This window comes from Dryobates pubescens, chromosome 24 (assembly GCF_014839835.1).
Source record: "Dryobates pubescens isolate bDryPub1 chromosome 24, bDryPub1.pri, whole genome shotgun sequence".
In the NCBI taxonomy this organism is placed as follows: domain Eukaryota; kingdom Metazoa; phylum Chordata; class Aves; order Piciformes; family Picidae; genus Dryobates; species Dryobates pubescens.
The window spans coordinates 12,385,188-12,496,273 of NC_071635.1; the positions used below are offsets into that span (position 1 = coordinate 12,385,188).

A 111,086-nucleotide genomic window follows, 5' to 3' on the forward strand; every position below is an offset into this window, starting at 1 on the left:
TGCTATGTTTATGGTTACCAGTGCCTTGTCTTAGTTACACTGCTAGCTGGCTCTGCACTTAGGCTGAGCATGGCCTACCACCATGTCAGGCTCTAGGCCTGCACTGCCAGATTGCTCACACTGCTCGTTGCTGGCATTGCCACACTGCATGTCTGGGAAGTCTCCATCGCAGAATGCTTTACTACTCGGCTTTGAAGTTCCACCGGCTTTGCGTTGAATCTTCTTTTCCACGTCAAGCTTTAGTCTCCAGGTTGACTGTGTTGATAGTATAGAGAAGTGCTCAAATGTGGTTTGGTTTGGTTTTTTTAGCAGGCTCATCATATAAACCAGAGCAGAAAATAAACTACAGCTTATAAAGTGAGTGCCTTCTTTGCTGCAGGAGTTCAGTTAACAGAGTTAGCTGTCGTGTGGATGCGCAGCCTTCCTCTTCCACATCATGGAGTTCAGTGATTGAGATGTACAGTTAAGAGGTCCAGGAAGACTTGTTAGGGGGTTGTAGTTTTCTAACTGTCAGAAGGAAGAGGGTTTTTGTTACCTGTATATTCAGCACCACTTTTCTTTCCATGGTTAGCCTATCCTTGTGTACGTTTGCAATGTAGCTCATGTCAGAGATGTAAGTTGTGTTGCTCTATTTGTATATTTAATCTGCTGGGCATTTAGGGACTAGAATACCCAGAGAGCCTTTTAAGTGACTCTGGTATTTATGTCTAGATCTCAGCCTTTTCCACAGCCTGAGGTACTTAGACTGCATGTCTTCTGCAACTACTGAAGATGGTTCAATCTTGCCTACACAAGCTATGAGCTTTTGGCCTTGCCTCTGAGTATTGCTGCCGGTTTCTTGGCTTCTGAAGCTTAGCTGGAGGCAGATGAGTGCTCACTCTTTTTAATGGATTGTGAATTGCATCCAGCAATTTGATTTCAATTTTTTTTTCCCTTCTTCCAAATTCTGTTTTTTGGGTGCTGCCTAGAAATGAGATTATTTCCTTTACTTCTTCACTGCCTGTTTCTGTGTTGAAATAGATGAACAAGAAGCAAGAATTTGTTACCTTTTATTATGCAAGCAGGTAAGGATATTTCTGTGAGCCTTCCAGAAGCCTCCATCTACACATCTCTTGAGATATCCCCAAAGACACTTCTTCAGGACCTTGCTGAAGGGCATCCATAGCGATTCAGAGATGATGCTTTTGGATTAAAGAAGGTTCCTCATACCAGGAATACCAGGAAATGAAACTAAGCCAAAAAAGTTTACCTGAAGAAGAAGGTTCTTTAACTGGCAAAAGAATTACTGTTCCTTCATCTTCACCTCTCTCCTGTGAGATGCAAGGCTGGCTTCTGAGGAAAAGCTTTTTTTAGCAGCTGGAAATGAAGTTGCAATCCAGTGCAATGAGTCTGGTGAAGTAGTAGCAGAGTCCCATGCTACAGTGAAAACTTCCCTTTGCATACAGAGACCCAAAACTGCAGTCCTTGGTGCTTGGCTGCCAAAGCAAGTGAGCAGGGATTGCAGCCGCAGCCAGAGCGACCTAGAACGCTGGCGTACAAGTGACATGATTTGGTCCCATTCTTCATGATTTTCACTGAAGAAAGATGGTTTCACCATCAGTGGAGCCACTGGTGATGCCAGATGCCATATGCCATGGATCCCTTTACTAGGGGAAGGAAAAAAATCTAAATGTTGAAGCCAACAGATTTTTGCCCAGAGACTGTAGATGGTGCAAATGCACATTGCATGAAGCAATGCCAGAGTCAGAAGTGGACTTGAAATTGTAAGTAACTGAAAGTGGTGGTTTGCCCCAAGGTGATGGGTGAGGTACTCACTTCTGCCATGTGGAGACCAGAGCATTCAGAAGTGGTTCATGTGAACAAACAGGTGAAATAGTCTCAGTAACTCATGTCTTTGCATCTTAAATGCCTTAAAAGCCTCTCTATTCTTACACAGATAGGATTTTCTATTCTATTCTATTCTATTCTATTCTATTCTATTCTATTCTATTCTATTCTATTCTATTCTATTCTATTCTATTCTATCCTATCCTATCCTATCTTAAAGGCACAGCCTAAACTGCCACACCTAGTTCCCTGACTTCCCTGCTGTCTACCTCCATCCTGATGGGTTGTAAATTGGGATGTGGATCTTGCAAAAGGGAAGAAGATCAATTAGGGAGTGGCTGTCATTTCCTTTAGAGTCAGGCTGGAAAAACAATCCCACTTTGGCAGGGAGCTGTCTTTCCTGTGCTACAGGCTACTTCTATGTACACCTAAGAAGATCCTTTGCTCTTCCGGGCTACAAAGAGCTAATATGGGGTCCTGGGAAGTGCTCTCACCAAAGGATTGATTCAAAGGGGTTTGACAGGCAAGCTCAATGAAGGGGCATTGGCTATTTTCCTCAGGTGTGGTTTGTGGGGTCAAAATAAAAGCTGCCAGTAGCCATGTCTTGCCCATCCATAAGCCCACGAAGGCTTCCTGACTCAACATCCCCAGATGATTAGCCATTGGAATGGGCTGGCCAGGGAGGTGCTGGAGTCACCATCACTGGAGGTGTTTAGGAAGAGGCTGGATTGGGTGCTTGGTGCCATGGTTTAGTTGATTAGATGGTGTTGGATGATAGGTTGGACTCAATGATTTCAAAGGTCTTTTCCAACCTGGTCTGGTCTGGTCTATTCTACTCTATTCTATTCTATTCTACTCTATTCTACTCTATTCCAATCCAAACACCATTATTCCTTCTTCTGCAGGTACCAATGCAATGTCCTGTCAGCTCCTGAGAGCAGGAGCAGCTCCATTTCCCTGGGTGTACTTTGTGCAATCACATCACAAAACCAGGAAACTTAAAAGCAGGCACTGCTTGTAATGTGTTAAACCACTTCAATTACCTGCTGGTTTTTCTTGCTAATTGTTCATCTACAAGCATTTTTACAAGGCTTTAGGAAGATGCTGGCTCCTGGCTGTTTACATTTCCAGGATTATTTATTTTCTGATAGGAAGCACCAAATGTGCAGAATTCTGCATCTCTCCCTTCAGTTGCAATATCAATAAACATCTGCATGAAATGTAACTGAAAGCTCTTTTGTCTGTGTTTGAGTTGGGAAAACAATCTTTGCTTTATTGCAAAGTAAACTTGTTTGGGCTTTTGCATTCCTGTTTTGTCCCCTGCTGAGCCTCTTTCCAACTCAGGTCCTTTACTTTCTGTTTGATATGGCAGGACCATGACCATAGAATCCTAGAATGGCTTAGGTTGCAAGGGAGCTTAGAGGTCATCTCCTCCAACTGCCTGCCATGGGCAGGGACATCTCACAACTAGACTTGGCTGCTCAAGGCCTCATCCAACCTGGCCTTGGACACCCCCAGGGAAGAGATGTCCACAACCTCCCTGGGCAACCTGTTCCAGAGTCTCATCACTCCAGCACTGAAGAACTTCTTCCTAAGCTCCAGTCTAAACCTACTCTCCCTTAGCTTCAAACCATTCCCCCTTGTCCTGTCTCTAGACACCCTTATGTAAAGTGCCTCTGCAGCCTTCCTGTAGGATCCCTTTAGGTACTGGAAGGCAACTCTAAAGTCCCCCCAGAGTCTTCTCTAGGCTGAACCAGCTCCCTCAGCCTATCCCCATAGCAGCGGTGTTCCAGCCTTTGGATCATCTTTGTGGCCCTCCTCTGGACTTGCTCAAGCAGCCCTGTGTCCTTCTTATGATGGGGAAGGGGTCTCTCAAGAGCAGAGTAAATGGGCAGAATAACCTCTCTTGACCTGCTGGCCACACTCCTCTTGATGCAGGCCAGGATACAATTTGCTTCCTGGGCTGATGGTGGAGGATAGTTACCCCCTTCAACTAGATTTTGGCAAAACTGGGCTAAGACTTCTTTATGCTGCTGTGTGTCATGGTAGAGCAGCATCCCAGGCTGTCCTGTGAGCCACCTCATCCATCTGAAACCCTCTCCAGGCAACAGCTCAGAGGCAGAGAGCCTGACCCCTGCCCTATCGCCTCCTTACACAATTCCCTGATGCTCCAAGTACAGAAAAAATCCCTTTTTTTCAGGCAGTTTGGCTTTGCTGCTTGGCTTTTCCCTGTGCCCAGGTGACCTCAAAGCACTTTTAAAACTAGGTAAACTCACTGTGTACCCATCTGTCTGTTTCACCAGCCTGGCCATGTTTCAAAAGCCCATGCCAGCTGGCTAGGTGAGCCTGAATCACAGGGAGGTGGGGGAGAGCAGGTCTTGTTCAGCTCTCTGATTCCTATTGTCTCTTCTGTCTTATCCTCTCAGCCAAAACCACAGGGAGAGGGAGCCAGGAACGACCAGAGAAGAGCTTAGGTGACACAGGCCACTGGGCAGCTGGGGCTGCTGGAGATCCTCCTCCTGGGTGTGATGCCCTTGGCAGAGGTAAGCTGGGGTCACTTCACACGGCAGTGTGTGGGTGAGGAAAATCTCCACCAGCAGAAAGCACAAAAGGCTGTGATACACTGGGTTGGTTTGTTGGGGGTTTTTTTTCAGACACAAACACAAACAACTCGAGAGCAAACCAAATCTTCTGTCTTGGTTGCATTGAAAAAGGACACCTGGGAGCAAAGCTGTCCTGCCTTCTATAAATTATTGACAGGTACACAAATTGCATGCAGGCTGTGTGAATAATGCATGGTCACCTCAAATTACCCTTACTTAAAGCCACGAGAGAGAAGGGAACAGGGAACAGCCTCAAGCTGCAGCTAGGTTGGCACTGAGATAACAAAGAGATCTGAGCCCAGGGCTGAGCCCTCTGTCAGGAAGGAGGCACAGTCTGGTGCTGGATGCTAAGAAAGGGCAAAAGAAAGATTAATGCCACTGGAATTAATACTCTGAATAGAGTAAGAGACTTAAAAAACCTGACAGCAGAAGGGACATCTTAGCAACCCTCAGGGAAACAGCAGCTTTTGCCTCATACTTATGTTAACAATCATATCAGATTCCTGACCTCCATCCCTTTGGGGTTGTGTTTGCTTTTTCTGTATACATTGCAAATGATGTTCTGTGGTGTGGTCACAGTACTTTCAGCAGCACAAATACATTCCAGTGTTTGCTTTCTAATGTTCTTTCATCCACAGCCCTCTCAAAAAGCAGATTAGTGTGGCTGACACCTTGCTGCTCTTTCAGTCCTTGGAGCAGCACCTCAGCGCAGCTATGGAACCAGTGTGCTGGTAAGGAACCAAGACAGACATCACAGCCCCTTGGCTCTTTCCAGCCTCTGCATGGAAACCAACAGCCAAAGTTAGCTTTTTTTCTGGGGGGAGTGGTGGTGTTGAGACAGGAAGAGAGCAGAGGAAGAGTTTATTTGTGAAGGTAATCTTGGTTTTATTGGAATCTGCAACCTTCTTCTTGTTGAAAACAAAACTGATGCTGCTGATACGGAGGACTGAAGTGGGGACATGTGGTAGTGTGAAGGTTTAATCCTCCCACCACATAAAACTGTCACAGGACAGTTCCCAGTTTTGAGAGATGGAAGTGGGGCATAGTTTCCCAGGTTTCTTATAGGTGGAACTTTTTTTCTCAGTCAGTATTTTAGTTAAAACAGGACTTGGTAACAAATAACACCCTGGGAAAAGAAGGAGGAAAACTTATTCTTGCAGAGACAAGTGTGAGAGACTAAATCTTGTCTCTTGATGTGACTCCACAAAGATAAAATCACCTCTGCTGCTTGCCCAGACAATAGCTGATGTGTGTTGGGCAGAGCCACTGGAAGGACTCTCAGGAAGGTGCATAGATAAGGGTTGCTCAGGAGACTGCAGCTGTCCTGGAAATGGGCAGAGGCCAATCGATACTCTCTCGAATATACATGCCTAAAAACCGTGTTAAAGATCTGAGCAACTACTGGCTCGGAGGAAGGAAAACACAGGAGAAGGAAAACACGGAAGGAAAAGACCTGGACAATGCCACTGAGAAGGAAAACAGGAGAGAAGGAAAAGCCCTGGGCAATGCTGCTCTGAATTAAAACTGAGAGAATAGCAGAAGAGAAAAAAAATGACAGAGACATCACCATGGAGGCTGGAAGAAGCAGACCAAGAGGAACCCTCTCTCCATGTCCAAAGTTCCTCCTGCTGCAACTCATGGAGCTGAAGAGGCTGCTCAGAGGACAACATCTCTTCTACAGCCAAAGCTGCAGCACCCTTCCTCTACAGACCCAACATCTCCTCTACAGCCAAAGCTGCAGCACCTTTCCTCCACAGGCTCAAACTGTCTTGGGGGGGTGAGGGGTGTGGTAATATAATTCCTTTCCTCTTCTCTCTCCTTCTTTCTCTGCCTCTCTATTGTCTCTCTCTCCGCCTCTCTATTTTCTCTCTCTCCCCTTCTGATCCATCCACTTCATTTGTGTAATAAATAGTTTAACTGTTGATATTTTGGCTTTGTTTGTGCCTCTGCTTTCATAACACAGGAATATTCAAAAGAACTGAGTCTCTTTCCCTCTCCAGACCGAGACGAGAAGTAACAAAGCCACCTGTGAAATCACACTGTTTGAAGAAGAGCCTGTTGCCAGCAAATAAAAAGCACAATATATATCCTCACATCAAACAAAGTCTTGAGGCTCAAGGTCTTCACACTGGAGCTTGCAAATGCAGGCAAGTCAGTGGTGTGATTTATGGGAGGCCATGGTGCAGCCAGGTAACTATAGAAGCTTTGTGACATTTGATGAACCCTTCTGCAGCACTGCTTTGGGACATGCAGGAAGCCCTTGAGCACAGCATGTACAGCTGCAGGGAGAGAGGAAGCAGGGACACAGCTTTTGGGTTAACTCACCCTCAGCAGATCAAAACACTTCAGAACAGCTTTGCTGTCCACTGGTGCTGTTAAGATTCTCCTCATCAGGTTCTCTGATCTCCCATGGGTGAATCAGCCCAGCAAGGCAGAGGGAATGCCCAGCACTGCAGTGAGGATGCATGGTCAGAGTGTGGGTACAGCTTTGGGATTTGTGGAGAGCCTCAGTGATAAGCCTTTGACACAGAAATGATCCAGTTATCACCTCAGCTGCCTAGACAGTGCAAATGGCTCATTTCTTCTGTCACTGCTATCCAAGAGCCACACAGTGTTAAGTTTCTGTACAAGACCCAAGCCATGTGTGAAGCCCTGAAGATGTAAATCCTCAGCCATTGCAGTGCCATGAGGGGTGCCAGGTGGGTGCTCCTGTTAGACCATGCCTCACAGAGCTGCAGACACTGCCTTTAGCACTAAGGGGCTCATTCTTCTCTGCCCACATCTGGAGGGGGGATTCTCATGGCAGGTTTGTCAGACAAAGGCTATGATCATGGAATTACAGAATGGCTTAGATTGGAAGGGACCTCAGACATAGAATCATAGAATCAATAGGGTTGGAAAAGACCTCAAAGATCATCAAGTCCAACCTGTCACCCAACACCTCAGGACTACTAAACCATGGCACCAAGTGCCCCATCCAGTCTCCTCTTGAACAACTCCAGGGATGGTCTCTACCACCTCCCTGGGCAGCCCATTCCAATGGCTAACAACTCTCTCTGTCAAGAACTTTCTCCTCACCTCCAGCCTAAACCTCCCCTGGTGCAGCTTGAGACTCTGTCCTCTTGTTCTGGTGTTGCTTGCCTGGGAGAAGAGACCAACCCTCTACTGGCTACAACCTCCCTTCAGGTAGTTGTAGACATCATCTACCCCAAACTCCCTGACATGGGCAGGGACACCTCACAACTAGACTTGGCTGCTCAAAGCCTCATCCAGCTTGGCCTTAGACACCCTAGGAAGGGGACATCAGCATCCTCTCTAGGAAACCTCTTCTAGAGTCTCACCACCTTTGTACTGAAGAACTTCTTCCTAAGCTCCAGTCTAAACTTACTCTGCCTCAGCTCCAAACCATTCCCCCTTGTCCTATTGCTAGACACCCTCATGAAAAGTCCCTCTCCAGCCTTCCTGCAGGTTCCCCTCAGGTATTGGAAGGCAGCTCTACATGAGGTTATGTCCAGTGGTTAAGAACTATGATCATAACTCAGACAGCCAGAAAGTTACACTGCTCTGAACATTAAAGCCTCAGTCCCTTGTCAGGCACGCAATGAGGATGAAATCCAAGCACCAGCCAATAATGGACACAATTTTCCTTGCTTTTAATGTTAAGCTTTTAGTTTTACAGTCTTGGCAAGAACAAGGCCATGGAAAGTGCCTGAGAAAGTCCCATTCCAGTGACTGGCACTAAAAGCAGCTGTGTCCAAATTTCATTTCAGTGCAAAGATAGATGAGATACTTGAGCTTGTGATTTCAGCAGGGTACCTGCTTTGGCAGCCTGTTTTGACACACAGGGTCCTTAAAGCCTAACTCCTAAGAAGCTGCCCTTGGCTCCTGCCACATTTCTGCCGTCTGTGCTTTGTCATAAGGATTGTGTCAAGGGGAGGGCAAACTCCTTGGGCTTGCAGAGTGAGGTCTTGCAAGAGCAGAACTTTTCCTGGCAAAACCACAAGACTTTCCCCTGCAAAACTGGAGGATGCAAGGCCTGGCACAGAAGGACCAAGCCCCCAGTGGAATTCAGAAGTCAGAGGCAGATGATCTCTACAGAAGCATCAAAAGGATTTAAAAGCTGCCTTTCAGTACACTACCAGGATCAAAAGGACACACCTGGAAACTTTTTGATCCCTTTGGAAAACAGCAAGTGACATCAGAGTCTTAGACTTACACTTTCCCTCCCTCCCCCCCTGATTTGTGCCTTAATTTAACACCCTGTAGACATATTTCTTGTACATCAAACAGTCTTCCTTTTCATGAGCCTGACTGGTTAAACTATGTCTTCAAGGGAAGGCAGAAATAACTCCTCTTGAAACGTTGAGCAAGCCCAGAGACTTGCAACTATTTTCAGAACCCCTTTCCTTAGAAACTTCTACATTTGCTAAATGAAATGAACTGTGAACTCGGGCTCTTGGGCATGCATCCACCAAACACAGCCAAGTAGCACATCAAAAGCACTTGTCCTTGCAAAAGAAGGAAAACAAAGGCTTTCTCCAATGATTACGTAGCAAGAAGCATTTAAAATGTATTCTGCTACTATAAATAAACTAAACTAAGTTTGCTGGCCTCCCAATATATTGGAAAGGAACATCCAGAAATAGGCTGTGCTGGAGGGAACATAATGAGCTAATCAACATCTTTATCCCTACATACATCTCAGAAGTGATGGAATTTCCAGTGCTGCACTGAAGTTGTTCAAATAAAGGTTGACTTAAGCCAAGATTCTCCCAAGGTCTCCCTGCCTGGGGGTTACCACATCATTTTTTTGTGTAAAGAAATACCAGGCAACTGTGTAAAGAAATACTGTACCTCCAGCTTCCTTTGGGGGTTGGAACTAGAGGGTCTTTAAAGTCCCTTCCCACCTTAGCCATTCTATGCATCTATGACTCTATGAAAAAGTGAGAAGTGCTGTGTAAGAGCTGTGTAGATTGATCTAAACCCCCTGCAAGCTTTGAAGTGTATTTGTGAGCTGCTCTTATCCAGGCACTGCAAAGTAATCATCATTCCAAAGGAGAGCTCTGTAGCGTTGTTATATACTTTGGGTTCAAAAGGTGCTTTGAAAACAAACAGATTGTCTGCTTCGCAGCTCTTGGTTAGAGCACTTCAAGAGGATCAGCTTTAAAATCAGGTTTAAGATAATCTTCCAGTTACAGGTGAAGTGTGTGAGGAATACTTGTTCTTTCACAAAGGCAGATGTTCAACAGAAGAGTTTTGATCCCATTGGTGCCATGGTCTAGTCATGAGGTCTGTGGAGACAGGTTAGACTCAATGATCCTTGAGGTCTCTTCCAACCTTAGTTATACTGTGATACTGTGGTCACAACAACCCCATGCAGTGCTACAGGCTGGGGTCAGAGTGGCTGGAGAGCAGCCAGGCAGAAAGGGACCTGGGGGTACTGGTTGATAGTAGGCTGAATATGAGCTTGCAGTGTGCCCAGGTGGCCAAGAAGGCTAATGGCATTGTGGCCTCTATCGGGACCAGTGTGGCCAGCAGGAGCAGGGAGGTCATTCTGCCCCTGGACTCAGCACTGGTTAGGCCACACCTTGAGTCCTGTGTCCAGTTCTGGGCTCCTCAGTTTAGGAAAGATGTTGAGTTGCTGGAAGGTGTCCAGAGAAGGGCAACAAAGCTGGGGAGGGGTTTGGAGCACAGCCCTGTGAGGAGAGGCTGAGGGAGCTGGGGTTGCTTAGCCTGGAGAAGAGGAGGCTCAGGGGAGACCTTATTACTCTCTACCTGAAGAGAGACTGTAGCCAGGTGGGGGTTGGTCCCTCAGCACCAGAACAGGAGGACACAGTCTCAAGCTGTGCCAGGGGAGGTTTAGGCTGGATGTTAGGAAGAAATTCTTCCCAGAGAGAGTGATTTGCCATGGGAATGTGCTGCCCAGGGAGGTGGTGGAGTCACCATCACTGGAAGTGTTTAGAAAGAGACTGGATGGGGTGCTTGGTGCCATGGTTTAGCTGATTAGATAGTGTTGGATGGTGGGTTGGACTCGATGATCTCAAAGGTCTTTTCCAACCTTTTCTATTCTATTCTATTCTATTCTACTCTAGTCTATCTGGCCATCAAGTGCAGAGCAAAGGCAGTGGCTGCTGTCATCACAGTGGGATGCCACCTTCCCCCACCCCTGCTCTGGAGGGACAGTTTGCTGGGGGAAGGAAGAAAGGGTGGGATGGGCAAAGTCACCTCGTGTCAGATCATGGATTCCTTACTGATTCCTTAAGGCTGACCAGGAAGTCTCATGACTGGTGGAACAGGGAAGTTCAAAAAGGACAGTAAATTCCCAGATATACTTCCACCCGCTCAAGCTACAGATAGCTGCTACAAGAGCAGATGAACACTGAATCATAGAACTATAGAATTGTTAGGGTGGAAGGGACCTCAAGGATCATCCAGTTCCAACCCCCCTGCCATGGGCAGGGACACCTCACACTACAGCAGGTTGCTCACAGCCACATCCAGCCTGGATGAGGCTTCCACCACCTCCCTGGGCAACGTGTTCCAATGTCTCACCACCCTCATGGGGAAGAGCTGCTTCCTAACATCCAATCTGAATCTATTCATTTCTAGTTTTGTTCCATTTCCCCTACTTCTATCCCTACCTGACACCCTACAAAATCCCTCCCCAGCTTTCTTCTAGCCTCCTTGAGATACTGGAAGACCACAATAAGGTCACCTGGGAGCCTTCTCTTCTCCAGACTGAACAGCCCCAACTCTTTCAGCCTGTCCTCATGAGAGAGGCTCTCCAGCCCTCAGATCATCCCCATGGCCCTTCTCTGGACATGTTCCAGCACCTCCAGATCCTTCCTGTAATAGGGGCTCCAGAACTGGACACAGTACTCCAGGTAGGGTCTACCACCAAAAAACCCTTAAGCAAATGAGGAGCTTCACTACCTGCACTCAGGATTTGATTTTTCCACCCTGGAAGAACTGTGAATTCCTTAATGAGGAGAACTTCATTCGTTCAGTACTTCACTTTCTGTACCAGCAAACCACCAGCAAAATCTTTGCCTCCTGTCCACTTCTGGGATGACATTTAATCTCTCAGAAGGTATCGACTTTAAGTCCACTCCTGCAGGGGCCAGCTGTGCTCCAGAGCATCGCCTTTCTTATGGCTCACAAAACAGAAGCCGGGGTGGTTGTTAACGGTGTTGAGAGGCAAGTTCACGGGAAGGTGTCCCATGTAAAACTAGCAGCATCAAACCTAATGAGCAAGGAATCCTTTGAACGCTAGATGGAGCATGGACTCTGCCGGCTGAAGAGTCCAGCTGGAACGAAAGGTGCTGAGGGCTGTGGAAGAGCTCAGATCTAATTGTAACTCAGTTTGGCCCCACTTGGCACAACGCAGATCAGACTCAGCTAAATGAGCTGCTGGCAGACCCTCTCCTTTCGGCATGCTGGCCACCCATGTCAGAGCATCCCCCTAGGACTGGGATTTCACTGCCTCTGCAGCCATCAGGCTGTAGATGTGCTTGCTCCTGCTTCCTCTCCTCAGCCAACACGTTTTCCATTCTGCCTGCAGAAAGGAGCAGTTCTGCAGAAGGGAGACAAAGAACTCCAGGGTGTCACAAGCTTCTTGCCTCCCTTCAATCTTACTTCCACACCAGAACAAAATGACTCTTCTTCTTTGACAGAATGAATTCTTTGACAGCTTAAATGAAGGATTCTTGTCTCAGAAGAGGACTACAGGGTAGAAGCATTTCTCTACAACCTTCCATTAGGCTGTTCCAGGGAGGGGGCAAGGGAATAAGGAGCAGTAAGATGGGCACTGTAACTAAAGTTGCCCTGATCTCAGGGTATTTTATGTTTTGATTTAATCAAGCCTGTTGCTTTTATATACAAGCAATGGCAGTCACCATCCCTGGAGGTGTTCAAGAGGGGACTGGACATGGCACTTGGTGCCATGGTTTAGTCATGAGGTCTGTGGTGACAGCTTGGACTTGATGATCTTTGAGGTCTCTTCCAGCCTTGGTGATTCTGTGATTCTGTGACAGGCTGCTCAAAGCACTGTCCCTCAGCCACAGGACAGCTGCTCCATAGGCAGCAATGATCCAAGGATCATTTCTTACTTGTGCAGGCAGAAGCCCTGAGTGGTCGAAGCATGTGCAACAAGAGGAGGACTCCCAGGGGCTATTATTAGGGGTATGATCCAAACTTTGGGAATCCTGGCTCAGCTCTCAGATTGCAGGCTAGAGACTCACCATTAGGGCACCAGTTCTTTCCATGACTGCAAGCTACATTTGCTTGGAGGTTAAACTCTTTAAGGTGGGCATTGCTTAAACTTGATGTCCACATCCTGTCTCTCATATCTTTGGTGAGCTTATGAACAGATTTTTAAGGTAATGCCATAGCTCCCTTCTTCCTGTGAGATGTGTCCATCACTTTTGGCCCGAGTGTCTCTCTGCCAGGGATGAACTTGCTGCCATCTCATTATTGTAGATGACAGCAGAATGGTCAGGCTGGAGCACTGCAGTGACACAGGGCTTGGCCAGGGTCCACTTTCCTGTTGCTGCCCCACAGCACACACACACACAGCCTCAACAAAATGCCTGCCAAGCAACACAGGCAGGTTGCCCCATAGCAACCTCAGGCCTGGGGGACTGTGAAGCTCAGCAGTGCCCCACGGAGAAGCCTGGGCTGCCTGCATCATCTATGCTCCATAAACTGACAGAAAATTCCCCCCTGTATGAAAGCAAACCCTTGTGATCTCAGCCTTCCTCTTTTCATTTTGGGCACTCCAGGCAGGCCACTTGTCTTTGTTTATCCATCATCAGCAAACACTTTACAAGAGCTATGGGATGTGATCTATCTGGACTTCTGTCAGGCCTTTGACATGGTGCTCAACAACATCCTTCTCTCAGATTGGGGAGTTATGGATTTGATGTGTGGACTGCTCATTGGATGAGGTTGGATGATCACTTCCAGAAGGCAGTGGTCAAGAGCTTGATGTCCAGATGGAGATCAGTGACAAGTGCTGTTTAATATCTTCATCAATGACATAATAAGATACAGTGTACCCTCAGCAAGTTTGCAAGTGACACGAAGCTGAGTGGTGTGGTTGACACCACCTGAGGGATGGGATCCATCCAGAGAGACCTGGACAAGCATGAGAAGTGAGCCTCTGTGAACCTCATGGGATTTAATGAGGCCAAGTGCAAAGTCCTGCACCTGGGTCAGGGCAGCCTCCAGTATCAATACAGACTGGGGGATTAAGGAGCTGGGAGCAGTCCTGTGGAGAAGGACTTGGGTGTAGTGGTGGATGAAAAGCTGCTTGCAGCCCAGAAGCCAACTGCATTCTGGACTGTACCAACAGAAGTGCAGCCAACAGGTCAGAGGAGAAGATTCTGCTGCTCTGTGAGACCCTGCTGGGGTACTGTGTCCAGCCCTGGAGTCCTCAACACAGGAAAGACGTAGACCTGTTGGAACGGGTGCAGAAGAGAGCACAAAAGTCTCAGAGAGGTGGAACCTGTCTCCTATGAAGAAAAGCTGAAAGAGCTGGGGTTGTTCAGTCCGAAGAAGGCTGGAGGGGAGACCTTATTGTAGCCTTTCAGTATTTAAAGGGCGCCTAATAGGAATGATGAGGACAATCTGTCTAGCAGAGCCTGTTGCAACCGGACGAGGGATGGTGGTTTTAAACTAAAAGAGGGGAGACTCAGACGGAAGACATTTCTTACAGTGAGACTGGTGAGACACTGACCCAGGTTGCCCAGCGAGGTGGCAGATGCCTCATCCGTGTAAACGCTGCAAGCCAGGCTGCGGGAGTTTCAGCAACCTGCGGTAACTGCAGGTGCGGCTGCTGGCCGCCCGGGTAGGACCGGGGGGACGGCTAACGCTCCCTTCAAGCCGTTCCATCACAACAGCAGGGGGCGCTGCCGGCCCGCCCCCCCGCCGGCTCAGCGGCGCCCTCTGGCGGTCCGCGAGAGGCACCGGCGCTGCCTCGTGCCCGCAAGCTCAGCGCCCGGCGATAGGCTGCGGGGCAGTGCCCGCGCTCTCGCGAGATTCCCCTCCCGCGCTGCCGCTCGCGGCCCGGCGGGCGGGGCGCGACGTGGCGCGGCGGGGCGCTGCCGGCGGCGCGCTGTGGGCGGCCCTCGCTCCCCGGGGCGGCGAGTAACGGGCCGCGGGGCGGGCGCCGTCCCCGTCCCCGGAGCGATGATGGCCGCGGCCGCCGACCTGGAGTCCTCGCTGGAGCTGAGCCTGACGGGCAGCGGGGCGCTCCCCGGCGTGCTGCCGCCAGCGCGCTCCCGCATCTTCAAGATCATCGTCATCGGGGACTCGAACGTGGGCAAGACGTGCCTCACCTACCGCTTCTGCGCCGGCCGCTTCCCGCAGCGCACCGAGGCCACCATCGGCGTGGACTTCCGCGAGCGGGCCGTCACCATCGACGGCGAGCGCATCAAGGTACGGCCGCCGCGGGACGGGGCCGGCGCCGGCGGGGTCGCCGCTCGCCCCGCCCGTGCTCAGCCCTGGCAGCGTCCTGGGTAAGGGCCCCCGGCCTTGGGAGCGCTGCCCGCCGCGGCCTGTTGCCGGCCTGCGGCCGCTGTGAGCCTCGCCCGGCTGCAGGGTGCTGGGGCGGCAGCGCCAGCGGGACGCCCGCCTGGCCCCGGCCCGGCTGCCGACAGCAGGGAGCGTCCTGGGCGCGGTACGGGGCTCCAGCATCGCTGTGTGCAGCAGCTGGGAGGAGAGGAGGATGACGGGCCGGGCCGCTGAGCCTCTGCCACCGCCCGGGCTGCTGCTCCCCGAAGGGCAGCCGGCAGGTTGGACTGAGGACTGCACGGCACAGCCTGGCCTGCCGCTTGCAGCTGTGATGCTCTGGAGGGGCCTCACAGGCTCTCCTGTCACACCTCTGTGCCCTAGAAGTTCGGTGTGGTTGTGCCACGTAGCTTCCACTACTGCCTTTAAAACTGTTTTGCCTGGCTTCTACCGGGGGTGTAATTGCTGTGCAGGTCTCACGATGATGGAAAGTTCCTGCACTGGGCCAAACCTTTGTGCAGCTTTTGACAGGTGCCAGACATTAATTTCTCCATTACTTACCAGTGTTTTAGCATTAGCTGTGCCTGGGCTCAGCAGCTTGTTGCCTCCCAGAAATTCTGCTGCTGTGCTTCTCAGGAATCAGAGTTGGCTATGAGGAGCACTGAGGTTTAGAAATGTCCCACTGAGAAACAGCTTCAGGAGTGAACACCTGCAGCAGTGATGGCAATGCATCACCTTAATTTTTTTTGGTAAGAATCATAGAATCATAGGGTTGGGTTGGAGGGGACCTCAAGGATCATCTAGTTCCAACCCTTCTGCCATGGGCAAGGGCACCTCACACCAGATCGTGTTGCTCACAGCCACATCCAGCCTGGCCTTAAAAACCTCCAGGGACTGGAGCTTCTACCACCTCCCTGGGCAACCTGAATGCTGTTTGTTTAGGCAAAAGTGGTGTAGAAGTGGACAGATACCCAGCTCACATCTGACCATTGGTCCTTACTCTGATTTTTAGCTAAAGCTAGGTCTTAGAAAGCTAAGTTTAGTGAATGTAGGGAAGGGGAAATGCTCTTTTGCTTTCTTTGCACTGTAAAACAAATTGTAGAAGTATATGAAATGCACACAGTTGATGGATGCATTCCTAGTGGGGATCCTAAAGTCACTCACAGCTTGGACTGCTTGCTGTTCACTAGAAATAACTTGGTTTGAAATGGAGTCTGCTTCTGTGTGACAGTTTGTTTCGATGAGAAGAGTTTGATAACGTGTAGAAGAAGGGAGCAACGTTAGTCTGGGCAACCAAGTCTAGCTGAGAGATGGCCCTGCCCATGGCTTGGAGTAGATGATCTCCAAGGTCCTTTCCAGTCTAAGCCATTCTGTGATAGTATTTATCATCAGGCTTTGTCATGAGGCTGAAAGCTACGGGTTTTCCTTGTTTACTTCATTAAAGAAGTTGTGGAGGGCATCTGAGTCCTTCTGCATTAATTTTCTGGTGGGTGTATTTTTGCCTCATTTCTGCACATCTTATTCATGTGATTAAGAGACTTTGCTGCTCTTTATGAAACCTGTGAACTGTACTTTGGCTAGCAGCTGAAATTCTCTACTCCCTGACCTGTTGCTGTCCATGACTGAGGAGACAACCCTCCGAGGGAGATCTTCCTGTCAGCACCATCTTCATGACTGGCATTTTCGCCATCTCTGGAGAGAAGTGAAGAAGAATATAGCCTAATCCACAGCTGTGAGGTGCTTCACATAGGTTGTGGTGCTGTGCTGTTAGGTGTGTTGTGTTAGGTTGTTTTGCTGGATAGTGCCTGCTGAATATAGCAGTTCTGGCTGAGGGAGGCAGAGAATAGAATAGGAATAGAATAGGAATAGAGTAGGAATGGAATGGAATAGAATAGGGATAGGGTAGAATAGGAATAGAATAGGAATAGAATAGGAATAGAATAGGAATAGAGTAGGAATGGAATGGAATAGAATAGGGATAGAATAGGAATAGAATAGAATAGAATAGGGACAGAATAGGAATAGGACAGAATAGGAGTAGGATAGAATTGGAATGGAATAGGAATAGGAATGGAATAGGAATGGAATGGGAATAGGAATAGAATAGGAATAGGAGTAGGAATAGAGTAGGAATGGGATAGAATAGGAATGGAATAGGAACAGAATAGAATAGAAATGGAATAAACCAGGTTGAGACCTGAGGGAAGCAGTTTGGAGACACATTTTCTGGGAGACACATTTTCAGCTTTAAAAGGAGTAAACTTCTTGTGATGCCAGGACTCAAGGCCTTAGGGGGGTGCCCTGTGTTGTCACATACACACCAGTTTCTGGTTTTGCCACCTCCTCTCCCTCACCTTCGCCTTTGTTGCTTGCAGCAACGAGCTTCAGCAGTCCTGTGGAACCAGGAAAGGGGGCAGCTCAGACCAGCCAGGTTACTGCTCCTCTCTCTGTGCTCTGAAGGGCTCGCTCAGCAGAGGAATTTTCCTTCCTGCATCGAGGGAGGTTATAAAGCAGTGTCTTCTCTTTCTCTCTTCTCCCTTCCCCCAGCCAGCTGGATGGTCATTCTTGTGCTGCTACAGAGCTGAGCATTTCCCTTGCAGCTGGAAAAAACGCTGTGTCACTGGCAGGAACACAAGCACAGTTCCTCTCACCAGGGGGGGGGTCTCTCCCCCCCCAATTTGTGTAGAATTCCAAGACACAGGGACCAATCTATTCCTTTGTAGCTTGTGCAGTAGGCTAACAGCCTCATGTGGAGCACTGATGGCTGGGTGTGAGGAGTCAATTAAAGCTGTCAACAAATTAATTTCTTGCATTCTAAGTTTTGCTCTTCCTGAATTGATCTAAGAGTTGAAAATCAATGAAAGCAATGATGTCACTCTGGGCTGACCTACCTTAAAAAGGGCAAAGGATGCAAATGGAATTCAGAGAAGAAAGTCCAAACATCATGTTCTGTACCTTTGAGCCCTTCAAGGGTTTTTTTTTTTCCCCTTCCCACATCTTGTGAAAGGAGAGGTTGTTTAGCATTTCATCTTCATTAAAAGGCCAGTTATGTTTGCCAGGATGTTATAAAGCATGCATGCTAAAGGAGCCCTTGTTTAAAAAGCAGCCTTTCTGCATCCACAAAAAGGAGTCAGGAGGTGGGAGGTGATAGCTGACTCAATGTATTTAAGCACCATTTGTTTTCCCTGGGGAGGGTGACAAAGTGATTCTGTCCACAGGTTTATTAGCTGAATGATGCTGGTAAGCCAGATTGTCAAATCACACATTTTAAAGAGCTGCTGTCACATCTGTGCTCCCTTGAAGATGGATGATGCTGAACTAATGATGAAACAGTAATCCTGGTGGTAATTCATCAGTGCACATCTATCAGTGTGAACGTTTTCAGTGTTGTTTTTAGTAGAGGAAGTGCTTTTAGGGGGCCAGAAATGGAGTGATCTCCAGGTCACCTGGTTAAGAGGGGGGGGAAAGGAAGTGTGACATTTTCAGTCTTGGAGAATAATTTGCCTCTCAGTGCAAGTGATTCCATGCCAAGAATATTAACATCTTCAATTTCTGATAATACCCTTCAAGCTTGGAAGCTCCATGTAAATAAAATTAGGAGGAACTGTAAGTCAGGCCTAATTTGGAAGATATGTAAATCTTGACTTTAATTTCCCCTTCTGTGCCCAAGGCTGGCAGCACACTTGTGGATCTCTGCTTGCCTGGAGCCTGACTGGTATCTGCTCTGTGAATGAGGTGTGGAGAGGAGTGCAAGCTGACAGCTGCCTGGGAAAATGAGCTCTCTCTCTTTAAATTAATGTGACAGAGCACTTTCCAAGGTTATCTGTAGTGATTCCTTAACAGGACATTGCCTGGACACAAGGATTACTCTAGTCTGTGCATCCTTCTTCTCTCTTTAGGTTCTCAAAGTCCAAATTCATGAAAATTTTCTGTAAGCCTCCTAACTTCAGACTACTCTGTAAGTGCATGGAAAGTATCTCTCATCCTGGTAGTGAACTGACCTCACCCAGATTTAGGTGCCTGTATTTAATCTGATTCTCTAGGCTCCCTTGACAAACTGTGGAGAGGTCTCTTCCAACCTTAGTGATACTGTGTTTAGAGTGTAATACCATTGGCAAAAAAACCCACCCCAAAACAACAGGTAAAAAGCAAGAACCTCTGAAAGGAGCTGGATTGCAAGTGACTGTTACCTTCTGCCACCAGAGGCTAGGGTGACTTGCCTCAATAATGACTCTTTCAGAAGCAGCACATGGGTCTTTGTAAGTGTGTGGATCAGAAGTTGCAGGTAACTGGACTGGGCTAGAGAAGCCAAGCTGTCCTGATGTTCTTCTGTACATTCTCCTGGCCAAGCTGTCAGCCTGTGGCTTGGACAGCAACACTCTGTGCTGGGTTAGGAACTGGCTGGAGGCTGAGCCCAGAGAGTGGTGGTGAATGGTGCCACATCCAGCTGGCCAAGTCACCAGTGGTGTCCCCCAGGGATCAGTGCTGGGCCCCATCCTGTTCAGTATCTTTATTGATGATCTGGATGAGGGCATTGAGTCCATCATCAGTAAATTTGCAGACAACACCAGGAGTTGATCTGCTGAAGGGGAGGAGAGCTCTGCAGAGGGACCTTGACAGGCTGGACAGATGGACAGAGTCCAAGGGCAGGAGATTGAACGCATCCAAATGCCGGGTTCTGCACATTGGCCACAACAACCCCATGCAGTGCTACAGGCTGGGGTCAGAGTGGCTGGAGAGCAGCCAGGCAGAGAGGGACCAGGGGGTGCTGGTTGATAGTAGGCTGAACAGGAGCCAGCAGTGTGCCCAGAAGGCCAATGGCATCCTGGCCTGTATCAGGAACAGTGTGGCCAACAGGAGCAAGGAAGTCATTGTGCCCCTGTATTCAGCACTGGTCAGGCCACTCCTTGAGTCCTGTGTCCAGTTCTGGGCCCTGCAGTTTAGGAAAGATGTTGACTTGCTGGAGTGTGTCCAGAGAAGGGCAACAAAGCTGGGGAGGAGTTTAGAACAAGAGGACACAGTCTCAAGCTGTGTCTGGGGAAGTTTAGGCTGGAGGTGAGGAGAAAGTTCTTCCCAGAGAGAGTTGTTAGCCATTGGAATGTGCTGCCCAGGGAGGTGGTGGAGTCGCAGTCCCTGGAGGTGTTCAAGAGGGGATTGGATGTGGCACTTGGTGCCCTGGTTTGGTGGTCATGAGGTGTTGGGTGGCAGGTTGGACTTGATGATCTTTGAGGTCTTTTCCAACCTTGGTCAGCTTCCTTTTAATTAGTTGTAGAGAGTGGTAAGGTCACCTCTAAGTCTCCTCTTCCCTAGGCTGAACACCTCCAGCTCCCTCAGCCTTTCCTCCTATGGCTTTCCCTCTATTACCCTCACCAGTCTGGTCGCTCTCCTCTGGACCTGCTCCAGCACCTCAACATCCTTCCTGAAGTGAGGGCCCCAGAGCTGCACACAGTGCTTGAGGTGAGGCCTCACCAGTGCTGAGCGCTGCGGGCCGTCCCCAGTCACTTCTTCCTGGCTTCCATCACGAGCAGCTCTGAAAGCCAAGAAGTTTCAGAAACTGTGTAGAAGCAAATTTTCTTCAGTGTGATCACAGTATCACCAAGATTGGAAGAGACCTCAAAGATCATCGAGTCCAACCTGTCACCACAGACCTCATGACTAAACCACGGCACCAAGTGCCACGTCCAATCCCCTCTTGACCCCCCCCAGGGATGGTGACTCCACCACCTCCCTGGGCAGCACATCCCAATGACGAATGACTCTTGAGGAGAGTGGCATTGTGCTGGAGGTGAGTGTTGTTGCTTTCCAGCAGGAGCACTGAACCTTTCTCTTCTCTCCCCGTCTTTCCCTTTGCAGATCCAGCTGTGGGACACGGCCGGGCAGGAGCGCTTCCGCAAGAGCATGGTGCAGCACTACTACAGGAACGTCCACGCCGTGGTCTTTGTGTATGACATGACAAACATTGCCAGCTTCCACAGCCTGCCAGCCTGGATAGAGGAGTGCAAACAGCACCTCCTTGCCAACGACATCCCGCGGATTCTGGTTGGAAATAAGTGCGACCTGAGAAGCGCTATTCAGGTCCCCACGGACTTGGCCCAGAAGTTCGCCGACACTCACAGCATGCCCTTGTTTGAGACCTCTGCCAAAAACCCCAATGACAATGACCACGTGGAGGCCATCTTTATGACACTGGCTCACAAGCTTAAAAGTCACAAGCCCTTAATGCTTAGTCAACCCCCAGATCGTGATGAAATACATATAAAGCCCGAACCAAAACCTACCATGGCCTGCTGGTGTTAAACGATGCTAATTGTCGCCTTGCCTTGGTTGCAAACGCTTCAGAGTCATGATCTTGGCAAAGCTGCAGGTTTTGGTAGCAATTCTAGCAAATCTCTTTGGCACTTTAATTTGTTAGGGTTTTGTTTGTGGGTTGTTGGTTTGGGTTTTTTCCCTCCCCTCCCCCTGCCCAGTGTAGTTGTGTCGCATCTCACCTTGTTGCACTTTGTAACTGCGCTCCCTGAGTTGCTGGAGTTTTCACTGTACACACACAGGGAAGTAAACTTTCCAGTTGAAGTGTTGACAAAGCAGCTCTGCTGGAGCTCTGTGCTGCCTCGAGATTCTTTTCCTGGTTTGTGGCAAGGTTATAAATAGTAAGCTAGTTCACTAACTTCTTCTGTTGCTGCTTGCAGTGGGATCCTGTAGGAGAAAAAGCGGTCTGGGAGAAGCCGGAGAGCTTGGATTTTGGGGTCAGCAAAGTGGGGAGATGTTTGGCACGTGAAGGAATAGCTGGTGATGTTGTAGTGTGGGTGGTGACTGCTGGCAAATTGCCAAGCCAGCCCCTTTGTGCATTGAAGCAACACCCAGGGCTGTCAGGTGAAAGTTTGGGCTGTCAGTGTAAGTGCAAACTGCTAGCTTTTTGGCCTGTCGTCCGCTGTAAACTCCCTCTGTTTCTTCGTGGCAGTGGGAAGGGAACTGTCAAACTTGTCCCTGCCTCTGGACAGTTTGTTTGATACTCCAAAACGCCATCAGCTGTTGATAATTAGCATGTCAAAATGAACTATGCATTCCTTCTTGTGGAAAAACACTTGTAGCACAGGATCTGGGGGAAATCTGGGACTATGGCTGTCCATTAACTTCTCTGACCTTACTAAAACTTCAGTGATGACTTCTTTCTAATGATGCTGTGTTTGAGCTGAGTGTCCCAGGGTAAGTAAAAGCACTTAAGTTAGAGAAAAGACTGAGTGCAGTTGGCAGAAGCATCCTGACTTTTCCAAGATGGGGGTTTCAGAGGATTTTTGAAGACAGTGAATGTCTTTCAGATACCTTGAAAAAGCTCTTTAAAGCCAACTTGATAACGTACTTTGGGGATGGAAAATGGAATATGGAACAAAATGTTAGGACTGTGGGGTTTCCTTTAAATGCTTCTGAATGCAAAACAAATCAGCTCCTGCAATATGGCTAGAATCTGTTACAGGGTTTTGAAGCTGAAGCCTGCTTATAATGTCGTGGCTGTGTGTGGGGGGCATCCTTGGCGTTGCTGATGCGAGGTAGTAATGTGCTGGGTCAGGGGAAGGCAGTTCCTCCTCTGGAACCTTCTGTGTCCTCCATAATGATAGGCATTTTGTGTCAGTTCTGTCTGAAGTCAGGCTTCGTGATGAAAAGGTGCTAGGCTGCACAAGGCAAAATGCAAGCCGCAGCAAGCGGTCTGTGACTTCATCTCTGTGCCCTGTCAGTGTTTGGTGACTTAGCTTTGGAAGGAATCAGGGTAAAAAATGAAGGGGTTTTCTTTCGAGTTGTAGTGTGTGGTGCTGACTGGTGACCAAACAGAAGGGCCAGTTCAGCAGCTGCCACCCTGGTGAAAGAAATCATTCAAATGAGAGAACTAATACTTAAACCATCACAATCAGCGAGGTGGAAATCCTCTTGCAGGTGACGCTGCCAACAAAAATATGCCTTGCCCTTTCTTTTCCCCACCCCCTTAGATTTAGAAAGAGCATTTAATTTGGTCTACTCTAATTAAGGTGTTTGTAAAAAAAAAAATCTAAACAGAAGCTGAGCTTTTGTTGTTGTTGTTTGTTGTTTTGTTTTCTTCCTGTAGAAAGCTGCTAAAACTCTTGACGGGAATTTTGTGTGGGAAACGTTTGTCAAAGGGAACTTTTGTATTCACTCTGAACCTTACACGACTAGAATCTGGTTTACAGCCCTCTCAGAAACACAATCACTGGTGTCCTTAATGGTTATGTTACTGGTTTTGTTTTAAAGAAAAGGATGGACCTTCAGTTTCTGGCTGTGTTACTGTAAATAAATATGGTTTACAGTCCGCTTGGACAGTTTGTTTTTCACTCACATCCTTAATGTTTTGTCTCCAAAGGACCCCTCCTAACTATTTGTGTAATAAATACACCAGCAAGTGTTCTTTTCCTCTCTTCCCCCCTCTCTTCCCCCCTCTCTTCCCCCCTCTCTTCCCCCCTCTCTTCCCCCCTCTCTTCCCCCCTCTCTTCCCCCCTCTCTTCCCCCCTCTCTTCCCCCCTCTCTTCCCCCCTCTCTTCCCCCCTCTCTTCCCCCCTCTCTTCCCCCCTCTCTTCCCCCCTCTCTTCCCCCTCTCTTCCCCCCTCTCTTCCCCCCTCTCTTCCCCCCTCTCTTCCCCCCTCTCTTCCCCCCTCTCTTCCCCCCTCTCTTCCCCCCTCTCTTCCCCCCTCTCTTCCCCCCTCTCTTCCCCCCTCTCTTCCCCCCTCTCTTCCCCCCTCTCTTCCCCCCTCTCTTCCCCCCTCTCTTCTTCCCTCTCTTCTTCCCCCTTTTCCCTTTTCCCTTTTCTCTCTTCCTCCCCTCCCCTCCCCTCCCCTCCCCTCCCCTCCCCTCCCCTCCCCTCCCCTCCCCTCCCCTCCCCTCCCCTCCCCTCCCCTCCCCTCCCCTCCCCTCCCCTCCCCTCCCCTCCCCTCCCCTCTTTTCTCTCTTCCTTCCCTCCCCTCCCCTCTTTTCTCTCTTCCTTCCCTCCCCTCTTGCTTCCCTTCCCTCCCCTCTCTATTTCTTTTCTTTTCACAAAGAAAAACCAGAGTGAAGAAGTCCAGAGTCATCAGTCAGGGTGGGGGGGTTGAGGTGAAGAAATGATGTCGCTCGGACGTCACTCTTCAGTGTGGTGCCCAGTAAATCCATTAAGCTTTCTTTGGAGTTGTTCCCAACCTGTAAATAAGAGCCCTGCTGTCACTCACATTGTGTGGAAACGAGGTTTAAGTGAGTATGTAATTCTGTCTTCAGCACTAAGCATGTCCCAGTGGTTCTGTCCTAAAGGCAGCGTGCTCCTGGCCTGCAGGGTTCCGTGCGCTTCCTGGCTTGCAGCGCTAATGTTCCGCCCACAGAGCCGGTGTCAGCCGTGCCGGACGCTTTGTACCTGCGCTTTCACTTCGCCCCCTTGTAACGCCGGGGTCTTTTGTACCTGCTGGGGGTGGGGAGGGCAAGGCACCAGCCCAGAAACCTAATAAACTGCCTTTGCCACAAACTGTTAGCACTTGTTTTCCATAACGACAGCGGGAGTGATGATGTCATTGCTTAGGGTAAGATCCATAACGTAACCTGTAAGGGAGGAGAAAGAGTCTGCGGTCGCGGCGCGCGTGGGCCGCAGTTGTGTGAAAGGCTGTCACAATACTTGGATGACTGTCAGCACTTTCTTGCCGTGCCTCAAGAGCTGTTTTGAAGCAGCTGATGATTCAGAGGTGCGTTCGGGATTCATCTCGGCTTCCGGAAGACTGGAAAGTGATGCAGCGGTTTGAAAACCCGGAATCGCTGCCCCACGGATGTGCGGTAAGACCCTAAAGGAGCCTCCTTCATTGCTCATCTCTTAGGTCAGAAGTTAAAGCTCTGAGCTTCACATGCAGGTGGGACCTCTGTGGTATTTGTTGTTGGCCACAACCACCCCATGCAGTGCTACAGGCTGGGGTCAGAGTGGCTGCAGAGCGGCCAAACAGAAAGGGACCTGGGGGTGCTGGTTGACAGCTGCCTGAACATGAGCCAGCAGTGTGCCCAGGTGGCCAAGAAGGCCAATGGCATCCTCACCTGGATCAGGAATAGTGTTGCCAGCAGGAGCAGGGAAGTCATTATGCCCCTGTACTCAGCACTGCTTAGGCCACACCTTGAGTCCTGTGTCCAGTTCTGGGCCACTCAGTTTAAGAAGGACATTGAGACACTTGAACGTGTCCAGAGAAGGGCAACAAGGCTGGGGAGAGGCCTTGAGCACAGCCCTGTGAGGAGAGGCTGAGGGAGCTGGGGTTGCTTAGCCTGGAGAAGAGGAGGCTCAGGGGAGATCTTACTGTTCTCTACAACAACCTGAAGGGAGATTGTAGCCAGGACGGGGTTGGTCTCTTCTCCCAGACAACCAGCACCAGAACAAGAGGACACAGTCTTGAGTTGCACCAGGGGAAGTTTAGGCTGGAGTTGAGGAGAAAGTTCTTCCCAGAGAGAGTTGTTAGCCATTGGAATGTGCTGCCCAGGGAGGTGGTGGAGTCACCATCCCTGGAGGCGTTCAATAGGGGACTGGACGTGGCACTTGGTGCCATGGTTTAGTAGTCATGAGGTGTTGGGTGACAGGTGGACTGATGATCTTTGAGGTCTTTTCCAACCTTGCTGATTCTATGATTTCAAAAGTCAGTCTTGCATGCTGCCACATATGTGTGCATCCACACAGTGAGGTTTCAGTTCTGTAGCCCTCTCCCCGCAAAGGAACTTACATTATGCACTTAAATGATGCACTTATATTAACTAATGGTTCACTACTCTCCTGTTCATGCTCCTGTTCTAGTGTGTTAAAAACAAGGTAAAACCCCTTTGGAGATGATTTGTGCCTTGAAATCTTGCAGCCTCATAGCCTGTTGAGTCTACTGAATGAGTAAAAGACTTTGTTAGGCATGAACACCTCGTGCTGTTGCAGCCAGGGAATGGCCTGAAGGCATCCTGGTAGACCACCAACAGTGCAATGCAGTTGTGAGCACTTGTGCTAGATTGCCATTAGCTGTTCCATCAAACTGCTTAGGGAGGAAGCACCTTTCAAATTAGGAAAGCAAGGAGCTGACATACAACCTCCAGGTGATGTGTCTTAGTATTCTTGAGGGTTTCTTTATGTCTCGTGGCTTCATTATGATGGTATAGCTAAGAAGCATCACAATACTCAGGGCTTCACAGGTACAGGAATCCCCTCACAGCAAAAAAAAATGCTGCTCCAGACAGGGCCTGAAGTAGAGAGTCATTAAAGAATTGGGAAGATTAAATAACCCCACCTCTGCCATCTGTCTCCAGCTGTATGAATCAGTCACTTTAAAAGACAGCTTTCTAGATGGAGTGAGAATAGAGGTGCACCCCCTAATGAGTGTAATATCTTTCACTTGAGGTTCTTTTCATCTTTAAAATATGGCTTAATGACCTAAAACTTGGCTAAGCTCTGACTTTGATGGAAGGGAGTAGTGTGGGAGCCCATCGAAGAATTAAGGTCAATGCAGCCCTGCCTCCTCCTCCCTCTTTGGCCTTTGCCACCTTCAGCTGTGGCTGACGGGGGCCTTTCCCACCTGGAATCAACACAACTTCATGAAAGTAAAAACAAGCAAGCAAAACAATTTCCCTCAACCACTACAGCTCTGCAGGCAGACAAAACTGATCGGCGTGATGCTTGCCTAGGGCTTTGATCCCTCTTGGACCAAAAATTGCTGGCTTAGTCTTTGTCTTCCCATAACATTTGATCATACGCTGGGAGGGCAGCTCCTCTGTTTTGCAGCTGGCCACAGACTCATTACCTGACTCACCCTGAGTGACAGAGCACCATTATCACAGCAGCCTTGCACTAACATTTCCCCTGCTTTTCTCAGTTCATTTGGCAGTCATATTCCGTGTCCCCTCTCACTGACTATTTTCACTTCCACCTAAAGATGTGGCTCTCATGGTCTTTTTTTCCTTCCTGCTTTCCAGGCCATTGACCAATGTTTCATAACATCTTAATTCCCAGCTGAGAAACAGCCATGGCATTTTAAAGCAACAGTCACAGGATGTTAGGGGGTGGAAGGGACCTCAGGAGATCATCGAGTCCAACCTCCCCTGCCAGAGCAGGACCATGGAACCTAGCACAGGTTGCACAGGAACACATCCAGATGGGTCTTGAAAGTCTCCAGAGAAGCAGACTCCACAGCCACTCATGTGGCTTTAAAATGTCAGTCTGGCTTTCCACGCACAACCAACCTACAGTCTTGGATCTGTCACTGCAGACAACATTAGGAATCGTCATTACACACCCAGTTTGAGTTCTAAGGTGGTTGTTTATCCCTCTGTTGACACTGGCACCCAAAGGAGGCCTCTCATTCAGCCCACTGAATGGTGCTGTCATCAGTGAGGGCTGTGAAGTGGCATTGAGAGGGGATGAATGGCTGCTGGTTTCCACTGACTGTGCTGGGATTCGCTGGGCTCTGTGCAGCCTCCCAGCTGCACAATCAGCCTCGCAGAGGCTGACACCTATTGAAGCACTTGCTGAAGGCAGCTCCTTGTACTTCAGGAGGAGATTTCCAGAGCCCAAAGGCAGGCATGTAAAAGACACTCACTGAGGTGCATAATCCTGCTCTGTGCAGGGTTGTTTTTTGCCTTTTCAAAGAACCAAATTGATGACAGAATACTTACCTCATCATTTAAAAGGGGGAAAAAATAATATTCCCAGCAGTACCAAAGAGTATTTCAAGCAGCTCATGATCTTCTGGGCTGCCCAGGGAGGTGGTGGAGTCACCATCACTGGAGGTGTTTAGGAAGAGACTGGATGGGGTGCTTGATGCCATGGTTTAGTTGATTAGATGGTGCTGGATGATAGGTTGGACTTGATGATCTCAAAGGTTTTTTCCAACCTGGTCTGTCCTATCCTATCCTATCCTATCCTATCCTATCCTATCCTATCCTATCCTATCCTATCCTATCCTATCCTATCCCTTCTGATCTTCTCACCCCTGAAAAACAATCCAAAACTGAAGTAATGTGACTGAGCACTGAGGTAACCGTGGTGACCACTGCCCAGAGTCAGACACAGCTTGTAGATGCATCTGAGTGAGACCACCAGCAGGGTGAGCAGGCTGAGCAGTGCACACCCTCTTTGCCTCAGTACCAGCAGCAGTGGTCCAGGCTTGGGCTGCGCTCACCTGAGTGCAAAAGTCTGTTGAGCGCCTCTGGCAGCAGCAGCTTCACCTGCCCCCAGCACACAGGCACATGGTGCTGAACTAATGTGCTGCACTTCCCCTTCCCACCCTTTTGGTTTTGTTGGGTTTTTTCAGTGTGGCCAGCAGGAACAGGGAAGTCATTGTGCCCCTGTACTCTGCACTGCTTAGGCCATACTTTGAGTCCTGTGTCCAGTTCTGGGCCACTCAGTTTAAGAAGGACATTGAGACACTTGAACGTGTCCAGAGAAGGGCAACGAGGCTGGGGAGAGGCTTCGAGCACAGCCCTGTGAGGAGAGGCTGAGGGAGCTGGGGTTGTTTAGCCTGGAGAAGAGGAGGCTCAGGGGAGACCTTCTTGCTCTCTACAACTACCTGAAGGGAGGTTGTAGCCAGGAGAAGTTTAGGCTCGAGGTGAGGAGAAAGTTCTTCCCAGAGAGAGTTGTTAGCCATTGGAATGTGCTGCCCAGGGAGGTGGTGGAGTCACCATCCCTGGAGGTGTTCAAGAGGGGACTGGATGTGGCACTTGGTGACATGGTTTTGTCATGAGGTGTTGGGTGACAGGTTGGACTTGATGAGCTTTGAGGTCTCTTCCAACCTTGGTGATTCTGTGTGAAAACCACCATCAGGTGTATGGGAGCTGGTGGTGTCAGCATCAGGTGTTTCAAAAGCAGCAGCCTATTCTCTCCTCTCCCACACTAATGGTTATAAGATGTGCTTTGGAGTAAATAGACCACCTTAAAACCCCAAACAAATAAAGGCCAGGGGCTGCATGGTTTGCATTCCTGCCTGCTTGCATCTCATTTTGAAGCCTGTAGGATGCAGCTGGGCCCCACCCTCTGTGTTTCTACCAAGAGGTGGAGTTTGAAAGCAGACTTTGCTGACACATGTGAAAAACAACAACCAAACCCCCAGCAGAATCTTCAGGTAGTTCCTTGCTCACAGAGGATCAAGGCAAAGCAACTCCATTTGACAACACCGAAGTGCTCACAGGGCCTCTCTCTTCTTTCATCTGCTCGTCATCATCCATCTTTCTGCCAGCTCCTGGCTTAAAGCTAGGAGCTCTTTACAGCACTGCAGCCCTGCCTCTGTGTTTGAGTGTGAAAGCAGAACATGAGACAGTCAGATCTTCAGTTTGGGAGATAAAGGTGATGGTTTGTTTGTTGTTCTTTTCTTTCCCCTTCTCTTTACTAATGCTAATATTGTGCAGTAGGAGGCATACAGAGTGTCAAAGCTAAAAAAGGGAGTAAGCAGTGCCTTTTCTAACAGCTTATAAACAGGCTTTCTGTTCCAGAGGAAGTCAAACCCCTGAAAAACAGAGAAGTGTTGCCTAGCCACAGCCACAGGCACCCCAAATGGCAGTGATAGACCCACAATAGCATGGAGTCTTTATTTTTGCACACACAAACACAGAGGTGTTAAAATAAAAGGGAAGAGACAGCAAGTGTGAGCATATGAAAGGTAACAGTCATAAGACCCTGGTCTTAGCTCAGTACTTCCTCTTCTTGTTCCTTATTTTTCACTGCTTGAAAAGGTCACAGGCAGACAAAAAAGGCTCTGTTGGGAGGCAATCTGGTAAAGTCCCTCCTCATGAATATTATTAGTTATGCTAAAAACGTGATGCAGTGCATCTAAATCCCATGTCATAAAGCAGAGGCCATGGCTGAAGACTGGTTTTGCTCTCCCGTGGCCAAGTGAGCCTAGGCAGAGTCCTAGAGCTGGAGAGAGTTGTCCTTATCCCCCTTATCCCCCCCCATGCCCTGTGTGGCAGCAGGCTAACATGGGAATGTTGGTAATGTATAGGCTCCTGAGTGCATTTTCAGCCCCCATTCTCAGTCTTCATTAAGGGGAAAACCAATTAAACCATTAATGGAAGGTAATTTCTCATGGCATGTGACTAAAAGTGTGGGAGGGGGCTCCAAGCTACAAGCAGTTGATGTAGTTGATGTAGAGCAAGGGAATGTGTGTTCTGTGCTGAGAGTCTCAAGCTGCACCAGGGGAAGTTTAGGCTGGAGGTGAGGAGAAAGCTCTTCACTGAGAGAGTTGTTAGCCATTGGAATGTGCTGCCCAGAGAGGTGGTGGAGTCACCATCCCTGGAGGTGTTCAAGAGGGGATTGGACGTGGCACTGGGTGCCATGGGTTAGTCATGAGGTGTTGGGTGACAGGTTGGACTTGATGATTGTTGATGTCCCTTCCAGCCTTGGTGATTCTGTGTGACCCTGCACTTGCACTCATTCCTAAGCATTTGGAGCTGGGATTTTTTTAGCTTTTGGCCAGTAAAACCTGCTCAGGTGTGCTCACCAGCCCCTGCCCACTCAGAGGACACCCTTCACCTCTACCTCACCAGCTCATGGCTGATGTCCTTCCCCTGGCTGGGGCAAGCAGCCTCAGTGCTCCCCAGTGGCTTTGGGGCCACAGCAGGAAGGTGGAGGCATGGGCTGGTGTTCTTGACTGCTCTTATGGAAAAGCCTGGTCACCCCTACAGCCCTCACATCCACCAGGAAAACACAAGCTGCTCTGGGGTGTTGAGGAGCTGTTGTCGTTCTCCTCTGTAGTCTTCCATCCCCTAGTGCTTTGCTTGTTCCAGGAAGGGCTCACAATGAGAAAAAGATTGAACTGACCCTAAAATACATGCAACAGCTTTTCCATTTACTTGAAGATATTTTTAACCCACTCATAAATCAGAGGCAATGAAGGGCTCCTGGCTTCAGCAACTAAAGATTCAGCTGCAGATAAAAAAACACCCATTTGCTAATCAGAGGGGGTTTTCAAGTTCCTGGATGTGATTATTCATCCTCATTACTACCATGAAGTGCTAACTTCAGTGCTGAGATAATATCTGAGTCACTGGGCTGATGCTGTTAAAAAGCACAGCGTTGGCAGCCCTTGTGATTGGCTTCTAACTCTTGGGTTTTGACAGGGGAAGGGCTCTTTGTTGCAGCAAGGGCTTGGGGCAGCCAGGGTAGCAAGGCTCCCTGCACAGGGCAAAAAGAAGAATCACAGAATCGTGGAATCATAGACTCAATAAGGTTGGAAAAGACCTCAAAGATCATCAGGTCCAACCTGTCACCCAACACCTCATGACTACTGGACCATGGCACCAAGTGCCACGTCCAATCCCCTCTCGAACACCTCCAGGGATGGTGACTCCACCACCTCCCTGGGCAGCACATTCCAATGGCTAACAACTCTTTCTGGGAAGAACTTTCTCCTCACTTCCAGCCTAAACTTCCCCTGGCACAGCTTGAGACTGTGTCCTCTTGTTCTGGTGCTGGTTGCCTGGGAGAAGAGACCAACCCCCTCCTGGCTACAGCCTCCCTTCAGGTAGTTGTAGAGAGCAAGAAGGTCTCCCCTGAGCCTCCTCTTCTCCAGGCTAAGCAACCCCAGCTCCCTCAGCCTCTCCTCACAGGGCTGTGCTCGAACCCTCTCCCCAGCCTCACTGCCCTTCTCTGGACACATTCAAGTGTCTCAATGTCCCTTCTTAAACTGAGGGGCCCAGAACTGGACACAGGACTCACAGTGTAGCCTAAGCAGTGCTGAGTACAGGGGGACAATGACCTCCCTGCTCCTGCTGGACACACTATTACTTATGCAGGCCAGGATGCCATTGGCCTTCTTAGACACCTGGGCACACTGCTGGCTCATGTTCAGCCATCTGTCAATCAGCACCCCCAGGTCCCTTCCTGTTTGGCTGCTCTCCAGCCACTCTCACTCCAGCCTGTAGCACTGCATGGGGTTGCTGTGGCCAAAGTGCAGCACCTGGCACTTGGATGACACAGGAGTGACTCCTGTGAGATACAGTTTGGGGCAAAGAACTTGGCAAATGAGGATGTCATCCATCAATCCCAGCTCAGTGTTGTGGCTCAGAGTTTCACAGAGTCATAGAATGGCTTAAGTTGGAAGGGACCTTAGAGACATCTAGTTCCAACCCCCCCACACCATGGGCTTCCACTTCCCCTCCACTAGCCCAGGTTGCTCAAGGTCTCATCCAAACTGGCCTTGAACACCTCCAGGGAGTGGGCATCCGTGACCTCCCTGGGCAACCTGTTCCAGTGGCTCACTACCCTCACTGTAAAGAATTTCTTCCTAATCTCCAGTCCAAGTCTGCCCTCCTCAAGCTTCAATCCATTCCCTCTCATTCTATCACTACAAACCCTTGTAAAATGTCCCTGCTCTGGCAGGAGGCTTGGACTGGATGATCTTTGGAGGTCTCTTCCAAGCCCTAACATCCTGTGATCCTGACCCGAAGAGGTGCAGGACAAAGCAGTTGCTATTGTCACAGGAAAGCTGCTAGGGAAGGCTGGGAAAAGCTGATTGCTTTGATAGTTCTGCCTTGAAGAGGGAAAGCCTGAGTCCCAGTGCTTTCCCCCATAGTTAGACACTGTTTGTGCTGGAGAGTCATGAAATGGCATCTCAGCATGGAAAGGACCCATAAGGGTCAAGATATCATGCAGGCTGACTTGAAAAACAAACTGTATGCTGTGTCCTGGTTATATCAGGTGAGGCTTTTCTGCTGACTGCTGGGGGAAAAAAAAGAGAAGAATCTCTTCCTCCTTTCAGCTGCAGGCTGTTTTCAGAATGTATCTGTGTTTTGATTGATTACTGCAGCCCCTGGCCTTTCCCAGCTCTTTCAAGGCTGTGTCTGCTCCTGCCCAACAGCTGGCAGCACCTCCGCATGTACTGCAGGGGCCAGCAGCCAGCCAGAGAGGTTGGTGCAAGAAACTGCTTGGCCCAGAGCCACTGAGACCCGGCAAAGGCTTTGGGCAGGAACTCTGGATTCATTAAGCCAGATAATGCTGCTGTAAACTAGTGCTCTTGTGTAGCAAATGGCTTACATATTGTCTTTAATGAGAGGTATTTCTGGAGTCATTCCCCACAGGAACTATTTTAAACCAGTTCACCTACCTATGGTGAGGTTTGACTTCATTTTCCAAGTACTTCTTGCTAGAACTGGCCAGGCTCTACAGAGCATGCAAAGAGATGTTTTGGCTTTCTTTTTCCCTCCCCAGCAACAGGACAAGAGGACACAGTCTCAAGCTGTGCAGGGGAAAGTTTAGGCTTGATCTTAGAAAGCAGTTCATCACAGAAAGAGAGATTGCCCACTGGAATGGGCTGCCCAGGGAGGTGGTGGGGTCGATGTCCCTGGAGGTGCTTAAGAAGAGACTGAATGAGGCACTTAGTGCCATGGTCTAGTTGATTAGTTAGTGGTGGGTGATTGGTTGGACTTGATGATCTTGGAGGTCTCTTTCAACTTGTTCGATTCTGTGATTCCCTGTCTTTTGGCAGCAAAGAGATTTGTGCTCAGTGAGGCTGACTGCTTTCCAGTGCCCTGTCCCTGAGCCCCAGCAGCACAGGGGAGGAACTGCACCAGTCCTCTGTAACCCGGAGCTTGCAAACCGCCTTAAGAGTGCAAGCTGGTGAGCCCAAACCTGGTACCACCAAACAGTGACCAGCACATACCACATGAGTCTGAAACCCTTCACTTTATTCAATGGGGTTGAGAAAACCCCCAAAATGTTCCTGCCAGAGTCTGTGATGAGGCAGTTGGATTGCAAGGCTGGAAGCAAAGTTACTGGAGGGGAAGAAAGAAACCCCCCCAAACAAACCAGTGGTCAAAAACATACCTGAAATGGTTTAGTGAGCCTCACAGTGAAGAAGAGCCTTCTTTTTCCCCTTCTCCCCCAGCACCTTCTAGCCCTTTCTGTGCAGAAAATGGCTTCAGCAACTACTTTGCCCTCAGTTGAACATTAACTCACAGAGCCAGCTTCCCCTGATTAGCCTTCTGATTGCAGCCTGTGATTAACTCTGCCCACTGCTAATGGAGAGGCTGGCAGCCGTCGCCTCTATAGCCCAGGGGTTTTGTGTGCTCTGCTCTGAGTGTCAGGAAATAGGGGAGCCCTTGGCTAAGATCACTCATGACAGAAAAATACTTCTGGATGTGGATGTCTTGGCTTTGGCTTAACACAAGCAGTGCTAACAGGAGGCGAGCACAAAGCGCTCGGTGCTTGCATCAGCTTGTTGTGGGGGATCACACAGCCAGGGCATGTAACCTGTGTCAGAGCTGAGGTCCTGGTGTCCTGCCTGCAGGCTGCTCTGGTGAGGGCAGCAGTTTCTGATACACTCAATAAACAGCTGGATGCTTGGCATGGAGGAGCCCTGCAGCACCAACCCTGGATGTGTTTAGGCGACTTCGGATGTCGGAGCTTGGCGATAATGGTTTAGGGGTGACCCTTGGAGAGGTTGGACTTGGTGATCCTGAGGGGCTTTTCCAACCTGAATGTTCCTGTGATGCTGTGATAGAATAGAATAGAATAGAATAGAATAGAATAGAATAGAATAGACCAGACCAGGTTGGAAGAGACCTTCAAGATTATTGTGTCCAACCCATCAACCAATCCAACACCACCTAAACAACTAAACCATGGCACCAAGCACCCTATCAAGTCTCCTCCTGAACACCTCCAGTGATGATGACTCCACCACCTCCCTGGGCAGCACATTCCAATGGGCAATCACTCTCTCTGTGTAGAACTTCTTCCTAACATCCAGCGTAAACCTCCCCTGGTGCAGCTTGAGACTGTGTCCTCTTGTTCTGGTGCTGGCTGCCTGGGAGAAGAGACCAACCTCTGCCTGTCTACAACCTCCCTTCAGGTAGTTGTAGATAGCAAGAACATCTCCCCTGAGCCTCCTCTTCTGCAGGCTAAGCAACCCCAGCTCCCTCAGCCTCTCCTCATAGGGCTTGTGCTCCAAGCCCCTCACCAACTTCATTGCCCTTCTCTGGATGCCTTCCAGCAACTCAACCTCCTTCCTAAACTGAGGGGCCCAGAACTGGACACAGGACTCAAGGTATGGTCTAACCAGTGCAGCATACAGGGGCAGAATGACCTCCCTGTTCTTGCTGGCCACACTGTTCCTGACGCAGGCTAGGATGCCATTGGCCCTCTTGGCTGCCTGGGCACACTGCAGGCTTATGTTCAGCCTACCATCAACCAATACCCCCAGGTCCCTCTCTGCCTGGCAGCTCTCCAGCCACTCTGACCCCAGCCTGTAGCACTGCCTGGGGTTGCTGTGGCCAATGTGCAGAACCTGGCACTTGGCTGTGTTCAATCTCCTGCCCTTGGACTCTGCCCATCTGCCCAGCCTGTCGAGGTCCCTCTGCAGAGCCTCTCTGCCCTCCAGCAGATCTACCATTGCTCCTCAAAATGCCAAATGATTTCCATTTCTTAGCGGTGAGCTATGAGGTGTGTGAGGCTAAGGTGCAGCCCACAGGGGTGCAGGGTGTCTCAGTGCAGAAAAAGCTCTGGGCTCAGATGAAACCTGGAATGTCTGGGTGTAGCCCTGGGCTTTTCCTGCATTGTCCTGCAGGCACTGTGCTGTGGATGTACTAACTGCTGCACCCAACCGCAGCCACGGGACTTTGTCCTCCCCAGAGGGGAAATCCAGTGAAGCTGGGAAGCAACAGGGAAGTTGGCTCAGTTTCTGGGATCTTGCCAATGAGGAAAAGACTGTGGGGAACAAATGACAAACGAGGAGAGGCTGAGAGCCCTGGGGCTTTTCAGCCTGGTGGTGGCTGAGAGGGGATTTAATAAATGCTTTATAAATATCTGAGGGGTGGGTGTCAGGAGGGAGGGGACAGCCTCTGCTCACCTGCACCCTGTGATAGGGGTAATGGATATAAACTACAGCACAGGAGGGTCCACCTCAGAGAGGAGGAACATTTTCACTGTGAGGGTCATGGAGCACTGGAGCAGGCTGCCCAGAGAGGTTGTGGAGTCTCCCTCTCTGGAGACTTTCAAGACCCATCTGGATGTGTTTCTGTGTAACCTGTGCTGGATTCTAAGGTCCTGCTCTGGCAGGGGAGTTGCACTTGATGATCTTTGGAGGTCCCTTCCAAGCCCTAACATCCTGTGATGCTGTGACGAGGCCTTTTCTACTGGAGATGCTGTGGATGTCTGTGTGCACAGCAAATGAAAATTCATCTGACTTCCAGCAGCAAAAGCTGAGGGTGGCACAAGCCCTGAAATGCCCCTGGAGAGCCAGGCAGGCTCTGGGAAGGCACCACAACCAGCATGTGGAGCAGGCTCCTAAATATAGCCCTGGAAGCTGCCATCAGGAACACATTTTCTGCAGTGTTAACCAATTAGAGGCAGTGACATTAAAGTGGCATTCCAGTTTTTCCATAGTGCAGCTGTCTTTTCTAGAGCTGCCTTCTTGTAGCAGGAACTGCTGGACTGTCTCCAGGTGATCTTGGGTGCTGGGGTTGTGGCAGTGGTGCACCCCCCTGGAAGGATTGTGAAAAGAAGTATGGCCAGCAAGGGCTTTAGAGCTGCTGCTGGATCAGTGATGTGGTTTTATTCAGAAGCAGCACAGAGCACATTTCTCTTTTACACACCCATAGTCCACTATCTCCTCTTAAGGCTATTTCACAGCCAAAGGAGTACTTGTCCCACTGGCAGAGGTCTGCCTGTCACGAGACACCATTGATAGCTTTCAGAGCTGGTCAGGAGGAATCATAGAATCAGTCAGGGTTGGAAGGGACCACAAGGATTATCTACTTCCAACCACCCTGCCACTGGCAGGGACACCTCACACTAGAGCAGGCTGGCCAGAGCCTCATCCAGCCTGGTCTTGGGAAGCCTTGATCTGCTTCACCTGCAGAACCGCCATGGCTCTCCCACCTTCATCTCAGGGTTTCCCTTTCTGAGCTGATGGAAGCAGTGCTGCACTCAAACAAGGACTAGTGACACATAGCCTCTGTGTGCTTGCAACACAATTTAGGGCCACAGAAATTATCAGGGTGCTGGAGCAACTCACCTGTGAAGAAAGGCTGAGAGAGTTAGAGTTGTTCAGCCTTGGAGAAGAGAAGGCTCTGGGGACACCTTGTTGCGGCCTTTCAGTATTTAAAGAGGGCCTATAAGAAAGATGGAGAGAATGTTTTTTTCATCAGAGCCTGTTGGTTTCAAACTAAAAGAGGGAGATTCAGACTAGAAATAAGGAAGAAGTCTTTTACCATGAGGGTGCCTGGAGAGGTAGTGCATGCCCAGTCCCCAAAAACACTCCAGGTCAGGTTGAACAGGGCTCTGAGCAATCTGGTCGAGTTGCTGACTGCAAGGAGGTTGAACTTGATGCCCTTTAAAGGTCCCTTCCAACCCAAACCATTCCATGACTCTATGAATATCTAACTGCTCTGTTCAACCAGCAGCTGAGCGCTGCCAAATCACACAGTGTACCACCTCATGGTACCTGCAATGACAAGTTACAGGAGAGTATGGATGGATGGATGGTAGGTCCCACCCAGAAACAATGCAGTGGCTGAGCAGTGTGTTTTAGCAACAAGGAACTTCTAGCAAGTTCCTCTTTTCAAAGGCAGAATTCTGGTTTAAACTGAAGGGGAATCAAAGCCACGCTGGTCCTTCTGGTAGAGGAGCTACTGCAGCTCCAGTTTCATAGAACCACAGAATCAACAAGATTGGAAAAGACCTCAAAGATCAAGTCCAACCTGTCACCAAACACCTCATGACTACTAGACCACGGCACCAAGTGCCACATCCAATCCCCTCTTGAACACCTCCAGGGATGGTGACTCCACCACCTCCCAGGGCAGCACATTCCAATGGCTAACAACTCCTTCTGTGAAGAACTTTCTCCTCACCTCCAGCCTAAACTTCCCCTGGCACAGCTTGAGCCTGTGTCCTCTTGTTCTGGTGCTGGTTGCTAAAGAGAAGAGACCAACTCCCTCCTGGCTACAGCCTCCCTTCAGGTAGTTGTAGACAGCAATAAGGCCTCCCCTGATCCTCTTCTTCTCAGTTTCTACCATGTCCTAACATTGCACTTCAGCACTAATTGTCCTGACAGGTGCACCCCCCCCCCGAACTCACATATTGACAGAGGTACCCGAATGGCAAAGCCTCAGATCATCCTCACCTGTCCCATCCTTCCCAAGAGGATGAAGAAAAGCACTCTGAAGCTCAAGAACGTCCTTCCACCTGTTATCACACCATCCAGATAACTCAGTGGGTGAGGAGGGGAACCCTCCTCCTTATCACATCATCCAGAGAATTCAGTGGGTGAGGAGGGGAAACCTCCTCCTTATCACATCATGCAGAGAATTCAGTGGGTGAGGAGGAGAGGGAAGTACTCCACAACCAGTTTCTTTCAAAAATTAATTGCATTTAATATTTAAATGCCCAAGGCTAGCACTGCTAGACAGACTGCAGGATGAATTCCAGCAGAACAAAACTTGATGTAAATACAAAAGCTGTAGGAAGCTGTGCCCACACTCCCCAGAGGCATTGAGGTATTTTAACTGTACATAAGCCTGAGAGTCCAAGAACATCTGCAGAGCTTCCCCTTTGCAGCTGTGACTTTTGCTGAATGTTGGGTACTGGATACTTCCTTCCTTATCAAAAGGCCAAGGCAAAGTGCAGAACCATCTTGAAAGGGGAAGAATCTCTGTTGCATCTGCCTTGCCACATGTTTAACCTAGGAGTGTTGAAATGTTCAGCCACTTTTTCAAGCCATTCTGATATAGGGTGGAGGTTTCGATGCATCTTCCTCTGCATCCAAGTCCTGGGCTGGAAACCGATCTGGGCAGTTAAAAATTCTGCCCCCAGGGCCTGTGTGAGGAAGGAGAGAGGAAACCATTAAACCTGGTATAGATGTTTGCACAAAAACCTGAGTTGCTTTTGGCTTGGAGTTACTTTGTTTAGCAGGACTTCAGCCTGGGATGCACAGCTTACACAGGACATTCCTTCTGCATCTAATATCTTCATTGATGATGAGGGGATTGAGTCAGTCATCAGTAAGTTTGAGGATGACACCAAGCTGGGAGCAGATGTTGATCGGTTAGAGGGTAGAAGGGCTCTGCAGAGGGACCTTGGCAGGCTGGACAGAGGGGCAGAGTACCCATGATGACGGCATTCAACAAGTCCAAGTGCCAGGCGCTGCACTTTGGCCACAACAACCCCATGCAGAGCTACAGGCTGGAGTCAGAGTGGCTGGAGAGCGGCCAGGCAGAAAGGGACCTGGGGGTGCTGGTGGACAGCAGCTGAACATGAGCCAGCAGGGTGCCCAGAAGGCCAAGGAGGCCAATGGCATCCTGGCCTGCATCAGAAATAGTGTGGCCAGCAGGAGCAGGGAAGTCATTGTGCCCCTAGACTCAGCACTGCTTAGGCCACACCTTGAGTCCTGTGTCCAGTTCTGGGCCCCTCAGTTTAAGAAGGACATTGAGACTCTTGAAGGTGTCCAGAGAAGGGCAACGAGGCTGGGGAGGGGTTTGGAGCACAGCCCTGTGAGGAGAGGCTGAGAGAGCTGGGGTTGCTTAGCCTGGAGGAGGCTCAGGGGAGACCTCATTGCTGTCTACAACAACCTGAAGGGAGGTTATAGACAGATGGGGGGTGGTCTCTTCTCCCAGACAACCAGCACCAGAACAAGAGGACACAGTCTCAAGCTGTGCCAGGGGAAGTTTAGGCTGGAAGTGAGGAGAAAGTTCTTCCCAGAGAGAGTTGTTAGCCATTGGAATGTGCTGCCCAGGGAGGTGGTGGAGTCACCATCCCTGGAGGTGTTCAAGAGGGGATTGGATGTGGCACTTGGTGCCATGGTTTAGTAGCCTTGAGATGTTGGGTGGCAGGTTGGACTTGATGATCTTTGAGGTCTTTTCCAACCTTATTGATTCTATGATTCCATGAATACCCAAACACATGAGGGAAAGCTACTCACTTTGTACAGCACAAATCATTTCCACAGCCTGGTTTTGGTCCTCACTAGGTTGCAACCATTCCTGTGAATGAAACAGGGCCATCAAAACATCTCATCTGTGAGTTTATTCAAGAAGATATACCTGAACTCATTTTAAAAGCCTGTGCTAACAAGTTTGAGCGTGAAAGTTTAAATCAGCACTTGGTATCTCTAGCCAAAACCAGCTGCCTTTTAACCCTGCACCCATTAATTCCTTACCAAATGGGCTGGCTGGGTGAACATTTACTACAGCATCAGAATTACTTTAGCAGAGGTATTGGCTGCACTCACTTAGACACAGTGTGTGCCCCATCACTTGAGGCAGAGTCCTCAAGTGATGAGCAGTGAAACGTGGTCCTATGCTTCACACACAGTACAGGGGATACCTCTGGTGTTAAATTTGTAGTTCCAGGGATCAGGCATCCTGGTTTGTAAGCACCAGGATGTGTTTGGAATGCTGTGCCAGGAGCAATCATTGGTTTAAGAATGAGAGAAGAAGGACCAGTTTCTGAAGAGAGCAGAAGTTCCTAGGAATGGGACCAGAGAAAGGGGACCAGAGTAGCTTCAGCACTAATGGTTTGGAAAACAGAGAGAACTTCTGCTAGGTCTTACACAAGATTGAAAATAAGAGGCAGGTAGTAAAAGGAAATAATATGAAAAGAATAAAACCTGCCTAACATCCACTCAATTCCTTAGAACTAGCCCTGGATGACTGAGGCAGACCTGAGGTTAGAGTTGTAGACAAGAGACACATCTTCTCACCAGTTTCTTCCCCTCACACATCACAGAATCACAGAATGTTAGGGGCTGGAAGGCACCTTGCAAGATCATCCAGTCCAACCCCCCCTGCCAGAGCAGCATCACCCATCTACACACATATCCAAAGCACAACCAGGTAGGTGGCCTGGGCTCCTCACTCACCATCCCAGTCACGCTGTCGTAGCAGGAGCAGCGCGGGAGGCTCCGGCATCCCAAGTAAGCCATCACCAGCACGACCACAGCACTGCAGGCAGACGCAGCCAGCATGGCCACGTTAGCACCCTTGACTACTTTATGAAGTACAAACTTCTGCCAGCAGAAAAGGAAACATTCAAGTCACATTGAAAAAGTGAAGCTCACTGCCAAAAAAAGATGACTGCAAGGCTCCCTAGGGAGGTGGCTGAACCCCCAGTCCCAGGAGGCATTTAGAGTCACAGAATCACAGAATCACCAAGGTTGGAAGAGACCTCAAAGATCATCAGGTCCAACCTGGCACCACAGACCTCATGCCTACTAGACCATGGCACCAAGTGCCACGTCCAATCCCCTCTTGAACACCTCCAGGGATGGTGACTCCACCACCTCCCTGGGCAGCACATTCCAAAGGCTAACAACTCTCTCTGTCAAGAACTTTCTCCTCATCTCCCCTGGCACAGCTTGAGACTGTGTCCTCTTGTTCTAGTGCTGGTTGCCTGGGAGAAGAGACCAACCCCCTCCTGGCTACAACCTCCCTTCAGGTAGTTGTAGACAGCAATAAGGTCTCCCCTGAGCCTCCTCTTCTCCAGGCTAAACAACCCCAGCTCCCTCAGCCTCTCCTTGTAGGGCTGTGCTCAAGGCCTCTCCCCAGCCTTGTTGCCCTTCTCTGGACATGTTCAAGTGTCTCAATGTCCTTCTTAAACTGAGGGGCCCAGAACTGGACACAGTACTCAAGGTGACACAGTACTCAAGGTGACACAGTACTCAAGGTGACACAGTACTCAAGGTAAAGAGGCAAGGATGTGGTGCTGAGGGGCATGGTTTAGCACCAGACTTGAGAGAGTTAGAGAATGGTTGGGCTTGGGGGTCTTGAAGGTCTTTTCCAAGTGAAACAATTCCATGATTCTAAGTTGCATCATTATTCAGTGTTATTTAAGCTTTTCCTTCCTGTGCTCTGAAGAACAAGCCCAACAGAGCAAGCAGCAAAATGAGGCTTCTGATTACATGTGAGACACCGTGCAACAGGCTCAGGTTTGGAAATAGCTTTAGCAACGAGTAGACACCCAAGAAATGTCTGCTTCTCTTCACACTGGATGTGAGTAATGTCTTCTTGCCTCACTGCACCTTGGCAGCCTGACATTTTGATTCGTTCTGCAATAAACTAATGAACAGCTTCAACCCACCTGGAATGTCCTCCTCCCCACAGGCTTTTACCAGACCTGAGGTACAAAAGGTCTAACTCAGCCCCTCTCTTCAGCTTTACTGTGGGGGATATACTTGAACAGTAGCCAGTTTTAACCAGATGATCCTTAACTGTTGTACCTTTATCACCTGAGGTGCATGCCGGAAGGGATTCAAGCCCAGCAATTGCTGCCTCAAACCAGGCCAAGGATACAGCCAGCACTACGATTTTTCCCTGGCACAACCCAAACCCTGTCACACTCAGCAGCAGTTAACCTAGCTGCAGCACGTGTGTGTCACTTACTGTGTGGATAACATGCACTGGGAAAGAGCTCAGCTCCTCCTCTTCACCATAGCTCAGTGTGAGGGAGCTGTAAACTATAAGGACAAGGATGGCAACGCAAGAGGTCAGGGAAGCAACTATCAGCACGTTCACCTGGACAGCAAAATTCAGGGAGAAAAAGAAGAGCAGGAATTAAAGCTATCCTCTGACAAATCAACACAGCTAATACAGACAAAGTGCACCAACAAGCACTGTAGCCTTTAACCTCCCTATTACACTAACATACTTGGTAGCAACAGTCACTTGGAAGCCAAATACAGAACAGTAAAGGTTACCATGATACCAAACTTCTGAGCTACAACTGAGTCCTAAGCCTTAACCCTGGGTGCTAGTTGGACCTTTGTTGTTAGAGATCTTTTCCTTACAAACAATATTCCCCTTTGGAGCTTGCCTGGCTCGGGAGACCTACCTAGGACATGCAAGTCATTTAACTTCAATCTTAGTGCACACAGTTGTTGCTAACAGGAAGGCACACCGAAAGCAATGCCTTCCAGAGCCAGCATTTGTGCAGAGTTTTGCTTGTGACTAGAGCTCCTCTGCTGCAGCAGAAAGGGAGGCAACTCTGCATCCTCCTGTGGCTTAGGAGTGCAGCAGCTTTTGGGGAGATAACTCTAGGAAATGAACTCTTAATCCTGCAGAAGGACTAGGCAGCTTATTTCCTACCCAAACAGCATTTGGTTTCCCCAACATTTTGCCCCCACCACACACATATCCCTCCAGGCTCACCAGAACTGGATTCTTCCTCTGAGATGAATACAAAGCCAGGACACCTGGGACTCCCATCACCTGCAGGGCACAAAAGGAGTTTGTAACTGGAAGAGAAGCATCAGATTTGGATGATAAGCTGCTACAGAGCAGATGAAAGGCCCTCATTTTCCAGGCTTGGATCAGAGCAGCTTAGGTCAGAAATGGAAGAGAATTGCTGATTTCATTCTCTTTTCCTCTCCAACATCTCCTGGGGGCAGGACACTGCATGGAATACATCTTACTCACTTACTACCCCATGGCAGCAACCCTCTGACTGGCTTTATGGCTCTGGCCCCATAATAAAACTAATCAGGTAAGTCCATTTAAAGTGCTAAAAATGCACACTGCTCTCCCAAGTCCTTATGCACTTTATAGATGAAGAAAGATATTACTGAAAGGAGATGGGCAGCATCTGCAGGGATGAGCACACTTCTGTCCAGCTGCCCTGTGGCACTGCTCACCAGAGTACAAGCAGTGCCATCTGTTTGTACATCTTTCTACCCAGTGGGGTAGGAAAAATAACATCAAGGGCATTAAGAGCGACACCAGGGTACTGAACACCAGCAAGTGAGAATTGCCCACTTCTCATTCCAGAACAGAGAATTAACAGCACTGTGCTGAGGGACACACCTAGATGGTCCTCTACCTGATGTGAAGATGAAGCATGCTGCTCTTCAGTGGCCTCTCTGTGGTTACTATGCTTCTGCAAAATACCCTGCCACTGGCCACTGTGCCCTGTTTTCTACCTTACCCAGCACAAATGTCTTTTAATCAGCTCCACCAGAGGGAACTGTGCTTGCACTCTCCTGTCTGTATCATGATATGGAAACTTATTACCTAGGTTCAAAGCAGGCAACCAGGGAAGAGCTGGCAAGAAGTCCTGGCCTCCCTCCCACCCCTAAGCTGAGTACTAGGAGGTAGCAAAGGGGAAAACCCAGCGCAAAACAAAGCACAGAAAACAGCAGCGCAGCTTTACCATCCCAGCCCAAACTGGAGCTCTGGTTTTGCTCAGCTGAGACTCCGCTCTGAAAAGGCTTTCTATGAACCCACCGCCGACGCACACCGCGCTGAGGGCTATCTGGAACAGCCCCAGCACCACCATGGTCCTCTGGTTAAAGATGAAATACCGATAGCGATCCATCCTGCTCTGCCTCACACATAGAGGCCCAGCTGCAGAGACACCCCAGCCCTCCAGAACAGCTTCTCCTGGGAAGGAAGAAGAAGGGACAGGAACATCAAGAGCTGTGGCACAGTAGGACCGCAGGTTCACCCCAGAGTACAGAGGTCAGCTTGTCCTGGTTGGCATGAAGTGAGGGTGAGCAAAGGTGAGGCAGTGAAATCTCTCCTGCTGCTGCCCACAGGTGCCTGGGACACCTTGGCTGGTGTTGCTGGGTGGGGATGAAAGGAGATGAGAGGCTGGAGCTGTTTAGTATGGAAAAGGGAAGCATGAGAAGGGATCTTATAAATGCATGTAACTATCTAACCAGTAGAGGTCATGAGGATGGGGCTGGGCTCTTCTCGATGGTGCTCCGTGGCAGGACAAGGGGCAGTGTGTACAAACCAGAACACGGAAGGTTTCACTTGAGCTTGAGGAGAAATTTCTGTGCTTTGAGGGTGGCAGAGCACTGGACCAGGCTACCCAGAAACGTTGTGGAGTCTCCTTCTCTGGAGACTTTCAAAACCCACCTAGGCATGCTCCTGTGCAACCTGCTCTATGTGATCCAGTGTCCGCAAGGGGGTTGGACTAGGTGATCGCCAGAGGGCCCTTCCAAACCCCACCAGTCAGTGATTCTGTGCCGCTCCCCCTTCAGACCCCGGGGCCAACCTGTGCTCTTCGGGCACCCTGGGTTTGCTCCTTGCAGGACAAACTCCCTCCCATCCTAGGCAGCAGTCGGCCCCTTTTGCAGAACGCTGGGAGCCCTTCTCCGCTTGCCAGGGCTCCCGGGGCTGCCTGTCTGTACCGCCGGCATCGAGACTCGGCATCGAGACTCGGCTCCGCTCTTCGCCTCTGCTCTTTACCGAACGCCGCTACAACCCGGCAGGGGCTCCGAGGAGACCAGCGAGGCACAGTCCCCTGCCGCTTCGACTCCCGTCGCCACCGGCGGAACCCAGGAAGCGCCGCGACCGCCCTGCCCGCCCCATCCCGGCAGCTTACCTGCGGCAGGGCGGCTCTGCGGGGCCCAGCCCGCACTCACCACCGGCGCTGCTCCGCGGCGGCTCCGGGAGCCCCGAAGCCCGGCAGCGGGCAGGTACGAGGAAATGTCCCGCTCCGCTTCCTGGGAAAGGAAAGTTCCGATCGATGCGGAAAGAAACCGAAGGTGCTGGGAGAGGCTTTACCGGGGCCGCGCAGAATACGCGGCTGCTCCGCCCCCGCCCCGGCTCCCCGCCGAACCCTCCCGTTCCCCCGGGCGCTGCCGGTGCTGGGGCAGGTCCGTGCCCTCTCTGAGCTGGGCTGAAAGCACAGGAAGCCACGCCAGCGGCTCCAGCCTCACCAGACCCCACGCTAAGCCTGCCAGCGCTCCACAGGTTCTCCGGTAACCAGTTCCTGGGGCTGCCGTCGGTCCTTTAAACAAACCCACCGTGAGTGACACCAGTCTGGGACTGGAACACAGCTGAGATGGGAGAAGCCAGCCCCCTGCAGTATCCACAGTCCAAGCTGCTGAAGGAAAAGGTGAACCCAGTCAGTTTCCAGAGGTGAAAGCCACCCCACCGGCTCTGGATGTGGTGGCCAAGAGCTCCGTCTCTCGCGGGTGGTGGCAAATGCCCTGCGCAGGTGGCTACAGCAGCACAAGCAAACCGACTGGCAGCGCAGGGGTGAGCCCATGTGTGCTGCTGTATTATGGCAACATAGTGCTGGTCAGGCAGGGGACCTGGTTGTGAAACACATCACTTAGATCCCAGATTCTCTGTAGATCATCTAGTCCTGCTAAAGCAGGTTTGCCAGAGCAGACTGCACAGGATCACAGCCAGGCAGGTTTTTACTATCTCCAGAGAAGGAAACTCCACCAGCTCTCTGGGCAGCCTGCTCCAGGGCTCTGGCACCCTCAGAGTAAAGACATTTTTCATTAAGACCAAGAGAAACCTCCTGTGTTCTGGTTTGCACCTGTTGCCTCTTGTCCTATCATGGGCCCCCACTGAAGAGCCCAGCCCCATTCCTTGACCCACACCACCTGGATATTGATTAGCATTGATAAGATCCCTTAGTCTTCTCTTCCTCAGGCCTCAACCTTTCCTCATAAGAAAGATGCTCCAGTCCCCTCATTTTCTTTATGACACTCTCCAGTAGCTCCCCTTTTCTCTTGAACTGGTGAGCACTGGCCACAGTACTCCAGCTGTGGTCTCTCTACAGTACAGGACAGGGACAGAAGAACCTCCCTGGACCTGCTGGTCACGCTCTTAATGCGCCCCAGGAGAACACTTGCTTTCTTGGCCACAAGGGCATATAGTTGAGTTGGGCCCCTGGAGAACATCAAACCAACCGACAGGTAGATCAGGCTGTTCAGATTGAAGTGGTTGAGGTGGATCAGCCTGGCACCATAAGAGTAAAGAACTTAGGGTTCACCAGGGCCATGACCGGGGAAGGGATGCAACACAGAGATGGGCTCAGGATTGAGGGATGGACTTCAGAGCATGCTTACATTTTGCAGCACAACTTTTCAAGACACTGGCAGGATTTCCTTCCATAGCACAGCACAGCTAAAGCCCATGTCCTGTGCATTGAGAAGGGAATAACAAATAGCAGGAGAGGTGCTAGATAAAACCCAAGGGGTAGGGGTGGCAGGAGCCTTCTGCTCTTTGCTCATTGTTGAGGCAGTGGCCTACAAGTGTGTTACATGGGCCACAGCCTGCTCCCATGCATAAGCAATGATGGCTGCAAAGCAACCACAGAGCACACAAGCAAGAGGAATAGAATAGAATAGACTAGACTCACCAGACCAGGTTGGAAGAGACCTTCAAGATCATCGTGTCCAACCTGTCACCCAACACCACCTAATCAACTAATCATGGCACCAAGCACCCCATCAAGTCTCCTCCTAAACACCTCCAGGGATGGTGACTCCACCACCTCCCTGGGCAGCCCATTCCAATGGGCAATCACTCTCTCTGTGTAGAACTTCTTCCTGACATCCAGTCTGAACCTCCCCAGGTGCAGCTTGAGATTGTGTCCTCTTGTTCTGGTACTGGCTGCCTGGGAGAAGAGACCAACCCCTGCCTCTCTACAACCTCCCTTTAGGTAGCTGCAGAGAGCAAAAAGGTCTCCCCTGAGCCTCCTCTTCTCCAGGCTGAACAACCCCAGCTCCCTCAGCCTCTCCTCACAGGCTGTGCTCCAAACCCCTCCCCAGCTTTGTTGCCCTTCTCTGGGACACATTCCAGCACCTCAGCATCCTTCCTAAGCCGAGGGGCCCAGAACTGGACGCAGGACTCAAGGCGTGGCCTAACCACTGCGTACAGGGGCACAATGACCTCCCTGCTCCCGCTGGCCACACCGTTCCTGACGCAGGCCAGGATGCCATCGGCCCTCCTGGCCAGCTGGGCACACAACAGAGCCAGCAGAGGCTACCCAAGCCCACGCCACACCAATAACGAGGGAGCTGCAGACGCTTTTGTTGAATATTTTAATATCTGCATTGCCTTCATAGCGCAATTAAAGCAGTCTTTAAAATTCACTTATTACAAATGTTTGTCAAGTCTGTTTTGTTTTGTTGTTTTTTTCCCCAGAAACATTTTGTTTTGTTTTTGTTTTTTTTTTTCTCTTGCTTCCTTGCACATACACCCAAACACACTTATAAAAACCTCATTCATAACATCAAAGGAAGGGCAATCATCATTCATGTAAACATCTTTCTTAGAGTTATCCATTATTTTGTGTTTTTTTTTGTGTTAAAAGTCATGAATAAACCTCCAGATGTTCAGTAAGGCTCATAGTTCGAGTACAAATGTCATAAAACACCTATCAAGTACTGTATACAAGTTAAATACTCCGGGGTTTAACACACGTGTTAAGCTCACCCCAAGGATTATTCTTTAGCACTTAGTTCTTCAGAACAGACAACACCCAGGAAACCATGGGCTGAAGAGTATTAAAATAGCAGAAGGCCCAGCAGAAACTGTTAAGTAATACATAATTAGTTGGGGTATTTTTTTTTTGTTGTTGTTTTGTAAGTCTGGATCTTAGCTCAAGAGCTCAGTTCAGTACAGCGAAGGGTAGGAAACGCTTTCTTAGGAGGAAATCTGCAGAAAGGAGGGATGGGTCTGTTTGTAACTACATCACCGGGGGACAAGCTGAGAGGCATGTCCTGAAGATGTGACTGGCCTTGCTATTGCAATTATTTATGACAGCCATGTGTCAGGCTGCATAAATACTTTCCCAAACAGCATGAAGCGACCATTTGTCATTGTAAAGGATCAGTTGTTGCACCCTCCCTTGAAAAGAAAAGAATTAGCTCTTTATTGGTAATCAATTACTCTTGCATCTTGCAAAAAGACATTCTGTTAAATTTGGGGTTAGCTCTCACTGGAACTTTTGTTGTTACATATTGAGTCTACCATGAAAACGTTTCATACATCATTTTGCATACAAATGAAGGTAAAACTTGTGAAGAGGGTCTTTCCCGACACTCATGATTTTTATGGCTTGAACAGTTAATTGCTTAGAAGTTTTGTGTTTCTACCTGGAAAAAAAATAATCAATCAATCAATAAATAATAACCATAATAAAAAGAGAGTAGTTACAGTAGGGAAAGAGGGCAGGAGCTTCAATTGCCTGAAGACAGAAGAGTGCCAAGAAGAGGGTTCCATTCATTGATCCGTGACCTTAAGTGTTCAAAACCTTTGATCTGGGCAAGTAAACATGCACTCAAATCTTGCACCTTTGTTTGTTTTACCAAAAAAACACAAATATATCCCTTATAAGACTGCTTAGAAATTCTTTGTCCAAAAAATATATATTTCTCAGGTTTTCCAGTACACAAAGCAAAAGGAACAAGTTCTCCCTGGGACACAAGTGAGTGTGAAGCCCACCGACACCCCTCCCAGGTTAAAGCTGCTCCCACCCCTGCGTTCCTCGCCCAAAAGCTCTCGGCGGATGACAGCGCGGTGGAAGGGAGGAAGAGGCATCTAATGCAGCACCCCAGCATGTAAGGAGACACTTCAGCAACATTGTTTTCAAAGCAATTGGGAGTTTCTTTTTAAGTGCTTGGAGGTGAATTCCTCAGGCACCCGCAGCTCCAGCGGCTGCTGTGCCGGAGGAAAACAAAGCAGCAGCTAAGCGGCTCTGTACGACTCGTTACCTCATCGCAACGGCAGCGCTCTCCAAAAGGACCAGCAAATGGAGCGAAAGGATAGAAACCAGAGGGACAGAAGCAACACCATACAGTTCCTGGCATAACCAAAAGTGGTGAGCACTGGTGTTTGACTGAAGAGAAGGGCAGCCAACCAGGCAGGAGACAGAAAAACGCCAATTCCTACCATTTCTCATGTCCTCGTACCAGTCGGGACACATTGGCTACCCTGTTCCTCCAGTACCTGGCAGAGGGGGAGAAATCCCTGATGGTGCTCTGGCTTCCACACCAGCAGCATACTGCAACAGTCCCAGGAAAGAAACCACAGCCAACTGCGTGCAACAAAAAGCTCCGTGCCGAAGGTGGCTGAACCGAGGAGAAGGCTACCTCGTGGCTCCCAAAACGTGCAGCCCCACGGGACTGAGCTACCAGTCTCCCCCAAAGGCCTGGAGACCTGCACCAGTCACCCAGCAGCTGAGACCTGGGCAGAAGCAGCAAGGGCCATCCTAGTGGGTATTGCTGCAGCTGTGGGAAAAAGTCAGCAAGCTCTCACAGCTCTCACTCTGCTCTCTGAAGAGCCATGAGGCTCACCCACTTCCCGGGACTGTTTCAACAGTTAAGGCCCATCCGTATTTATGTGGGTCAAGGGGTTTTTAATAAGGAGGGGAGATGGAGGGAAGAATTTTCAGGTTTGTGAAGGAAAAAAAAAAGAAATTAAAAAAATCAGGTGTTTTAGTAGATCTCAAAGTGTAAAATCATAGCATGAGACTCAACTTTAGAAAACCCTCCCTGGGCCTAAGCCCTTTTCCCTCTTACCCAGAGGGGTGACCCAGCAGCAGGTGGCTCTCGGCTGTTAACTTCTCATGCTCTCTTGTCTCCAAGATTCTCTTAGAAAACTAAGCTTCCATATTCTTGGTGACAAAGCACAGTGCTGCTGTAGCAGGAAGGTAACATGTAAGATTTTTTCTTTTACTAACAGAGACAATCAGCAGCTGCTAGCACAGGCTGACGTAGGCTCCCGCTCGTGAAGGCGCTCGGGTAACAACCCTCCCTTCACAGAGGAGCCACGTGCAGCACTGCAGAGCAAAGGCAGACCTTGGGAGATGATCCATGCCTGCCAAGAGCAGCAGTTCCAGGTTGCCTTGTGGCATTCTTTAGCCACAATGGCTGTTCTGTGAGCCAGCTGCTCACCCAGGCTCAGCTGGCAGGTACCAGCTGCTCTCCCAGTTTCTGCACTGACAGGACGGGTCCTTGGCCAGGCTCTGAGAGAAGTGGAGCTTCTTCACTTATTGCATGTTTCCCCATAGTCAAGCTGCATTCAACAGACTCAGATGGATTGCTTTGCCAAAATGACTGTGTCCTCTGCTCCAAAACCAAACCACATTTTGGTGTGGGTGTTGTGTTACTACTGAAGAAGAGTTTTGCTAAGCTGGTCTCGCTATCTAGTGAGCCCCAGAAGCTGAGCTGCAATACGTTGACCAAGTTAAGGCATTATTTGGAGTTCTGTAACTAACCTGTGTTATGAACCTGTGGTTGCCAACGCACACCTCTCAAAAAAACCTCTGAAGGACACACAGAGCCCTGAGCCCTTTTGCTACCCAGTAGTAAGAACCATCCCAACCGTCTCCTCCACTCTTTAACAGGCCACAAAGCAAAAGAAACCAAAGAAGAATGAAGAGGCTTGGTCCTGAGTCAAGCCAAAGCAGCTTTATAATCACAACTTTTATAGAAGGTTGGTCACTGAAGGAAGAATAGATTTTAACAGAGCAGAGCAAAGGGATAGCAGAGCTAACAGGGACAATAGCCACAGCTGTAGCATACTACCAGGCTACAAGCACAGGCACGAGCAAGAGAATCTGCTTGACTGTCACCACATTATTGGCTTTTGAAGACACACAGAGGATACCTCAATGTGTTTTCCCCCTAGAGTTTCTCTGGTTTAGGAGGTAACCTTCAAGCCTGGTGTGCACAGCCCAAAGAGCACCTACCTCAAAAATCAGGCAATATGAAGACTGACAAAGCAATTCCACATGATGAGGTAAGAGCAGAGGAACCGAGACCAACAGGAATGAAGCTAAAGGAGCTCTAGAGATCTTAACATTTTAAGCACGGTTCTCTTGCAGGCACAGAGAGGCCAGCAGTTCAGAGGAGGTCAGCAATGCTAGGGAAGGAGTTACCATCCAGTCACAGGAGGGTTCAGTCACTTACCTTCCCTCTCCTCTTCCCTGCACTTAAACACAAGCTTCAACTCTGCAAACTTCACGTCCTGGCTGAAAACCCCACAAGCTCCACACAACAGCTTCCTACCAGAGAGGGCTGCAAATGGCTGAAACAGCAATGACCTGAAATTATGACCTGTGGACAGGCAGGGGAAAAATGAAGACAGGCATATTTCTTTTTGAGGTTCATTTGCTGAAGCCACGCTGCCAATTAGCCTTTGACAACTCTCCCTCACCTAGGAGGCTCAATTTCATCTCTGCACACTCACTTGAGTCCCTGAGCTGTCATCTCTGCCAGCCACCTGCCTTGGACGAGAAGTGGAGCTGTGGCCTGAGTCTCCAGCATAAGGAGATGGGTGGTGTCAAAGCTCACATTCAGATCACTGCTGGAGGAGTGTCAAAAAGCCCTGAGCCTACCTGCTCCCCCTCACCTCAGCACATGCACAGGGTAACTTTTGTGCAAGCTTAAGCGGTGAGGTGCTGGAAAAGGTTCATGATCTGTCACAGGGACTAAACAGAGCCCCATTAGGAATGGTTAACAAGAACCTCTCTAACTTTGCACAGGTACCAAAGCCAGGATTCTCTGACTGCACAGAACAGCAACCTCATCCTTCCACTTGCAGGTACCAACCCAACACACGCTCCACGTCTGGCTCCCCAGACAGCCAGACTCCCCTGACCGTTCAAAGCAACCAACCCAAAGGTGTTGCAGTAGAAAGGTAGGTCTGATTTCCAAATCATTTATGTTACATATATATATATACAAGCTTCTTTAAACTACAAACATTTAAAGAAAGTGTTGCAAATGCATCTGAGTTTTCCCTAAGCTGCTAAACCCAAAGAGAGCATCAGAGTCCCAGAAGGGCTTCAGCATCCAGGCCGAGACGGTAAATTATCTCTCTCTTAATACAGCATTAGGCAAGACCAGTACAGTATCTGGAAAAAAAAAAAACCAAACCCAAAACAATAAATGCACAACTTCCCTACCCCTGAAATAAAAACCCCAGAACACAGCCCTGCTGATGAATATTCACAAGCCCCCACTGTTGGCTGCAACAAAGCTATGGATTGACTGCTGTTTGTAAATACGAGCAGCGAGTGATGGTTTTTTTACATTCATCATTTGTCTCTCAAAAACAATCTTTTCAGATATATATATATATATATAATTATTATTCATTTTTATGTTTGCAATCTTAAATTTTGTAATCTCCTACTACATGAATTTACTGCGTCTTAAACCACTACTGCTAAAGGACGGCTACAAGGCGATGTTCTTTTGTCGACTGAACGCGTACAGAAGGCATACAGCTCTCCCTAACCCAAGCGCTACAGCCTGCCCTCCAATTCATTACACCTCCCTGAAGAGCATCTCCTTGCCAGAACTTTTGCCTCGAGAACTGGTCGCTCTGTAACAGGCGAAACACGCGAGAGCCAACTGACGGACGCTAACGCAAGCAACCGGCTTGCCTTCCAGAGCACGGCCCTTCTGCAAGTCCTTCCAAATGAAAAAACCCAACCCCCCCAAAAAACACAAAACAAAGCAAATCCATTTTTCTCCTTTCAGAACAAAAAAAAGAAATCTTCATGCAAAGAACAGCTTCGTTTGCGTGTCATAATCATCAACTCAATAAAAGAAGCCAGCCGTTAAAAGGCTAGATAAATATTAGGTTTGGACATGTTGCTATACTACTTAAGAGAGCCACAGAGACCAACACACAGCACTCTCACATACACACACACAAGCCTTTCCACTAGTTAGAAAGGATTTTGTTTTCCCCCCTGCAAAAGAGGATCCGTAGAAAGAACAACGTTCAGACAAGAGGGAAGGGGGAGTTAAAACCCAGCCTCCTAGATGCTAATAAATAAACTGCTCTATTGCAAGATTCAGATCAAAGGTTTAAAAAGGCAAAGTTATGCTACTATCAGAGAATATCAAAATGTTACTGTTACCATCACAAGTGGCATATATGCAAAATGCAGTTGCACAATAATGCCTAGGCAGGTAAGAGAGCAACACTAAGTCTGCCGACTAAAAGTGAATGCTATACCCACTTCAGTTGTCTAAGTCTTTTGGCATCTTTGCATATGGTGCAAAAGCAGAAGCTACCAAAGAATACCACACCTCCTATAGAATAGTAAATAATTTCTCCAGATAAGACTGGTGCAACACTAGCTAATTTTGTTTTAAATCTGCTATGAGTAACACAGTCAAACCTAGTTAGTATGCAAGAAAACTTAGCTCTTAACACAGGATGCAAAGTTATGATGCAACAGCATGAACAATCCCTGGTTGTCCAGTTTTCAGTATAAAGGTAGTGCATAGATCCGAGATTCTGTTTCAGTTTGCTTGAACCAAGGAGGAGCTTCCCCCTTTCACTTTTGCTGGGCGGCCTGGAAAGCTTTCAGTTCCAGCTGGTACCACTCCGGCGCCTCTGGCCCGTTCTGCCCCACGGGGTTGTGGTCGTAGCCGTAAGCCACTGTTAACTCTTCATCCTTCTCCACAGCCCTGATGGTGCGAATGCACTTGATAGGCCCAAAGCGAGGGTGGACAAACCTAGGCAAAGATTAAAACACGTTCACTAGGCTCAGCTGTTTGCTCACGGATGCTGTTAACCCCTTCCACAGCTTCAGAAGCCAGTCACGGCCCAGAGTGTCATCACATAGCCTGGTATCACATGAGTAGATTGCTTTGAGTCAACCTCATGAAGGCTCTTTAGAATCATAGAATCAATAAGGTTGGAAAAGACCTCAAAGACCATCAACTCCAACCTGTCACCCAAGACCTCCTGACTACTAAACCATGGCTTCAAGTGCCACGTCCAATCCCTTTTTGAACACCTTTAGTCTTGACAGAAGAAGGCTGAGAGGGGATCTTATTGATGTCTATAAACATCTGAGGGTGCCAGTCTCCTTTTTTTGGTGGTGTCCAGCGATAGGACAAGGAGCAACAGGTAGAAGCAGGAACACAGGAAGCTCCACCTCAACATGAGGAGACACTTCATGGTGAGGCTGACAGAGCACTGGAGCAGGCTGCCCAGAGAGGTTGTGGAGTTTTTCCTGCTCTGGAGACTTTCAAAACCTGCCTGGATGCCTTCCTGCATGACCTGTCCTAGGTGTCCAGGGGGGGGCTGGACTCAATCTCTGCAGATCCCTTCCAACCCTTAACATTCTATGATTCTATAAATAAAGGCAAAACTATTGGTATATTGAAGCAGCTTTGTGTATCTCTGTTACTTGAAGGTTTTCAACAGCCCTACAACATTTATTTGTAATAAATGAAGCAAAATTAATCACTGCTACATACCCTGGGTTTGCAGTGGTAAACAGAACAGGACAGACTATGAGGGACTGGGGAGCATGGAAAATTGCTCACCTTCATACTCTCAGTGCAAGTCACCTACCAAACAATCCTGACACACTTCTGCACATCATCTCCCAGGGGCCCACAGGAAAGGCAACTGCCTTATTTCATAAAGGAAAACTACTTCTTACATATATATCTGCACAGGTCTGATTGTTGATACACTAGTATGAAAATATTTATACCCTGGAGCCTGTGAGTACATCTAAAGGTTGCCAGTGCTCTGCACCAGCTGCAGAGCAGCAAGATGCTTATGTTTTGAGTTTCAGAAACAACAGCACTTTAGATGACCTTAGCCAAGCACCTGTAGTTGAGCAAACAGTGAAGACCTAGGCAAGCCAGAATTTAGGGAGCTGTGCTTACACCTTTTATAATCAAGAGGCAAGTTCCTGAAGTTCATGGTAACACTAACACAGTTGCAGACTTCAAGATACTCCACAGCATAAGTCCCAAAAGACTCAATGTCTCCATCTGCTACATCTGTGTCAGCAGAAGCTCCTCCAGTGCGTGCCTGGACCCCTTACTCCTCAGCCCCACCATGTGACCCCAGACTGCTGGGCTGGAGCTTCTCAGCACTGGTTTGGCCACACCTTGAGTACTGTGTCCAGTTCTGGGCTCCTCAGTTTAAGAAGGACATTGAGACACTTGAACATGTCCAGAGAAAGGCAACGAGGCTGGGAAGAGGTCTCGAGCACAGCCCTATGAGGAGAGGCTGAGGGACCTGGGGTTGTTTGGCCTCTCCCAGGCAACCAGTGGCAGAACAAGAAGACATAGTCTCAAGCTGCACCAGGGGAAGTTTAGGCTCAAGGTGAGGAGAAAGTTCTTCACAGAAAGAGTAATTGGCCATTGGAATTGTGCTGCCCAGGGAGGTGGTGGAGTCACCGTCCCTGGAGGTGTTCAAAAGGGGATTGGACGTGGCACTTGGAGCCATGGTTTAGTTAGTCACGAGGTGTTAGGTAATAGGTTGGACTTGATGATCTCTTGAGGTCTTTTCCAACCTGGTTGATTCCATGATTCCACTCCTGAAACATGGGACTCTACTTACGGGTCATAGATGCAGTTAGGAGTGAAAGAATGGTTTGCCTTATGCCCCAGTGAGGCACAGTACTTGGCGGCATGGTTGTAGGGCTCTGGCACGTCTATGACTGTCTCATCATCCAGGGATATGGTATTTCCATTGAGGGCCCAGTCTCTGCCATCTACCTAGTTTGCAAGGCAAAAAAAAAAGTAATAAAATCAGTGTGTGTGTGTAGGAATCAATTTTGCCAGCAAGCTGAAGGCAAACATTCAAATCTATGCAATTAAAGCTTTTCCTGCAAGTCATTAAACAAGCAAGTAACACAACCACCACCCTTTGCTTTTTTAATGCATGCACAGGTGAGCATGCACTTTGTTTAAATTAAACTCCATCACATTAAAATCTTAGAAGAGGGTGCCTGCAAAAATCCTGCTGCAAGAAGGGTTTCAGCAGGAGCAATGAGAATTCAGAGTGACTCTCTGCTCTCCTTTACCTCCTGGTGTGTGATTCGCACTCCGTTGTAGAAGGACATAACAGTGCTGGCTTCTGCTGCTATTTTGGAAAACAATCCTTCTCCAGCACTGGAAATGAGAGACACATCAACATACACCCTGCAAGGGGAAAGGGGCATGGAATCAGTGAGCAGCCACAGTCTTCACTTTCAAGAAGTATTATCACAACACTACTGGCAGAAGGGCTTCAATGTAGTAATAATAACAGCAGCAGTAATTCAAACCCTCCAGAAGCAACTCCTCCCTCCTTCCTCTTTTCCAAATGTTCTACTTTGTCAGATGGGGATTTGGTGTAAAGTGAGGGCTGACTTTATCTGTTAGCTTGAGTTTTTATTTCTTGGTGGGTTTTTCTTTCAAAGTGCCAGTCTACTATTGCTCCTCAATGATGCTTTAAACTCAGGAACACCCTCAACAGCATATCAGAACTCAGAGATCCTCTCTAAGCGGAGGCTGGTGGTGTGGATGTGCACAGATTATTCCTCCTCTGAGCAAGTCTTCAAAGTGAAGCCCTAGATCTTCAAGCCCTTGATACAAATGAATGCCAGCATTTTACTAATTGCTTATTTAGACATCTCAGAGAATCAGAAACTGGTTTCAAGCAAGGTACCTACAGAGCTTGGCCTCTTAGAGGTCTAGGGCTTGATACAAATGAATGCCAGCATTTTACCAGTTGCTTATTTAGACATCTCCAACCTTATTGATTCTATGATCTCAGAGTATCAGAAAATTATTTCAAGCAAAGTACCTACAGAGCATGGCCTCTTAGAAGTCTAGGTAAAATGTGTAGTTGTGGAATAGCCACAGAAGAGGGGACTATGATAAGGCAATGTCTGAGGAACATGTTTTGACAGTACATGGTTGTCCTCAAACAGTATTTCACTTTCCTCCAGCTTTACAATTTACCCTTGCCTTTTTGCCTCATCTGGAGGGAAGGGAGAAAACTTTGCCCAAGGCATGCCATCCACTGAGGCACACCAAACACACACAGCACACTGCAAACTGAAGCTGGCCAAACACCCAGAAAACAGAGACCAGCAGTGGGTTCTCTTGCTCAGAAGGTTGCAGATGTGGGCTATTAGTGGAGTCCAGGGCTTGACTGAAGGGGTCTTTGAAATGCTCAGAAATTATCCCAGTTTAATCTTTCAGAAAGTATCTCTGTCCTATCCAGCAGAGTGCAATTTTATCATGCAAACCAGGAATGAATTCAATCGAGTCACACGCTGACGGATGTGCGGCTAGTGCTGTCCCCCAGGGATCAGTGCTGGGCCCCATCCTGATTAGTATCTTCACTCATGATCTGGATGAGGGGATTGAGTCAGTCATCAGTAAAATTGCAGATAGCACCAAGTTGGGAGCAGATGTTGATCAGTTAGAGGGTAGAAGGGCTCTGCAGAGGGACCTTGACAGGCTGGACAGATGGGCAGAGTACCCATGATGATGGCATTCAACAAGTCCAAGAGCTGGGTGCTGCACTTTGGCCACAACAACCCCATGCAGCACTACAGGCTGGGGTCAGAGTGGCTGGAGAGCTGCCAAACAGAAAGGGACCTGGGGGTACTGATTGACAGCTGCCTAAACATGAGCCAGCAGCGTGCCCAAGTGTCCAAGATGACCAATGGCATCCTGGCCTGCATCAAGAATAGTGTGGCCAGCAGGAGCAGGGAAGTCATTCTGCCCCTGTACGCTGCACTGGTTAGGTCACACCTTGAGTCCTGTGTCCAGTTCTGGGCCCCTCAGTTTAGGAAAGATGTTGAGACACTTGGATATGTCCAGAGAAGGGCAACGAAGCTGGGGAGAGGTCTCAAGCACAGCCCTATGAGGAGAGGCTAAGGGAGCTGGGGTTGTTTAGCCTGGAGAAGAGGAGGCTCAGGGGAGACCTTCTTGCCCTCTACAACTACCTGAAGGGAGGTTGTAGCCAGGAGGGAGTTGGTCTCTTCTGCCAGGCAACCAGCACCAGAACAAGAGGACACAGTCTCAAGCTGTGCCAGGGGAAGTTTAGGCTGGAGGTGAGGAGAAAGTTCTTCCCAGACAGAGTTGTTAGCCATTGGAATGTGCTGCCCAGGGAGGTGGTGGAGTCCCCATCCCTGGAGGTATTCAAAAGGGGATTTGATGTGGCACTTGGTGCCATGGTTTAGTAGTCCTGAGGTGTTGGGTGACAGGTTGGACTCGATGATCTTTGAGGTCTCTCCCAACCTTATTGATTCTATGATTCAATTAGTTTCATTTCACAAAGCCTCCCACGCCCCTCCTTTACAATTTCAACATGACAGAAGGTTTGCAAAATTAGGTCCTAAATATTTAACAGCAAAGAAATATGGACAGTATCAAAAGAAAGAGAAAAGGGGGGAAAAAAAACCCAAAACAAAACAAAACACCAGAACTTACCTCTCTGACTCATAAGGATCAGGAAGAAGTGCATTAGTAGAAATGCAAGACGAAGTAGACTTGTCAAAACTGTATACTGGGCCTAAAACAAAACAACACAACAAAGGAAATGAGCTAATTAGCAGCACTGAAAGCAAAGCAACCTTTAACTTCATCAAGACATTCAAAAATTCAATTTTATTGTCTGCTTTCCAAAAAGAATATTCAAGCAGAACTGCACCTATAAAAGGTCTTCAGTGAGCTACTGTTTCTAGATCACTTTTTCCCCCCACTTAGAAGAGCAGTATTATGTGTCCAGAGAAGGGCCATGAGGAGGATCAGAGGACTGGGGAGCCTCTCCTATGAGGACAGAGAGTTGGGGCTGTTCAGCCTGGAGAAGAAAAGGCTCTGAGGAGACCTTCTTGCAGCATTCCAGTATCTGAAGGGGGCTACAAGAAAGCTGGGCAAGGACTTTCTAGCTTGTCAGGGAGTGATAGGACTGGGGGGAATGGAACAAAAATAGAAATGGGTAGATTCAGATTGGATGTTAGGAAGAATTTCTTCCCCATGAGGGTGGTGAGAGACTGGAACAGCTTGCCCAGGGAGGTGGTAGAAGCCTCATTCCTGAAGCTTTTTAAGGCTGGATGTGGCTGTGAGCAAACTGATGCAGTGTGAGGTGTCCCCGCCCATGGCAGGGGGGTTGGAACTAGATGATCCTTGAGGTCCCTTCCAACCTTGACAATTCTATGATTATGACTAACAGAGGATATCTATGTTCCTCAAACTCCCAACTTTTCAAGGACTTTCAAAACTGACCATCCCAGGGTTGCTGATTAAAATGAAGCAAAGCAAAACCCATAATATAATCAATAACACACTAAGTGTTAAAAAGAAAAGTAAATCTTGGGCTATTTCAAATCTGAAATGTTTTCTAGTCCAAATCCTGAAGAGACCTCAGCCAGAAGATAATGTTTAGTAACCACAAAGTGCACTTGCTACAGTCATTCATTTCCTGCCATTGACAAGGAGCTCAGTGGTACAGCTCTAATTAGATACTTAAATTCTTCTGCAATCAACTGTCAGAGGACTATGTGGGAGACAGGTTGAGAAACAGTATTGCCAAGTTGGATAGAAGGCCATTGTCCCCTGGTGTCCAAGATCTGTTCTGGCTGAAGGCAGCTCCCTCCAGAGTGTAACTAAATCCTGTTTCCAAAGCACAACTGTACTCTCTCAGAAGAGATGGTTTGGTTATTGTTATCACAACTGAGTGATTAAAAACATTCAATGTCACATCCATCTGCCTCTTTATGCCTCCTCACTGAGTTTTATGTTCTTGTTTCACAGCAAGTAAGCCAATCTTTGCTGGGAAAGCAGAAAACATCTTAACATAGTCCCTGTTTATGACCACCCTGCCTGCAGCTTAACCCACTCTGCTCCAAAACATCACATACACCTTAGAGCAACAAAAACCACACCAGAACTATAGGTCCCAGACATCACTGCCCTGGAGAAGCAGCACTGCATGTGCCACAGGCACCACTGTGACCTTAACCATTTCATAGGTGCTTTCTAGCAGCAGGACTAGGCAGACTGAAGGGGGCTGGTGAATCACACTGTTACACAATAACTGAATCTACTGCACTAATTCCAGTCCCTGTGTCCTTTCAGCTCCCTGACAGAGATGCCAGAACATTCACAGTGCTGACATTCACTTGCACAAACCCAGCTGCCAGAGCTCCAACCAAACCATGGCCTCCCTCTCCACTTCTAATTCTATTTACTAATGAAACAAAGCCTGTAGCTGTGCCAGCACAGCTAGGCAGGTTTTCATGCTGTCACAGATGTCAATGGGGTGTGTGCATGTGTTGAGCAGGTCCACACCCATGAGAGAAGGGTTACCAAATGCAGCCCAGCAGCACCACCCCATGGGTCACTGCCCATCTGCTCCCAGAGCAAAGGGAGCGCCCCACAAGCCTTTCTGGCTTCTCACTAACAGACTCACCATCTCATTGCAGTCAGCCTTTACTCTCTAATGGGGAACATCACAGGAGCCAAACTATTTTGTTTGCAACCAACAGCTGGTAGTAAGAATGCAAGTTTCCCTGCTAAGCTGAACTTACTGCCTGGTACCACTTCAAACTGAGGTTTCCCATCCTCTAGAGATGTCAGAGTTGCCAGTTTTGCTTCTATCATTTCTCCATCTATGAACCTTCCAGAATATGCAGTTTTGCCATCAGGGTACACATAGGCTATCTTCTCCCCAGTCATCTCCCCTTCTTCATTCACTTCTCCCACAAGGCTGCCTCCATCCTGAAAGCACAGGCAAGCAAGAAAAGTTACATTTTTAACATAGTTATCCTTTAGTATCTTCAGTAAATGAGTAAGATTTTCTCCCAACCTTTCTAAACTACAGTAAGTTCAGCTATGAGATCATGAAAAGGAGAGGGAAGCTGGGTGAAGTCATTCCAGTCAGGATAAAACTGCTGAAACCTCGTCTGAAACAGGCAAAACCCCAAGGTCTTTCCTTCTGTGGGACACAGAGACTGAGTTCCAAGTGGCAAAACTCCTGTGCAACAGTTTTCAAACCAAGGCTCAAAGCCACGAACACACACTGTCTTGAGTTTTCTTAGGGCAAGGCTATGGTGGAGGAAAGAAACAAAATGAATACATGGCCTTGTTCACTGATAATTCACAGTACATCAAAACAACTTGTGAGGGGTTTGGAGCACAAGCCCTGTGAGGGGAGGCTGAGGGAGCTGGGGTTGTTTAGCCTGGAGAAAGAAGAGGCTCAGGGGAGATGTTCTTGCTGTCTACAACTACCTGAAGGGAGGTTGTAGCCAGGTGGGGGTTGGTCTCTTCTCCCAGGCAAGCAGCACCAGAACAAGAGGACACAGTCTCAAGCTGTGCCAGGGGAGGTTTAGGCTGGATGTTAGGAAGAAGTTCTTCATAGAGAGAGAGATTGGCCGTTGGAATGTGCTGCCCAGGGAGGTGGTGGAGTCACCATCACTGGAGGTGTTTAAAAAGAGCCTGGCTGGGGTGGTTGGTGCCATGGTTTAGTTCATTAGATGGTGCTGGGTGATAGGTTGGACTTGATGATCTCAAAGGTCTCTTCCAACCTAGTTAATTCTATTCTAACTGATGCTTAAGAAAAAGACTTGATTCTCTGTCCCAGCATCCCCCCATGACATCAGGTGGTACTCAGTGAGAACAACTGTTTGCTGAAAGCCACCATCAGCAACACCTTAATTTCTGAAGTTCACACATTTTAGCCCTGGGCTTTGCCATCTGTGATTTGCCTGCAGCTCAGCTCAGGCCTATTTACAGAACTGCAGAATGAGATGCAGAGAGCAGCACAGGTCTAACAACTTTCAAGTGTTTACTTCAAAAAGGGCAAGGAAACCTCTTCAAATAATGCCCAGGAGCAAAACCAGCAGGTGTGATGTGGAAGCAGACTGATTTTAGATCAAGATCACCGCACACAGACTCCGTTTCATAGGCTGGCACCATTCTGCTCGAGGATAAAAGAGCTTCAAAGGGTGTAGTATGAAACAGCGAACCTTAAGTTTGGGTAAAAATCAGTGTACAAAACATCTCACACAGAACCACACAACAACTACTGCTTCCATGGCAAAGATTGTTTGGGTTTTTTTCTGAAACACCTTGAACCCTTTAGTCTGGCATGACAACAATGATTAACAAGCTCTAAATATCCACATTTCCAGGAGGTGTTTAGGAAGAGACTGGATGAGGCGCTTGGTGCCGTGGTTTAGTTGATTAGATGGTGTTGGGTGATAGGTTGGACTCGATGATCTCAAAGGTCTTTTCCAACCTGGTTAAATCTATTCTATTCCATCCAGACTTCTGGGTGTTGCTTTTTTGGCTAGCTGGGTCATGGTGGGTGTTTGTTTCAGCTGGGGAGAGAAGATGCATGCATAGTGGTGCTATTCTGCAGGGAAGAGGGCAGGTGGTCAAGGCTTACCGGGTAATAAATCCAACAAACTCCATGTCGAATGTTGTCCTTGTACTGCCCTTTGAATATCAGCCGCCCGTCACTGTCATACTCCTGGGCTGGTCCATTCAGCTCTCCATCCACATAGGTGCCATGAAGGACCACTCCATCCTCATAGGTGTAGATTCCCTGGCCTTGCAGGGCATCATCCACATAGTACCCTTCCAGGGTGCTGGGAAAGAGAAAGAAAACAACAGTGGAAGACTTTTCGCCTTTCTAAGAGGAAAAGGCACAAGCCTGCTCCTCTGCTCTTCGTTCTACACACCACTGGCACAGAGAGGCTGAGGGAAAACCTTCACAAAACTCAGGTCTGAATAGAAGGTAACTATTATTGCCTGCCTTGCTATTGCTGGGTACCCTACGTGGCTTGGTGCCATGGTTCAGTTGATTAGATAGTGCTGGATGACAGGTTGGACTTGATGATCTCCAAGGTCTTTTCCAACCTGCTTAATTCTATTCTATCCTAACCCTCCCAGAAACAGACACCACCACTCTGACAATCACAGCTTTTCCTCATTTGCTCAGTGGCCTCTCTCCAAGAGCCCAGGCTGACATGGGGCACAGCTATGTGCCACTGGACTGAGAGGTTTGCTGAAAGGCTTGGACGCAGCTGCCAGGGCTCCCTTGCTGGGACACCACTTCCAGCATCACTCCTCTGTTCCCTGCCAGCCATTACTATCCCCCATGTCTGAAACTCTGATTTGAGGGGGACAAAGGGAAGAGGAGTGGGGAAGTAAACCTGACTTTTCTGGAAAGCCAAGATGAACAAGAGAAACTTTTTCCTATGGACCTTCAAAGGCAGAGAACAACCTAAGCTGTCCCTTCACCTGGGTGTGCTGCATGGGCACAGCATCATGCACCTAAATTGATGAGCCCTTTTCATGGCCAAAGGAGAAATTATTGCTCAAACAGGCTACTCTGACATGAGGATTTTCCACCTCCTACATTTGGATCTTTACTGACATCTCTCTGGTGAGGTGAAATTACCACACAGTAGGCTCACAAGAGGGCACAAACTGCAACCTGCTACTGGTCCAGTCTTAGCTCCTTAGGGATACACTCAGCAGCAATCTGTATCTGCTAGAAGCACTGCCATGTTTTAGGTATTGCTATTAAAATGGAACACAGCCTGTCAAACAGAACCAGTGCTGCACTTGGATTTGAGCAATGGAACATTTCACTTCAGTTTTGTCTTACAACCCTTCTAGAAGGGGCACAGCAGCACCCTGCAACCTGCTTTGCTTGCTTCCTTACAAAGCAGGCTGCTGAAAGTACAACAAATGAGAGTGCAACTGCAAAACAAGAGAGATCTACTGAGCTAATCCTACCAGGTTAGAACTAGCATAATTGTATTTAGCTTTTCCCCCCAGCAGGTTCCTTTAACCTTTCCCCCCCAACAGGTTCCTTCAGCTAACAGCCAGCTGCAGCACACAGAGTGCCACTGCAGAATTCTGTTTCTGATGCAGACACCCAAGGTATAAACCCCAAGAGCATCTGGAAGCACAAGACTCTATATAGACTCATAGAATGGTTTCAGTTGGAAGGGACCTCGAAGATCATCTAGTTCCAAGCCTCCTGCTATTGGCAAGGGCACCTTCCACTAGCCCAAGCTGCTCAAGGTCCCATTCAACCTGGCCTAGAACATCTCCAGGGAGGGGGCATCCGCAGTCTCCCTGAGCAACCTGTTCCAGGGTCTCACCACTCTCAGTGTAAAGAATTTCTTCCTAATCTCCAGTCTAAACCTCCTGTCCTCAAGCTTCAATCCACTCTACAAATATTTTACAAACCTGATTTTCCAGAGCTCTGGGAAGGAATTGTTTCCTCTGCATTAACTTTCTAGTTGAAAGCTCCCCTCCATGTTTTTACATAACCTTGGCAAGCTGGCTGAGTTTTCCATGGGAAAACACACTACAGCCAAAGCCAAACCAGATGCAGGACAGGGAGGCTGTGTTACTACTCTGCAGTCAAATGAACCTCTTGATCCAGGCTGCTACAGAGCTGCACAGCTATGGCACCACAGGGAAGGCACAGAGCAGATGAGGGAACAAGCAGAAATCTGTGCACTGACTTGGACTATAAATTACATCATTTTCTCCTCCAGTTCACAGACCACCAGATTTGAATTTCCTTGTAGCTGGCACCACACAGAGTACACATGTAGGATTACTCTTTAAAAGAAGCAACCACCCCCAGTTTATGTAATGAAACAGACCAAAAAAAACCCACCCTTCTTGTTACCTTTAATGGTATTAGCTAACAAGTTGCTAAATTACAAGACTGATTCAGCACTGGGGTTAAAAAAAAAAGCCCAAATCTTTCCTTTTATTGTAACTCAGACTTTTGGTTTTGTTTCTTTGTATTAAGCTTCAAACAATGTCCAAAAGATCCATTTCTTTTTACTCTCATGTCATAGAATTTACAGGGATGGATAGGATCATCTAGTTCCAAACCCCCTGCCAGGGGCAGGGACACCTCGCACTGCAGCAGGTTGCTCACAGCCACATGCAGCCTGGCCTTAAAAACCTTCAGGGATGAGGCTTCCACCACCTCCCTGGGCAACCTGTTCCAGTGTCTCACCACCCTCATGGTGAAGAACTTCTTCCTAACATCCAATCTGAATCTATTTTTGCTCCATTCCCCCCAGGCCTATCACTACCTCCACATCTTTCAACTTTGCACAGAAGTTCAGGATCTCAAGCTTCTATACTTTTCAGGGGGGTTTGAGTTATTTCCAACCCCACTCCTCCTTTTCTCACTCTCTTTTTAAGCCTTCAGGGTATGGTGTACTTGCAATTAAGACCTGACCAGCACAAAGAGGACTAAAGCACAGTTAGTTATCTGGTAATAGCTTGTGTTCACTGTCTCACATCTTCACAGAGAGATTTGTTTGCCATTGGAATGTGCTGCCCAGGGAGGTGGTGGAGGCACCGTCCCTGGAGGAGTTCAAGAGGGGACTGGATGTGGCACTTGGTGCCATGGTTTAGTAGTCAGGAGGTGTTGGGTGACAGGTTGGACTTGATCTCTGAGGTCTTTTCCAACCTTATTGATTCTATGAAAGAGACTGTATCCTGCATAACAAAACCACACTAACACAAACCCTGAGCTAGCCAGAATTCCTCCAGTTTGCTTCCCAGATTATCATATTTGTGACAATGCAAAGTTTTACTACCAAGTCATGATTTATCAGATGTACTCTCTTCCCATTAGCCACAGGCATAGGAGGAATCTAGGATATCCACTACCTATGAAATAAACCAACCATGAGCTGGGCAGGAGTGGAATACTCACTCCTGCAATATCCTTTTAGGTATTCAGCTCCATGGACAGGCCCTGATCCCCCACTCTGATTCATAGAATCAATAAGGTTGGAAAAGACCTCAAAGATCATCAGTTCCAGCCTGTCACCCAACACCTCAGGACTGCTAAACCATGGCACCAAGTACCACATCCAATCCCCTCTTGAACACCTCCAGGGATGGTGAATCCACCACCTCCCTGGGCAGCACATTCCAAGGGCTAACAGCTCTCTCTGGGAAGAACTTTCTCCTCACCTCCAGCCTAATTCCTCTCTATATGGGAACATGGAAAACTTGTTCTCAAAACTAATGCCATTCTCTGCTGTTCTCTGGGAGAGAGACAAGAGCTTCTAGCTAAGGAGAACAGCAGCTGCAGCTCAGTGCCAAGCCCAGCTCTCATGCTTGCAGTTAATGCACAAAGTGTTTTGTGACGTGCGCTGCCACCAAGGAAAGCTCAAGTCCAGGATCCAAAACAGGGACTATGCCAGAGGTGAAACTTCCCTCTCTGGAAGAGTATGTTGTGTTTTGTTGCATTTTTGAAGGAGGAGGAGGAGGAAAAAATAACTGGTATTCCGTTCCAGCTTTCCACTCCCTTCAATAATCAGCAGGAAGGGGAGCAGCTATTCCAGTAAAGGGGAAAGTTTTCACTGAGGCAAACAAGGCAGCCAGGCAGACAATCCTGTTTCCCAGCACTCAGAAAATGAAAATGCTTACACTGCTGTCAGTCCAGCATCTGACATGACTCAACTGTTCCCAAACAACAGACCTACAGCCCTTCAGCTCTCAGCCTTTACCAGCAGCCCACCAGGGAAGCCGAGCCAGGAATGCCCAAACCAGCTCACCTACTGCACTGAGGCACACAATACTGAAAGGGGAGAAGGGCTTTGAGGCATTCTGGGGATGTTTCTCCTCTTCATGAGCACTCAGCCTTGCCCATGGCACAGCTAATGGAAACAGCACCACCCCACATCCTGGTTCAGGCCAGGTCATTCCTCCGGCAACACATCCTGACACCTGCGCCGTCCACATCAGAGAGCAGCCTGCTGGCTGGCTGGGCAGAGCTGGGCAAGCTGCAACATCTTTAGCAACCAGGCTCACTGCTTGCTTTCAGGCTGCTGTGGCTAGATTACAGCAACCTTAGGGCAGCTTACAAAAATATCCCACTTTCCACAGCCACACTGCAGACTCTGTTTGGGCATTTTCCATTCTGCTAGTTCCTGAACTCATCCTACAGCCTTTTCCTGCAGCATACTACAGCTCCATTTTCTGAAGGGTAACAAAGTAAGTATTAAAAAAAAGGGGGAGGGAAAAAGGGGCAAACACAAAAGGGGGGCAAAGCAAAAAAGGGCCAAACAAAAGGGGAGGGAAGGGGGGAACCCCCAAAAAGGGCCAAACAAAAGGAGGGGAGGGGAAACAAAGAGAAGAGCTGGCAACACTGAACAAAAATGGTTCAGCAGCAGCCTGAGCTTTCCCACAGAGCACTGTCTGTCCCCTGGATTACTTGGGAGGAGCAGCCCCACAAGCAAAATACTGGGTCAGTTGCCCTGCCTGTACCATCAGCAACTGCTCTGCTGAGATCATCAGCAAGCACAGAAGCACTATGTACATGTGTCCACAGAGAGGTTGGCTGCCAGCTTAAAGAAAAAAAAAGTAGTAACAAAAAATAAAGGCTATTTTAGAGAGGTCAGCTGCTGGGCAGGACTGATGTTCAGCTACTCACACAGGATTTAATAAGCCCCATCCCCAACAACAGGGGAGATTTTTCTCCATCCAAGCTCAGAGGCCAGAGCAGCCTCTGCACAACTGAATGAATACCTCTTTCTCATGGAAAAAACCACCACCAAGCACACACACACACAAATGTATTAAACCACACAATCCCCAGCATGCAGCAACTGCAGAAGCACAACTGACTCACTGAGACAAGCACAATACCTCTGCTCCTGCTCAGGAGTTTGCTGAGCAGGAGGAGAGCGGAGCCGGCACGACTGTGGCTTTAAGGGCTGCTATTCATAGTGCCGCCGACAGCTGCAGGCCCATGAAGAATCGTGGCATTTTATGCATCTGCTGCTCCTTGGGAGGAAGCTCTGAGCAACTGCACAGGGAAATGCTGCAGGGATCAGTCTTGGGACTCAGGGACCTGTCCTGGGACCAGTCCTGTGCAACATCTTTGTGGGTGCCGTGGACAGTGGCATTGAGAGCACCCTCAGCAAGTTTGCTGATGACACCAAGCTGTGTGGTGCAGCAGACAGGCTGAAGGGAAGGGATGCCATCCAGAGGGACCTGGACAGGCTGGAGAGGTGGGCACAAGCCAACCTCATGAGGGTCAACAAGACCAAGTGCAGGGTCCTGCATCTCGGTTGAGGCAATCCCAGGTACAAATCCAGGCTGGGCAGTGACTGGCTGGAAAGCAGCCCTGAGGAGAGAGACTTGGGGGTGCTGGTGGACAAGAAGCTCAACAGGAGCTCTCAGTGTGCGTTTGCAGCCCAGAAAGCCAATCAGATCCTGGGCTGCAGCAAGAGAAGTGTGGCCAGCAGGGCAAGGGAGGTGATTCTCCCACTCTACTCAGCTCTGGTGAGACCCCACCTGGAGTACTGCCTCCAGTTCTGGAGCCCCTATTACAAGAGGGATATGGAGGTGCTGGAAGGTGTCCAGAGAAGGGCCACGAGGATGAGCAGAGGGCTGGAGCACCTCTCTCTGAAAGGGTTGGGGCTGTTCAGTCTGGAGAAGAGAAGGCTCTGAGGTGACCTTACAGTAGCCTTCTAGTATCTGAAGGGGGCTACAAGAAGGCTGGGGAGGGACTTCTTAGGATCTCAGGTAGTGATAGGACAAGGGAGAATGGAATGAAGCTGGAGGTGGGGAGATTCAGGCTGGACATAAGGAAGAAGTTCTTCACCATGAGAGTGGTGAAGCCCTGGAATGGGTTGTCCAGGGAGGTGGTTGGGGCCCCATCCCTGGAGGTGTTTAAGAGCAGGCTGGATGAGGCTCTGGCCAGCCTGATTTAGTGTGAGGTGTCCCTGCCCATGGCAGGGGGGTTGGAACTAGATGATCCTTGTGGTCCCTTCCAACCCTGACTGATTCTGAGCTGGGGGGGAGGGGGAAGATGCACGAGGTGTTCATAACGAAGACCCCCAGAACAAAACCAACGTGCGCGGGAGCGGACTAGTCCGGTTTCACTGCCACGGCTCCCAGGGCACAGAGGGGAAACTACAGGGGATTTTCTGAAAGCACATCAGGTCACAAGCAACTTGCAGAGGATTAGGCAGAGTTGGGAATAAACCCATAGCTAACTCAGTCTTTCCACCACTGAGCAATTTCCAAGACCAAGCATAGGCACCGCTGTAAAGGTCCTATGCCGGTGTATGAGGTCTGGCAGAGGGAGCTCCCAGCCCAGCTGTGATCTCTGTACAGGGCTAGAAGACAAAGAAAGAATTTCACCTGCAGTCATAGAGTTGAACTCAGCAGTTCCATGTTATGGTTAGCCATTGGAATGGGCTGCTCAGGGAGGTGGTGGAGTCACCATCACTGGAGGTGTTTAGGAAGAGACTGGATGGGGCTGGAGGTGAGGAGAAAGTTCTTCCCAGAGAGAGCTGTTAGCTGTTGGAAAGTGCTGCCCAGGGAGGTGGTGGAGTCACCGTCCCTGGAGGTGTTCATGAGGGGATTGGACGTGGCACTTGGTGCCATGGTTTAGTAGTCATGAGGTGCTGGGTGACAGGTTGGACTTGATGATCTTTGAGGTCTTTCCCCACCTTACTGATTCTATGATAATTTCCAATAGCTCTGACCACCCCTCCCTTCTTATGGTCTAATTAGTTTGTAACTTTACAGTGCTAAAAGAGCTCACACCACTGCATTCTCCCACCAGGAAATGCCTCCAGGCATCACACCACACACAAAGCCCCCAGGCCTACAGCAGCAGGAGAGCAAAACCTTCCAGACACAGCTTTTTTGTTTTAACGAGCACGCAGCACAGGATCAATGTGGATTAGTGTTGTATCACTGGAAGGAGGAGGCAGAATACAGATGAAAAAACAAAATGGAAGAGTCAGTGTCTACCTTCCATCAAAAAAGAAGAACTTGCCACGGCCATTCTTTTCTCCATGCACAAAGTTCCCCTCAAATCTGTCTGTGGATGAATAGGTGACGGTACAGAACCCGTGTGGCAACCCATCATCGTCTAGGTGCCCTGAAACAAAACACAAAGAGCAAAACAAAAAGGACACATTAAACACTGCAGGCAACTGCAAACCTGTTCTGATTATGCAGATGCTGGGAATGCAGCAGCTCCCTAGAACAAAAAGAGTAATCCACATCAAAACATTTCTGTCTGGAACAGTGATTCAGCGCTACTGAAGTCTGTACTTGGGGAACACACTCTGCTTAAAATAAAAAGCAAAAAGGGTCAGGAGCAAAGGGAGAAGGGATGAGAGACAGGAGAGAGGAGAATAAGCAAAAAGGTATCTTTCTGAAAGAAAGAAGGTGAATAGAATGGAATAGACCAGACCAGGTTGGAAAAGACCTTTGAGATCACTGAGTCCAACCTATCATCCAACACCATCCAATCAACTAAACCATGGCACCAAGCACCCCATCCAGTCTCTTCCTAAGCACCGCCAGGGATGGTGACTCCACCTCCCTGGGCAGCACATTCCAATGGCCAATCTGTCTTTCTATGAAGATCTTCTTCCTAACATCCAGCCTGAACCTCCCCTGGCACAGCTTGAGACTGTGTCCTCTTGTTCTGGTGCTGCTTGCCTGGGAGAAGAGACCAACCCCCTCCTGGCTACAACCTCCCTTCAGGTAGTTGTAGACAGCAAGAACATCTCCCCTGAGCCTCCTCTTCTCCAGGCTAAGCAACCCCAGCTCCCTCAGCCTCTCCTCACAGGGCTGTGCTCCAAACCCCTCCCCAGCTTTGTTGCCCTTCTCTGGACACCTTCCAGCAACTCAACATCTTTCCTAAACTGAGGAGCCCAGAACTGGACACAGGACTCAAGGTGTGGCCTAACCAGTGCTGAGTACAGGGCAGAATGACCTCCCTGCTCCTGCTGGCCACACTGTTCCTGATCCAGGCCAGGATGCCATTGGCCTTCTTGGCCACCTGGGCACACTGCAGGCTCATGTTCAGCCTACCATCAACCAGTACCCCCAGGTCCCTCTCTGCCTGGCTGCTCTCCAGCCACTCTGCCCCCAGCCTGTAGCACTGCCTGGGGTTGCTGTGGCCAATGTGCAGAACCTGGCACTTGGATGTGTTCAATCTCCTGCCCTTGGACTCTGCCCAGCCGGTGAAGGCCCCCCTGCAGAGCCTCTCTACCCTCTAACAGATCATATATTCATACATTCAGAAAAAAAAAAACAAACACCAAAAAAAACTCATCTAAAATATGTATTTTCTGGTGAGAGCAGAAGAGATTTAGAAAGAACAGGTTTGGGGTTTCCCCCCTCAATAAATACCTGTTTTACAAGAATGTGGATGTGTCACCCCATAGCTATCTGCACAGGCATTTAAAGAAATAAGGCATGTCATGCCTATACTACTATACCCTTGCAGTATGTCACTCCCCACTCTTAGCTCATCTTTTTACTGCTGCTCTCTGATGCCTTCCTGACATGTGCAGGTTCCAGCTCCCCATCCTGTTCCCCTTCCAAGCCGTAACAGCTTTCCCCATTGCAACTGCTGCACGCTGGGGAAGCAGAGGGATGACACCCTTGGAACCTCATCTGCATGGGTCTGTATTTCACACAATACAACTGGCCAACTCCAATTAGGTTAAAGCTCCTACTGCATCTCCATCTGCCTCTTCAAAGCCTAAAGGAAGAAGAGTGTTTTAAGCAGCTGTTACTGGGCAGCTTACCCGTATGAACTTGGGAGCCCTCAGCACCCCGGGAGCAGAACGCTGCTCTGACTGCACAATGAAGATGCTCAAGCTCAGCAGGGCTGCTTTCAGCCCAGCCTGGGTGTAATGAGCTCCCACTGTGACATTTTAGCAAGTCTAAATTTTGCATGAAACCTGAGGACTAAATAAGGGCTGTCACATCACATATTTACATCATTCCTAAATAAATAAATGAAAACTGACCTCTGATCTCCTGAGACTCTGGGTGAGGCACACAAAGCCTTAAGAATCACAGAATCAACAAGGCTGGAAGAGACCTCAAAGATCATCAAGTCCAACCTGTCACCCAACACCTCATGACTGCTAAACCATGGCACCAAGTGCCATGTCCAATCCCTTTTTGAACACCTCCCAGGACGGTGACTCCACCACCTCCCTGGGCAGCACATTCCAATGGCTAACAACTCTCTCTGTGAAGAACTTTCTCCTCACCTCCAGCCTAAACTTCCCCTGGTGCAGCTTGAGACTGTGTCCTCTTGTTCTGGTGCTGATTGCCTGGGAGAAGAGACCAACCCCCACCTGGCTACAACCTCCCTTCAGGTAGTTGTAGAGAGCAATAAGGTCTCCTCTGAGCCTCCTCTTCCCCAGGCTAAACAATCCCAGCTCCCTTAGAGATGAGAGACAGCTCATGCATCCACCTCTACAGACTCTGGGTCAAGCTTTTCCCTCACCAAATTTACCCCAAACTAGAAAGCTTAAATACACATATGAAAAGGAAGGAACAACCTCCAGTGTAAGGAGGCACAATTCCAGCCCAGGCCAACACAGGCAACATGAGGCACAAACATCACCAAACCTCAAGTCCTGTGCCCAGAGAGAAACCAGGCTGTGCAGAGAGCAGTGGGAAAAGACAGCCACTCATATGGCTTCAGGAGTTCATCTGTTCATGCCCTGATTGCAACAGGTCCTTAGGGTTCCATGGGAACAAGGGTACCCAGAGGGGGCACACACATGCGCATGTGTTTTTCTCACAGCACCATAACCTACTCCTTCCTTGGAATGCTTCAGGGCCCCTCAGGGCCATCACAAACAGGGCATGGTAAGCCTGTGGGGCAGCATCTGCTTAAGAAGTCCTCTCCCATGAGGTGCACAAAGTGCCCTAGACTTTTACACCAGCATACTATACAGCACAGGATTCTTTGTGAGGATATATTTCCAAGCATTTGTCTATCTCAAAGTAAAATGTCACTAAAAAAAGAGAGAGAGGAAGATAAAGGAAGTGGGGGGGAAAGAGCTAAGTAATTGTTCCTCAAAGGAAGCAAGTAAGGCTGTGCAGGTTTATTACCCATCCCTGCACTTGTTACACTGAGTATGGAAATGCAGATGATGCACAGGATAAAATAATAGTGAGATACCTGAACTCTTCCAGGAGCCAAGATTCCCCCCTTGACCCTTCCCATGTGTGCTCTCCAAAGTTTCTCTTGCACCTGCTCTGGCACCTGTCTATGCAAGTCAGTAAGTGGGCAGAAAACTCTTCCCTTTAATGTTGGGTTGGGAGAAGAAAGGCTTTCCCCCCCTCCCATTCAGCTGAGATACCTCAGGATCTCAGGGGCAAAGTTCTAGCACTTATGTCGATTTCACTGAAGGATCGGTGAAATTTCTGCTGTGAACACCTCTTGCAGAGCAAACCCGTAAATGTTAGCAGAGTTGCTTTTAAAGGCTTCTGTTTTATCAACATGGGAAGGGTATAAAGGTGTAAGTTGGCAAACCCCAAACAGTAGCAGTTTTCCCCCTCACCAGGGGAGCAAAACTGCTACAAAACACTTCAATTTCAATCTATACATACAAATAGATACAGAGAGACACACACAGAGACAGATGGCTTCAGTGTTGTTAAAAACAACACCACCCAAACTTTTAACTTTGTTGCCTGTGACTATTCAGTTTGGTCAAGAGGTTTCTGGAAGGCAAAGCCCAACACAAAAAAGCTGCTGTGCTCACACACAGCACACATGGCAGGACCTTTGCACAGTAGGATACAGGCTATCCCAGAGATTTGAAAGGTCAGCTAGTGAAAAGATAAAAGGGTCTTAATCTCAGCCATAGCACAAAGAATCCAAGTCTTCTAATGTTTTCCCCTGCTGAAAAACAACCAACCATATTCCTCACCCCAACAAAAGAGACACAAAGTCTCTCTTAGTCAACAGGGGGAACAAAAGCAGTTTCAAGTTTAAGTACATAGAGGAAACTTTTCCTATATAGAATCAATAAGGTTGGAAAGACCTCAAAGATCATCGAGTCCAACCTGTCACCCAACACCTCAGGACTACTAAAGCATGGCACCAAGTGCCACGTCCAATCCCCTCTTGAACATCTCCAGGGGTGCTGACTCCATCACCTCCCTGGGCAGCACATTCCAACAGCTAACAACTCTCTCTGTGAAGAACTTTCTCCTCACCTCGAGCCTAAACTTCCCCTGGCACAGTCTGAGACTGTGTCCTCTTGTTCTGGTGCTGGTTGCCTGGGAGAAGAGACCAACTCCCTCCTGCCTACAGCCTCCCTTCAGGGAGTTGTACACAGCAATAACGTCCCCCCTGATCCTCCTCTTCTCCAGAAGCCTTTAGGCTCTAATCTTCTTCCAGATGAAGTCAATAGAAAAGAAATCCTCATTACTTCAGCAGGAGCAAAGCAGAGTGCTCCACTTCCCTTTCTCACCTCCCTTCTCCATTTGTGAAAATAAACCCCAAACATCTAAACACATCTTCTAATTATTGTCAAGCCTGACTTTCCTTACTTCAAGGGTCTCCAAGTTCTCCTCTTAAGCACAGACCTGCTCAAGGAAGGGACTGACACCAGTAGGAGTTAGGTCACAATACAGCATGATGGGACCACTTCCTGAAAGCCCTGATGGATACAGGCCAGAGATAAAAGCCCTTTGCTAACATCATCATCATCATTATTACTTGACAGAAGGCATACAGTGTGCATCACCAATAAAAGCCTCTGCCTGCAAAGATGCCAGATGGATGTTTTGGGAACAACAACAATAAACCAACCCTTCCCCCCTTACCAAAAAAAACCCAAGCAGCCTGCTCTTTTCTATCAGATTTCCAACTCCCTTTGGGTCAGTGCAACACCACTCAGCCATCCCACTCAGCCCCAGACACCACCCTGCTTCTGTGTCACCCCAAACCCCAAGTATTTTCATAGACACTGAATAATGTAAGCTTTAAAGACTCCTTTCCTTAGCCCACAGAAACTCAAGCAGTGATACAAGGACCAAAGCCACCACTCTCTGCCCAAGACACAATTGTAAGGCATAGATTTGAGGAGGAGGGAGGAAAGGGAGGGCAAAAGACACCTATTATGGCACAGGGCACACCCCATCCATAGCATCCCTGCCTTCGATGAATCTCTCTCCCTTCACAACCGTGTTTTACACAACAAAGCTTCCCTCTGGCTCTGTTACCACATATCTAGACAACAAATCCAGACCCTAGCAGCAGACCCCAGTTTAGCTCACATCTGACTAAGCTGCCGTGCTCAGTGCCTTCTTCCGAGTAATGTGCTGCCAGGCCTAATCCTCCTGCCACAGGATGCCAACAGCCCACCGCCGAGCGATGTGAATTACCGGCATCGTCACAGGCAGCTCCGTGCTTCCGTGCTTAATCCCAACAGCTGAAACCCCAGGAGCTCTGCTCCCGCCCTGCGAGGAGCTCCCGGGCAGCAGGTGCTTCCCCGGAGAGCTGCAGGAGGCTCCCAAATGCCCCACGGGATGACAACATTCTAGTGCGAGGTGTCCCTGCCCATGGCAAGGGGGTTGGAACTAGATGATCCTTGAGGTCCCTTCCAACCCTAACGATTATTCTATGATTCTAACCCTCTGCTGCCGTTAGATTTCATCGCTTTGTGCCGCGGTTGCCACCAGGGATGCCTGCCAGAGGCTGCGCCCTCTGGTTTAAACTTTTCAAGGGTTAGTTCTCCGCTCACAAAACGAGAGATCGGTCTGCCTGCTCCCATACGGGTGACTCACGTCCAGCTCTCTGCCATGGCTCCTTGCTCCAGCCGTTCTCGTTTTTCCCTTTTCCCCTGGCGCTAACAGGCTCCGAGAGCGGCTGCCCCTCACCTCCAGAGTATTAACCAAGAATGGGTACACCTGATAACTCATCCACCTCTGAGGGAGCTTGCTAAGCTTCAGGAGAAAGGATTCCTCCTTCACAAGCCTTGCCGCCCTGCTCACGGGCAGGACTAGTCAGTAATTACATCTAAGCAGATTGTGGGAAAGGTTTGTGACTTTGTATGTTTGTATCTTCTTAGGGATGCACAAATGTTACCACTTGAATAAGTCACAAGGAGTAGTTTCAAGGAACAACTTCAGGTTTCATGTGGAGGCTTCTAAAAATCCTTATACCTTGCAGGACAGTCGGGCTGGATGATTTCAAAGGTCTTTTCCAACCTAGCCGACTCTCTGGCTGTGATTCTAAATGACACAGCTCTCCAGGCTACGCGGCCCGCAGTCCGGACGGCAGCTCCCGTGGCGGTAAGCGGCTCGGAGCAGACTGGGCAGCCCAGCCTCGGTACAGTGCCACGGGCGGGGCGGCGGCTACCCCAAGCACGGAAAGGGCCACCGGCCTGCCGTACAAACCGCTAAGGGCACCGGCCGCAGCGGCCAGAGTGCCACCGCCTGTACCGGGGCACAGCAGCCACGGCAAAAATAATTTCTTTTTTTTTATATATATACATTTTTTTTCCATACTGATAACGTCACCAGCAGGCTCAGGGGCCGGAGCCTCACGCTTGGGCTGGCACTGCGGAGCCGGAGCGCTCCGCTGCAGGCGGCAGCCGAGCTACGCCACCGGCAAGAGGCTGCCACCGGCAAAGAGGCTGCTACCGACTGCCCTAAGCCAGACACGCCCGGCTCCGCCGCGGCGGCCCCGCACCGGCCCTACCGCCCGGTGCTGCCCCTCGCCCCGGCATCCCCCCTACCCCCGCCGCCGGTCACACACCGCCACGTGCGCAGCGGCGGCCCGGCCGTTGCATAAGCCCGCTGATGTCATGCGCTGCCTCCGGCACCGGGCGCCCCTCTCCAGCCAACGCCGCCGGCCTGCGCCCCCCCCCCCCCCCCGCCCCACTCCTCCCGGGCGCCCGTGGGGCCACCTCCCCCATCGCCCGCCGGTGCCGATGGCTGCCCCACTACCCCTTCCAGGGGCAGGTACCTTCCACGGTCTCCTCCAGCGTCTCCTCGTCGCTGTCCATGGCGGCGGCAGCAGCGGCAGGCGGGGCACAGCCGCGGTATCCCGGGTGGGCGCGCGCGCCGCCCCGCCTCCCACGCCCCGCAGGGTGGGGCCAAGGCCGTGGCTCCGCCCCCCCGGGCCGGGAGGGGCGGGGCAAGGGCGGGGTAGGGCCGCATGGTGGCAGCGGGGCGCGGCGTGGAGACCCCCGGCCCGCCGCTAAAGGGCTGCGGTCCCGGGTGGGTGTTAGCTGCCCGGTCACCTCCGAGCAGTGTGGGCAGCGCCGACAGAGACCTGCGCACGGTGCGGGACAAGGGGCAATGGACATAAACTGGAGCACAGGAGGTTCCACCTAAACATGAGGGGGGGAAAACCTTCCTTTTGAGGATGGCAGAGAGCTGGAACAGGCTGCTTGCCCAGAGAAGGTGTGGTATCTCCGTCTCTGGAGGCATTCCAAACCCACCTGGATGTGTTCCTGTGGGACTCACTCCAGGTGATCCTGCTCTGTCAGGGTGGTTGGACTGTGATCTTCAGAGGTCTCTTCCGACCCTCACCAGCCTGTGAGGCCATGAATACACGAGGCAGTTGTTGCATCGCTGCTAAGAATGTGCCCAACATGGCACAAAGCAGCACAGGGGGTGGGAAAATCCCAGTGCAGAGCTCCCAGGGCACTATGTCTGGTACAGGGCTAGCACAGCACCCACAATGTGCTGCTCCAAACCTGCATCTCTACAGCTCAGTTCATAAAGCAGACCTCTTTATAGACCCCTAACGAGCATCATGACACCACTCCTCCCTCCTCACACCAAGAACCACTCTCTGCTGCTCCTGACGTTAAGGGAGTTTTAAGATGGGGCAGGATAGATGTAGGTTGGACATAAGGAGGAAGCTCTTTACAGGGAGAGTGGCAAAATACTGGAGCAGGTTGCCCAGGGGTGTGGTTGAGGCCACATCCTTGGAGACAGTCAGGTTCAGACTTGATGTGGCCCTGGGCAGCCTGATCTAGTTGGAGGTGTCCCTGCTCACTGCAGGGAGCTAGACAAGATGACTTTTGAGCCCTTCCAACCCAATGCAACCTGTGACTCTGTGGATTTAACTGCCACAGCACACAGGCTCTTGGATGTCAGCTCTGCTGGAAGGCTGACAGCCCCATGCAGTGGGTGCAGATTGTGAGCTTTTACCTAGGGGATGTGAGGATGCTGCTCCATTACAGCACAGGCTTCTGCAGGACCCTCACTCTCCACCACAGCTCCACAACACACAGGAACCACCTTAAAGGAAAGCCGGCGTTTCTAGGTCTTCCAGCCGGCTGCCTTGGGAGGTATCTCCTTCATCCTACTGGAGATGACCCAGACAGTCGGAGGCTGGAGCACATGCTCTGTGAGGTGAGACTGAGAGAACAGGGCTTGCTCAGCCTGGAGAGAAGACATTTGGGGTGGGAGGGATAGGGGGACAGATGGACCCCTGAAGCAGACAATCAGCACTTAAAGCAGTGCTACCAAGAAAACAGGCTCTTCACAGCGGTGGGAGAACAAGAGGCCACAGGCATTGCTGAAAACAAACCAGGTTCAAACACGACATAAGCAGAGGCTTGCTCCCTGTGAGGACAGCCAAGCAGGGTAAGCAGCTGCCCAAAGGGCTTGTGCAGTCTCCATCCTTGGGGCTGTTTAAAGACCAGCCAGTTCAAGCAGCCTGATCAGACCTCGTTGCTGACTCTGCTGCCAGCAGCAGGTTTGAGTTGAGACCTCCTGGGGTCTCTTCCCACAAGAAGGATTCGGTGTGTCTCCGCTGAGTCAGCCATGTGCTGCCAGGCAGTCTTGCTGAAGTCTGGGACATCACCCCAGGAAAACAGGACAGCTACAGCTTAGTGAAACCAAATAATTAGATTTGTCTGCAGAAAAGAGAGTTTAGAAATCTTTAAACAGGAGGATAATGAGGTTAAGATTTGACCTAATTGATGTGAGAACTTATAAAATATTAATCTCAGGAGCTATGGAGAAGATTTGAGATGCCCAGAAAGCTTGCACAGAACAGAAAGGCTTCTTTCTGTGTCATAGGTAGTTATTTTAACTATGACAGAAGTGTTTGCTGCTTAGGAGAGAGGATTTGTGGTTTAAAGCCCATGTACTTGAAGTAGTTCTGATATCAATGCACCAAAACCAGAAACTGAGGCATGAAAACAAAGTATAGTAAATTCCACACACACACCCTTTAGATCTGCAGCTTTGCTGTGTGCAAGGACAGCAATATTGTGCTTGAACACAACAGGAGCCACTATAGAATCACAGAATCATAGAATCAATAAGGTTGGAAGAGACCTCAAAGATCATCAAGTCCAACCTGTCACCCAACCCCTCATGACTACTAAACCATGGCACCAAGTGCCACATCCAATCCCCTCTTGAACACCTCCAGGGACGGTGACTCCACCACCTCCCTGGGCAGCACATTCCAATGGCTAACAACTCTCTCTGTGTAGAGCTTTCTCCTCACCTCCAGCCTAAACTTCCCCTGGTGCAGCTTGAGACTGTGGCCTCTTGTTCTGGTGCTGGTTGCCTGGGAGAAGAGACCAGCCCTCTCCTGGCTACAACCTCCTTTCAGGTAGTTGTAGACAGCAATAAGGTCTCCCCTGAGCCTCCTCTTCTCCAGGCTAAACAACCGCAGCTCCCTCAGCCTCTCCTCATAGGGCTTGTGCTGAAGGCCTCTCCCCAGCCTCGTTGCCCTTCTCTGGACACATTCAAGTGTCTCAATGTCCTTCTTAAATTGAGGGGCCCACAACTGGACACAGGACTCAAGGTGTGGCTTAACCAGTGCTGAGTCCAGGGGCACAATGACTTCCCTGCTCCTGCTGGCCACAGTATTCTTGATGCATGCCAGGATGCCACACTGCTGGCTCATGTTCAGGCAGCTGTCAACCAGCACCCCCAGGTCCCTTTCTGCCTGGCTGCTCTCCAGCCACTCTGACCCCAGCCTGTAGCTCTGCATGGGGTTGTTGTGGCCAAAGTGCAGCACCTGGCACTTGGACGTGTTGAATGCCATCATGTTGGACTCTGCCCATCTGTCCAGCCTGTCAAGGTCCCTCTGGGGAGCTCTTCTACTCTCTAACTGATCAACATCTGCTCCCAACTTGGTGTCATCTGCAATTTTACTGATCACTGACTCAATGCCCTCATCCAGATCGTCAATAGAGATATTGAACAGGATGGGGCCCAGCACTGATCCCTGGGGGACAGCACTAGTGACTGGCTGCCAGCTGGATGTGGCACCATTCACCACCACTCTCTGGGCTCAGCCTCCAGCCAGTTCCTAACACAGCAACAGAAGGCAAGGGAACAGGCACTGCTGTGACCTACACACAAATAAATAAGTGCAGATCAAGAGGACCTTTTAAAACATGGCAGTGTGGTGGGTGCTCACCTGCAGCAGCTCAGCAGCATTCATACAAAAAGCACACTTCCTTCCCCTACCTTTTGCCCCAAGCCATAGGTAAAACTCCTAAGGCTTCAAGTTTTCCAGCTACAGGAAACACCTCTCCAGCTGCAATGTGTACAAAAGCTCTTCAGCCTGCCACTACATAACACTCTTTCTCCAGAGGGCCTGTGCCCTGCTGCATGATTGCAGAGCTGCCTTTTGCCCTGTTCATTCCACACACAGCCTCAGGCTTTCCTTATTTTATTTACTACCCTCCACTGCATACAAAGGTAACACTGGTGACAGCTTCTGCTCCGCTGCCTCCCTGGTACCCAGCTTCCACACACTTCAACATCTTTCTGCAGCACAGTGATGCCACTAGGTATGTTATCATTCCCTCTGTGTCCAGGTCTGGAAGCCCTATTACAGGAAGGATCTGGAGGTGCTGGAGTGTGTCCAGAGAAGGGCTATGGGGATGAGCAGAGGGCTGGAGCTCCTCTCCTATAAGGACAAACTGAGGGAGTTGGGGCTGTTGAGTCTGGAGAAGAGAAGGCTCTGAGGAGACCTTCTTGTGGCCTTCCAGTATCTGAAAGGGGCTACAAGAAAGCCGGGGACAGACTTTGTAAGGTGTCAGGGAGTGATAGGAGTAGAGGGAATGGAACAAAACTAGAAATGGGTAGATTCAGATTGGATGTTAGGAAGAAGTTCTTCCCCATGAGGGTGGTGAGACACTGGAACAGGTTGCCCAGAGGGGTGGTGGAAGCCTCATCCCTGGAGGTTTTTAAGGCCAGGCTGGATGTGTCTGTGAGCAACCTGATGTAGTGTGAGGTGCCCCTGTCCCTGGCAGGGGGCTTGGAACTAGATGATCCTTGAGGTCCCTTCCAACCCTAACAAGTCCATGATTCTATAGCAGGAGAACTACAAGACTTGGGCTGAAACTATGGCAGTGTCTGGTAAGTATCAAGCACCAGATTGTTGTCAAGAGTTCTTAGCACTACACAGCATTCCACATGTTCAGAGCATCATTTCCATTACTTCAAATACAGCTGTAAGAACAGCAGAGCAACGCTCAGTTGAGATGATGCTAAGCACACTGGTCTAACATTTCATGCTGGATATTGAGGGGGGGGAGGGGGGGGTGGAATCAACATTAGACCATTACCCACAACCAGGCTGCTGCAGGAGGGCTGAACCATCTGCTGAGCTATTCCCAAGTGTCCCTCGTGGAGCGGAAAATAAGTGGTGGTCAGCTGCAAACAGTTTAGTTCCGCCAATGTGCTCACCACGGGAGCAATCCTCAGCAGGCTGCAGTGTTTAGGGGTCTCATCAGTTCAGCTGCAGACCAGTCCTGGCAGTCTGCAGAGGCAGCTCTAGGCTGGTGTTCAGCTTTCTTAATTGCCTAAACACACAAATAGAGGTGTTGGAACTCACAGTATGTTTTCACATCGCGAAGCATCGTTCAGGTTTGTTCCAGCTGCTAGGAACTGTTTGCCTCTTGTCTTGTCTTCTTCTAAGCAGGGGCCTGATGCTGCCTTGCCCTCCTTAAATGTTAACTCTGCATCCTACAGTCTAATCTTATTACTGTTTATGCAATCCCCTGCTTTACCTATTATTTAATGCCAACCTCTGGGAGGAAGGGAAAACCCAAAACCCACTAACCCCAGCCTAAATCTCTCTGCACTACTCTGACTGTGGTAAGGCTCCTTTGGAAGCAAGCAAAACACACAGGATAATTAGTGGTGAGGTGGGACAGGCAATCTCTGTCCCTTTACTTCCTTTGTGTTTCAGTTTGGAAGAGCAGTAACATTCTTTTCTGAGCTCAGTTCATAAGACTCCTAATTGAAACAACAAAAAGCCTGAGAGTGACTCCCAGCTATGTTCCTAACTAATGTAGGAGCTGGTAGCATGAGGACATTGACACCTATGGGAAGGAGGTCATGGGGAGAGGAGGAGTGACTGTTCAAAGGGGCCTTGGAGCTGCTTGCTGAGAGCCACAAGAAGGATAGAGAGATCTGGGCTCTCCAAGGAGATTCTGGAAGGAAATGGATCTTTGCAGATTCTTTTCAAGTCTGCCTTTTTGCTCCTTCCTCTAACAACTTTCCATCCCATTCTCTTCTGTTTCATGGCACTTGGTGCCATGGTTTAGTAGGCATGAGGTCTTGGGTGACAGGTTGGACATGATGACCTTTGAGGTCTTTTCCAACCTTACTGATTCTATGATTGATTCTTTTCCCTTCCCTCAGCACTGAGCCCTGTCTGCTCTTGCCCAGCCTGCCCCTGTGCCCTGCTCAGCTGCCCTTTTTTTGCCTCCTGCAGCCTAAGCAGAGCTCAGGTACAGCCTGCCACCTGGTAACAAATGAATTTTGTCACCTCTAAGTAGGACAAGCTTTATTAAGACAGAAAAGGGAACAATCACTTCCCAAAACTTCTTGAAATGCTAAAATAAGAAGTAACTCCTTCAACACTCTGGGCTTTTGCTTATTCAACCTGCAATGCTATGTGTTTACAGGATACTCTGGCTTTCCAAGGACAGTACTTGAGGGCCACACACACACTTGAGCACACACCACAAGTGTGCTGCTCTTTGGGGATTCCTGAACTGTGGAAAATGTTTCTTCAGACAGAAGTGGCTCCCCTAACACAGGAAAACTTTTGCCTCTCTGTGACAGAGCAGCAATATCATTTAGTAATCCAATGTGCATTCAAGGCACTCTCATTTTATTCTTACTGCTGAAGTTGGTGATCATTGCTCCTTTGTCAGATGAGACAAAGCAGCTGTGGCTGATATATCTGGCCAGGGCTGTAACAGCTTGGGTATCTGCTGAAGGGCTTTAGCATTAGGACTCTGATCCAGATGCAACATCAGCACATAGAGAGGCAGCCATTTGTGTCCCAGTTTTGTAGGAGGCTTCCAAAGTCAGAGCTGCTGTGGATGGTCAGGCCATTGGTGCCGTGTGAGTATGAACACCCTGGGACAAAGGATGGCTGGACAAAAGTTTTCCCCAGTGCCTTTAACAGCAGGAGGGGCAGAGCTATCCCAAATAAGGCCACAAAACCTGGGCTTTTAGAATCCCAGAGGCTGGATAGATCAGGAAATATCTGACCAAACCCAGGAAGACCCAGAGCTCCCACTGGGATGAAAGTAGGAAGGATGTTGACTTGCTGGAATGTGTCCAGAGAAGGGCAACAAAGTTGGTGAGGGGCTTGGAGCACAGCCCTGTGAGGAGAGGCTGAGGGAGCTGGGGTTGCTTAGCCTGCAGAAGAGGAGGCTCAGGGGTGACCTTATTGCTCTCTACAACCACCTGAAGGGAGGTTGTAGACAGGCAGAGGGTGGTCTCTTCTCCCAGGCAAGCAGCACAAGAGGACACAGTCTCAAGCTGCACCAGGGGAGGTTTAGGATGGAGGTTAGGAAGAAATTCTACACAGAGTGTTTGCCCATTGGAATGTGCTGCCCAGGGAGGTGGTGGAGTCCCCATCACTGGAGGTGTTTAGGAAGAGACTGGCTGGGGTGCTTGGTGCCGTGGTTTAGTTGATTAGATGGTGCTGGATGATAGGTTGGATGCAATGATCTCAAAGGTCTCTTCCAACCTGGTCTGGTCTAGTCTAGTCTAGTCTAGTCCAGTCTTAAGTACACCTGGGTGTGTTTTGTCCAGCCCAAGCCAGGCCATGCTGATGTAGGGAAGACTGAATGGTTCAAACTGCAAGCTGTGGCCTCTGCCCTGAGCCTGTGGTTCCTACTACCAGTAACATGCATCTTTTCTCTATGATTTCTTGCTGCATGCATCAGAATCTAAATTCATCTGAGATGCCAACTGAGGGTGTCAGTAATTTTCTCTTCTGTATTTCTATTCTCTCTGTCCTTGGAGGTAGTGAAGGAATGAGGTAGATGAATCTCACCAAAAGAGAGTTACTCCTGAGAGTCTTTCCTCTGGTTTCTTTCCAGCAAAAAAAACAAGTGCCCACATCTTGCTATACCCCAGTCATTTGCCTGCCTGGAACAAACTCCTGGAACTCAGTATTGGAAACACAGAGAAGTGTTCACACTGAGTGATGGAGTAAATGGTGAGGGAAGTTACCAGTGCAAAGCTGAGTTTGAACTTTCAGTCCATCAAGTCTCACTGGGGCTCAGCAGTAGGGGAAGCCTTGTGTGACAGATAAGGTTTCCTTGGTGTGTGACCTTCTCACTGTCCCCTTCCCTAACATTTGAAATTGCCTCTCATGCCTGAGCAGTGAACTTGGAGGAGTTTATCATATTTCCCAGCCTTTCAAACAGAGACATTATCTAGAAGCTGTTCTGTTCCCCAAATCAAATTCCATCCTAATTGAGTGGCTGAAGGGGCTCTGCCTCCGCCAGATGATGTACACAAACCACAACATGTTGCCAGTAACGACCTCCAAACTGCACCCTGTTCTCTTGGTTAGTCTGGGAAAGCTGTGGTGCTCTTTCACAGACCAGGAGACCTCAGCCCAGATGGGAGAGAAACAAGGAAGAAGGTAGATGGAAGCCAGGGAAAAGCTACACACACCAACAGGGGAAACCTGGTCTCAAAGACAGGGAAGGGATGTGTCTTTCTGTCTTCACAGCATCCCTGTACTAAGTTTCCCCCTTGGCTTGTGCATCTGATTTACACTGTAGCACCTTGTTCCGTGCCTGGACTCTTGAGAGAGTCAAAGCAAAAGGCAGTGGGGGAGGACATGCACCTGAAGTGTTGGTAACAAGCTTGCTCCATTCCAGTTTCCTCATCAGCAAAATAATTAGTGGCTGGCTCCACATAGTGGTTTCTCATGTAATTCCACTGAGTAGGGCTTTGGGATTTGGTATTGTCTCTCCCCAAATAGCATTGTGTTGCTCTTCCAGGGAGGTGCCATTTGCAAGCCTCATCAGACTTGCAGCCTTCGCCTCTGCAGAGCCTCTCAACAGTAGGACAATGAAAGCTGGCAGGAGACCTTCTGGCCACTGCCGGTCCCATTTGTGGCTGAAGCTGATTAGGGATTGAAAGATGGTTGTGGGACAGCCTATCAGTGGGTGAGTTTGCCCTCTATTGCCTTCAGGCTGCACTGAGATTCCTTTAAAAGCAACCCAGCAGAGGGCTGACTGCATGGCAGTGCCATACCAACCCAAGTCAGAGCCTGACAGCTAAGAAATAACCCTGCACAGCCCACACCCCTGGCTTAGAAGCCTTATGGCAGAGTACACTGCCAGCCAGAACTCTTAACTTTATTTCTCCCTCTGAAGCCTTCTTCCAGGTAGGAAAACTCACAAAAATGATGAAAACCTCTCTTCTGCTGAAGCTGTTTTCCTTTCCTCAGCTCTTTAGCAGTGTTCTGTGACACACAAACTTCCTTCAGTCCTAAGAGCATGAGTCACTATATCAAGCTGCCCAGGGAGGTGGGGGGGGTTGGTGTCCCTTGAGGTGTTTAAGGAAAGCCTGGATGAGGCACTTAGTGCCATGGTCTGGTTGACTAGTTAGGGTTGGGTGATCAGCTGGACTTGATGATCTTGGAGGTCTCTTCCAACCTGGCTGAGTCTGTGACTATGGAAAGAGAGCACAGCTGCTGACAAGATGTAGCCACTACCTGACCCTTTTAAGCTGCTCTAATGCCAGAGATACTCCTGTGAAACAGCTTTCAGAGGCCAACCAACCTCTTCTATCATTCAACTCATCTTTTTTTAAACAATGAGCCATTTTTAAAGCAGAGGACTAAAAGAAGGAGGAAAAGGCATGTGCCCTTTTTATTCCCAGCTTTGCAGGTGACCCTTTTTCTGCACAGCACTTGCCTGCTGCTCAGCCAAAGCTTGAGTTACTGGCAGGGCTGCAGCACAGCACCCCATGCAGCTTGCTAGAGCTGAATCCCAGAGCTCCAGAAGAACCTTCTGGCAAAGGAAAAAGGCCAAAGCACTTGCAGATCTTGCTGTTTGTTTGTTTCTTTTCCTGCTTCCACAAAGCCCCTGCCAATATTTCTTTGCCCATCTGAAAGGGGGGATTCAGTTTCAGCAGAGAGCTATTTTTAAAGCTATGACATCTGGTGAAAGTATCTCATTGTGGAAGAAGCTGTGGTGAATGAGATGTGGGCCCTTGCTTTTCACTGGGTTTCAACAGGACCACTCCAGCCAGAAGCAGGACTGACTTGCTATCAAAGGAGAAAGAAAGGCAAGGTTCACCATAGTTCACAGCCTAATTACATCCTTTCAATTCATTAAAACTACTTACAGAGACCCCACAAACCAAAACTGATCTCATCTAGATATTGCAAGAGGCATGGAGAGAGTTGTTAGCTATTGGAATGAGCTGCCCAGGGAGGTGGTGGAGTCCCTGTCCCTGGAGGTGTTCAAAAAGGGATTGGATGTGGCACTGGAAGCCATGGTTTAGTAGTCACGAGGTGTTGGGTGACAGGTTGGACTTGATGATCTTTGAGGTCTCTCCCAGCCTTATTGATTCTATGGCCAGTGTTTAGAATGAGGTTGCCAGAAGAAGCAGAGAAACCTGTGTGTTTTTATTTAGCCTTTGGTCTACAAAGCTATGTTAAATTGTGTACAGAGCTGTGTTAATTGTGTCTACTATACTTCTAAGTACTGCAGTAAGTGGCCTGGCAAAATGTAGCCATGAGTCCACACAGCCCTCAGCTGCAGCTCTGTGTGTGCAGTGTCCATGTTCTGGAGCCCCTATTACAGGAAGGATCTGGAGGTGCTGGAAGGCGTCCAGAGAAGGGCCATGAGGATGAGCAGAGGGCTGGAGCTGCTCTGCTATGGAGACAGACTGAGAGAGTTGGGGCTGTTCAGTCTGGAGTGGAGAAAGCTCTGAGGAGACCTTATTGTGGACTTCCAGCCTCTTAAGGTGGCTACAAGAACGCTGGGGAGGGACTTTTTAGGGCGTCAGGGAGTGAATAGGACACAGAGGAATGGAACAAAACTAGAACTGGGTATATTCAGATTGGATGTTAGGAAGTTCTTCCCCATGAGGGTGGTGAGACACTGGCACAGGTTGCCCAGGGAGGTGGTGGAAGCCTCATCCCTGGAGGTTTATAAGGCCAGGCTGGATGTGGCTGTGAGCAACCTGCTGTAGTGTGAGGTGTCCCTGCCCGTGGGGCTTGGAACTGGATGATCCTTGAGGTCCCTTCCAACCCTAACAATTCTCTGATTCTATGTGGAAAGCTGGATTTGCTGTAGTCACCAAGCAGGTCAGTCATGAGGGATAATGCCTTATAGTAACTTAAACTTTCCATGTTGTTGTTGAAAACTTGCCTCAGCAACAACTTAGGGAGCATCATATGTCAGTGGGGACTGTACTGTCCTCCTCTTGCTCCAGCTCCAGGGTAGGCAAGGTCTTTGAGCCAACCATTTGACACCAGCCCATCTGGGACAGACTTCTTCCCTGGCACTTTTCCCCTCCCACCTTCACTCTATATAAGCCTTCTTTTGAAATGCTCAGGGCTGTGGTGACACTCTGCAAACCCACAGAGAGTTCATGTTAGATCAGCTGTGCCTTGCAGTGGCAGAAAATTAAAGGCACTGCTGCAGAACAGCTGTGCACTGCTTGCTTTCAAACATTGCTGAGAGCCCTTGCTACCTTTTACTTAGCAGTGATGCTTCCAAATGTGTGCTGCCAATGCAGTGGTGAATGATTTAGCTCTGACAAAAGGGCTGCACTCTGATCAGTTTGCACAGGGAGCCATGCAGCCCTGCAGGAAAGCAATCAAAATAAGCCCTCTGTTCAGAGTGCCCATGCTAGCAAGGACATCCAAGCATCCACCTGCACAGAGACAGTGCTCCAAATAACTCAGAATTTGGGTTAAGTCTCAATTAAAAGTGTAGATGTTGAATCTCTTGCTTCCTCTGAAATGCCAGTTTGGCAATACCACTGGACCTGAGGGCAGACAAAATGCTCCTTTGATGAAGGATCTATCCTTGGCTGTGTGACAGGCCCTCTAGGGAGCCTGCTACAAGTCATTTCAGGCAACGCTTCCCATAACATTCTGCCCTGGCTTGTGTCTACTCACTGCTCACTGTCACTGGCTTCCACTTGCACAGGAATAAACCACTTCTAGGTACTTCTGAGAAGCCTGCACTTAACCCTCCTTCAAGCCTGTCTGGAGCTTGGAGTCTGACATGCTTCTGTAAAGCTGCTCTCTCTCTCTCTCTTTCTCTCTCCATACCACATGCATGGCACAGATGTGAGGATGTGGGATCCCATCCCCATACCTGTTGTGAAGCTAAATTAATGTTTGCAAAGCATCAGCATCCTCTGAGACGTAAATCTGAGGCATTATCAGTAGCTTGGAGCATCTTTGGCTGCAGACCTATCAGAAAGGTGCAGGAAGATGGGGTGGGCTGATGCACACTTAGGGAGATACAGAATTAACCAGGTTGGAAAAGACCTTTGAGGTTGTCAAGTCCAACTTATCACCCAACACCATCTAACCAACTAAACCATGGCACTAACTGCCTCATCCAGTCTCTTCTTAAACATTTCCAGTGCTGGTGACTCCACCACCTCCCTGGGCAGCACATTCCAGGGGCCAATCAGTAGAGTAGAGGGGAAGAGAACCTCTCTGGTCCTATTAACCACACCCCTTGTAATACACCCCAGAATAGCACTGGCTTTCTTGGCCACAAGAGCACAGTCTTTCCATTCCAGGTTGTGTGCCCTAAAATCTGGTGAGACAGTTGATGCATACTTGTGCTGAGTTTCCACCCACTGCCTCTTTTCTCTTGGTCAGTCTCATTCCATTAGTTGCCTGCTGCTGCGAGCCAAGCCAAGGGCTGCACTGAAATACACCCTGCCACCCAGAAAGCTTAGGGCCAGCCTTGGTAATTCTGCTGGCCCAGTGCTTCAGGGAAAACCTAAAGCCACATAACTCATCCAATGGACTGAGTCATTCCCCATGGACTTCCTGGAAGGATTATGAGCAATGGTAAGTGCCAGTAATGAGCAGGCACCCTTCTTTTCCAGAAGATTAACTTCCACTGCATGGGAATGAGGTAATCTGCACAGGTTTATGTCATGCTCCTGCTTATGCCCAGCTCAATTTTAACATGGATCTCCTCTCTCTCAAAAAAAAACCAACCCCAAACCCAGCAAAGCTCACAAATTGCCTAGCTCTTCTCTTTATGTCTAAAGCCCCAGTGGCTTTGTGAAACAGATGCATGGCTACAGCAAAAGGGTATTTTGTGTGTAAAGTGGAAAGCTACAGGCTTGGTAGCCCTCAGAGCAGGGAAAGGACTCTGTTGGCAAGGAAGGAAGCTGTTCAGAGGGGGCTGGAGGTAAGATTCCTGTGTAGCATCAGAAAGGCCACTGCACAAGTATGGAAGGATTGCAAATGCTGACTGTGCAGGAGGGATAAAATAATGCACACCCCAGCTTGTTCTGGTCAGCATTCCTCCTCCCCTCATACATGTAAGGATAAAAGTTCTTTGAGGCACCCCTATTCAGCAGGACCCTCTGCTGACATAAACCAGGAAGGTTAGTGAAACTTCTGAAGCTCCTAATCTCCTTCCTCAGGTACTGAAAGCCAGCAGCTAGCACACATTCACATACTCACCGCCATCCCTTCTGCAGTGTCCCATGGAGCAGAGGCTGGAGCATAGCTCTTGGTGTACTTTTGCAGCCTTACATGGCATTCACAGCTGGTTTTCTGCAGAGGAAAGGGCAGGAGCATGAGGCAACCAGGGCAGGAGCAAGAGGCAGCCAGGGCAGGAGCAAGAGGCAGCCAGGGCAGGAGCAAGAGGCAGCCAGGGCAGGAGCAAGAGGCAGCCAGGGCAGGAGCAAGAGGCAGCCAGGGCTGGCTACACAGAGAGGCTGTAGATGTAATGCATGGCTCTTTGGGGTGACTGGAGGCAGTTACCAACGGCATGACCAAGTAGCTTATCAAATTATACTTGGACCTACATCCCCTCCCTTCAGTAATCAAGGCTCTGCTGGCAGCTCCAATTACAAACTCTCTTTGTCACAGGTCAATAACTAAGCTGCAAGCACTCAGTCTACTGCAGCACACTGTGGCACCAAAGTCTTGTCCCCTGGCCTCCCCCTTGCTTCTGGCTGTTTTCTGCCTTCGCTCACGCTCGCTCCTCTGGAAGCAGAGGACAGAAGTTGTGCACCAGCATATGCAAGTGGCTGTGGTCATTTCATCAACCTGCTTTCCTAACAGTCACTTGGGGTTTTTCCAGCCCGAGAGATTAAGCATGGAAGGTGACACAAGGCCCTTCTGCAGCCACGCAGACGCACAAGCACGCACAAGTGTACTTCTCTGCAGCAAGGATCAGGACTAAAGTATTTAAAGGATCAACCTAATAAGCTTGGGAGATTCCCTAAGTTCTGGCATCCCTAGAACATGCTTGTTTTCCCAGTCCCAGCAAGTGCTGCAGCAATTACAGAGGGAGCTTTGTATTCCAAGCACTGAATGCAGACTTCGGCTGGAGCTGAATCTCAGCGCTGGCCTAAAACATTTAATCGGAATGAAGTACCAGCAGGGCTTTGCAGCTGGATTTCATACTAGCAGTGGTAGCTAATTAGTTCCTGTCACCAGAGGGCATTGGAGGACAAGCTGATTTTTAGCAAGCACGGGCCCTATCCTTTCAATTAAACCAGTGAATGTTAATGAAGCTGGGGGAGGGGGGCTGAGACCCCACGCAGAGCTGCAGGCTAAGGGGCACCTCCTACCTTGCCCCCCTGCACGTATCTGAGGACAAGCTTGAGCACAGCTCAGGAACTTGAGCTGCAGAGGCTGCCACACAGCCAGGTCACAAGTGTTTTGAGATGGCTCTTGAGGTACCAAGCCCTCATGGACAAAATATGCTAACATTTGGCAGTCAGCCCCCTGGGTCTCCAGGTGCAGTGCTGTCGGTTACGCGCAGAAACAAAGTGCAAGTGAAACAAACCGAGTGCCCACCGACCTGCCTCCTGCAGGGAGCTGAGCAAGGGGCTGGGGAGCAGGTTTGAGCTGTCAGTCTGTGTCTCCCCAGCCAAAGCCAGCTGCCTTGGAACACATCCACAGCATACATGGAGACTGCAAGGCTCTTCTGGTGAGGGGTTTAGAGCACAAGCCCTGTGAGGAGCAGCTGAGGGAGCTGGGGTTGCTTAGCCTGCAGATGAGGAGGCTCAGGGCAGACCTCATTGCTGTCTACAGCTACCTGAAGGGAGGTTGCAGCCAGGTGGGGGTCAGTCTCTTCTCCCAGACAACCTGTGACAGAACAAGAAGACACAGTCTCAAGCTGTGCCAGAGGAGGTTTAGGCTGGATGTTAGGAAGAAATTCTTCACAGAAAGAAAGATTGGCCATGGGAATGTGCTGCCCAGGGAGGTGGTGGAGTCACCATCACTGGAGGTGTTGAAAAAGAGACTGGATGAGGCACTTGGTGCCATGGTTTAGTTGATTAGATGGTGTTGGGTGATAGGTTGGACTCGATGATCTCAAAGGTCTTTTCCAACCTGGTTAATTCTGTATTCTAGGAGACTATGAGGCTCCAGCATTTTTCTTCCACTTCCTAGTCTGATTAAGGAAAGTCATTGCTGTGTTAAACACAGGCTCAGAGATTTACAGCAGGGGAAAATGTTTTTAGATGTCTCCTCTTCAGTTTAGCAAGGGAATAAAATCACTCTGAGCTTGGAAGGAGCAGGGAAGGTACAGGCTGTGTCTGGTGCCAAAATGGCAACTGTATTTCAGCTAGCAGAAAGAGGTACCTCCCATCAGCATCAAAGCTTTCACAAATCAGACAGATGGACACGCTCATGTTGGAAAAGGCCCTCAACCAGCCATCAACCCTACTCTACAAGGGTCAGCCCTAAACCATAGTCCCAAGCACCACATCCAAACCACCTTGAAACACATCCAGGCTTGGGGACTCCACCACCTCCCTGGGCAGCACATTCTAATCCCTGACCACTCTTGATGGGAAAAATTTCTTCCTACTGTCCAGTCCAAACCTACCCAGTCACAGGTTGAGGCCATTCCCTCTTGTTCCATCACTAATCACCTGTGAGAAGAGACCAGCACCAGCCTCTCCACAATGTCCTTTCAAGTAGCTATAGAGAGCTGTGAGGTCTCCCCTCAGCCTCCTCCTCTCCAAACTGACTATGCCCAGCTCCTTCAGTCTCTCTTCATCAGATTTATTCTCCAGGTCCTTCACAGCTTCCTTGCCCTCCCCTGCACTGGCTCCAGCTCCCTTCAGAGGCAGCTACAAAACACTTGACTTAACATCTTACAAGGCTGGAATTAGTCATCAAGCAAAGCAGCATTGGGTTGGTTACACACCTAAAAGAAAGGCACATTGCTTTCACCTACCTGGCCAGGCTCAGCTCACCCACAGCTCCCAGGACACAGCAGCTCCTTCCTCCTCCCTTGCAGAAATCCCTACCTAAAGTTTTCAAAGCACCCAACCTGCAAAGCAGGACCAAACAGGAACCTCTTCCATGTATTATCAACCTCCCTTCAGGTAGTTGTAGAGAGTGACAAGGTCTCCCCAGAGCCTCCTCTTCTCCAGGCTCAACAACCCCAACTCCCTCAGCCTCACCTTGTAGGGCTTGTGCTCGAGGCCTCTCAGGAGGAGAGCAAGGACAGGAGCAGTTTGCACGTGGTGTTGATCAGACCAACAGGAACCAGGTGCTGACCTCTAAGGAAGTGCTTGGGAACAGGCAAAAATGGGACATGCTGCATCTTCTGTCAACACAAGACATAATGTGCAGTTTCCCCACAAGCTCCCCCTTCCTCCTCAGGAAAACAGCTAATGGATTGTAGGAGCTGAGGGGGCTTTCTCTGCCAGAGTGGTGCAAGAGTGGAAGGAAATATGATTGCCATGCCCAGCAGGGAGAAGCGCTACACACTCATGTCAGAGGCCCTGGATCTCAATGGAAGCTATTTATAACTCTGCCTCTGAAGAAGATGAAAGTAGTTCTTCTGCTGAGAAAGAGAACAAAAAAAGAGAGATGGTACCTAAAAATAAACGTCCCGAGCCAATGCCACCTATTTCTACATCCCCTGCTTCAGTCCTGGCTAAGGGAACTATATTTGAGCAGCATTTGGGTTGTTCAAAGAGTAATAAGGCCATTCTGGAACTGGGATGGCTTTTACTCTCAAACTCTTGCTAATTTATCAGCAGTTTCCTGTACTCTGCAATGCTGCCTCTCACTGAGTGGAGGAAGGCAATTCAGTCAGCACAGGGATGTTAGCTGATCTGGGCAGTGCCCAGGCTTGGGTGACCAGCAAAAGCAGGGAAGTCATTCTGCCCCTGTGCTCAGCACTGGTTAGTCCACACCTCGAGTACTGTGTCCAGTTCTGGGCTCCTCAATTTGAGAAGAACATTGAGACACTTGAATGTGTCCAGAAAAGGGCAATGAGGCTGGGAAGAGGTCTCAAGCACAGCCCTGTGAGGAGAGGCTGAGGGAGCTGGGGTTGTTTAGCCTGGAGAAGAGGAGGCTCAGGGCAGACCTTCTTGCCCTCTACAACTACCTGAAAGGAGGCTGCAGCCAGGAGGGAGTTGGTCTCTTCTCCCAGGCAACCAGCACCATGACATAGTGTCATGCTGCACCAGGGGAGATTTAGGCTGGGTGTTAGGAAGAAGTTCTTCATAGAAAGAGTGATTGGCCATTGGAATGTGCTGCCCAGGGAGGTGGTGGAGTCACTGTCCCTGGAGGTGCTCAAAAGGGGATTGGATGTGGCACTTGAAGTTTTAGTCAGTCAGGAGGTGTTAGGTATTAGGTCACAGGTTGGACCTGATGATCTCTGAGGTCTTTTCCAACCTTGTTGATTCTGTGATTCTAACTGCACTTCCACATTACTTGGATATTGGGAAAACATTTCTTTATGGCAAGAGTGGGAATAGAATAGAATAGAATAGAATAGAATAGAATAGAATAGAATAGAATTAACCAGGTTGGAAGAGGCCTTTGAGATCATCGAGTCCAACCTATCATCCAACACCATCTCATCAACTAAACTATGGCACCAAGCACCCCATCCAAACCCTTCCCAAACACCCCCAGTGATGATGACTCCACCACTTCCCTGGGCAGCACATTCCAAAGGCCAATCTCTCTTTCTGTGAAGAATTTCTTCCTAACCTCCAGCCTAAACCTCCCCTGGTGCAGCTTGAGACTGTGTCCTCTTCTGAGTGAACTCCTCTGCTGCTCACCGTGCTGATGCTGCATGCCCATCACCTGCTGCACAAACCAACCTCTGGTTACCAGCCAGCTGCACGCAGGCAGCCTTCGTTCCCAAAGAGAGGAGCTCTTAAGGGAGAGGCTTCCCCTCAGGACATGCAAGGGAATCTCTGGCTGGGCTAGCAGAGGGCACCCACCAGTAGTTCAGGCATGCCCCAGCAGAGGGCAATGCCAGATGTGCATCTGCTTCTGTCCCTGCAAAGCATCCCCGCGGTGCACCGCAGAGTTGTCCCCTGCCTGGCAGACCTTGCCGCAAGCTGGGGAGGCCATCCGTGCTAACCAATGGAATAAAACCTACCTAGAGCTGAGGCAAAGCCCAGCAGAAGATCTGGCAGCACTTGACTAGCAGCACAACCTCCTGTTGTGGCAGCAACAACAACAGCAGCACAAACAAAGCTTCCCAGCTCTGCCCTGAGTATTAAAAGAGCAAGGAAAGGCCTGGGCAGGGTTTTCATTGCAAGAGCAGAGAACACAGGAGGTTTGGCTTTCTTGCTGGGCTGGGTCAGACAGCACAGGCAAGTGAAGCTATCATTTCTTCTTCGGCACATCCACAAATGCAAACTGGAAAGACTAAGCTGGAAGTGGTTAGTGTGGAGGAGGAAAGGGCAGACAGATAAGATGGAGACTCAGACATCAGGGGAAAAAAAGCTTTTGGCTTTATGGAAATGTTGGTGCTTTGGAATCTTAATGGCAGCCTTACTGTCCTTTTGAAAGGGACAGAAAGAGCAGAATTTGTTGTGTACCTAGAGATGAGAGACACACTTGGAGGCAGTTGAGCCAGACTCCCTGACATTGGATTTTCTGCACTTCTGAGTACAAAACCTCAGTTTGGGGCTGAAAGGTAGAAATGTCCAGCACCAGCAACCACAACAGGACCAATGAAATGCAGTGACCATTCACTAACGATGCAGCTGTGCCACACAAACCTGTGAGGATATCAGTTCTGATCCAGAAAGGATGTGCAGAAACATTTACAAATCCTCTCATGGCAATAACCATAAATAACAAGTAAACAGCAACAGGAGCAACTGCAGCTGCAATATTGCTGTCATTTGTTGTGTGTGCATCAGCAGGTGCTGAGAGGGGAAATGACTGTCAGAGGAGAGAGAAATATGTTGCCAAGCAACACAAGACCTGGGCCAAGGGACCCCCCTCCCCTGCCCGGGAGCAGACAAAGCTTCCAGGCCTCCCAGCTTTACCACACAACCACTCTGGAATCTAAGCTGGCATCTAGCAAAGGAGAGCTGAGATGGGTGGAGTGAGTGAGCAGGAGAGGGCTTGAGAGCAGAGCCTATAACTGATGAGGAGAGGCTGGGGGGAGCAAGGGGAGCAGTGGCAATCTCACTGGGGAAGGATGCAGAATGGAGCTGAGGGGACAGACAGAAGCCAAACCAGGTTGCGGTGACTGACCTGACAGTGCTTGGGTCAAACTCTTCTCCAGCATGGAAGGGTTGGACTTGACTGAGGCTGCCCAGGGAGGTGGTAGAAGCCTCATCCCTGGAGGTTTTTAAGGCCAGGCTGAATGTGGATCTGAGCAACCTGCTGTAGTGTGAGGTGTCCCTGCCCACAGCAGGGAGGTTGGAACTGGATGATCCTTGTGTCCCTGCCCATGGCAGGGGGGGTGGAACTGGCTGGTCCTTGAGGTCCCTTCCAACCCTAACAATTCTATGATTTGATGATTCTATTTCAATTAGCAAACTGCTTCAGCTGGAGGAATTCTTTTCATCCCTACAGAAGGAAGTTTAATTTCATCTTTGTGGAAATCATCTGTGCTTAGGAAGCAGGAGGTAAACAGAGAGGTGGAGGAGCATGGCAGAAGGAAGATACTCTGCAGGGTTTTTTTCTTTTCAAGGAGGCCCATATAGATACAGCACTCAAAATATCAGCTGCTTACATTACAGGGAGCAGGCACTAAGGTCCCTGTGTGCTCTGTGACCTGTCAGATGGGAGGAGAGTGCAGTACGGAATTCAAAGCTCAGGTACTCGCTCTGGTTCCTGTCTCTGCCATTAACCTCCACTGTTAGCACAGCCAAGACATGCAATGCTTCAAGTGAATCTCAGGGAACTGGGCATCTCACCTGACAGCAATCTGGGAGCAGCTGAATGTGTAACTATAGCAGGCCCCCTGGAAATCTGTCAGGTTTCCAGCTGTGACAACGACAGGGGCTGCTGGATTCCCCTGGTAGCTGGAGTCAAGCAAGCATCCCTCTGACACCAAGTGCCAATATTTACCAATAGTGTCTCTGAAAGGTAGAAGATGCAGGCAGCAAATGACAGCACACAGCTGAGACTGTAAGGCAAGCTGAGCTGAAGAGCTGGCCAGGCTGGAGGGCCTGGCTCAACCTGAGTGAATGCTCAGCTCTGCCTTATCGCCTGAGGGCATCAGATAAGGCTGACCATGAGCCTAATTTACCTCCTGCTTCCTAAGCACAGATGATTTCCACAAAGATGAAATTAAACTTCCTTCTGTAGGGATGAAAAGAATCCCTCCAGCTGAAGCAGTTTGCTAATTGAAATAGAATCATGGCATCATGGAATTGTTAGGGTTGGAAGGGACCTCAAGGGTCATCCAGTTCCAACCCTCCTGCCATGGCCAGGGGCACCTCACACTACAGCAGGTTGCTCACAGCCACATCTAGCCTGGCCTTAAAAACCTCCAGGGATGAGGCTTCTACCACCCCTCTGGGCAACCTGTGCCAGTGTCTCACCACCCTCATGAGGAAGGATTTCTTCCTACCATCCAATCTGAATCTATTTTTGTTCCATTCCCCCCAGTCCTATCACTCCCTGACACCCTACAAAGTTCCTCCTCAGTTTTCTTGTAGCCCACTTCAGATACTGGGAGACCACAATTAGGTCTTCTCAGAGTCTTCTCCTCTCCAGAATGAACAGCCCCAACTCCCTTAGTCTGTGCACATAGCAGAGGAGCTCCAGCCCTCTGCTCATCCTCGTGGCCCTTCTCTGGACACATTCCAGCACCTCCAGAGCCTTCCTGTACTAGGGGCTGCAGAACTGGATGCAGTACTCCAGGTGGGGGTCTCACCAGAGTGGAGTAGAGGGGGAGAATCACCTCCCTCACCCTGCTGGCTATGCTTCTCTTGCTGCAGCCCAGGATGTGATTTGCTTTCTGGGCTGCAAGTGCTCACTGCCGGCTCATGCTGAGCTTCTCATCCACCAGCACCCCCATGTCCTTTTCTTCAGGGCTGCTCTCAAGCCAGCTCAGTGTCCAAGATGAGCAAGTTAAAAAGCAGCAAGTGCTACGTGGTCACAGATCCGCTAGGTGTTGTGAAGGGAGACGGGAGATGCACAGCCAACACCTCTGCAATTCTCCTGCTGAATCCCCGCTAATCCCCTGCATTACAGATATCACAGCAGCCACGCCAGCCTGCCGATCTGCTTCCAGCTGGTCAATAGCGACAGGAAAATCTTTAAACCCGCTTTTGATCCAGACATAAGTCGTGCAGGATCTGCATCTCGCAGGCCAGCCCTTGCTGCTCCCAAGACTCCCTGCTGCAAACCGGAGATACGGCCGCAGCGCCGGCGGGACCGGGCGGCGCAGGAAGCGCTCCGGAGCCTGGCAGCAGCGCTGCCTCCCAGCTCCCAGCGCTTATTAATGAGCTGTTGCTCGTTGCTGAAATGCTGCCAATCTGTATTAGACAGGCAGTCAGGCAAGATGATCATATTGGGCCACGGCGGCTTTAGCCTGTGAGCCGGGCGCGGAGCGTAAGCCGCGCTGATTTCCGTAGGGTGAAGAATCTGGGAGGGCTGCTTCTAATCTTCAGGCATAATCACACGAACTGACAAAAGAAATGGGACTTTGCCCGAGTCTCTCCTCAGACGTTATGTGACTGAGAGGCCCACCACATCCCCTCTCCAGGCTGGCAGCTTTTGCAGCACATGTCAAATCTCTCACCGGGAAAGTCAAAGGAAGGGATGGGAAATGGCTTTGTGTGCTGCGTTTCCTCTGCTGCTGAATGGCAGAGGCAGGGTTTGCAGAATCCCCTTCTTGTCTTAGGCTCTGCCTCCTCCCTCAAGAGTTGCCACTCAGAATCATAGAATTGTTAGGCTTGGAAGAGACCTTAAGGATCATCTAGTTCCAACCCTCCTGCCATGGCCAGGGACACCTCACACTAGATTAGGATAGGATAGGATAGGATAGGATAGGATAGGATAGGATAGGATAGGATAGGATAGGATTAACCAGGTTGGAAAAGACCTTTGAGATCATTGAGTCCAACCTAGCACCCATCACCATCTAATCAACTAAACCATGGCACCAAGCACCCCATCCAGTCTCTTCCTAAACACCTCCAGTGATGGTAACTCCATCACCTCCCTGGGCAGCACATTCCAATGGCCAATCTCTCTTTCTGTGGAGAACTTCTTCCTAACATCCAGCCTAAACTTCCCTTGGTGCAGCTTGAGACTGTGTCCTCTTGTTCTGGTGCTGGGTGCCTGGGAGAAGAGACCAACCCTCACCTGGCTGCAATCTCCCTTCAAGTAGTTGTAGAGAGCAATAAGGTCTCGTCTGAGCCTCCTCATCTCCAGGCTAAGCAACCCCTGCTTGCTCAGCTTGCCCTTAAAAAATCTCCAGACCCTTCCAGGTTAGGAGAGGAGCTGAGTCATGGGAGGTGAGGAATATTCAGCCCCAGGTGTTCCCTGACCACCACGGGGCAGCACAGGTGTGCTGGTGTGTGCCCCGTTCTCCTGCCCGGCCTCTGATAACCTCTGCCAAGCCACTGCACTTCTGAGCAGCTGAGAGCTGAGAACAGCTGAAGACATTTTAAGGCAATAAGCACTATTTTGTTTGACTTTTTTTTTTAAACAGAAAAGCACCAGTTTGACAAAACCCAGCCCCACACTGTAATTACAGGCAGGTGCTTCTTGTCATAATCTCCACTCCTCTCTTTGCTGGTACTTGGAAAGCTTGCTGTGATTACAGCAGAAGATTCTGCAGTGGTTTAGGTTTGTTTTTTATCTACATATGTATAAAATCCTGCTCTGTCACAGGCCTGAATTGCCATCCCAGAAATGCTCTTGCAATATGCAAAGGGGAAGGGGGGGAGGGAGGGATGGTGAGGTGGAAGTGTACTTATACCCAAAGGGCAGAAGGAAATCCAGGAGGCCTGTGGGCATGTGGGATTTTATGTGCATATAGCAACTCACATTAACACTGATGGGAGTTTGAGCACATAAATCTTCTGTACACTCAGATGAGAACAGTGTGAACCAATTCTTTCCTGACTTATATCCAATATTGATGGAGGTGATATAAAGCTGCAGAAGGGACAGATCCAGGAAGAATCTGAACCTCTGCCACTATGTAGTTCTTTGATATCTGCTCTACCACCACCATAAAATTAGAATAGAATGGAATGGAATGGAATAGTCTAGACTAGACTAGACTAGACTAGAATAGAATAGACCAGGTTGGAAGAGACCTTCCAGATCATCGTGTCCAACCCATCATCCAACACCATCTAATCAACTAAACCATGGCACCAAGCACCCCATCAAGTCTCCTCCTAAACACCTCCAGTGATGGTGACTCCACCACCTCCCTGGGCAGCACATTCCAATGGGCAATCACTCTCTCTATGAGGAACTTCTTCCTAACATCCAGCCTAAACCTCCCCTGGTGCAGCTTGAGACTGTGTCCTCTTGTTCTGGTGCTGGTTGCCTGGGAGAAGAGACCAAGCCCCACCTGGCTACAACCTCCCTTCAGGTAGTTGTAGACAGCAATAAGGTCTCCCCTGAGCCTCCTCTTCTCCAGGCTAAGCAACCCCAGCTCCCTCAGCCTCTCCTCATAGGGCCACTGCTTTTGTTCCAGTGGTCTCATGGGATCATAAGAAGCTAATGACATGAAGCTTCCTGTTAGTCAGGGCTAGCTGATGAGAAAATGTTCCTTGAGAGAGTCTCTCTCACTTTTAGGGCTAGGCATAAGCTATAGGAAGTGCACTCCAGGCAGTGAAATGAGGAGAGAAGTTGTTCTTTGCTCAGATGTTTGAACCATGCTGAACAATTCCTTTCTGCATTGCTGGCTACTTGTGAAGTGGCTGTCCTGTCACCTGTGGGAGTCTTAGCTACACAAGTTCAGCACACCCCATAAATCAAGCGTGGGGCTGGCACAAAGCTCCACTTCCCCCTTGTGCCTCCTGCCCCTGCTGCTTCCGAGTGGTGCTCCCAGGGATGGACGCAGACCTTGCCACGCTGGGCCCTGGGCAAACACAGAACAAAACCTCTTTGCCCCCAGAGAGACTGCAACTGGAATCTAAGACATAAAAGGACAGCTGAATCCACAGAGGCTGGGTTTGTTCTCGCTGTGCTTTCACACAGCCAAGAAGCAGGCAGGGCTGGCAGGCAGCGCTTGAGCCTTCTCCTGCAAGGAGAAATCACCGTCATTTTTGCACTCTTCAAAAGCTCTGCTTCCGAGGCAGGCCTTTGGGGCAGTGCTGACAAGCAGGGTCATTGTCCAACCTGTTGATTTTCCTGGTTGCTCTCTGCTCTTTGCACACGGAAGCTGCCGGGAACATGGCTGGCAGATCGGTGCTGCTCGCGGCTGTCTCTCTTCTCTCTGCCTTCCAGCAACGTAAGATCCTGGCAGGGGTGAGGGGGGTGGGTGGCATGGCTGGGGCTTAGGGAGGTTTCCCCTGCTTGTGGATCAGCTAGCTCTGCTGTAACTTCAGTTTCTGAGAACTCCTAAGATTGCTCTCACTGGAGTGTTGTTTCCCCTCTCTGCAGTCTGAGAGGGAGTTGGTTCAGTGGGACAGATGACTTTTCCATGTGGGAGAAGCGAACTTGTTTTCAAGTCTGTTTTGCTAGCTGACTTTTTTTGGCATCAGACTATTCTGACAGCTTGTACTAACTCCCAACTACCAAGAGAAGCATAGCCAGCAGGTCGAGGGAGGTGATTCTCCCCCTCTACTCTGCTCTGCTGAGACCCCACCTGAAGTACTGCATCCAGTTCTGCAGCCCCTAGTACAAGAGGGATATGGAGGTGCTGGAAGGTGTCCAGAGAAGGGCCACAAGGATGATCAGAGGGCTGGAGCTGCTCTGCTATGAGGACAGACTGAGAGAGTTGGGGCTGTTCAGTCTGGAGAAGAGAAGGCTCCAAGGAAACCTTATTGTGGCCTTCCAGGATCTGAAAGGGGCTGCAGAAAAGCTGGGGAGGGACTTTGTAGGGTGTCAGGGAGTGATAGGACTAGGGGGAATAGAAAAAAAACTGAAAAGGGTAGATTCAGATTGGATGTTAGGAAGAAGGTCTTCCCTAGGAGGGTGGTGAGAGACTGGCACAGGTTGCCCAGGGAGGTGGTAGAAGCCTCATCCCTGGAGGTTTTTGAGGCCAGGGTGGATGGGACTCTGAGCAACCTGATGTAGTGTGAGGTGTCCCTGCCCATGGCAGGAGGGTTGGAACTGGCTGATCCTTGAGGTCCCTTCCAACCCTAACAATTCTATGATTCTGGTAGCTATAAAGTTATCCCAAAGTCAGATTGTGTCTTGGGCTTGAGTCTTGCCTAGATATCTCCACCTGAAAACCTCAAAAGTGAGATAAATTTGTAATGGCAAATACACCAGTGCTGGACTGAAAGTGCTGTAAAAACTGTTCTGAAACAGAGACAGGTACTGAGTAATGAAATGTATTGAAATGATAGGCACTGAAATGAAAGAAGGAAGGAACCCTTGACAGCAGGAGCAATAATAAGAGTTCAGTATAGTAGCAGGAGTTCCAGAGGGACAGGGATCTACCCGAGAGAGTCTAACGGAGAGCTACCAGGATGATTGAGGGACTGGAGCACTGCCCTGTGAGGAGAGGCTGAGAGCCCTGGGGCTGGTTAGTCTGGAGCAGACTGAGAGGGGATTTAATCAATGTTTATAAATATCTGAGGGCTGGGGGTCAGGAGGGAGGGGACAGCCTCTGCTCACTTGCACCCTGTGGTAGGACAAGGAGCAATGGATATAAACTACAGCACAGGAGGTTCCACCTCAACATGAGGAGGAACTTCTTCACTGGGAGGGTCACAGAACACTGGCACAGGCTCCCCAGAGAGATTGTGGAGTCTCCTTCTCTGGTGACTTTCAAGACCCATCTGGATGTGTTCCTGTATGATCTGTGCTAGATTCTAAGGTCCTACTCTGGCAAGGGGGTTGGACTCAATGATCTCCAGAGGTCCCTTCCAAGCCCTAACATCCTGTGAGATATTCCATATTATATCCTCATCACTACATTTCTTAAGATCCAAGTGGATTTCTCTTTTCTGTTCTCCCTGTACCTTTGAGACTCAAGGACTAGGGGAAGAAGTGGGCAAGGCTGAGATGCTCTTTTTTTACTGAGCATCAGTCTGAAACTGCAGCAGCATTTGTCATTATTTGCTCTGAAATATGTTGATTCATGCATTTGTGTTCATGCCAGGAGCCAACATACATTTTGAAGGCATTTGTGCTACACTACTGTGAGATTCAGAGCAAGTTAAATATAATTACTCTGCCTTTTTTTTTGGGGGGGGTGGGGGGGATGTCTCTTTTTTCACTGTAGTGCTGCAAACTTATCTGTGTGGCTCAACTGTTTATTTGTTCTCAGAGCCTCAACTACTGAAATAGCAGGGGGGGGAAAAAATGCTTGAGAATGTGACCCTTTCAGGTTAAAAAAAGCCTAACACAACAGAAGGCAAAGAAAAAAAAAGCATCTAAAATTTACATTCTCCTTTTCTGTCATCATCTCAGAGCAGCTACAGCATACCCTTGAAATCATCACAGAACATTGCTGTGTGGTGGCAGTATTTACCATCCACTTCTCTGAAAGTTCAGCTTGCCTGCCTTGATTTGTAACTTTCAAGGGTGAAGGATTCAAAACAAACAAACAAGCAGAGAAAGAAGCATCAGCCAGAAGAGTACTGCAGTTTGAAAGCTCAAGGAAACTGCAAAGGAAGGGGGGGGTGGAATAGGTGTGTTCTTCATAGAATCATAGGACTGTCAGGGTTGGAAGGGACCTCAAGGATCATCTGGTTCCAAGCCCCCTGCCATGGGCAGGGACACCTCACACTACAGCAGGTTGCTCACAGCCACATCCAGCCCGGCTGTAAAAACCTCCAGGGATGAGGCTTCCACTACCTCCCTGGGCAACCTGTGCCAGTCTCTCACCACCCTCCTGGGGAAGAATTTCTTCCCAACATCCAATCTGAATCTACCCATTTCTAGTTTTGTTCCATCCCCCCCAGTCCTATCACTCCCTGACACCCTCAAAAGTCCCTCCCCAGCTTTCTTGCAGGCCCCCTTCAGATACTGGAAGGCCACAATCAGGTCTCCTCAGAGCCTTCTTTTCAGTCTGAATAGCCCAAACTCTCTCAGTCTATCACTACCTGAGATCCTAGAAGTGCCCAGCTAGCCTGGGGTTTAATTTGCACTGGCAGTCTGACATCAAGCCCAGAGAAACCCGTGGAAGAATCTGACCTGCTGATCTGATTTAAAGCCTCACAGCACGGCTTGCTTCCTAGCAGGGGGAAACCGACATGGATTAATCTATGGCAGTTCAAATGAGTGCTGTGAAACCACGACCATTAGCACGTGTAACAACCAGTTCAGGTAAGGGGAGTGTAAGCCCAGCCCCTGAGCAAAATACACACAGCGCTGGGTGCTCCCTTTGCTCCTCTGTTTGTTCTGCCCAGCCTCTCCCTCTTGAGTTAGGAAGGTGCTAATGGGCAATGAGCCCTCCCCGAAGCAGCGCTGCAAGCCAGGTTTCACTTGGCAGTCAGCAGAGGTACAAGATGTAGTGCCTCAGAGCCACGGATTGTTAGTAGAATCAGGTCAGAAATGCTCTAGGGTGGAAAGAGTGAGCAGCAGCAACGTGGGAAGTGGCTTCCAGTCATGAATCCGGTTTTAAGCAGCTAAGATTTGCTTGGGAGATGAGTGTTTTGCAGACTGATGGGGCAAGAAAGGAATCTAGTGAAAGGACAGAATGAATCCCAGTCACTGGTAGAGGAGAGAACAGGGAGAACAGGAAGCCCACTAATCCTCTAGCACCTTTGGAAGTCACTCATAGTGATTCTTGGAGGCAGCAAGACATTACTACAAAGCATCAAGAGAAGCACAGCCAGCAGGTCAAGGGAAGTGATTCTCCCCCTCTAGTCCGCTCTGGTGAGATCCCATCTGGAGTACTGCATCCAGTTCTGCAGCCACTAGTGCAGGAAGGATCTGGAGGTGCTGGAAGGTGTCCAGAGAAGGGCCATGAGGATGAGCAGAGGGCTGGAGCTGCTCTGCTATGTGCACAGACTGAGGGCTTTGGGGCTGTTCAGTCTGGAGAAGAGAGGGCTCTGAAGAGACCTAATTGTGGCCTTCCAGTATCTGAAGGGGGCTACAAGAAAGCTGGGGAGGGACTTTGTGGAGTGTCAGATAATGATAGGACTGGGAGGAATGGAACAAAACTATAGATGGGTAGATTCAGATTGGATGTTAGGAAGAAGTTCTTCCCCAGGAGGGTGGTGAGACACTGGCACAGGTTGCCCAGGGAGGTGGTGGAAGCCTCATCCCTGGAGGTTTTTACAGCCAGGCTGGATGTGTCTGTGAGCAACCTGATGTGATGTGAGGTGTTCCTCCTGCCCATGGCAGTGGGGCTGAGACTGGATGATCCTTGAGGTCCCTTCCAACCCTGACAACTCTATGATTCAATTGTTTCCCAAAGGTTGTTGTGCACTTCCCATGGAAATTACCCTGCAAAGTCATGCACTGTGATACAGGTATTAGCTTCTCCACAGGCTTTTTAGCACATACAAATGTTGGAGAGCAGTGTTCCTTGAAAGCCTGCTTTGTCCCACATGTTCAGAGTAAGGACATTAGCTCAGTCACCATAAATGCCACCTGAAGTTGAGAGCCAAAGGAAAAGAACAAGGAAACAAAGGCAACTCAGGCACACCTCACAGCCACCTCAGCCATGCAATTTAGCCTGCTAGAACTGAACAACTTGATGCTAGGGGCAGAAAGGGCTGTGGAAAGCTTTACTTACTCCTGCTGCAATGCTTCCTGGAGTCCTCATGACAGCACCTCCAGCAGGTGGGCCAGAAGAGCTCTCCCATTGCTTCATTATTTACTTTAGCCCTTGTTAAGTCATAATCACAAACCTGAAATCTGGAGGCACATTTGCTGCTTTCCACTCAGCAGAAAGGAACTAAAAGGCAAGTCCTGTGCAGTTAACAACAACACAAAAATGCAACAATTATTCCTCCCCTGAGCTCCTTTCAAGTTGGCACCTGTCTTGTTCTGCACCCTGGGCTCACATTTTCGTTGAAGGTGACAGACATGACTCTAGTTCTCCCATTATGCAGTGCCACAGCTTGACTTTCATTGCCACATAAAAGCCCACTTGTCCCTAAGTGAAGCTAAGTTGCCATCAATCACAGTGGCAGCCACCAAACAACTGGATTTTATGATGACCAGCTATGCTATCATACCACAGCCTCTTTCTCTGTCTGGGGCACCAGAGTCTCTCTGCCCCCCAAACTCCAGCCTTGCTGACTAAGCAGTACCACACTCAGCTCAGGCCAGGGTTATACCATGGCCTTGAGGATTTGCTTTGGTTAACTGGCTAGAAAATGAGGAATGCATTGCTGGCTGAAACCTCCACAGCACAGAATCATAGAATAGCAGCACAGAATCAATAAGGTTGGAAAAGACTCAAAGATCATCAAGTCCAACCTGCCACCCAACACCTCATGACTACTAAACCATGGCACCCAGTGCCACGTCCAATCCCCTCTTGAACACCTCCAGGGACGGTGACTCCACCACCTCCCTGGGCAGCACATCCCAATGGCTAACAACTCTCTCTGGGAAGAACTTTCTCCTCACCTCCAGCCTAAACCTCCCCTGGCACAGCTTGAGACTGTGTCCTCTTGTTCTGGTGCTGGTTGCCTGGGAGAAGAGACCAACCCCCACCTGGCTACAACCTCCCTTCAGGTAGTTGTAGAGAGCAATAAGGTCTCCCCTGAGCCTCCTCTTCTCCAGGCTAAGCAACCCCAGCTCCCTCAGCCTCTCCTCACAGGGCTGTGCGCCAAACCCCTCCCCAGCCTCGTTGCCCTTCTCTGGGCATGTTCAAGCATCTCAAAAACACAAACCACCATGGCTCACCTACCACTTTGGCTGATGAACAAGGCAAAATTTGCCAGCATGTAGGCTTTTGTCATAAGAAAGAGACCATTCTGAGGGTGGCAGAGGCTTGAAAGCAACTTTTCAGTTAAGTTTTCTGAGGAAATATCAGAGGCAATTCTTCTGCTTCCATCAGTTCCAATCTGCCTGAATCCTGTTCTGTAAAGCCTCCCTGTTGCCATTCTCCCCTTCTGAATGGCCTGCAAGGTGGCAAATAACAGATGACTCAGCAGGCATAATGTGAGATGCATGGGTGGGAGTGGAGGAGGTCTTGCTGGTTGCATATACAATGCAAGGTCTTGTAAACCTGCCTTACAGAGAGACAGCTGAGAGGCTCTGATTAGTCTCTGGAGAGAAAGGTGAAGAGGTCACTTGAATGCAGCCCATAATTACTTACATGGGGGGAAGACAGATGGGAAAATGCCCTTTTTGTGTGTGTGTGACTGTGATCACAGTGCTGTGAGAAAAAGGGAGCACAGAGGCAGCACCAATAATACCTCTAGCTGTGCTTTAATGCCACTGCTCCCAGAAAGGAGGACAGAAGGCACGCTCTAGGCTTGCCCTCAGACAGGTCTTTGGAGTGAACTCAGGTGGGAGCCTGGTTTCTGGATCCAGGTAAACTTCAGGTACAAGGTAGAGAGGGAGTTTCTCATACAGGATGGCTACTGGTTGACAGCAGCTGAACACGAGCCAGCAGTGTGCCCAGGTAACCAAGAAGGCCAATGGCATCCTGGGCTGTATCAGGAACAGAGTGGCCAGCAGGAGCAGGGAGGTCATTCTGCCCCTGTACACCACACTGGCTAGGTCACACCTTGAGTCCTGGGTCCAGTTCTGGGCTCCTCAGATTAGGAAAGATGTTGAGTTGCTGGAGGGTGTCCAGAGAAGGGCAACAAAGCTGGGGAGGGGTTTGGAGCACAGCCCTGTGAGGAGAGGCTGAGGGAGCTGGGGTTGCTTAGCCTGGAGAAGAGGAGGCTCAGGGGAGACCTTATTGCTCTCTACAACTAGACCTCAAAGATCATCAAGTCCAACCTTTCACCCAAGACCTCATGACTACTAAGCCATGTGTGGTGGTTTGAGCCTTAACTGGGACTTAGGAGCTCAGATGGGGGCAAGGCTGAGAATCCCTCCCCTGCTCCCCCCTCCTCTTTCCCAATGGAGAGGAAAAAGAAAGGGAAGGAGCAAATCCACCAAGAAATAATTTGGAGTCAGCTTGGGAGCAGAGGTAATGAATTCTCTTTAAACAATATATATCTATGTAGCAATAACAGGTAGGGTTCACAAGGGTAAGGAACAAGGATGGATGGGAGAAAAAATAAGAATACAAAACCAGTCTCTTTGAAGAGGTGTGGAGGTAGCAGGGAGAAGGAGCAGGCCTGACCACGTGGCAGAGAAGCAGGGAGCCCACAGCAGTCCTTGTCCAAGCAAAGGCAGGGCCCAAGAGACCTAATGGCTGCAGTGTCCTCCTTTCTATAGCCTTGCTGGGCAGGGAGGGAGAGTGGAGCAGACTAACTTAGTTTCCCAGGGGGAAAACCCCCTGCAGGGAGGGCAATGCTCTCCCAAGCCCTCTCCCTCTGCTTCCAGGATGGACACTAACCCATCACACCACAGCTTCAAGTGCCACATCCAATCCCTTTTAGAACACCCCCAGGGACGGTTTAGTGCTGCTCACCTTCTGTTCCACAAAATGAAAGAGCTGAAGAGCAATGATCTCTGCTTAAGACATTACTGACCTGTTAGGGGTGCAGTTGCACTGAGGAACTGTGTCATTTGTTTTTGCTTTGCAGTTCACTTGGCTTGGCTGGTGGGGAATTCAAGAATGAAGCACAAGGTCATGCCCCCAGCTGTCACTGGAGCTCCAGAGTTCGACAGAACATTCCGTGCACAGTTAAGTCTGGAGGCCATCAGGATGGTGGCAATGAACAAACAAGTCAGGCCAGAAGAGAAGCAAACCCACTCTCTTAAAACATTGCCTTCTCTTTGCATATTTTGCTTAACAATGAAACAAACCAAACCAAAACAAAACCAAACCAAAAGGAAAACTAATGAGCAGATCACTTTCCAAAGGACCCAGCTATTATTTTAATGATCATGGGGTAAGTTCAGCTCATTTGCAACAGTCACTGCTCAAATTCAGGCTGGAGGTGAGGAGAAAGTCCTTCACAGAAAGAGTTATTGGCCATGTGCTGCCCAGGGAGGTGGAACACCGTCCCTGGAGGTGTTCAAAGAGGGGATTGGACGTGGCATGTGGTGCCATGGTTTAATAGTCATGAGGTGTTGGGTAACAGGTTGGACTTGATGATCCCTGAGGCCTTTTCCAACCCTATTGATTCTGTGATTCCATGAAATTCTGACCAAACTAGGCAACCAGATTACCCAAACCTAAGTAGAGGTTGAGAAACAGTTGATTGTCACTTAAAGAATTCAGATGGTCTGGAACTGGCAAGCAGGGCTGGCAGTTCTTGGGCTGTGGCTGACACCAATCAGGTGGATGACAAGAGGACAGAAAACCCCTTTGGTGTGGGCAGCAGTGGAACAGCCTGGCTAAGAAGACAGAGTTTTCCTAAAGGGCTTCAGTTTGTGATCAGCTAATGACTCCATGCAGAAGCATTCATTTAAAAGTATTTAAGCTTGAGGAAGACAGATTTAGACTGGATGTTAGGAGGAGATTCTTTACAGTGAGGGTGGTGAGACACTGGAACAGGTTGCCCAGGGAAGTTGTGGCTGCCCCTTCCCTAGAGGTGTTCAAGGCCAGGTTGGATGAGGTCTTGAGGGACCTGAGCTGGTGGAGGATGTCCCTGCCCATGGCATGGGGGGGTGGAACTAGGTGATATTTAAGGTCCCTTCTAACCCCAACAATGCTATAAGTCTGTGAATATTCCAGACAATGCCATTTGCTGTAGGTGTAGCTGTAGTGAGTAACAGTAACGAGACCTGGAATGCATTAGACAGGGTATTAGATAGCAGAACATGTTGGTGTAGAAGGTTGTCTGATTTGTTTAAATCATCCAAAACAACCAAGGGAAGACCTTCCAACAAAATATTGGTGGGAAAACTGCTGGTGGCCACAAATCAAGGTGTTGCAGCCATAGAATCACAGAATCAATAAGGTTGGAAGAGACCTCAGAGATCATCAAGTCCAACCTGTCACCCAACACCTCATGACTACTAGACTATGGCACCAAGTGTCACATCCAATCCCCTCTTGAACACCTCCAGGGATGGTGACTCCACCACCTCCCTGGGCAGCACATTCCAATGGCCAACAACTCTCTCTGTGAAGAACTTTCCTCAGCATCAGAAGCTCTGTTGTGTGCTGTCTGTGCCTGGATAGCACTGCATACAGGCAGCTGGCCTCAGAGCAGAGCCATTCAAGCAGCCTGTGCACAGCTCTCTGCTTCCTCTTGCAGTCCCAGGAATGCTGACCCACAAAACTTGCCTACCCAGTGTGGAGATAATTGGTTTGCATCATCACATCCATGTGCCAAAAATTCCTTCCTGCCTCTGCTGCACAGGCACTCAGGACAGGATGATTTGTCCTACTTATTTCCATGCTGTTGGGGATCATAGAATCAGAGTCGCAATAAGGTTGGTAAAAGACCTCAAAGATCATCAAGTCCAACCTGTCCCTTGTCCATGTTTAAACACCAGGAAAATATTTTAGGTAGTTTCTACTCTGGATTACAAAGAAGAGGCTTCTTAAGAGTGCCCAGGGCTGCTTCAACTGGGCTCACACTGGATTCAACGTCAGTGGGCAACAAAATGCGGCCAAAGCTGATTCTCCTTGACAGTCCCACACTGTGTGGCTCTTTTCCTAGCCACACCAATGTTCTCTCCAATTTATTCTGCAGGCAAAACTGTGTGGAGTTTTACCCAGTGTTCCTGACTCTCCTCTGGACCGCAGGGTGGTTCTTTAATCAAGGTAAACACTTTTTGCTTCTACCTTCACTGAGAAGTTTTGCCCAGCTTTTAAAACCACTTACATTTCATCAGGAGGTAAATGGCTGTGGACATCTTCCCCCCCCCCCACCCCTTTTGATTTGGCTTACCTTATCACAGGCTTCCTAGAGGCATGCTCAGTGACACTAAAATCCCCACTTAGTCATGGCACCTCGCACAGCCCCACCAGCTTTCACTTCTCTCTGCAAGCCAAGGGGCCAGCATAGAGCACATCAATCATATATTCAGTGGAGTCTTAGG

At 49.4% G+C, this 111,086-nt stretch overlaps 4 protein-coding genes across 4 annotated transcripts in view; 2 read left to right on the forward strand and 2 right to left on the reverse strand.

The window, feature by feature from the left end:
* Window positions 1-14,615: 14,615 nt before the first annotated feature.
* Window positions 14,616-21,402, forward strand: RAB33B (RAB33B, member RAS oncogene family). Its single transcript, XM_054172751.1, has 2 exons — window positions 14,616-14,867; window positions 20,793-21,402. Exons 1-2 carry the CDS (start codon window positions 14,619-14,621, stop codon window positions 21,234-21,236), a joined length of 693 nt encoding a protein of 230 aa, XP_054028726.1. The 5' UTR covers window positions 14,616-14,618; the 3' UTR covers window positions 21,237-21,402.
* Window positions 21,403-38,572: 17,170 nt separating this feature from the next.
* LOC128898489 (uncharacterized) lies at window positions 38,573-44,235 on the reverse strand. Its single transcript, XM_054172709.1, has 6 exons — window positions 44,041-44,235; window positions 43,044-43,103; window positions 42,279-42,410; window positions 40,760-40,906; window positions 39,821-39,881; window positions 38,573-38,718 (listed from the first exon to the last, which is right to left on the reverse strand). The coding sequence occupies exons 1-6, from the start codon at window positions 44,203-44,205 to the stop codon at window positions 38,615-38,617; spliced, it is 669 nt and encodes a 222-aa protein (XP_054028684.1). The 5' UTR covers window positions 44,206-44,235; the 3' UTR covers window positions 38,573-38,614.
* Window positions 44,236-53,098: 8,863 nt separating this feature from the next.
* SETD7 (SET domain containing 7, histone lysine methyltransferase) lies at window positions 53,099-77,272 on the reverse strand. The gene is made up of 8 exons (XM_054172746.1): window positions 77,178-77,272; window positions 70,184-70,313; window positions 62,802-63,003; window positions 60,943-61,132; window positions 58,844-58,925; window positions 56,440-56,557; window positions 55,974-56,131; window positions 53,099-54,121 (listed from the first exon to the last, which is right to left on the reverse strand). Exons 1-8 carry the CDS (start codon window positions 77,215-77,217, stop codon window positions 53,941-53,943), a joined length of 1,101 nt encoding a protein of 366 aa, XP_054028721.1. The 5' UTR covers window positions 77,218-77,272; the 3' UTR covers window positions 53,099-53,940.
* A 24,000-nt stretch (window positions 77,273-101,272) lies between these two features.
* The window catches only part of MGST2 (microsomal glutathione S-transferase 2), a 14,392-nt gene continuing 4,578 nt past the window's right edge, over window positions 101,273-111,086 (forward strand). The window contains exons 1-3 of the mRNA XM_054172699.1: window positions 101,273-101,343; window positions 108,674-108,773; window positions 110,738-110,808. Coding sequence (XP_054028674.1) covers window positions 101,286-101,343; window positions 108,674-108,773; window positions 110,738-110,808 — 229 coding nt within the window. The 5' untranslated portion in view covers window positions 101,273-101,285. The remainder of the gene's footprint in view (window positions 101,344-108,673; window positions 108,774-110,737; window positions 110,809-111,086) is intronic.

Excerpts from the sequence above, each read along its gene's own strand:
- SETD7 (XM_054172746.1), bottom strand. The coding sequence starts at position 77,217 with ATGGACAGCGACGAGGAGACGCTGGAGGAGACCGTGGAAG. Across the intron at positions 61,133-62,801 it reads TTTGTTGGATTTATTACCCG|GATGGAGGCAGCCTTGTGGG; the intron begins GTAAGCCTTGAC and ends CTGTGCTTTCAG. Across the intron at positions 58,926-60,942 it reads GTTTGAAGTGGTACCAGGCA|GCCCAGTATACAGTTTTGAC; the intron begins GTAAGTTCAGCT and ends GTTTTGTTTTAG.
- LOC128898489 (XM_054172709.1), bottom strand. The coding sequence starts at position 44,205 with ATGGATCGCTATCGGTATTTCATCTTTAACCAGAGGACCATGGTGGTG. Across the intron at positions 43,104-44,040 it reads CTCCAGTTTGGGCTGGGATG|GTGATGGGAGTCCCAGGTGT; the intron begins GTAAAGCTGCGC and ends TGTGCCCTGCAG. Across the intron at positions 38,719-39,820 it reads AATGATTTGTGCTGTACAAA|GCCCTGGGGGCAGAATTTTT; the intron begins GTGAGTAGCTTT and ends TTCCTCACACAG.
- RAB33B (XM_054172751.1), top strand. The coding sequence starts at position 14,619 with ATGATGGCCGCGGCCGCCGACCTGGAGTCCTCGCTGGAGCTGAGCCTG. Across the intron at positions 14,868-20,792 it reads TCGACGGCGAGCGCATCAAG|ATCCAGCTGTGGGACACGGC; the intron begins GTACGGCCGCCG and ends TTCCCTTTGCAG.